Source organism: Stegostoma tigrinum, chromosome 16 (assembly GCF_030684315.1).
Source record: "Stegostoma tigrinum isolate sSteTig4 chromosome 16, sSteTig4.hap1, whole genome shotgun sequence".
Lineage (NCBI taxonomy): Eukaryota > Metazoa > Chordata > Chondrichthyes > Orectolobiformes > Stegostomatidae > Stegostoma > Stegostoma tigrinum.
Window position 1 is genome coordinate 29,760,034 of NC_081369.1, and position 144,179 is coordinate 29,904,212.

The window sequence follows — 144,179 nt, forward strand, 5'->3', positions numbered from 1 at the left end:
TGGCAGTGTTATGTTGCGTTCTGTTCGATGTTGTCCTGAAGACTGGGTAGTTTGCTGTGAACAGCAGTCTGTTTAAGGCATGGTGGTTGTTTGAAGGTGAGAAGTGGAGGCGTAGGGAAGATTGTGGCGAGATGCTCATTGTCATTGATTATACATTGAAAACTGCCCAAAATCATGCCGTCATTTCTCCACTGCAGGGAAGTACTGGATGACAAAGTGCACTCTATTTGTCTTATCCTGTGTCTGTCTTCTGAGATGCTCGTTGTGGCGTTTCGCTGTGGCAGACCACTGCCCACTCCCCTCCCCCCATGACTTTACCTAGCAAAGAGGCAGTGCTGCAAAAGCTTGTGATTTCAAATAAACTTATTGCACCATAACCTGGTGTCATGTGACTTTTAACCTCAGTTAAACTATCCCTTTGAGCTCTCCTTTGCCCTCTCACATCTTAATTTCCTATCTATCTTTGTTTCATCAGTCCCTTCAACCAAGTAATTTAAAGCAATATTTCAACTGTAAAAATTTGAAGCCTCAGCACTGATTCCTGGAGTACACCACTAATTGCAGAATTGCAGAATTATTATGATAGAGGTCATTCGGCCATCATGCCTGCATTGGTGCTCCAAATGAACATTATGACTTAGTGCTATTCTTTCACCTTTTCCCCATAATTCTCCAATTCTTTTTCTATTCAAATCATCTAATGCTTTCTCAAATGCCTTGATTGAATCTAACTCCACTACAGTCCACTTCATTATGTTACAACTTGCCAATCAGAAAATGAACCTTTTTTGCCTCTTTCCGGTTGCCTATCTTCGTTCCATGCCATTGTTTTACATCCTACCAAGAGTTTTATTTTCTACCGTTGCCTTTGATACAGCATCTTATCAAATGGATTCTAGAAAACCAAACACAACACATACACTGGTTCACTTTTATCCACAGTACATGTTATTACCTCAAATAACTCAAAAAATTGATTAAACAGAATTTCATTTTCACCAAACCATATTGGCTCGGTTTGAATGCCTTGAACTTCTCTAAGTGCCCTGCCATGACATCTTTAATCCTAGCTTCTAGCATTCTCCCTATGACAGATGTTAAGCTAACTGGTCTTTGTTGCTTTCTGTTTCCCACCATTTTTGAATAAAGGAATTACATTTGTCAGTTTCCAATCAAATAGAACCTTCCACGAATCTAGGGACTTTTGGAAAATTAAAACTAATGCATCACTTATCACACTAGTCATTTATTTTAAAAGTCTGGGATGAAGTCCATCAGGACCCAGGGTCATGTGAGCCAGCAGATCCAACAGCTTTCTCAGAACTATGTCCCTCGCAATTGTAATTTGGTTGACTTCCGCCCTCCCTTCCATTTAACACATTTACAGCTACGTGAGTGTCCTCTGGAATGTATAGAAGAGAGTTTTCAGAATGATTCCAGGGATGAAAGATGTTTGCTACAAATTTAGGTTAAGGAAGCTTGGGTTTCAGTCTTTGGCTTAAATGATATTGAGGGTAGATTTAACAGAGATATACAAGATAATGGTAAGTTTAGAAAAAGTAGATAAAGAAAAGCCATCCCAAGAGTTGATGGTACAAGGACCAGGTGACACAGATTTAAAGTTTTGGACAAGAGTTACAGAGTGGGTTCTGAGGAATTACCTTTTTATGCCATGACTGATAATGACATGGAACTCGTTGCATACAAAAGTGATGGAGGGGAGATGATAACTGATTTTATGGCGAAATGGGATGGATATAAACATGATTAACTTTCCGGTTTTGGGGGCTGGAAGAGAGAAATGGGACCATTTAGACTGATCTAAATGAGTTGACCAAGGCTGAATGGGTTGAATGACCTCCTACTGTGCCATAAAGACTGCGTGATTATGATTAATGGCTTAATGAGCTCTTTTGAATACAACAAAGAAATAATACTAAAAAATGTCACAGTCAGCATTCGGAAAGTGGTAATGCCGGAAAAGCAGACTAAAGGCTAATGGTTCCGTGAAAACAGTACTTACTTTGCATGACACAGCACAGTTTTATAAAGCACAATTTTAACGAAGACTTTAAAGATTTGAGATTTGTTTCTGTACATGTCTTGCCTTTGTACAGAGTAACTTTTGCCAAAATGACCTTTGAAATGAACAGGTTGAAAATGAGGCTCTAAATGAAAGTGTGATTCAACCACAATCTTACTTAAACAGAAATTGTTCCAGCAACAAGAACACTGGAAAATTAAGCTTAACACCAGGCTTCGAAGAAAATACAGACCTGCATAAACCAAGCTCACCTGAAGTGGTGAGTCTGGCTATTCTGGATTAGGTAGTGATTGCACTGTTTGTGAAACTATGCTTGTATTCAATATCAATAGTACTTTGAAGAAGCAATACTAAAGAAAAATTATGAAAAGAAATTGTTTGAATGAAAAAAACTTGTACAACCATACTAATTCCCCATGTCTTTCAATAGTGCATTTGTATCTAAACATGATTGATCGAACAGAGCGTTTCAGAGAAAGGAATATATTTCTTAAATAACAAACGGATAAAATACCTCGGGGAGAATGTGCCGATTGATAATTTCACAATGTCAATACTGATACTAGTTTTGTAAGTTAATTATCTAGCAAGAAAATGCCAGAATCGTTGCTTGAACTTTTGGGATGGGTGTTCAACTTTCTGAATTTTACAATGTAATATATTTGATTGCCACCTGACTTTGTATTTCAAACAAGATGGTAGTAGGATAAAAATCGAAAACAAAGTTACCATGTCACTGGGAGAATCCTGATTTTCAGCTTTCAGGCTGACCATGAGTTAGTGCTGCCACCAGAGATGGGCAGGACCACAACAAATATGTTTGACTTAGAGTCCAATGATGAAATTACCATGAAAACAGCATTTTCATTTGACTCTGTGCAGCCATCACTACTTAAAATACCCTAAACAAGTAACTGTTTGTAAAGACAAGGAAATGACCAGCTTCAGTGGTATTTAAAAGCGCATTCTCCTGCTCCAATTAACATCAATGTAAAATTTTACCGACAATTTGGATCTTTGGTAAGGTTATGGTGAAGAAATCGTAATTTTTTGCTTGTAGTGGCGCCAGAATGAAGCTGTTTCCTTTACAAATTGTTAATGTGTCCAGTTCCAGGGTAAAATTTGATGTTACCACACTGTATTCATTGTAAGAGAGCAATGAAGAAAAGTTTAATCTTTGCAGTACTAGTGAGGCCATTAAACTTTTCCTGGTTCAGCAACCAGATTCTGCGCACGATGCTCGCACTAATCTATTCACCATGTGACAATTTATTTGTTGCGTCACCCAGCAGGAAACAAAACCTCCTTCCTGTCCTTGGTTTCTACAACAGCTCTTGCACTAGAGTATCAGAAAACAAGGGTACCCTGATCTTTGGTATTGTGCCTGCAACTCTAAAAATGAGGTGCTGACATACCAACAGTCTAATTTTACCTCTCCTTCAAGACTGGCTTTAAGATGCAACAAGTGCACTGGGTTTATCCTTATAATAGGTTGCCTTTAGTAGTTTGATTAGCACAGACATGTGGCCATTCATGTTTAAATGATGTTTGATCACAGAAATTAATTGGGCCTCCTGCCCATGTAAGTTGATAGCAGGAGGTCCTCATGGACAGGACAGTGTGCATCACAATCAATCAATAAACTGTGAGTATATTGCCCTCATTCCCCTGGCACTGTATTGATATCTACCCCCATATTATGCCAGCTGGTACTGTACGCCTTAGCAATGATTACTTAGTTCTGTGAGCTCTTGATGCATGACCACACGTTCTCATACATGACTCTCAGGTAATGTTTACCAAGAACAGTCGTCCTAACTCACACAGCTCCCTCACCAGTATGTACCAAACATCTGCTTTCAGTGTAGTGGAAATATGTAAGCAGGAGTGCTTGCAGCATGCTAGCCAGTCTTTCATGTGTTGACGCTCAAGTTCAGTGACATAACCAGGTTCAGTCATTGCTATTACTTGATAGAGGTCCACACATGAAGGACTTGGTTTGTTTCATAAATGGACAACACTTTTCAATCTAATAAAATAAAATTTTATGAGGAAAAAGAATTGTATTAGCACTGTAATTGCCACAAACAAACCACAGTAAGTGATTCAACAAATAATATATTATGCTGACCTGGTCAAAATCTTCTTATTGGTGGTGATGGGATTTGTCAGGGGAGGTAGTTGTGGGTGGGCAGAAGAGCCCTCTATAGTGAATTGGAATCCTTGCCTGCCACAGCGATATTTTTCATGTCTAAAGCTGATTTCAAATCCAGACAAACTGAAACAAAATATTATAGATGCTGAGCAGAAAAAAAACAAAAATATTTTTCAGAATTCACCACTGTTTTTCCCTTTTGGTAATATAATTTAGTATCTTAAATAATCAATGAAAGCATTTGCAAGAATAATTGCACGTAACTATTTTTGAGCAGAGCAAGAGTTTACAGTTTTTGGAGTTTTAAAATTTAACTTAAAATTCAAGCTGATCAAGCACAAGATCCCCATCATCATTTTCTTATTTCCTCTTGTGTGACTGAACAATATTTCTGACATAATTTGTCTTGTTTCTCAATGGAATATTATTTCTCCGAACATAGAATTAATTATGATCAATATGAACTTTTTTTTAGTAATAGTGACACCATGCTGTTATAGTGGATGGAAAATTTTTCTTATTCTGTACCTCACTTCTATTGGTTGTATTTATGTTGTTATGGCCAAGATGGGAAAGCGAATTGACTCCTTTTTTGTCGCATTCCGGAGTTGGTTTCAACAGAATTAGAATTTAAAAGTGAGGTGATATTATTAATTCATTAAATATATACTCCACTGTATATGCTTGGTGGAAGAAATAAGCCAGCTGGTTCTTTACAACTCACAGAGTTGAGGCTGAATTTTCTAATTTTTCAGTGAAGCACTTTTCCAGTGAGATTGAAAATGGGTGCAAGGATTGTAGTCAATATTGACACATGCTGACTTGTCCCATGCAGCTCTCTGCTCTTCAGCTGGCTAATTAAGCAATCGTGCAATAGGGGTGCTTGCTGCTGTCAGGACCACGTCTCATTCACACCACTGATTATATTTAAACCCCAGCTCCACAGCACCTCAGGGTCTGCAAGCCAAGCACTGGCCCTTACATTGTGACCATGTGCTGCTGAGAACCAGTAAATATCACAGAAAGAGAAGCTAGCACCCTGTTTTGCTGACAGACACCTAGCGATGCTGGTGGATTGGTGGTTAAAAGGAAATGCTTCAGGATTGCTCCAGGCCTGCTAGATATCACAAGGGCCCTCACTGCACAACACTTGGATATCATATGGTGACTTGAAGCCCTGAAAGGTGCTTAAGCTTGCACCATGTCATGTTAAGTGCCCTGTCTCACTAACTGTTGTTTTCTCCTGAATGGTAGTGTAGGCCTCTAAAGTACTGATTCTTTGTTGGGATCAGCTGAAGATACAATGCATACAATCATATAGATTTTTAAAAAAATTTAACTAGGCAGAAGCATAGAAATAGCTAGATGTATATGTGTTGTGGACTAGCTAAGGGCTGTTTACCATATAATCAACAAAAAGTAATGCAAGGAAGTCCAAACCTATCTCCTTCATCCTGGAAGCAGTATTTTCTGGCCTTGCACACTCAATGGTGCATAGCTCTTTCATGGTCACTTGGATGCCCCTCCCAATCAATGTCCTGATTTCCAACCCTATTGGATTACTCTTCATTACCCTATTTACTCTGCATCCAGGACATGTCCCTTTTTTTTGTTCCAGTTGTGAAGAGTACAGATGAAACACACTCTTTCAGGGCTTATTAAGTAGCTAGTTGTTCTGTTCCACTTTGGGTTTGCTGGAAGGGTGGGCAGCTTTGTACTTTCATTCTGCATCAGTCTAAGATGTAAAGGTGTCATTTCCCACATAAGGAAGACATTGCCCTTATTTCTCAGTAGACATCCTTATATGGCCCAAAGAACTTGGAAGGTGGAAGGAACCTGTGTTTTCTCCATTATTAATGTATCTTGGCTATTACCAGGATATTTCGTCAAACTAATGGAAGACAGAAAGTTGGGATAAGAAGCATATTTTCAGGATGATAAGCTATGGCTAGTGGAATGCCATAGGGACCAGTGCTGGGACTATAATTATTTGCAATGTATACTGATAACTTGGATGAGGAAGGTGAATGTGTCTGAAAAGGGATAATAGACAGGTCAAATAAATGGACAAAAACTTGGCAGATTGAATATAATGCAGGAAAATGTGAAGATACTCACTTTCACAGGAAAAATAAGGGATATTATTATAATATTGTTTAATGGAGAAATTGCAGAAAGCTACGGCACTGAGGGATTTGGGAGTCCTCATGTATTTATTACAAAAAGCTGGTATGTAAGTTCAGCATTTCAAAGTAGATTGTAAAAATAGACATGTTTTGCTAAAACTATGCAAGGCCCCTGTTAGATGACATCTGAAATACTGTGAACAATTTTGGTCTCCTCGTATAAGAACAAATACGTTGGGATTGGAGCAAGTCTGGAGCAAATTCACTAGGTTAATCCCCAAGTGTGGGAAAGATTGTCTCATGAGGAGATTTTCAGTAAGTTAGGCCTGTACTCATTGAAATTTAGAAGTATGAGGGGTGACCTGTTGAAACATACACAATTCTTAGTGGACTTGACAGGGTAGATGCAGAACATTGTTGCCTCTTGTGCAAGAGTCGAAGACCAGAGGCCATAACGTTAGAGTAAAGAGTCACCTAGTTAGGACAGGGATAATAAATTTCTTCTCTCAGAGGATAGCGAATCTGTGGAAGTCTTTACCTTAGAGGACTGATGGAGGTTGGGTCATTAAGTGTACAGGTATTTGTCCTGTAACATGAAAATTGTGTTCTTGTGCGACCTCACACTATAAAAAATCACCATAGAAAATCGCGATATAGGGAAACAGCTGTAGAAAATGGCTATATGGTACAGTAGAATGTTGGTTTTATCCAAACAGCGTCCACTATTCATCGGACGCTTTTCCAGTTCTACACCTTGTTATCTCACATTCTCTAGCATTGGCAGTTCCCACTCTCTCTCGCATTAACAAAACACATGTTATAGCAGAAATACCTGTATTGAAAGCTCAGATAGACATAGTTTTAATCAGTAAGAGAACCGAGGGTTGTGGGGAAAAGACAAGAAAGTGGAATTGAAGATTCAGATCAGTTGTGAGCTCATCGAGTGGCAGGGCAGACTCGATAGGCTGAATGGCCTATTTCTGCTTCTTACAGTCTTATGTCATCTGGTGGCCTTCAAATCACAAACAGCTCCACTTTGATGACAGAGGTTTTAGAAAAGCAGAAAAGGTTTTGGCTGTTGCTCCTTCTGTTCTGTGACAGACTGTCCGATTGTTAGTTCAAATCCAGTATCATTTGTACAACTTGGGTCATGTGGCTGTCACTGAAAGTCCCACAGGCTCTGTGTGCCTCCCAAAAACAGCTTGCTAAGGGGGGCCAATGTCCTTAGCTTTGATAAGTGTTGCTTTCAAAAAGTTCAAGATATTTATTTTTCAGTCAATGACATTAAAAATTAATATATATCCAACCAATGACATTATAAGTTAACATCTTTGCTAACACGTTCATAACCACATATTTGTATACATTGAAAATGGAAATGGCTAAGTTGCATATGTTTTACTGTTATGGAAGTGTTAGGTGATGCATTTCGGAATGGAAAATGAGGAGTGGCAATATATTTTCACTGGTACAATTGTAATTGGAGTGAAGAAAATGAAAATCCTTAGAAAGTACATATAGAATTCTTTGAAGATGGCAGGAGAAGTTAATAAGGATGTATGAAAAGCCTCCAAATTCCTGAGTAAAATAGTTCATTGAAATCGAAAGGGCCAGAAGTTATGCCAAAATTAAACAAATCATCAGTTTGGATGCTCCAGTTGGGGCATTGTGTCTAATGTGAAAGCTTTGGAGTGGGTACAAAAGAGATTTACTAGAAAAATTCCAATGATGAAGGATTGGAGTTAAACGGATAAACTAATGAGCCTGAGGTTATTCTCCATGGAGCAGAAAAGGCCAAGAAGAGATTTGATAGAAGTCATTAAAACTTGATAAAGTATACAAAGAGAAACCATTTCCAATGTATGAATTGTCAATAACCATTAGGCGTGCATTTCAGGTAATTGGCAAAAGAAGCAGAGACACCACAAGGAAAAGCAATTTTTAAAATTTTACAAATGACTTCACAAAATGATTTTACAAAAAGATTTGAAATTGGTATTGGATACAGATTTAATTGTAGCATTAGAAAGGAAATTAGATAATTACTTGAAGGATAGGAATTTGCCCAGATTGAGGAAATGTTTGGAGGGTGGTGTCACCGAATTGTTCTTTGAAAGAGTAGACCTGTTGGATGGATAGCTTTTTCTGTGCTGAACTATGATTCAATAATTCAACAGCTATTTTAAATAAAACACAGATCCAATTCTTTTTTGAAAATTGCTGTTAAATCTGCTTCCACCATTTCAGATTATGCATTCCACGTCCCAGATTCATGTTAAGCCAAATTAAGTTTGGAGGGGTCACTATAAAAGTTACTCAGGCGGTAAACTAGGAATTAAAGTGTACTTTTTTAGACTAAGTCCAAGTTGGAATGAGGATTTTGGAGCAATTTCTGCAATGAGGCTTAACAAGATTTCTCACTGTATCTCGTCTCATTCACAAATATGTCAGGCATGTCCAATTCTGATAACATCTTATCACACAACATTCCCAGAACAACTCACCACTTTGTAGCTATCCCGGATTCACTGGCATTTCCTACACCTGTGCCATCTTTAAAAGCCCGTTGCAGACTCAGACAAGTACTGTCACTCTGGAGGCGCCCTGCACAGTTTCTGACATTTGCTGTGGGCGTGACGACAGGGTAAAATCAATGCTCTGAATTGCAGGCAGGGACCTGGATGTCCTGCTGTATGGGATAGTGAAGAGGTGCAACTTCCTATTTCCCCCATGATCATCAATAGAGGCCACAAGATCAAACTGTGCCAGCCTGGTCCAGATTGCCACCTGCATTAAAGCAGTCTCAGCCATCTGGAGGAATGCACAGTAATGAAGGAAGAAGGTCTTCTTCTCCACTCTGCCAATGTAAGCTTCACCATCTCCTCTCAATATTCTCACTATTGTCTAAAAAAAATTTCCACACTCACAATTACCCAACCCAAACCCCACAGCACAACAATACATGGTCTTTGTCCTGCCTACTCACTCGCTCAGGACATCTCCCCACCTGCACTAAAGTAGCAGATGTACCACAAACTTTTATTACCTTTAATACCTGCCTCTCTCTCATTCCACAAAATAAACAACTCACCATTGTTCAGAAAGGCTCAACACAGGTGGTGCATTGCCCATCATTCCCCTTATCTGGAGAGGATTCTGACTCTGACAAAGCCCCTGGACAGGTATCAGAGGCTATCCTTGAATCACTGTTACATTGTTACCAATGCTATTCCTCTTGACTTAAATGATGCTTGTTTGACAACCACAACGAGCTTTCTGCCTTTGTGTCTGCACTAAATAGCAAGGCAAGACAGTAGTAATATAAGCCTGCTGTGTTCATCCAGCCTCACATTTTATTATCTTGGAATCTCCAGCATCTGCAGTTCCCATTATCTCTGATACTATTTTAACCCCAGTAATATAAGCCTGGTATTTTTGGTTGACGGGGCAAAGTGCCCAAAGACAAAGGAAGGCAAAACAAGGTAGAGATACTGTGAGCATTCAGGTAGGCTGTGAGTGAGTGCTGTGGCAGTGAGCAAAGAGCCCATGAACTGCACTTAGCGATCGTTGTTGGTGCAGACCAAGGCACAGCATTGAAGTGCAGAACTATACTGCAAGTGAATTGGTGATGTGCTATGAGAGTAGTTAAAGGTTGGCATATGTCAGATGTGAATGTGGGGTGCTTGTGGCCGGTACCCATGCAGTTTGCCCTGAGATCAGAATCCTATATTTAGGTCCTTTGAAGCAAGCGATGAGGTAATATCATCAGGCACTTGCTCTGAATTTCATCTTGAGCGTACAGAACATCTAGCTTGTTTGGCACACTTGGTAAAATGGGAAATTGAATATTAATTAAACAAATTATGCCATTAACAAGGCATTTAACATGTAACAATTACTCTTAATTAGCAAGTCATCACTGTCTAGTGAAAAAAGTTGCCACATGTTTTGTCAAAACTATAAAAGGGGTAGATGAAGTAGAGGCAGTCGGTGGCAACATGGTAATAATGCTGGCTTGGTAATCCAGAGACCCAGACTAATGTTCAAGGGCTGATGGCACAGTAGTAGTGCCTCCACCTCCAGCAACATAAATACCACGTTCGTCAACTCTCCTTTAAAATGGCTCTTGAGGTGCAGAGGTGGTGTCCATACATTTGGGATAGGAGGCTTGGATTTTAGACCCACCTGTTCCAGACATGAGTCATAACATGTTTGAGCAGATTGTTTTAAGAGTCTAAAAGATGGAGCAAAATGCACCTGAAGTTGAATTCCGCCTCTCTGGACTTCTTCTGTGATACTGCTCCAAATTTTGCTGTAGCTCACATCACTCAGGTCTCTGTAAGATTCCACCCCAGGATTTTAATCTTCTGTCTATTCCTCGGTAATTGTTAACTGCACTTTAATCTCCGACTGGAATGGATACTTTTGGAGGATTCCATACTTGGGGAATTTCCCATCAGAATACCAATTTTCTGGGTAATTCGCTAGGTGGGTGCTATTTTAGAAATTCTGCAGGGACCTAATGCATAATAACCATCTGTGCTGCAGGAATTACTATCTGACCATAAAATGTTCCTCTGTTTCTTTCACCAATTATTATAAATATGAGTTCTTACTATCTGGCCTGTGAAAATAGATTCTCTGTATTTACTCTCTGCTGCAAAAAATTTACAAGAAAATTTATATTTTTGAACACTTCTATTGAATCCCAGTTGAACCTTCTCAACTGTAAGGAATATAATCCAGCTTCTTTAGTTTCTCCAAATAATTGAAGTTCGTTTTCCCCAGCACCATTTCAGTAAATCTTCTCTGAACCCCTCTGTGATTTGATAAAATTTCTGGAGCTACCCTGAACATATTTTCTTATAAAAGATTGTGTGGTGCTTTGGCCAGCTTTGTCGCCTTACTGTCAGTGTTTAATGGAAAAGAAGATGAAATATCAATGGGCTTTAAACATAATTTTCCAGCATCTACTCCACTGTATCTCAATAGTTATTCTGGTGAGATTCACAGCAGCAGTTGAGGCCATATTTTTCTGTGGGGAAGAAATTGAAGCGAAAAAAACATTCAGGACTATGGGGAAGTAGCTGTGTAATGAAACTAATTAGATCATTGTTGCAAACAGTTTACATGGACATAAATGCCAAATGGACTTTTGAGCAGTATGACTCCATAGCTGTAAAATTGGCTCTAAAGCACACTTTTGCACTTTACAGTTACCGCGATGGGACCAAAAATGGTGTCCATAGTTCACGTGCACACTTGTGGTGTAGGCTGCATTAGTCTCCATTTTGTGTTTAGTTATATGAGTCCTAGCAGTATTTTTCAGAGTAGGCAAACTGTGATATGGTCAGTGTGTAATACTTATTGGACTCTTGCTCTTGAGCCATGTACAACTTCAGTGTTCTAGAAGAATGCCCTTTTTTTAACATCTGTCAACACTCATTTATTTGAATAGGTATTCAGCAGCAGGAAAGATCCCCTGATGTTTAAAAGGCATCATTAACAGCTCCTGTGTTAGTTCCTGATTGGCTTCCTTTGGCTTTTGCAAAGTTCTTTAAATATTTTTAGGTTATAACCCTTAGTTAAAGTTGGCTTCAGCTACAGGGAGTGATGTGACATGTAGAGAAAGATTCAGTCATCATTGCAAGAATTCTGCTCTGACTGCTGGCTCTCACACTTGAATGCTCTCTTCATCATCCCTCTCGGTTTGGAGAATGAGAGAGGCAAGACAGGGAAAGACAAACTGCAGAACAGGGAGAGGAAAGAGAAAGAAGTCCTTTCAACAGGAGACCGTATCCACCTGGGACTTTAAAGTGGTGCATCACCATCATTTCTAGTCAAATTATAAACGGAAAACAATGCTCACACTCTCTTGATGAATATCAAAGAGAAACAGATTTCGGTGGGTATTTCCTTAATGAAGCACAGGCATTTAAAGTATTCATCCTCAATGAGCTTGAGATGGAAGAATTGTTCCTCATTGTTTCTGTATCCTGGTTATTTTTTGAAGCCACAGCCTGTCTTTATCCGTGCGAAATAATGAACTACAAAATGAATAGGAACGTCAACAAACACAAATGAATAATTTTGATTAATTCCATGAAATGCAATTTAAAGGGTCACTACTTATTAGAGCGGTATTCTAAATTATCATAGCGTTTCCACGTAAACAAGAGTCAGAAAATCCTCTTTAACAGGTTACAGTTCCCTAGAATTGGTAACCAGACAGAAGTTTGTTTCTATGGTCACTTTCACCGCCAGATATTTGGCATTGCTCTCAGAGAAAATAAAACAGGTTTTGAGAGTAGCTGATTGTGTGATGTATTGTGAACCGAAACTGAAAATATAAGGAGGAGGATGAGCAGCACATTTTGAGTATAAAAGGGCTACATGTGGAAAATTGCTGTAAGAATGAGAATGATTACAAAATTTCAGTTTGGAGAATAGTTTCATCATCATAATTATTACATAACGTTTACTCTGAACTATGAAACCTTTTAGTTCTTTGGTTCTTTCATTTCGGGGTTGAAATTACTTTCTATACGGCTATCTTTTACCAAGGGGAAAAGAAATTACTGGTGTATCTGCTGTCATAGCACTGTAGAACCACATACCTTACCCTGGAGTTAAGAGGCTTGGTGTTCAAGCAATTGCACATTAGCATTGATAATGCAATGTCAAATATTCTAGAAATTTAATATACATCACTATTGTATTTGTTTAAATCATTGCAATATCTCTAACATGATGCCCAATTTTTGTATAAATGATATGATTTCTTCTATTTATTCAATATTTAACTTGTGACTCTAATTTTAAGAGTCAGCTTCCTGATATTGACGTGCAGTCCCAGAAGTCAGTGACATGGAATTTCCAAGCTTCAATGATGAAGATATACAAGGTGTACAGAATAAGCACCACAAATACTATCAGAGCTATAAAACAATGATTCCTATACGGCCAAAGCCAAAGTAAGTGAAAAAAAATCTGCTCTACAATGCAAGGGCTATCTGATTTTCACATATAAGCAACATTTGTTACATACAACAAAAACATTTTCACAGGAATCCATCTCCATCTCCAGTAGATGATGCTGGCTTATTTTCATTCATCTATTTCTCATGGCTGACACCACTGATGATCAAAGGGTTCAAGAAAAAACTGAATCAAGACACTGTGCCTCCCCTCTCCCAGTTCAATTGTTCAGATGCGAACGCCAGAAGGTCTGTCAATTTGGAAGTACATTTTAGGTGATCAGAATTTATAAAAACAGGCATAAAAACAAAATGAAAACTCTGACATTTTGCCGAAAAATATTTACAGATTTTTACGCCTTTGGAAGAATGAGTTGGAAAGAATGGGCAGCGAGAAAGCTTCTTTGGAGAAAGTGGCTGTACAGTTTCAGCGAACAAGGCTTATTATGAATATAACTTGCATGGTCATTTGTATGATTTGTAGCTTTTTGGGACCGGTATGTACTCACATACATTTTCTTGTCTAAGAATCAATTACATGCTTTTACAATAGTTACTGTATTTTCTCGTATTTCAATAAGTTTGAAATGTCATAGATTTTAGATGAACGCTGAAGTACAGCAAATTAGACATCATATCTTAAAGCATGAAAGAATATGATCCTGGTCATAAATGCATATTATTTATGTCTCTCCAATTTATGAAATCATTTGGAAACTTTTGTCTTTAATATGGCCTTTACTGTAAGATAAAGCGAAAAATGAATGTTAGCATAATTTCAGAAGGTCACATAACTAAAGGACAAAACAGCCACTTATTCTGCAATCCCACACAAAAATATAATCAACGTAAAAAGTGAAAGTCCTCACACTATTGGAACAGACATTAATATTCAAAATCTATGAGTTAAAAATGCTGTTTAGGCAGAGTACAGAGAGAATTGCTCTGAATGACGATTGTACAAATCAATGAGTGGACTAATACTGGTCTGGTACACAAATCACGATTTTCCTTCACATCAGGCGGGATAATGGCAGAAACAGTGAGAAATGAGGTGGTGAAGCCACCTGTAGTGTTTCTATTCCAACAATAATTGTCCCACCTTACCACCCCTGCCATTCACTGCTGAGGGAATATGTCAATTATGGTGAAGGCGTGAGGCTTGTTTTCCTGATTTCTGTTGCTTTAGGATCCACCAGTATAAGTATGTTGACAAACCTTGGATAAGGGCAGGAGGTCCCGACTCCACCTTTAGGGAAGAGCAGCCTCCATAACCAACTTGTTTCCTGCTCAGTATGTTACATACCCTAACCTTTCTTGCTGTCCTTGAAGGAAATAGCTGAAGAGCTTAATAAGTACTTTGCATCAGCCTTCACAGTGGAACACATGAGTGGTATGCCAACAATTAGGGAGAGCCAGGGAGCAGAGTTGAGTACAGTAGGCATTACAAAAGAGAAAGTGCTAGAAAAGCTAAAGGGTCTAAAAATTGATAAATCTCCTGGCCCCGATGGGCTACATCCTAGAGTTCTGAGGGAGGTGGCTGAGGAAATAGTGGAGGCTTTGGTTGTGATCTTTCAAAAGTCACTGGAGTCTGGGAAAGTCCCAGATGATTGGAAAATTGCTGTTTTAACTCCCTTGTTTAAGAAAGGATCTAGGCAAAAGATGGAGAATTACAGGCCGATTAGCCTAACCTCGGTAGTTGGCAAAATTCTAGAATCCATTGTCAAGGATGAGATTTCTAAATTCCTGGAAGTGCAGGGTCAGATTAAAACAAGTCAGCATGGTTTTAGTCAGGGGAGGTCGTGCCTGACAAACCTGTTAGAATTCATTGAAGAGGTAACAAGTATGTTAGACCAGGGAAACCCAGTAGATGTTATCTATCTAGACTTCCAAAAGGCCTTTGACACAGTGCCCCATGGGAGGCTGCTGAGCAAGGTGAGGGCCCATGGTGTTCGAGGTGAGCTGCTGGCCTGGATTGAGGAGTGGCTGTCTGACAGAAGGAAGAGAGTTGGGATAAAAGGCTATTCCTTGGAATGGCAATCGGTGACAAGTGGTGTCCCGCAGGGTTCAGTGTTGGGGCCGCAACTGTTCACCTTGTATATTAATGATCTGGATGAAGGGACTGGGGGCATTCTGACGAAGTTTGCCGATGATAGGAAGATATGTGGACAGGCAGGTAGTACTGAGGAGGTGGGGAAGCTGCAGAAAGATTTGGACAGTTTAGGAGAGTGGTCCAGGAAATGGCTGATGAAATTCAATGTGAGTAACTGTGAGATTTTGCACTTGGAAAAAAGAATACAGGCATGGGCTATTTTTTAAATGGTGAGAAAATTTGCAAATCAGAAGTGCAAAGGGATCTGGGAGTGTTGGTCCAGGATTCTCTAAAGGTTAACTTGCAGGTCGAGTCCGTAATTAAGAAAGCGAATGTAATGTTGTCGTTTATCTCAAGAGGGTTGGAATATAAAAGCAGCAATGTGCTTCTGAGGCTTTATAAGGCTCTAGTTAGGCCCCATTTAAAATACTGTGTCCAATTTTGGGCCCCACACCTCAGGAAGGACATACTAGCCCTGGAGCGTGTCCAGCGGAGATCCACATGGATGATCCCTGGAATGGTAGGTTTAACGTATGATGAACGGCTAAGGATCCTGGGATTGTACTCATCAGAGTTTAGAAGGTTGAGGGGAGATCTAACAGAAACGTACAAGATAATGTATGGTTTAGAAGGGGTGGACGCTAGGAAGTTGTTTCCGTTAGGCAGGGAGACTAGGACCCGTGGACACAGCCTTAAAATTAGAGGGGGTAAATTTAAAACTGAAATGAAACGACATTTCTTCAGCCAGAGAGTGGTGGGCTTGTGGAATTCATTGCCGCAGAATGTAGTGGAGGCCGGAACGTTGGATGCCTTCAAGGCAGAGATCGACAAATTCTTGATATCAAAAGGAATCAAGGGCTACGGGGGGAGTGCAGGGAAGTGGTGTTCAAATGCCCATCAGCCATGATTTAAATGGTGGAGTGGACTTGATGGGCTGAATGGCCTTACTTCCACTCCTATGTCTTATGGTCTTATGGGCTAACCCCATCCTCCACATTCTATTGAAGTAACCTGCCCCATAATGAGTCCTGTTTGTACTCAAGGCCACCTTTACCGATGTACCCTATTCCACAAACTTTAAACCTAAAATCCTTAGTGTCTACAAATGGCTTCATTATCTCATCTCAGCGTATCTGCTCCATATCCCTCCTCCCTGCTGAATACTCCATTCCAATTATCCTAATGTTTAGTGCTTCCTCCCAGTACCAGAACTGGTAACATTTCTGTCATATAGATTTCTGTTCCGGAACTTCCTCCCCATACCTCACTGTTCTGCTCACCTGTAAAGACATTTTGCTCACAACTTTTGCTCTGCTGTCTTGGCCTGGTGTTCATTTACTGTACATTCACTATCACTTGACTGTAGATATATTTTCTTACTAAATATAGATGCAGGTTTTGGTTATTATTGTTCTAGATATATGAAACAGATGTATCCCATTAGCATCATGTTGAATACAAAAGTGTCATGGTATTGTAGATAACAAAGTGTGGAGCTGGATGAACACAGCAGGCCAAGCAGCATCTCAGGAGCACAAAAGCTGACGTTTCGGGCCTAGACCCTTCATCAGAGAGGGGGATGGGGTGAGGGTTCTGGAATAAATAGAGAGAGAGGGGGAGGCGGACCGAAGATGGAGAGAAAAGAAGATAGGTGGAGAGGAGAGTATAGATGGGGAGGTGGGGAGGGGATAGGTCAGTCCAGGGAAGATGGACAGGTCAAGGAGGCATGGGCCCAAGCTATGCCTGCCTCTTTGTAGGTTACGTGGAACAGTCCCTCTTCAACACCTACACAGGCCCCAAACCCCACCTCTTCCTCCGTTACATTGATGACTGTATCGGCACCGCCTCTTGCTCCCCAGAGGAGCTCGAACAGTTCATCCACTTTACCAACACCTTCCACCCTAACCTCAAGTTCACCTGGGCCATCTTCAACACATCCCTCACCTTCTTGGACCTCTCAGTCTCCATCTCAGGTAACCAGCTAGAAACTGATGTCCATTTCAAGCCCACTGACTCCCACAGCTACCTAGAATACACCTCCTCCCACCCACCCTCCTGCAAAAATTCCATCCCCTATTCCCAGTTCCTCCGCCTCCGCCGCATCTGCTCCCAGGGTGAGGCGTTCCACTCCCGCACATCCCAGATGTCCACGTTCTTAAAGGACCGGAACTTTCCCCCCGCAGTGGTCGGGAACGCCCTTGACCGCGTCTCCTGCATTTTCCGCAACACATCCCTCACATCCCGCCCCTGCCACAACCGCCCCCAGAGGATCCCCCTCGTTCTCACATACCACCCCACCAACCTCCGGATACAACGCATCATCCTCCGACACTTCTGCCATCTACAATCCGACCCCACCACCCAAGCTATTTTGCCATTCCCACCCTTGTCTGCCTTCCAGAGAGACCACTCTCTCCGTGACTCCCTTGTCCGCTCCACACTCCCCTCCAACCCCACCACACCCGGCACCTTCCCCTGCAAATGCAGGAAGTGCTACACTTGCCCCCACACCTCCTCCCTCACCCCTATCCCAGGCCCCAAGATGACCTTCCATGTCAAGCAGATGATCACCTGCACATCTGCCAATGTGGTATACTGTATCCATTGTACCCGGTGTGGCTTCCTCTACATTGGGGAAACCAAGCGGAGGCTAGGGGATGCTTTGCAGAACACCTCTGCTCGGTTCGCAACAAACAACTGCACTTCCCAGTCGCGAACCATTTCAACTCCCCCTCCCATCCCTCAGACGACATGTCCATCATGGGCCTGTTGCAGTACCACAATGGTGCCACCCGAAGGTTGCAGGAACAGCAACTCATATTCCGCTTGGGAACCCTGCAACCCAATGGTATCAATGTGGACTTCACAAGCTTCAAAATCTCCCCTACCCCCACTGCATCCCAAAACCAGCCCAGTTCTTCCCCTCCCCCAACTGCATCCCAAAACCAGCCCAGCTCATCCTCTCCCCCCACTGCATCCCAAAACCAGTCCAGCCTGTCTCTGCTTCCCTAACCTGTTCTTCCTCTCACCCATCCCTTCCTTCCACCTCAAGCCACACCTCCATTTCCTACCTACCACCACATCCTGCTTCCTTGACCTGTCCATCTTCCCTGGACTGACCTATCCCCTCCCTAACTCCTCAACTATACTCTCCTCTCTACCTATCTTCTTTTCTCCCCACCTTCGGTCCGCCTCCCCCTCTCTCCCTATTTATTCCAGTTCCTTCTCCCCAACCCCCTCTGTCATGAAGGGTCTAGGCCCGAAATGTCAGCTTTTGTGCTCCTGAGATGCTGCTTGGCCTGCTGTGTTCATCCAGCTTCACACTTTGCTATCTTGGATTCTCCAGCGTCTGCAGTTCCCATTATCACTGTCACGGTATTGTTACTGTTTGACTGCAAATTCTGTTCCTTTACAGGCAGTGCTGGTTCATGCTATCCTCCAACATGTTGAAAAAAAGTCAGACAATCTTGTTTATGGAGTCGGTCTATGCTTTGCCTTATTTACCACAGAGCTCTGTAAAACAACTTTCTTCTCAGCCTCATGGGCTATCAATTATCAGACTGCTATTCGACTAAAAGGTGCCATTTCTACTTTGGCATTTGTTAAGCTGATCCATCTTAAAAGTTTAAACAATATTTCCATTGGTGAGGTAAGCACTAATCAATATTGTAAGATTACTTTGTGGCCCTTCATTGATTTCCGTGTTGGTTGAGTAAGTGATGTGACAATAACTTAGTAGTAATGCCTTGACTTTTTTCTGCTCTTTTCACTGTGGCAGATCCAGCTTTTTAAAATAGCTTCACAGACTATCGTCCATTGAAATATTGGTCAAACAAAATGTCTAAATGGTTTACGTTACTGTTGCTGCTCCCATCTAAGTTTATTCAAACCTTTCTTGATTTGAAAGAACACATTTTTAACTGACCTTGATCTAGCTTGGCTCAAATTTAGCCTGCTGGGCTTGTGGCTATGATTAAAGTCATAAAATACAACATGCCTTTGGATCCTGGATGATTTAGACAGCCATCTCAAATATTCCAAAGTTATTTTAGTGGCATTTGCATTTCCTGAAGCACTTTAGGGCACCATGAGGTCATTAAATGTGTTGCTTAAATGTAAAACCTTGCGTTCTTAATAAGCAGAAAGATTGGAGCAAACTCTACTTGGCCCACCTCCCTAACTTAATCACTTGGAGGTACCTGGGGCCTCTTCTAGAAACCGCTACCTTCTAGGAACAGAGAGCTCAGGCAAATATGTTCCGGTGTCTGGAACTTCTCCCCATTACATTCAGACTACAAGACCACGCTTCCAAAACCCATATCCTAATATTTCTGCATCATAAGATGCCCTTTCATGCCCTCTCGTGCACCTCCAAAAATTGACAACAGCACTGCAAGAACTACACTTTTCTCTGGCACCCCAGTGGTGTTATAAATTCACATCCTCCACTCCTTGTAATAATAGATCTCAGTACAATTCATCAATGTTCCCAAATACCTAGACCTCTCCATATAATCCTGCAATACCAAAATCTATCCCCCACTGCTGCGAGACATTCCACTATCATTTACTCAGTAATTCCACGAGTACAAAATGGTACTGGCCCTCTGATTAGATATATCCCTGGACCTGTCTGCAGTGTGTTAAACATTAGCAACTCATTTACATGCTGCCACTTTTGAAAACCCTTTCATTCTTCTACCATTATGACATCCTTTGTTACCTTCCCCAATTTAATTATAATGCAGGATTTGGTAAGCAGCGCCACTCATATCCTTATACTCAGCACATAGTCTTTAGGCATTCCACAATAACTTAAACTGCATTTTCCATCCCTCAGTAATACCAAACCAAGAACCAATTTAAATATTTTCAAAGCTTTGCACTTTTCCCAACCTATTGCTCATTACTTTTAATTTTCACATCTGCCTCCATTTGCTGCAACTTCCCACCATCTTCTTGTGTTCCACTACTTTAAGAAGGTGGTGTTTAAAAATGATATTGGTGATAGGAATGCAGATTCCTATACAAAAGAAAGTGTTGGATTCAGTTAAATTTGGTGTTGGGTTACTAACTTTTTTGTATAAATCTGTGCCCTTAGGGTTCTTGTGATGCAGTGGTCATGACTTTACCTGTGGCCAGAAGACTTGGGTTCAAGCCCCACCTGCTGGTGCGTCCACTCAGCAGGTTCAGCAGCATCCGTGAAGAAAAAATCAGAGTTAACGTTTTGTGTCTGGCGACCCTTCCTCAGAACTGGTTCCTCAGAAACATTAGCTCTGAATTCTTTTTTGTCATCATAGATGCTGCCAAACCTGAGCTTCCAGCAACTTCTGTTTTTGTTCCCGATTTACAGCATCTGCAATGCTTTGTGTTTTTATTTTGTTGGTGTGTTAATACATGCCTGAACAGGTGAGATAGAAAAAGAACTGTGTTCTTCCCCAGTGGGAACTTGGTATCTGGACAGTGAATGGGTTGAGAAGAGAAAAGTATCAACTGGTTTATGTGCTTAACTACAGATTTACAACAAAAACTTTATACATTTCTGAAAGCCTTTTGCTGCCTAATTCAATATATGGATATCAGTTTGTTAATCAAATGAACTTGTGTTTATATTACAATTTTCATGAGCTCAGGACATCCTAAAGTGCTCTATAACCATTGAAACTCTGTTTAAAGTGTAACTTTTGTTGTAATGTAGGCAATGCATGATGACATGTACACAGCAAGATCACACAACAATGATGTACTCGTGAACAAATAATCTATTTTGAATTATGATGATCAAGGGTCAATTATTGTTTAAGACACTAATAAAACTGAAATGTATGGGCAAAGAAATATGTAATAACACAGAAGACCACCCATTTAGTTTCTGGTAATTGTTGCTCTGCAGAATGTCAATATATGTTCTATGATATACTAATATTGGGCTTATGGAAGACTAATTGGACTTGTCCTGCTAATGTGAACAAACAGTATATGGACAATTTTCTACTTTGTTGTGTAGATTTTAGTTTGGTAGATGGGTTGTCAGTCCAGTTTCATAATCATTATATAACCATAATTCCTTTCTTTTTATTTGTCATAGTCATGATATATTTGTCTGGGAGTATCTATGTTAATATAAATTTTGATTTGATATTTAATATTCATAAGAATAGGAAATTAAAATCAAAACAGAAATTTTGTTTAGGCAACATTGAGTATTTTGTATTTCCAGCAGACTGAGGAAGAAATTATTAAAGGGGTTTTGTGACATAATAAAATAAACTGAAATTCACTACCACAGAAAGCTGTGGAGGCCATGTCATTGAGTATATTTAAGGTGGAGATAGATAGGTTCTTGATTGACAAGGGGATCAGGGGTTACACGGAAAAAGCAGGAGAAAAGGGTTGAGAAACTTACCAGACATGATTGAAAGGTGGACCAGACTTGATGGGCTGAATGACCTAATTTCTGCTCCTATGTCTTATGGTATTATGAAATTATTACATGTAAGCATTATTCATTAAAGTTACAAATCTTCTTCAGATTAAATGATGGGACTCTTGAAAAGGTTTTGTAAGTCATTATAGTCTTGCTGCAATATTCTGATTTTAATGTTTGTTCACGATTATTTTCTTACAATCCTCCATCAGAAAATGAATGCAATAGCAAAGACTGAGTTTGTTAACCCCTAATAATCAGATAAGTGTAAAGGGTGTAAAGTGAACCTCTCTGAAAGCAAATATGGGATAGATCCAGCATCGAAACTGCACTGAACTCGGTCTGCATTTGGAAAGCAATATTCCACACTTCTAAATACTTTAAAATTAAAAAGGGTAGCTAGGTCAACTAAGAGATTAAACAGCAGCTAATATCTGTGCCAAATATGTAATATACCAAATTTTAAAGAGGTGTGTCTCTTTGAAATTTTGTTTCTAAAAGTATAATGTATGTCATGAACCTACTTTTTTCATGTCAAGGGCATAAAAAATAACATCACCTCTCCAAAACACCTTAATGATGAGGGTGAAATCGGCTTTTATGGAAGCTAAATAATGAAAATCTCTCCCAACAATGATAAGAATTTTCTGTTCCCAAATGGATCTGATAGATCAGATACAATTTTTGTCTTGCAAAAGTTTGGAATTATTTGACAATCTGCCACTGAAATGATATTATGGAAAACATGAAAGCAAAGGAGAATTTGTAACATTTTTGTGTTAAATATAGATTGATTTCAAATCAGGCTCAAAGAGTGAAAAACATGGCTTGGAATTAACTTGCTTTATTTTGCTTTGTTTTTACAGGTATTGAATCTACTATCAAATGATGGTCATCGACTATTTGAAGCGGCTTTGTTTTGTCCTTTCATATTTGGTACTCCAGTATTGCTGATCAGTTGCACAATATATTCTTACATTATCCTTGGTCCAACATCTTTGTTGGGGATTGTTGCTTACATTTTATTTATGCCTGTTCAGGTATGACATTACAATGAAATGCCTAACAAAATCTGTTGTTACAAATTGTAGCACATTAAGTGCTTAATATATTATTAGTTTGGCTAACTTGTGAGCACTACAACTTTTGAGCTAGATGAATGGTGGTTCAAATTTCAAACAAGGAGTTCGATGTTCAACTCATGACCAAAACGTACATTGCATTTATTTAGCACATCTTCATACTTAGGACATCCCAAATGCATTACAATTATTGATGGGTAATAAATACTGGTCTAGTTGGCAAAGACCACAGCTTCTGAATTAATTTAAATGAAACAACCAATGGATTACTTTAAAAATGCTTACTCTTACTTTTTAGGCAAGTTTGTCAGCCAATTTTCATATAGCAAACTCTCAATCAACTAAGAACTAAGCTAATGAGTAGAATTGTCCACTTTGGAAATATCATGTCAACGGCCATAAGTTCTGTGGGTCCTTGATTGGCTGATGAGCCCAATCCTACAGCATGTCTCTGAATGCATATATGGCATGTTTGGAGGTGGAATTGGTTCATGGCCTTGAGTTCACAGGCATTCTTTTCTCCAATTCTTTTTCTGGACTTCCTCCTGTCGACAGCCTGTTCTCAAAGAATTGTGCCCCTTCATACAGGAGCTTCCTTCAAGTTGTTTTCTTCTGAACGAGGCTCTCTCACATGATGACATCGATGTTGCACTTCTTTGAAACACGTCCTTTGTCCTCCTCTTGTTGAACTGCCTTCCTTGAGGTGGACAAAAATGATTTGTTCTGGCAGTTGGAACCCAGGCATCCTGAATAAATCTTTTCTCTTTAAGTAGCAGCATTAGATCTTGTACATCCACCTAAGCATGCACATTAGGTCTTTGTTTCATATAAAGGGCCATCTCTGTCAATGCAGGACCTTCTTGGTGCTGGACTGAAGTATTACTTAACCACTGACTGAGCTATGCTGACAGTATATTCATAATGTTGTGCTGTACGAACTATATCCTGCATTAGTGGCAATATTATCCTTAAGAGAAGTTGCTACACTGAGAACTTGTCAACTGGTTTAGCTGGATATCAAAAGCAATACAACTGCTTAAGGAAACTGAAGGCTTTCTCTTCATGTCCTGTTCACCATTTCTCACTCAATTAGCACCATAAAAAACAGAGTCCTAAATATTTCACAGCAACTTAAAACGCATAAATACTGCCATATATACCATCTAATATAGTTAAAAAATAATTTTGTACCAGTACTATGAAACATTTCTGAAAGATATGAGTAAACAGATTTTACTAACTTGACTTTCTCTATAATTATCCTGAGCAAAATTTGTACATAAAACTTATTAACTAACAAAAGTCCACTTTTCCTAATTACTTAGTTCGTCAAGGCAAACAGAGAAGGGATATGATTCAGAACATCCATATCATTCTTCAACAGAAACTGTAAACTGTAACATATTTCCTTACTTTTCTACTATTCCACGAAATAATGCCTAACTTTTCAACTCTCATTTCACTTACTGCTTTGTACCTAAGCTTTTTTGTACGTAGATACTTTGGTATCTAAGATTGCACCGCATATGGCAAAATTATAGACTTTTCACTGTACTCCTGTACTTCTGTATTTGAGTACACGTAACAATATAATCTAAACTCTAAACTAAAACTAAAGCATCTAACTCCAATGTTTTTGTCTTCACAGTCTCCTGGCATTAAAATTGCTTGAATGTGGATGTATTTCCTGAACTTTATCCCCTCTGAAACACCTTACTAATATTTCCACATAATTTAATTTCTCTGCACCATTTAAAGGGCTTGAACACGTTCCTTGTGTCTGAAGGCTAGCAAATGAATTTTTATCTGGGTTCGGAGACAGGTTTTAGATAATGAATTGTTGCACTTACATTTTTTGAGGGGAGAAAATATCATTTTCCTCCATGTTCCTGATCCTGTGCCATATTCCCCTGACTTCATTGAGGATCAGGAATGTCCAGTGCGCAACCTACTGAGTTGGGTTTTCCATTTTAAATTGAAATTGGATTTGTTCCCACTTGACATTTTCATGAGTTTTGGAAACCCATGAAAAAGAAAAACAAGTTTGAGAGATTATGAGGAAATTGGTGCAAAGGACATGCTGAAATGTGAGTGGTAAAACATTTTGACACTTTCAAATGTTACTCCTAGATGCTGCACTGTAATGTAGGTGTGTATCTAATGCAGTGATTCAGCAGACAGAACTGTCCTGTATGGGTAAGTTGACACTTCCATTATGTAATTGTTGGCACATATTATAGTAATACAGTACTTTTCCAATGGAAAATGTCTTCTGATGTCATGTTTTTGTGCTGTAATTTAGTTGTACTGACAGTAGAAAGATTTGCTTCTGAAGGAATTAAAAAGTTCTGCACCTACTACTTCTGTTTGATAGACACTTTGCTTTGGAATGGAAATTATTATTTGCGCTGTCAAAGTAAAGGTCTCAGATTTAAACACTTTCCAACTTGGCTATACAGCTCAGAATTCTTTACCTGTAATTATTTCTACAATGGATGCATGAACACAGGGTGTGAAGAAAAATTCAAGGTAATCAGGAAAAGGCAAGGGATTATCATGGGTTGAATTTTCTCATAATTTGGCTAATTTCAGAAGAATGTCATGGAGGTTATCTCTCCCTAAACTCCAGCAAATTTTCTTGCAAAATCATATACTAGTCTCCTCACTAAGTAGCACAATGCCTCCTCGAGGCTACTTTTGTGCTTACTTGCACCTGTAGTGGCAGATGTGCAGACCACTGCCATGACAATCCAGCCTTCCCAACACTGGTGCCATATTTAAAGCCCAGCAGTGCACCAGTTCAAAATCTACAAGTTTAGAATTGACTTTCACAGTTCCAGTTCAGGATGCATTGCCCCAGAGGTGGTTAATCGTTGCATGTTGGCACCCCAGTCTGTGAACAGGAGGTCCTGATGCATGGTATGGGTGAACATGGGCCATTCTCTTTCCTCAGGACTGCCAGAGAATAATGTAGTACCAGATCCTACCAGCCTGGTTTGGATTTGCCACACAAGCCTATATAGGTCCATGATCTGTAGGAACGCTTAGCAATACCCTAAAGATGTTAACATTACTGCAAATATCAGCCAGTAAGAAATGGGCATTCACCCATCAGGTGATAGTCCATTTGAGTACCATCATGAAATTTTATGAGAACCTCACAAAATTCCAATGGCGGGTTACTCAGGCATTTAGAAAGGACAGGTTAAAAAATAAATAACTCTATTGGCCATGATTACATCAAGATGAAGTCTTTATCAGGTAGTTGGCAAACCCCAGCTAGTAGCAGTATCTTTTAATGATTAAGGATGTTTCTGCAAGATTTCCAGAAGCAGTCACTTTTGGAAAATCATTGTAAGAATGAAATTGCAAAAGTTAAATCCATTCTTTTAGAAGATATGGATTACCCAAATAAATACAATCAGATCAAGGCTCAAATTTTACATCACAAACATTCAAAGAAATAGTGACTAGTTCAGGAATAAAATAATTTACTTCGCTTTTTACTCACAAATCCAAGATACATTGAAAAGATGACATCAAACTTTGAAGCTCATTGTTTGAGCTTATTGTCAAGAATGTCCTCACGATTACAGTACAGGAGTTCTTTTGTTACTGTTCACCATAGGGTTGGTTCTGACGAGTCCTCAGGATTCAGTCCGATTGAACTGATACATGAACATGAGTGAGAGGATCACTTAAATTGATTAAACAGAAATGGTTAAACCAAAGCTCAGAGACAAAACTTTCAACTTATGTTCAAGTTTCAGAGAGAAACTAACCAAAGCATGCAAGTTAGCCAAGAAGAATTTGAAGATTGCTCAGCAAACAACGAGAACTAGAATACGTATTATTGTAAAATAGAGTTTGAAATTTTATTAATAGAGCCAAGATGTGTTGTTACCTTTCTCCAGGGAATCATTACAAGAAAGGTTGACTGTAAGTTATCAAATCAAGAAATAAACTCAATGACATAAATTATGGCATGAGAAGTCCAGACAGGAAAAAGGATCAGAGAGTGAATCATGTTAAAATGTTAAGGAGGGATTATGTCAGGGGTGATAGTCAGGAGACGAGTGCACTTACATTATTAAAAGAAATAAAGAGTGAAATAAAAACATCAGAGCAACTGGAGAATGTACAAGAATTTGAACCATCAACAGTTCAGAAGTGCTTAAAAAGTTAGAATAACATTTTATTTTTCAAAATACTCTCAAAGTGACTCACAAAGGCTATTAATTTGTGTGGATAGACCAGGAAAAAATTTTGGACTGTTCATGGTATTAAAGTATAAGTCGTGTTACCTCTAAAACAATATCTTACAGATTCAATTCAGAGAAATTAGCTCAAGAGAGAGACGAGATTAAGTTCATGTTTGGCAGTGGTATTGTTGAACTGATTCAGAGTACCTGGAGCTTACCTATTGCGATCATGCTGAAATTGGCTGGATCACAACGGTTCTGTATTTATTATCACAAAGTCAGTGAGGTGACAAAAGCAGACTCATTTCCTATTCCAAGATTGCAGACTTATCGAAAGAATTGGTGAAATGCAAGGCTGATAAATGTAGGGAATGCTGGATGATGAGAGAAATTGAGGTTTTTGTCAAGAAAAAGAAGGAAGCATATGTCAGGTTTAGACAGTAAGAATTGAGGGAATCCTTAGAGGTCTGTAAAGGCAGTAGGAGTATACTTAAAGGGAAATTAGGAGAGCTAAAAAAGGGACATGAAATAGCTTTGGCAAATAAGAGAATCCAAAGGAATTCTACAAATACATTAAGGACAAAAGGGTAAATAGGGAGAGAATATGGCCCCTTAAAGATCAGCAAAGCCACCCTATGTGTGGAAACACAGAAGACAGATGAGATACAAACAAATATTTTGTATCAGTGTTTACAGTGGAGAAGAATGTGGAAGATAGGGAATGTGGGAAAATAAATAGCAGCATCTTGAAAAATGCCATATTACAGAGGAGATGTCTTAAAATGCATTAATGATCAGGTGTACCCTAGAAATCTGTGGGAAGCTAGGAAAGTGATTGATGAGGGCAGACTGGTGGATGTGATCTATATTGACTTTAGTAAAGCACTCGACAAGGTTCCTCTTGGTAAACTGATTAGCAAGGTTAGATTACATGGAATACAGGGAGAACCAGCTATTTGATACAGGACTGGCTTGAAGATAGAAGACAGTGGGTGGTAATTGAGAGTTGCTTTCCAGACTGAAGGTCTGTGACCAGAGGTGTGCTGCAAGGATTGGTGCTAGTTCCACTGCTTTTTGTCATTTATATAAATGATTTGCATGTGAATGTAGGACATATGGTTAGTAAATTTGCAGATGACACCAAAATTGGAGGTGTAGTGGGCAGCAAAGAAGGTTACCTCGGAGTACAATGCGATCTTGATCAGATGGGCCGATGGGTTGAGGAGTTTAATTTAGATGGAGTTTAATTTAGATAAATGTGAGGTGCTGCATTTTGGAAAGGAAAACCAGGGCAGGACCTATATACTTAATGGTAAGGTCCAAAGCAATGTTGCTGAACAAAGAAACCTCAGAGTGCAGGTTCATAGCTCCTTGAAAGTGGAGTTGCAGGCAGAAAGGATAGTGAAGATGGTATTTGGTATGCTTGTCTTTATTGGTTAGTATATTGAGTACAGGAGTTGGAAAGTCATGTTGCAGCTCTACAAGACATTGGCTCAGCCATTTCTGGAGTATTGCATGCAATTCTGGCCAACCCTGCTTTAGGAAGGATGGTGTGAAACTAGAAAGGGGTCGGAAAAGACTTACAAGAATGTTGCCAAGGTTGGAGGATTTGAGCTTTCGGGATCGGCTGAATACGTGAGGGATACTTTCTCTGGAGCGTTGGAAGCTGAGGAGTGACCTTATGGAAGTTTATAAAATCATAAAGGGCATGGATAGGGTAAATAGACAAGGTCTTTTCCGTAAGGTGGCCTAATGCAGGTCCGACCAGTCCCCCTCCATCGACACCCTCATCCGCCGAGCCGAGCTAGTCCTCACCCTCAACAACTTCTCTTTCAATTCCTCCCACTTCCTACAGACAAAGGGGGTGGCCATGGTCACCCGCATGGGCCCAAGCTATGCCTGCCTCTTTGTAGGTTACGTGGAACAGTCCCTCTTCCGCACCTACACAGGCCCCAAACCCCACCTCTTCCTCCGGTACATTGATGACTGTATCGGCGCCGACTCATGCTCCTACGAGGAGCTCGAACAGTTCATCCACTTCACCAACACCTTCCACCCCAACCTTCAGTTCACCTGGGCCATCTCCAACACATTCCTCACCTTCCTGGACCTCTCTGTCTCCATCTCGGGCAACCAACTAGAAATTGTTATGCATTTCAAGCCCAACGACTCCCACAGCTACTTAGAGTGCACCTCCTCCCACCCATCCTCCTGCAAAAATGCCATCCCCTATTCCCAATTCCTTCGCCTCCACCACATCTGCTCCCAGGATAAGGCATTCCACTCCCATGCATCTCAGATGTCCTCATATTTCAAGGACCGCAACTTCCTCTCCGCAGTAGTCGACAACGCCCTAGACCCTGTCTCCCGCATTTCCTGCAACTCATCCCTCACACCCCGTCCCCTCAATAACAACCAAAAGAGAATCCCCCTTGTCCTCACTTCCCACCCCACCAACCTCCGGATACAACGCATCATCCTCTGACACTTCTGCCATCTGCAATCCGACCCCACCACCCAAGACATTTTTCCATCCCCTCCCCTGTCTGCTTTCCGGACGGACCACTCTCTCCGTGACTCTCTTGTCCACTCCACACTCCCCTCCAGCCCCACCACACCCGGCACTTTTCCGTACAACCGCAGTAAGTGCTACACCTGCCCCCACACCTCCTCCCTCACCCCCATCCAGCCCCCAAGAAGACTTTCCACATCAACCAGAGGTTCACTTCCACATCTGCCAATGTGGTATATTGCATCTACTGTACCCATTGTGGCCTCCTCTACATCGGGGAAACCAAGCGGAGGCTTGGGGACCGCTTTGCAGAACACCTACGCTCGGTTCGCACTAAACAACTGCACGTTTCAATTGCGAACCATTTCAACTCCCCCTTCCATTCCTCAGATGACATGTCCATGCTGGGCGTCCTGCAGTACCACAACGATGCTACCCGAAAGTTGCAGGAACAGCAACTCATATTATTACTTGGGAACCCTGCAGCCCAATGGTATCAATGTGGGTTTCACAAGCTTTAAAATCTCCCCTCGCCCCACCACATCCCAAAACCAGCCCAGCTCGGTCCCCACCTCCCTAACTGTTCTTCCTCTTGCCTATCCTCTCCTCCCACCTCATGCCACACCCCCATTTCCTACCTACTAACCTCATCCCACCCCCTTGACCTGTCCATCCTTCCTGGACTCACCTATCTCCTCCCTACCTCCCCACCTACACTCACCTTTACTGGCTCCATCCCTGCCTCTTTAACTTGTCTGTCTCCTCTCCACCTATCTTCTCCTCTATCCATCTTCAATCCGCCTCCTCCGCTCTTTCTATTTATTTCAGAACCCTCTTCCCCTCCACCATTTCTGATGAAGGGTCTAGGCCAAAACATCATCTTTCCTGCTCCTAAGATGCTGCTTGGCCTGCTATGATCATCCAGCTCCACTCCTTGTTATCCCGGATTCTCCAGTATCTGTAGTTCCTATTATCCCTGTCATTAATTTGTTTGTTTGTGAAGATCCATATTGCAGATAAGACTCTCTTTGAGAAAAGCACTTCCATTCATTTAAAATAAATTTTGACTGTTAACAAGTTTGCATTTTGTTGAATGTGTTTGACAAGTTTTATACTTTTTAACATTTTTGGATCATTTTGACACGTTTAGACAATTCTTAATCAGCCTGACCTGTCTTGAAAGTTCTTGACGTGTTTGACACTTCTCAACAAGTTTGACACTTCTTTGCCAGCTTTCAGTTCCAAGGAGATTATGCACAAGGCGGCACAATCATGTACAGTAGAGGAAGGCATCGGGGATGTAATGTAAAGCTTGCTAATGTTCATTTGGGATTTCATTTTATCAAAACATTGACAATAATGGTTGAACAAGATCATGTATTCTAAACTCAAATTAACTGCTACTTGCTGGGCTATTTAGAAACAAGTACTCTGCAGCCTTGATGAGTTATTATTTTGAGGGTTGATAGTGCAGGACTGTTGATTCCGAGTTACATCAGTTAGCTTTGTCAACTTTCTTCAAAATGTATCCATTATGTCAACATATTCATCACATGATTTAATTGAATGGCACAATAAACTCGATGCTGAACGACCTGCTTCTGTTCATTCACCTTGTGGTCTTATGCTTTTATTAGTTTGTTTCCAATTAATGGGACTGTTCTTACATTCATAATTCTGAGATTTTTGTGATTGTCAGCAGCATTCATTAGACACTAGGGTGAAATTTGACTTGGCAACAAAGTTGATAATGACCACTTCTCAAACTGTTTTATGTGCCACCCAATTTTCTTTTCCATAAACTTTGTTCGTAAGGGAATTTAGGACAGATCATGCATTAATGTTGGGTTTTGTGCAAACTGAGCTTACCACCACTTTGCGTGCATTTGATGTGTTAAATAAATGCAATGTTTTCTTTACTGCTATCTCACTTAACATTGTCAGACATATAGGATCTATTCATGAAGACTCACTGTTTTTAATTTAATTACAGCTTAGGGCATCCAACTGATAAGTTTAGATAGAGAACCATTAATGGATGACATTTTAGTGTTATTGGCTCTAATGATTATTTATATACGGATGAAACAATCATTTTTCACTTTCTATTTATCCTGAAACACGTGTCATTGTAAATTTGGAAGAATTTCCTACTGTCATGAACATTTTTGACAACTCAAATAATTTAGCTAACTATTAACCTTTTGACATTTTTATTGAATGTTCCTATATTCATCTCAACATTTTCCTTTTTTGGTTTCTTGAAATGTCCTATAAAGTATGTCTTTCATACTTATTTCATGTCATTTTGCATCTCTAATCTACTTAGCACTATCTTTGCCCCATCTGCATTTCCTTATTAACAGTATACATTTATTTTTAGGAGTATATCCTGAAAGGTGTTCTTTATTTCTCAGCTGATATTTTCTTGTGCTCTTTTCTCAATCAAATGATTTAAAGTTCAGAAGCTATTTTGTGAAATTGGCACACAGGAAGTTTAAAATATGTCATGAGATCATTTGTGATATTTATTGGTTACAGATGTTAATGGCACAATTTACTACAGCATTTCGACGCAAAGCCATTATGCAGACTGATACCCGGGTGCGAGTAATGAATGAAGTTTTGACATACGTAAAACTGATAAAAATGTATGCATGGGAAAAATCATTTGCACGTTCTATTCATGGTAAGAAAACACATTTTTCAGCGAACTGGAGTAAAAGTTCTTCATTCACAAAAACCATGCTTTTTCTTTCACCTGAATTGTGTGTGTGCGTGTGTGTGTGCATGTGTGTGAAGCTCTGCATTATCTTTATAAATAACCATGAAACAAGGTTTACATGTAATGTATATTTTAAATTATCTAAGTTTTATGTATCTTAAGGGACATTAGATCCTGTGCTAATGTAGACAATTTATGCTGCTAACTTTATGAAACAGATGTTCGTAAAACTGAGCGAAAGATATTAGAAAAAGCAGGATATGTTCAAAGTGTGAATACTTCAGTGATTCCTATTGTACCAACATTGGCCACAGTCCTCACATTTGTTGTACACACGCTCCTGGGATATGAGTTGACAGCATCCACGGTAAGATTGAAAGGAAAGGACATTTAATAATACACTTGGTGTTATCCTGACAATCTGTAAATTTATTCCTTTATACTTTAAAATGATTTTTTTCTCATCACTCAAGGCATTTACTGTGATTGCAGTTTTCAATTCAATGAAATTTTCATTGGCCAGTCTGCCATATTCTGTTAAAGCATTTGCAGAAGCTAAAATTTCTTTACGGAGGTTAAAGGTAAGTTAGTACCTTTGATAATAATTTTACATTTTTTAGTTGAAATATATGCTAGTTGCTTACAGAAGCATAATTAAACAATTATTAAAATTCCAGTTCAGATTTGTACATTCCCGTTCCTTATAAAAACTGACTTTATTATTAGAAAATTCTAGTCATGAAAGATCCAGCTGTATACGTGAAAACTCTGAAAGACTCTCCACATGTAGTGCTGATGGAAAATGCTTCACTTTCATGGGACAACACAAATGACAATGGAAAGTTACATTCTGCTGACAAGGTGCCAAAAGGAAAAAAAGTTTCTGAAGCAAATGGAACAAATGAGCCCAACATTTCTGTTCAACTGCCAGAAATTACATCTCAAACATCAACAGAGAAAGACATCCCTATATTAATGACTCTCCATGGTATAAGCTTCAGTTTGCAAAAGGTACATGGTCACAGATGTTACACCTGTTACATTGGTACATCTTGCATTAGAGGACATGTCCGAAGTCTAATAAATTATGGATGATTTTTTTTCTCTCAGGGGTCACTTTTAGGAGTTTGTGGAAATGTAGGAAGTGGAAAAAGTTCTTTAATATCTGCTCTACTAGGACAGGTAAGAACATTTTGGATTTAGTAACCATACGTAGACTGCTAATACCATGTGAGGAAAAATAAATGCCTTAAGAAATTAATTTGAGTATATACTTAGATCAAAGTAGTTGATTTAAGTACATAGGAAGAAATTATAAAGTTATGCTGCCCGTCTTTTCTGAAATTCTTGCTCACAATCAGATTGTTTAATAAATGTGATCAGATCTATATGTTTTATTCTGTCTATGATTTAAGATATCAACCTGTCAAATATCAAAATTGTAGCTATGATGAAGTTATAGTGAAGCAGGTACCTCTTAGCTCATGTTAGAACTTTAGAAAGAATGTGGGGCAGAATTTGCCCATAAAGGCTGGAGTCCTGAAAATGATTGAAGACGTGTTGACAAAATGCTTGGCTGGCCAATGTGATTTGCCTCTTGATCTTCTGGGTGGATACTCTAAAGTAATCTGCTACTGGGGGTTGCTGTCCAGGTAGACCAAAGAAAATTTAAGAAAAAATAAAAATTATATTGATGGAGGGGCAACATCCCTGAAATAATCTCTAGGTCCAGAGGAGTTGCATTCCCTGCCCAAGCCCACCATTTTGATTTCCCCAGGATGCCTCAGGATGATTGTCTGCATTCAGCTGGTGGCCTCTGAAATGATTGTAATGCGGTCAGCTGGATGGGCATAATAGAATATGAGTTCCCTGATTGGAACAAGATGGCGGCATTGGAGCAGACCGCGCTCAAGCTCCTGTGCCCGGGCTTCTCTTCCTCGTCTGCACTTTTCATTTTTCCTTTTTCCTTCCACCCCTCTTTTATTCCGCAAACCTCCCTGAAAAAGAGAGCTCTTTAGCAGGAGGTGGCTTCAATGGGCTCCAAAGCAGTGGTGGCATTCTCAGAGGCAGGATAGCTGCAGGGACAGTCGGTTGAACTGTGAAACGTGGATTGGACTCTCACTTTCACATGGAGTAGGCTCCTGAAGGTGGCATGGCATAGTCTGGAAAGCCTGGAGTGGGACTCTGGCATCAGCATGCTGTAGCAGCGTAGAAGGAAAAGTTGGACTCTTAAATGTTTTTATTCCATGAATGGTGCTTATATAAGAGCAATGGTGAACACTTATCACTGTATTTTACATTAGATACGCATGACAATGAAGGATATTTAATTCAATCAGGTCCAATCAGGGAGACCTGGCTGACATAAAAAGATGAATGTCAAGCATTTTTGGCACCCTGAATGCCTGACCCACTGAGAGGCAGTGCTCTGTCAAAGGTTATGCAGCTATAAATAAAGGTAAATTGGTACTGGGATGCTCGCATCTGAAGAGTTATTTCAGCCTCTCCATCCAATGGGAAGATCCACCAGCTGTTGGTACACTATTGATGGCCTGATAAAATGACTCTTTATAAGGCATTTGAATATTTAAATTTTTTCCTCTCCTACTTGTGGTAGGAAACCTGCCAGAAGGAACTCTTGCCATTGCTAAAATTCTCCCAATGGCAGGACATTGTTTGGGGAACCAATCCAACATATTTCCCTTCTTCCCAATTTTACCCCCCTCCTGCTGAGATCCCAACTCTTATGGATCAGAAGTCTCTTCAAGTGTCAGTGTTAGCTGTTAGTAAACTTCATCAAGAAGTGAAAGCAAAGCACAACCAATCCCCCAGGATAAAGGGAGCAGCATTTAGGAAGGAAATGCACTCACCAAGAACTCAGCCACTTGGATTTCCTGCTCTCCTAAAGGGTTGATGAGAGCCATGCCTGGCAGAATGGAGACAACAGTGGAAGTTTCAGACCACCATATGGTCAGCAGCACAGCTGGAGTTGTTACCTCATGTTTAAAATCATACCGTTTGAGTTCACATTTTCTCTTCATGCTCGTTGGCATTTTCAATTTCTTTTTCTTTTCACTCGCTTTTCTTATTTATCATTTGCACTTTTATTTTCTTGCTTCATCTATTCTTTCTTCCCTTACTGTTTCTAATTAACATTAATTTGCCTCATTTCCTTTTCTGATTTGTTCACTATCCTTAAATTTAATTGATTCAGCAGATTGTCAATTAGTATAGAGAGTTTCAGAGAGCATACTGCTATTATAATTCACATTCCTTGCAATCGGCAGGGTCATTCCAGTTGGAGTTTAAGGGTGAGGGGAAACATCCAACAGTGGCATTTCACCACAAGGTGCCTTTCTTCAAAACACTGAGCCAATAAATTTGATGGAAGTGGTAAATTATATTTGATCAGTTGCTTTGGAAGGTAGAAGGTCTCGTCAGAGTTCTGAATGATCAATCATAACCTGAAATTTTTCTCCAAATGCAGATGGTTTTACACAATGGGGTGGTAGCTATCAATGGATCACTTGCTTTTGTATCGCAGCAAGCATGGATATTTCATGGGAATGTCAGAGAAAATATACTATTTGGAAAGACTTACGATGAAGAAAGGTACTTTTTTCTTAACTGATATAATCTGTTGGATTGTTTTGCTACTATGAGTTATTGAGGAAGGAAAATGTATTTGCAAGGTTTGCTCTCTGGCAAGTAACCAGCAAAATTTCAAACACACCTCTTTGTTAGCGTGCTGCTATTCTGTTGATCTAGTTCAGTTTATCACAATCAAGATAAGCCAATGAGTTGTTTCTGAGTAGTTTAATTGATTTGAAAGTGAAATTGAAAATATCATGGTAATTTATTAAAACCTTTCACTTTTAGTGCTTTGAGAAGCACAATGTATCTCTGCATCCAAACCAAAAATATAACTAAACTTTGATTGATTATAGTCATAAAAATAGAAAGGTTCTCTAGTTCTGTGCATTTCTAATTCAGTATGGAATTCTGAATTACATTTGAGTTATAAGTATATTAGTGAGACGTTGGAAAAATCAGTACGTAGGCATTAAATGATTATAAAGGATAGATAAACACAGATATTTAATATTATTGCAGGTTTTTTATAGGCACATAGAATGCTCCATATCAGTTTTTATTAAATGCACTGTGATTTTGTAACTGAAACAGATAATACTGGATCCACTCGGCAAGCCCGCAGTATATACTGAGGGAGAGTGATTAATTTTTCTGACTCCAGACTCTTTTCAAAACTGAAAACTCAGTTGCAGAAAAACTATTACTGGTCAGATAAAGTAGTAGGCACAGGTTGAAAATCAAACACCCACTGGGGTGGTTCTGAGGAATTGTCATTGGACCTGGAACTTTAACAGCGATTTTTTTCTCCACAACTGCTCCCAGACCTGCTAAGCTTTTCCAGCAACTTCTGTTTTGTTCCTGATTTACATATTTTGCAGTTCTTTTGGTTTTTAACAAATGGGATGGCATGGTGGCTCAGTAGTTAGCACTGCTGCCTCACAGCAGTAGGGATTCAGGTTCAATTCCAGCCTAAGGTGGAGTTAGCACATTTTCCCTGTTTCTGTGGAGGTTTCCTCCCACAGTCCAAAGATGTGCAGGTTAGATGGATTAGCCATGCTAAATTGCCCATAGTGTCTAGGGTGGGAAATGCAGGGAGAGGGTAGTGGATGGGTCTGGTGGGATGCTCTTTGGAGGGTCAGTATGGACTTAATTGACCAAATAGCTTGCTTCCACACTGTAGGGATTGTATGATTCAATCAGAATGAATTATGGGTGGAATAGAATAACAGAGTATCTCAGCCAAGCCATGGACAAAAGTTTTATTTATTGAAGAATACACAGATAAAACATTAAGGGAGAGTGCTGTCAAAACAGTGGTGCTGGCCTCACAGACCCTACTTACAGACATAAAATGGGGTCATGGTCTTGTAAAATAAAATGGGTGTTTTCCCCAACATCTTCTTGCCAATCCTCAATCTGATTTGCACAATACAGTGGAGGGCAAAAATGCCAGGCTTAGGTCTTTTGAGGCCCTTAAGTGGCTGGGTAAGGGCGACATAAGGGCCTCATTCTACTTCCACAGCTGATTTACATGCAGCAGGGGATTGTGGAGACAAAGCAGAAAGCCTGGTGTGGTGATCAGTTAATGGACACCTGTTGAGCATGAAGTGGATGTGCCTCTAAAGTTTTCGAGAAGATTTGTAGCTCGGGTTGCAGATGAGTTTGTAGACTTGCTCATCGAGCCGGTGGGTTTGGATGCAAAAGTTTCGTCACCCTGCTAGGTAACATTGTCAGTGTGTCTCCGATGATGTGTTGGTGTTCTGTCCCGCTTGTTATTTATATGCCTCAGTTTGCTGGACTGGTTGGTATTATTTCCCGTTTGGTTTCTCAGTTGTTGGTACACAGGGTCTAATTATTGTGTTTGTTGATGGAGTTCCATTTGGAACACTAGGCCCCCAGGAATTCCCTAGCATGTCTCTGTTTGGCTTGTACGATTATGGATGTGTTGTCCCAGTTGAACTCTTCCCCTCCATTGTCAGTGTATAATGAGACAAGTGAAAATTGGTCAGTCTGATGGTGGCTAGTTGGTGTTCATGTATCTGTATAGTCAATTTTCTTTTGGTTTGGCCTATGTAGTGTTTCTCACAGTCCTTGCATGGTATTTTGTATATTACCCAGTTTTGCTGGTTTTGGGTATGGGATCCTTTACGTTCTTCAGTAGCTGTTGTAGGGTGGTTGGCTGCTCTGATACCTAGAGGTCTGAGTAGTCTTGTGGTCATCTCTGAAGTGCCCTTGATGTGTGCTAGGGTGATTAGTGATTCTGGTTATGTTGGGTCTTCCTGTTGTGGTTTGTCTCGAAAGTAATGGCAGATTGTGCTTTTTGAGTATCCATTCCTTTTGAAGTCTCCATACAAGTACTCCTATTCTGCTTTGCGCTGTTCTGGGTTGCTGCAATGTGTTGTGGATCATTTAGATAGTGTTTTGATGCGGCTCTGTTTGTGGGTGTTGGGGTGGTTGCTTGTTTAATTGCATATTTGGTCTGTATGCATGTTCTTTGTGGCGTATATAGAAAGTATACAGTGTACAGAGAGGAATCGGTAAATGTGTTGCATTTAAACTTTCAGAAGGCATTCGACAAGGTACCTCACAAAAAGCTAAATCATAAGAAATGTTGGAGTTAGAATATTGGCATGGATAGAGAATTGGCTAATGGGCAGGAAACGGTAAGTACGGATAAAGGGTTCTTTTTCAGGTTGACGACCCATGACCAGTGGGATTCAAAAGGAACCAGTGCTGGGCTCAAAACTGGTATACAATATATATTAATGACTTGGAGGAATTCACTTGGGGAAGTGTATATTTAAGGCTGAGATAGCTAGCTTCTTGATCAGTAGGGGAATTGAGGGTGATGTGAGAAATGTCGGATCAGCCATAATCTAATTATTTGTCGGAGTTAGTTTGAGGGCCTAAATCACCTATATCTGTTCCTATTTCATATGGTCCTTTGATCAATCAGAACTCACTTCTCAGAATCATAGCCACCAGCAAAGCTATATTATCCAGTATTATAAAATTGTATTTGTTCCCAACTGGATACAAATATGTAAAAATAAAACATATATCGAGGTGAAATTTATTGTTGCTATGAGGATTGAGTATGATGGAAGGCTGTATTCAGCATTGGCCCGCACTTAAGTTTTACCCATCAAGTGAGATGGGTGCCACTTGTGGGAGATGCAATGGCCTACACATGAGACTGAAACAATATAGTTTCAAAATCCCCATCCCCAGCGTACTTCTGGCAAACGTCCAAGTGTTGAAAACAAGCTGACAAACTTAAAGCTAGACTCACCTATGAAAGAGAATTGAGAATTGTTTTACAGAGCCATGGCTCACTTCACCTGATTGTGCTTCATGCTTCACCTGACTCTGCCTTACAACCTGAGGGACAATCAATCCACTGGACGGACTGCACTATGTCCTCAGATAAGGCAAGGGTTTTAGGGTCTGCCTCCTAATTAATATTTCCATTATTACCGACTGTGATTCCTTTATCTCGGAAATGTTACTCAATTCAGCTATATTGTAAATTAGCTGAAACCAAACTATATAATTTCACCACATCCAAATTTATTACAATCCATTTTCACGGTCATGTACTTGCATTTTATAATCATAGAAGAGTAAGTAATTTAAATAATTTCTCCAGAAATTCAATTATCAGGCACAAGGTTGAATGCAGTAGGAATAAGGATTAAGAAGCAGGATCCTCATGGTAGACTGGCTAGGATGCTCAGATCACATGGTATACAGGGAGAACTAGCCATTTGGATACAGATCTGGTTCGAAGATAGAAGACAGAGGGTAGTGGTGAAGGATTGTTTCTCAGACTGGAGGCCTGTGACAATTGGTGTGCCACAAGGATTGGTGTTGGGTCATTTGTTTTTTGTCATTTATATAAATGATTAGAAGGTGGATATGGGTTATTAAGTTTGCAGATGACACTAAAATTGGAGGCGTAGTGGACAGGAAAGAAGGTTACCTCAGAGTACAATGGGATCTTGATCAGATGGGCTAATGCACAGAAGAATGGCCGACAGAGTTTAATTTAGATAAATGGGAGGTGCCACATTTTGGAAAGGCAAATCAGAACAGGACTTATACACTTAATGGTAAGGTCCTGGAGACAATTGCTGATTAAAGACACCTTGGAGTGCAGGTTCATAGTTCCTTGAAAGTGGAGTCCTATGCTGTTAGGATAGTGAAGAAGACGTTTGCTATGCTTGCTCTTATTGGCCAATGTATTGAGTATAGGAGTTGGGAGATCATGTTGCAGCTCTTCAGGACATTGGTTAGGCCACTTTTGAAATGCTGCATGCAATCCTGATCTCCCTGCTCTAGGAAGGATGTTGTGAAACTCAAAAAGGTTCTGAAAAGATTTACAATGATGTTGTCAGGTTTGGAGGTTTGAGCTATAGGAAGAGGTTGTAAAGACTAGGACTATTTTCCCTGGAATGTTAGAGGCTGAGGTGTGATCTTATAGCGTTTTATAAAATCATGAGGGACATGGGCAAATAGTCAAGGTCTTTTCCTTGGGATGGGAGAGTCCAAAACTAGAGGGCCTAGATGTAAGGTGAGAGGGGAAAGATATAAAAATGACCTAAGGGGCAATTTTTTTAACAGAGGGTGTTGCGTGTATGGAATGAGCTGCCAGAGGAAGTGGTGAAGTCTGGTACAATTACAATATTTAAGAGGCATTTGGATAGGTATATGACAAGGAAGGATTCAGAGGGATATGGGCCAAATGCCGGCAAATGAGACTAGATTAATTTAGGATATCTGGTCAGCATGGAGGAGTTGAAGTGGAGGATCTATTTCAATGCTGTCCATCCATTCCACGCTTGCAGCTTAGGAGTAAAAGATTTTACACAGATCTGAGATGGTATGGAATAAAGAAAGATAAACAGGGTCACAAATCATTCAAAAAACTTAATAATCAGACTAAGAAGAATGTAATTAATACTAAATAGAAGGAAAATATCACTGATTAAATTGATAGGGAACCTATTGGGACTATATCAATTATTTTTTCAAACATGAATTATGTTTGTGCATGTTCTGAATATTGAAAATCATGACAGTGCACTTTCTAAAACTTCATGGAAGTGTCAAAGAGTGTAAAGATGTACAGAGTTTTATGCAGCTAAAGGGCTATTAAATACAGGAAATGTTCATTTTCCATCAGCTGTCAATGGTGTGCAGCCTAGTACCTTCAAAATTGACGGAAATAACAAAAAATCTACAAAAGTCTCATAAAGATGCTAAAGAATTCTATGAGACTTTGTATTAAGTCATCTCCAGTATAAACAGAGTTCTCATATCAGTAATTTCCTGAATTAATTACAGGTATAAACTTTTCTTGGGTGATGGTTGTAATTGAAGCATACACAAGCATCAGTGCATTTCAAAGTGCAGTGTTATGAAGTTGGTCAGAGTAATTGAAAGTTGGAAGTCTGGAAGATAAAATATGTGGCTCCTTTAAGAGATTTATACTTTGTCTGTACTTGAAAATATAAAAAAAAGTATGTCTGTGAGCAGCAGCTGAAGTTGTCAGTACAGAGAACCTCAAAAAGTGAAATAAGTGTATCATAAAGAAAAAATGCCTCAGAGGTGGCAGGCAAAACAGCAGTCTTGTTTTCATGTTGTGACAATGAGTTTGAATTCAGCCACTTAATTTAAACAGAGCACCTAGAAACAGCCAATTGAATTTAAATCTGATGGTAACTAAAAACCGAAAGACCCAAGGAAGCTTTAACGCAGGAACAAAAACAGGAAGCCTTCTGAGGAAAGGTCACTGGACCTGAAAAGTTAACTCTGATTTTTTTTTCTTCACAGATGCTGCCAGACCTGCTGAGTTTTTCCAGCAACTTTTGTTTTTGTTAAATCTGACAACCTGAAAGCAATCATATTGTAAGAATTTGGTTACAGAACATAGAACATTACAGCACAGTACAGGCCCTTCGGCCCTCGATGTTGTGCCGGTCATACCGATCTGAAGCCCATCTAACCTACACTATTCCATGTACGTCCATATGCTTATCCAATGACGACTTAAATGTACCTAAAGTTGGCAAATCTACTACCGTTGCAGGCAAAGCGTTCCATTCCCTTACTACTCTCTGAGTAAAGAAACTACCTCTGACATCTGTCCTATATCTTTCACCCCTCAATTTAAAGCTATGCCCCCTCATGCTCGCCATCACCATCCTAGGAAAAAGGCTCTCCCTATCGACCCTATCTAACCCTCTGATTATTTTATATGTTTCAATTAAGTCACCTCTCAACCTTCTTCTCTCTAATGAAAACAGCCTCAAGTCCCTCAGCCTTTCCTCGTAAGACCTTCCCTCCATACCAGGCAACATCCTAATAAATCTCCTCTGCAGCCTTTCCAAAGCTTCCACATCCTTCTTATAATGCGGTGACCAGAGCTGTAAGCAATACTCCAAGTGCGGCCGCACCAGAGTTTTGTACAGCTTCACCATAACCTCTTGGTTCTGGAACTCGATCCCTCTATTAATAAAAGCTAAAACACTGTATACCTACTTAACAGCCCTGTCAACCTTGGTGGCAACTTTCAAGGATCTGTGTACATGGACACCGAGATCTCTCTGCTCATCCACACGACCAAGAATCCTACCATTAGCCCAGTACTTTGCCTTCTGGTTACTCCTACCAAAGTGCATCACCTCACACTTGTCTGCATTAAACTCCATTTGCCACCTCTCAGACCAGCTCTGCAGCTTATCTATGTCTCTCTGCAACCTACAGCATCCTTCGTCACTATCCACAACTCCACCGACCTTAGTGTCATCTGCAAATTTACTAAACCATCCATCTACGCCCTCATCCAGGTCATTTATAAAAATGACAAACAGCAGTGGACCCAACACCGACCCTTGCGGTACACCACTAGTAACTGGACTCCAGGACGAACATTTCCCATCAACCACCACCCTCTGTCTTCTTTCAGCAAGCCAATTTCTGATCCAAACTGCTATATCTCCCACAATTCCATTCCTCCGCATTTTGTACAATAGCTTATTGTGGGGAACCTCATCAAATGCCTTGCTGAAATCCATATACACCACATCAACCAGTTTACTCTCATCTACCTGTTTGGGGACCTTCTCAAAGAACTCAAGAAGGTTTGTGAGGCACGACCTTCCCTCCACAAAACCATGCTGACTATCCCTAATCAATTTATTCTTTTCTAGATGATTATAAATCCCATCTCTTATAACCTTTTCCAACACTTTACCAACAACTGAGGTAAGGCTCACTGGTCTATAATTACCAGGGTTGTCTCTACTCCCCTTCTTGAACAGGGGAACCACATTTGCTATCCTCCAGTCGTCTGGCACTATTCCTGTAGAAAATGACGAGTTAAAGATCAATGCCAACGGCTCAGTGATCTCCTCCCTGGCTTCCCAGAGGATCCTAGGATAAATCCCATCCGGCCCAGGGGACTTATCTATCTTCACACTCTGTAGGATTTCTAATACCGCTTCCTTGTGAACCTCAATCCCACCGAGTCTAGTAGCCTGTATCTCAGTATTCTCCTCAACAACATTGTCGTTTTCTAGAGTGAATACTGTTGAAAAATATTCATTTAGTGCTTCCCCTATCTCCTCTGACTCCAGACACAACTTCCCACTACTATCCTTGCTTGGCCCTAATCTTACTCTCGTCATTCTTTTATTCCTTAAATACCTATAGAAAGCCTTAGGGTTTACTGTGATCCTATCTGCCAACAACTTCTCATGTCTCCTCCTGGCTCTTCTGAGCTCTCTCTTTAGTCTTTCCTGGCTACCTCGTAGCCCTCAAGCACCCTAATTGAGCCTTCACATCTCATCCTAACATAAGCCTTCTTCTTCCTCTTGACCAGAGATTCCACCTCCTTCGTAAACCATGGCTCCCGCACTCTACAGCTTCCTCCCTGCCTGACAGGTACATACTTATCTAGGACACACAGGAACTTTTCCTTGAATAAGCTCCACATTTCTAATGTGCCCATCCCCTGCAGTTTCCTTCCCCATCCTATGGTCCCTAAATCTTGCCTAATCTCATCGTAATTGCCTTTCCCCCAGCTATAACTCTTGCCCAGTGGTATACACCTATCCCTTTCCATCACTAAAGTAAACATAACAGAACTGTGATCGCTATCACCAAAGTGCTCACCTACTTCCAAATCTAACACCTGGCCGGGCTCATTACCCAGTACCAAATCTAATGTGGCTTCGCCCCTTGTTGGCCTATCTACATACTTAGTCAGGCAGCCCTCCTGCACACAGTGGACAAAAACTAACCCATCCATAGTACTCGAACTATTGTGTTCCCAGTCAATATTTGGTTATGTCATTACTGGTATATAAGACAAGAGCATTTGGAGAATTGGAGAGAGCCACCTGCCAGAGTTGGCATAATTCAGCTCTCAGAGAAAGACCTTCGAATAAATCAAATGTACCACAGTATTTTACCTCAAAGTCCTTACAGAAGAAATTACAGCAGAATTAATGGAAGAAAGGTGAATGTGATGAGAATGGAAATGACACAGTATTCCAGGAGTCAGTCTGTGCAAACTTGGAGAGATTAAGTTATAATTTATTGCTTTTTATTAATTTGGTTTATATTAGTACATCTTGTTTTTATTTAAACAGCATTCCAGTAGAACTTAGACCAGTCAGAGAGTAGCTAGTAGTCTAAGGGAGAATTGTTGGTTTGTTAATAATTTTGTTAATTTGTTCTTTGATGGACTAAAAAAATTCATTATTTCTTGTTACTTGTATTTGTTCTAACCACTCCTTTAACAGATTACATAGGGAAAGGTGAACTTTTCTGGTGTTTTGGGGTTAATTATTAGAAGGAAACTTCTAATCCCATCATAGCAGATTGGGGGTTGTGTTTTAGTTTAATTATTAGAGGGGTTTGGCTATTCCCTGTCGTGACAGGAGCAATTTTAGGTCGGTTAGCTAGACCTGTTATTAGAAAATATTAGATAATATAATAAATGATGCATTAACAGTGTATTTAGAAATGCACAATATGATCAAGTAGAGTCAACATAGCTTCATGAAGGGGAATCATGCCTGACAAATTTATTAGTGTTCTTTAAGGAGATAACAAAATAAAAATAGGTAACGGGGAAAGAGTGGATGTAATATATTTGGATGTTCAGAATGCTTTTGATAAGATCCTACAGATTGGGTTACTGAATAAGATAAAAGCCCATGGTGTGGAAGGTAATGTAATTGGCATGTATAGAGTTTGACTAACTAGTAGAAGACAGAGATTTGGGATAGGGGACATTTACAGGATGGCAACATGTAACAAGAGGAGTGTGGCAGGAATAAGTGTGAGGCCACAATTATTTATGGTAAGTATCAATTAATTGGATGAGGAAAGTGAATGTACTATAGCCAGGTTTGTGGATGTTGCAAAGCTAACTAGGAAGGCAATTGATGAGGATGAAACAAAGAGCCCACAGAGGGATAAAAGACAGGTTCAGTGAGTGGGCAAAAACTTGGCAGATGGAAAATAATATTAGAAAATGGAAGATTGTGCACTTTGGCAGGAGAATAGAGAGTTGATTATTATTTAAACAGAAAAAGACTGCAGAAAGCTCCACAACAGAGGAATTTAGGAGTCTGCATCCATGAATCACAAAGAGGTAGCATACAGGTTCAGCAGGTAGTAGGGAAAGAAAATGAAATATTAACTTTTAATTCAAAGGGAATGGGGAATAAAAGTATGGAGGATTTGCTAAAAACAATATTAGTCAGGCTACAGCTGGAATATTGTAACTAGTTTTGGGCCCCTTATCTAAGAAAATACATACTGGCACTAAAGACAGACCAGAGAAGATTCATTAGGCTAATACAAGCTATGGAGGGACTGTCTTATGAGGAGAGGTTCGGTGGATTGGACCTCATTACACTTTTTGGAATATTGAAAAATGAGAGCAACCTGATTGAAACATAAAAGTATCTTAGTGGATTTGACAAGATAGATGCAGAAGGGTTCACTTGTGGGAGACTCTAGGACCAGAGGATGTAATCTCAGAAATAAACCATTGCACATTTTAGATAGAATGAAGAGGAATTTCTTCTCTCAGGGGATTGTGAATTATTATAGAGGGCTATCGAAGCCGAGTGATTGAATACACTCAAACTGCGATAGAAATATTTTAATCAATAAGGAAATCAAAGATTATGGGGAAAAAAGCTGAAAAGTGGATGTGAGAATTATTAGGTCAGTGATGATCTCATTTAATGGCAGAGCAGACTTGATGGGCTAAATGGTATACTTCTGATTCTATATCTTATTTGTCTTATAGCCTCAGGAATACTTTAGCAGTTTAAAGAAAATAATGCTATGAAATTGTGAAAAATATGGCACTGTGCAACATGGTAAGATGCTACATGTTGTGAGATGGAGAATGCTAACTGTGTAAGTAAAAACTGAAAGAACTGCAGATGCTGTAAATCAGGAACATAGAATTTGCTGGAAAAGTTCAGCAGGTCTGGCAGCATCTGTGAAGAAAACAGAGTTAGCATTTCGGGTCCAGTGACTCTTTCCCAGTTCTGAGGAATGGTCACTGGACCCGAAGCATTAACTCTTGGTTTTTTTTCTTTACGAATGCTAACTGTGTTACTGGGAAAGGTACTTCATCACGAGACAGCAGGAAGTTCCACTATGTATAACTTAGGAAAATACAATGTTTGTGGCTAAGGACTGAGGCTGTTTCTTGCCAACTTTCTGTCTCGCCAGACAATGATTCTTCTATGGTGGTGAACCCAGTACAAAACATTGACCGGAATGGTTCATTTAGATTTAGATTTAGATTTAGATTTATTGTCACATGTATGTAAAAATACCGTGAAAAATTTTTTTTTGTGTGTTATACCCAAAATGTCACCACACTCCAGTGCGATCTTGAAATACTGAATATAATGCTAGATTTTAATGCAGTCGAGGTCATCTTTCTCTCTTCTTGTTCCTCCTCTGCTGCTCGTCCAGTCACTGCTCGACATTGCCCAAAGCCTCTAAAACGGATTCCTAGGTCTCGGCGAAAGGCTGTGGGGTCTCAGTTAGAAGCCCCTCTGGAATGGCAGCCTCTGCCATATTTGCTGTAGAAGAGTACAGTGGGCTGGATAGGTGTGTAATCATTGGACACTGTTTTCTTTGGGCCCTGTCCTTGGTCAGCTGAGATGTCTATTTCTGTTGATCTTTTCCAATGCCTCTGTAATCAGTCCGTAGAGATCATAGCTATCAAAACTGTCTTCCATTTATCAGTGTTAATGTCTACCATCTTCACACCACATTGCAGGCATTCTTGCAATAGAAGCATGGAAATCAGGAGGTTATGATCCAGTAGTCAACTCGATTCACCAACAAGCCTTTGGGTACAGATTGTCATCCATCTGATGTGGCTGAGCCAGATACAATAAGCATGTTTGAGGATATCTGAGTTGGTGGCTTTGTCTGACAAAGAGAAACCAAGATGGTGAAGGTGGAAACTATTCAAACTTTTTTCCTGCCTTGCATATGTTATCCAGGTGTTACTTCTACACTGAAATGTAGGGTAGCTCAGTGGTTAGCACTACTGCCTCACAGCACCAGGGCCCTGGGTTCGATTCCAGCCTTGGGTGACTGTCTGTGTGGAGTTTGCATGTTCACCCTGTGTCTGTGTGGGTTTCCTCCGGGTGCTGTAGTTTCCTCCCACAGTTCAGGTTAGGTGGATTGGCTATGCTAAATTGTCTATGGTGGAAAATGCAGGGTGGAATGTTGTTTGGAGGGTCAGTGTGGACTGAATGGCCTGCTTCCATATTGTAGGGATTCTATTCTATGTGCTGAAGGCATTAGCTTAGTAGTCTCATAAATTACTGTTCTGAATCAAGTTGCTTCTGTGTTCTATGTCAGCCAGCTTGGGCATGACAGCTATAGTTATTGTAATGTGTGTGCTGCAGCACATGACAGATTGCTGATGGTTGTGAAGCCTAGTTATGTAAAATTATCAACAGCCATGACAATGCATTGACATTGATAATGCTGATAAATGGCAATATGGCAACATCCTCGAACATGATCGTTGTCTTCCTGAGTTTGATGATCAAGACAAACCTTTTACAGCTGTGAGAGTATCTATTCACTCAATGGTGAAGATGTCCCTCAGCACAGAATGTTAGTGTAGCATTGTCAGTGTAAAGTAGCACTTTAAGGAGATCTTGGCACATCTTTGCCTTGCATCTCAGGCATGCAAGGCAGTACAGCATTCTATCAGTTCTGGTATACAAGTAAACAACCTCTGAAATTGCACCGAAAGCATATAACATCAGCAGAAACAAGAATATGCAAAAAAAGGTGGTGCCAAAATGCAACATTGTTTGATGGTAATGTGGATCTAACAGCATTCTAACATGCCTCAGCTGACCTTGTCTCTAATGTTGTCATGGTAAGAGGAGGCTACAATGACAATCTTTGACGAGCAGCCAATTTTCACCAGTAGCTTAATTAGGTCACCTCAGCTCATATGTTTAATTGCATTGGTGAGATGGATGAAATCAATATATAGAGGTCTTCTGTGTTCATAGCATTTCTCAATGTCAATTGTGGAATTTGTCACTTCTATAACTACATTGGGATTCAAAATAGATGCATTCAGCTAAGATCTACAAATTGATAGAAACTACAGGGGAAAACTCTTGCCTCGCAGTGCTCAATAGAGAGGTGCTTCAATAATTGTTGAAATCACTGAAGTCACTCTTGTTCTTATACTGCATCCCATCACGAATATTTTGGAGCACTGCCCCTCTCTCCAGCATAGACAGAGGAGTGAGTGCTGATGCTGGTTTCTTGTATTTGATGAATTTATGTGGTATAGGCAAGCAAATCAATAGCTTTGCCAAGCTCCTTTACTGTGGGTTCAATATTGACCACTTCCATTATGGCATTTTGTATGTGGAGCTTCTAGAGTGAATAGAATTGTTGGCCCTTACTTATGTCCTGAAATGAGCATAGAAACGTTGGGGCCTTTAAACAGCTACTTTAGTTCTGCCATCTGAAAGGAAACAACCAAAGAAATCCATAGAAATAATAGGGAAACAAGGGTCAACTGGGAATGAAGAATTGCAGGAGATTAGTATTAGTTTAAAAAAAATGTACCTGAGAAATTAATGGAACTGAAAGCTGTTAAATCCCCAGGGCATTATAATTTACACGTACAAAAGGAGGTGACTGTAGAAATAGTTCATGCATTGGACATTCAGTAGATTTTGGAAGAGTCCCAGTAGATTGAAAGTTACGATTTAACCCCATTGTTTAAAAAAAGGAGGAAAAGAGAAAATCAGGAATTACAAACCAGTTAGCCTAACATCAATAGTTAGAAAAATGTTGAAGTCTATTTAGAAAATACCAACAGAATTATATAGAGTCAACTTGAATTTATTAAAGGGAAAAATATTGAAGAATGTACTGGAGCTTTTGTGGATATAACCAGTAGAATAGATAAATAAGAACTTATTGTTATAATATATTTGAAATTCACAAAGCTTTTGATAATGTTCTGGATGTGAGTTTGCTCGCTGAGCTGGAAGGTTAGTTTTCAGATGTTTCGTCACTTTTTATTTATTTGAAAAAATATACTTTATTCATAAGATGTACAAAAAATAAAACATATTTATACACCTACCCAGTCATGCAAGCTGGTCTGGGTTACCCAGGGGGTACGTACACCAACTAAAGGCGAAAAAAAACAAAGAAGAAAAAAAAACAAAGCAAAGAAAATACCCCGGCAGTTGTCACCCCGCACAGTCCCAGTTGGCCCCCTGACCAGCTGGGGAAGGCGCCAGCTGGGCCCAGTTACCAGATAGGGCCCTTTTTTCTATTCTGGACAAGGGATTTCATACGGTGGTCTTTCCCCACCGTGCCTTGGCGGCGGCTGCCCCAAGCTTTAGCGCGTCCCTCAGCACGTAGTCCTGGATCTTGGAGTGCGCCAGTCTGCAACACTCGGTCGGGGTCAGTTCTCTCAGCTGGAAGACCAGCAAGTTGCGGGCAGACCAAAGAGCGTCTTTCACTGCATTGATGGTCCTCCAGGCGCAGTTGATGTTGGTCTCGGTGTGCGTCCCGGGAAACAGCCCGTAGAGCACGGAGTCCCGCGTCACGGAGCTGCTCGGGACGAACCTCGACAAATACCACTGCATCCCCCTCCAAACCTCCTGCGCATAGGCACACTCCAGAAGGAGGTGATCGACAGTCTCGTCCCCCCCACAGCCGCCTCGAGGGCAGCGTGCGGTGGCGCAGAGATTCCGGGCATGCATAAAGGATCTCACTGGCAGTGCCCCTCTCACCGCCAGCCAAGCAACGTCCTTGTGCTTGTTTGAAAGTTCTGGTGATGAGGCATTCTGCCAAACGACTTTGGCCGTCTGCGTGGGGAACCACACGACAGGATCCACCCTCTCCTTTTCCCGAAGGGTCTCGAGGATATTACGTGCTGACCACTGCCTGACGGCCTTGTGGTCAAAGGTGTTTCTTTTCAAAAATTTCTCCACGAAGGAGAGGTGGTACGGGACGGTCCAACTACTCGGAGCGTTCCGAGGCAACGAGGCCAGGCCCATCCTTCGCAACACCGGGGACAGGTAGAACTTCAGTAAGTAGTGACACTTGGTGATTGCGTACTGAGAATCTACGCACAGCTTGATGCAGCCGTACACAAAGGTAACCATCAGGGCGAGAGTGGCGTTCGGTACGCCCTTTCCCCCATTTTCCAGGTCTTTGTACATGGTGTCCCTGCGGATCGGGCCCATCCTCGACCCCCAAATGAAGTGGAAGATGGCCCGGGTGACCGCAGCGGCACAGGTACGGGGAATAGGCCAGGCCTGCGCCACATACAATAGTACCAAAAGCCCCTTGCACCTGACGACCAGGTTCTTACCCGCGATGGAGGGGGACCGGAGCGTCCACCTGCCCAGCTTCTGCTTCAGTTTGGTGATACGCTCCTCCCAAGTCTTAGTACATGCCCCAGCTCCACCGAACCAAACACGCAGCACCTTCAGGTAGTCTGTCCTGACGGTGAAGGGGATGAAGGAGCGGTCGTCCCAGTTCCCGAAGAACATGACCTCGCTCTTACCCCTATTGACTTTGGCACCCGAGGCCAGTTCAAACTGGCCACAGATGTCCAACAGCCTACTCACCGACCGATGATCGGTGCAGAAGATGGCGACATCGTCCACGCACAGGGAGGTCTTGACCTGAAGGCCTCCGCTGCCTGGGATAGTCACGCCCTTCAGGCTCACGTCCTTCTTGATGGATGCGGCGAAGGGGTCTACACAGCACACGAACAAGGCAGGAGAGAGTGGGCAGCTCTGCCTGACTCCAGATCTGATGGGAAAACTGTCCAATTCCCACCCGTTGATCGAGACTGCACTAATGATGTTGGTGTAGAGCAGCCGGATCCAAGTGCGGATGCCCTCCCCGAACCCCAATTTGGAGAGGATGTCCCTCATGTAAGCATGAGAGACCCCGAAGGCCTTCTCCTGGTCCAGGCTGACGAGGCAGGTGTCCACCCACCTGTCCTGCATGTAGGCGATCGTATCCCTGATGAGCGCGAGGCTCTCAGCGATCTTCCTGCCCGGGACAGCACAGGTTTGGTCAGGGTGAATCATCGACTCCAGGACAGACCTGACCCGGTTGGCTATGACCTTGGCCAGGATTTTGTAGTCCACGTTCAATAGTGAAACGGGACACCAATTCTTATTTTTCTTCCCTCTCCCCCTTCCTCTTGTAAATGAGAGCGATGATCCCTTCCTCATGGACTTGCACATTTCCCCTGCCTGAAGCGCACTATCATACACCTCCAGCAGGTCCTGGCCGACCAGGTCCCACAGAGCGGAATACAGCTCGACCGGTAAGACGTCGCTCCCGGGAGTCTTATTCTTCTCCAAAGTCTTGAGGGCTCTGGTCAGCTCACCCAGGGATATCAGCCGGTCCAGCCACTCCCTCATGCCGTTGTCTAAGACCTCCGTGATAGACGACAGGAACGACTCGGAGGCCGTGCTGTCCGTGGGCTTCATGTCGGACAGTCCGGCATAGAAGGATCTGCTGATCCTCAAAATGTCGGGCCGAGACGATGTCACCGAGCCGTCGTCCTCCTTCAGCCGGCTAAGCACAGAGCTCTCTTTGTGCACCTTCTGAAAGAAGAAACGCGAGCACGTCTTGTCCTGCTCCACGGTGCGGACCCTGGACCGGAAGTTTATCCTGGAGGCTTCTGCGGCGAAGAGCGAGGCTTGCTGGCCCCTCACCTCACGGAGGTCCTCCGTGACATCGACCCCCATCAACTGCAGAAGGACCAGGTTCTGCACCCTTTTCTGGAGTCGCAACAGCTTTCCCCACCTCTCTCTCGCCTTCTGAACACGCTTGAGGACAAAGAACCTCTTGATGTTCTCCTTCACCGTCTCCCACCAGTCGCCCAGAGACTCAAAGAGGGGTTTCACGGTTCTCCAACGGACAGCACGGCCTCCGAGTCGTTCCTGTCGTCTATCACGGAGGTCTTAGACAACGGTACTCCTCTTAAGCTCCTCGACGTTCTCTGGGGTCAACAGAGTCGTGTTGAGCTTCCACGTCCCCTTGCCGGCCGGCTGGTCGTCCTGTAAGTGACAGTCGGCCAGCAGGAGGCAGTGGTCAGAGAACAACACTGGCTCGACGCTGGTGGACCTGACTGAGAACGCCCGTGACATAAACAGGAAGTCTATCCTTGAGTGAATAGACCCGTCTGGCCGCGACCAGGTGTACTTCCGCTGCGCTCCATCTGCAGGGGTGCTGAAGACGTCGAGCAGCTTGGTGTCCTTCACCGTGCCCATCGGCATGTGCAGAGTCACCATACGGCTCCTCTGCGCTGGCATCACGAACAGCAGGACAGCGGTCAATACAGAGAGGGGGCTCTCACCTCCTTTCTCCTTGAAAACGTCCAGGAAGCGCTCGCAAAGCTTGGCACTTCTGAAGGTTACATTGTAAAAACCTCCTCCGGGGAGATCCTGCAGGCAGTAAATGTCCGCAGCAGCGAACCCACAATAGTCCAACAGGACCCTCTTCACGAAGAAGGTGCGGTCCACAGGTGCACCTTCATCCACCTTCTTCACGGAAACGCGGATGGTGTTCCGGACCCCCTGACCTGGGGCACGAGCACTTGCCGCAGCCATCATAGCAGGTTGGCTGCTCCCCTGACTCAGCATTAGGCCGAAGCCAGCATTAAGATCCACCAGTTGCAAGGCTGCACAGCCAACCCAACGTCTTCCTTCCACCTCCAACACAGCGCTCTCCTCCTCTCGATCCACAAGAGAGTGGGTCTTTATTTTGTTCCGGATGTAAGCTGGTTCACTGAGCTGGAAAATTTGTTCCCAGATGTTTCGTCACCATTCTAGGTAACATCAACAGTGAGCCTCCGACGAAGCGCCGGTGTTATGTCCTGCTTTCTATTTATCTGTTTAGGTTTCCTTGGGTTGGTGATGTCATTTCCTATTCTTTTTCTCAGGGGATGGTAGATTGGCTCCAAATCAATGTGTTTGTTGATGGAGTTCCGGTTGGAATGCCATGCTTCTAGGAATTCTCATGCGTGTCTCTGCTTGGCTTGTCCTAGGATGGATGTGTTGTCCCAATCAAAGTGGTGTCCTTCCTCATCTGTATGTAAGGATACGAGTGATAATGGGTCATGTCATTTTGTGGCTAGTTGATGTTCATGTATCCCGGTGAATATCAACTAGCCACAAAACAACTTGACCCACTATCACTCATATCCTTACATACAGATGAGGAAGGACACCACTTTGATTGGGACAACACATTCATCCTAGGACAAGCCAAACAGAGACACGCACGAGAATTCTTAGAAGCATGGTATTCCAACCGGAACTCCATCAACAAACACATTGATTAAGAGCCAATCTACCATCCCCTGAGAAAAAGAACAAGAAATGACATCACCAACCCAAGGAAACCTAAACAGATAAATAGAAAGCAGGACATAACACCAGCGCTTCGTCAGAGGCTCACTGATGATGTTACCTAGAATGGTGACGAAACGTCTGAAAACTAACCTTCCAGCTCAGCGAGCAAACTCACATCCAGAACCCCAACCTGAGCTACAAATCTTCTCAAAACTCACTTTTGATAAAGTCTCAAATGAGTGGTTAGTGTGCAAAATCATTGCATTAGTAGTGAGATACCAGCCTGGATTATAATCACAGACAGGAAACAGAAAATAGGGTTAGCAAGAACAACCGATGCTGGAGTCAGAGATAACAAGGTGTGGAGCTGGAGGAATACAGCAGGGCAAGCAGTATCAGAGGAGCAGAAAAGCTGACATTTCAGGTTGGGATAATAAAACGTGAGGCTGGATGAACACAGCAGGCCCAGCAGCATCTCAGGAGCACAAAAGCTGACGTTTCAGGCCGAGACCCTTCATCAGAGAAGGGGATGGGGTGAGGGTTCTGGAATTATCATTGATACATTTCAGGTTGGGATCCTTTTTCAGAAAATAAGGATAGTGGATAGTTTGTGGATTTGGCAGCTGTGACAAGTAGAGTTCTAAATAAGAGTCATGGACACAAAATGTTAAATCTGTTTTCTCTCCACAGATGCTACTAGACCTGCTGAGCTTTCCCCAGTAATTTCTGCTTTTGTCTTGTACACTGGTCACTGAAATTTGCATGCAGGTGTAGTAAGTAGTTTGAAAGGCAAATGTTTGTATTGGCCTTCCTTGCAAGAGAGTCTGACCGCAGCTGTCCGCGGACTTGGCAACCTCACCTGGAGTACTATCGTAGTTTTGATCTCCTCCCCTAAAAGTAAAAAAGGTACTTGACATATTGCGAGGGCAGTGAAGACTTACCAGACCACTTCCAGAAATGGTATATCATATGAGGAGACACAGGGTTGACTGGGCCTGTATTCACTGCAAATAAAAGCAAAATACTGCCAATGCTGGAGATCCGAAATCAAAAAAGTTATATTGAACTCACTGTTCTTCTGTTGTGGGAACTGATGATGTTATGCCTCATCATGTACAAAGACTTTGCTGAAAGTTAAAAGCCTATCATTGTCTGTACTGCAGATTGCAAGAGCAGACAAAATCACAAGTAATCTCTCCAACTGAAATAATTACACAGGAGCTAGTAACCTGTCATTCCATATTTACATGGGTACAGTCAATGGGCTCTGACCAGCCAGCTCAAAATCAGTCCCTCAACCAAGGACATCATCTGAATCTCCTGTTTATATCTGTCAACCAGGTTAACAACCCCAATCAAGGATCTCAGTCAATGAGATCCACCTGGCCCTGGTTCCAATCACTATACCAACGATTTATTAAATTTGATGATGACCTCCCCTGCCTTTGCTTTCAATTAGACTGTTATCTGGTGAAACTGTTGCCTTTTGATTTGATCAAATACATCCTGAGATTTCTATGTTTTGGAGGACGTCTGGGTATTCTGGCCAAGTTATAACATCTAGTAACTTACAGATGTGCAGCACCGTATGATTGAGCATTCTGTAGTTCTGTATCTTAGGGAAATTTTGCACTTTGTGACTATTAATGCTACTGAGGAATGCATTCCACTTTGTGATTGTGCTAGCCTAATACATGCTAATATTGAAATACTAACAATGATTCAGTTGTGGAACATTTCCCAATCGCATTTAATATCTTCTTTAATCTACAGGTATAAGAAAGTGATTGAAGTCTGCAGCCTAGAACAGGACTTGAAATTACTCCCGTTTGGTGATTTTACTGAAGTAAGAAACTATTTTTAAGTGAACAATCAGAAAACAAGTTGGCCATTTGATCAAATATGGTATATGAAAATGTTAATGGATATTTTACTTAAACCAAAGATAGGAGAAAGAGGGATCAACCTGTCTGGTGGGCAGAAACAACGAATTAGCATTGCTCGTGCTGTGTATTCAGACCAAGATGTTTATCTGTTGGATGATCCCTTATCAGCTGTGGATGCTCATGTTGGGAAGCACATCTTTGAGCAGTGTATCAAAAAAGCGCTCCAGAAGAAAACAGTGATTCTGGTCACTCATCAGCTGCAGGTATTGTAATGAAATTTTTACATTTGTCATGGGAGAAGACAATGAGATTTTGAGTTGACGGTTTGCTATCAAGTCTGTAAAAGCTGTGAAAATGTTGGTCACCTTCTGTTAGACAACACCAGAAATGTGACATCACCAACGAAAACGCAAATATAAAGAGAGAAAGCTCTGGAAACATACTACAGTTTGGGTCAGTGAACTATGTTTCAAGTAAAGTCACTTGCTGTTTCCAGGAAATATTAGACATGAAAGCCATAAAACATCAAATAGAACATTGGCTAAGCGCAAACAGTAAAGACAAAACATACATGGGTGATTCGAATAATCTGTCAGTGCATAAGACCATAAGACATAGGAGTGGAAATAAGGTCATTCAGCCCATCAAGTCCACTCCGCCATTTAAATCATGGTTGATGGGCATTTGAACACCACTTCCCTGCACTCTCCCCATAGCCCTTGATTCCTTTTGAGATCGAGAATTTGTCGATCTCTGCCTTGAAGGCATCCAACGTCCCGGCCTCCACTGCACTCCGTGGCAATGAATTCCACAAGCCCACCACTCTCTGGCTGAAGAAATGTCATCTCATTTCAGTTTCAAATTTACCCCCTCTAATTTTGTGCCCACAGGTCCTGGTCTGCATGTGAGCCTGCAAAATTTAAAAAGAAAAAAAATCATTTTAAAATGAGATAATAGAAGGTACCATCACAAAAAATCCAAAAAAAAGCACATTTGTATGTGAGGCAGACAGGATAAGTAGCTGAAGGTTGTAGATGGTAAAAAGGGAAACAGAAAAATTCTGCTTTTAATGGCCTAACAATCTGATTTTTAAAAATGGTCAACGCCTATGGCACAGAACACCTCCTGGGTAATGTGTTTCGATGGAAATGAATCAATTAATTTGGCAGAAATGTGATTTTTTTTTAGTTTTTATGCAATCCACTATTGCATTTAATTTGGTTCATGTTTTTGGGACTATTATGCATGCTGTTGCAATTTCTTCAATCACTGCCTATCATCAAAAAGAATCTGATAACACTCAAATAGCCCATATGCTCGTTTGTGGATTCTCCGTACCTCACATGGCTGGAATGGATGAGATGGAATTTCTCAGGAACACACTGTATAACTACCAAACCAACTTGTCCAAGGAAGCAGCTGAAAGGCTGAACAAATATATTATGGGTAGGTTCCAATAAACCAATATTATCCTTCATCTGAGAGATAGTCCTTGAACTGTACTATTCCCTCAATTTCACTTGTAATCTTCATGCATCACATAGCCTGCTTTGCATGTTACTTTGAAAGTTACAATTACCATAAATATCTAAATCACTCAGACAATATTAGTCAGATCATGAGGAGCAAAAACAGAAGTTGCTCGAAGCTCAGCAAGTCTGTCTGCACCTGTGAAGAAAAATCAGGGTTCAAGTTTCACGTCCAGTGGCCCTTCCTCAGAACTGATGGTAGCTAGGAAATTATCAGTTTGTATGCAGAAGGCAGTGTGGGGGGGTGGGGTAAGGAGTAAATGGTAGGTGGGGATAGAGCCCAAAGGGAGATACAAACAATATAATAAAACGTGAGGCTGGATGAACACAGCAGGCCAAGCAGCATCTCAGGAGCACAAAAGCTGACGTTTCGGGCCTAGACCCTTCATCAGAGAGGGGGATGGGGAGAGGGAACTGGAATAAATAGGGAGAGAGGGGGAGGCGGACCGAAGATGGAGAGTAAAGAAGATAGGTGGAGAGAGTGTCGGTGGGGAGGTAGGGAGGGGATAGGTCAGTCCAGGGAAGATAGACAGGTCAAGGAGGTGGGATGAGGTTAGTAGGTAGCTGGGGGTGCGGCTTGGGGTGGGAGGAAGGGATGGGTGAGAGGGAGAGCCGGTTAGGGAGGCAGAGACAGGTTGGACTGGTTTTGGGATGCAGTGGGTGGGGGGGGGAAGAGCTGGGCTGGTTGTGTGGTGCAGTGGGGGGAGGGGACGAACTGGGCTGGTTTAGGGATGCGGTGGGGGAAGGGGAGATTTTGAAGCTGGTGAAGTCTACATTGATACAATATGGCTGCAGGGTTCCCAGGCGAAATATGAGTTGCTGTTCCTGCAACCTTCGGGTGGCATCATTGTGGCAGTGCAGGAGGCCCATGATGGACATGTCATCTAGAGAATGGGAGGGGGAGTGGAAATGGTTTGCGACTGGGAGGTGCAGTTGTTTGTTGCGAACCGAGCGGAGGTGTTCTGCAAAGCGGTCCCCAAGCCTCCGCTTGGTTTCCCCAATGTAGAGCAAGCCACACCGGGTACAGTGGATGCAGTATACCACATTGGCAGATGTGCAGGTGAACCTCTGCTTAATGTGGAATGTCATCGGTCCTTAAAGAACTTGGACATCTGGGATGTACGGGAGTGGAATCTCTTATCGTGGGAGCAGATGCGGTGGAGGCGGAGGAATTGGGAATAGGGGATGGAATTTCTGCAGGAGGGTGGGTGGGAGGAGGTGTATTCTAGGTAGCTGTGGGAGTCGGTGGGCTTGAAATGGACATCGGTTACAAGCTGGTTGCCTGAGATGGATACTGAGAGGTCCAGAAAGGTGAGGGGTGTGCCGGAGATGGCCCAGGTGAACTGAAGGTTGGGGTGGAAGGTGTTGGTGAAGTGGATGAACTGTTCGAGCTCCCTGGCCCCCAACACCTCATATTCACCATGGACGTCCAGTCCCTGTACACCTGCATTCCGCATGGAGATGGCCTCAAGGCCCTCCGCTTCTTCCTGTCCCGTAGGTCCGACTAGTCCCCCTCCACCGACACTCTCATCCGCCTAGCTGAACTCGTCCTCACACTCAACAACTTCTCTTTTGACTCCTCCCACTTCTTACAGACTAAGGGGGTGGCCATGGGCACCCGCATGGGCCCCAGCTATGCCTGCTTCTTTGTAGGTTACGTGGAACAGTCCCTCTTCCGCACCTACACAGGCCCCAAACCCCACCTCTTCCTCCGGTACATTGATGACTGTATCGGCGCCGCCTCTTGCTCCGCAGAGGAGCTCGAACAGTTCATCCACTTCACCAACACCTTCCACCCCAACCTTCAGTTCACCTGGGCCATCTCCAGCACATCCCTCACCTTCCTGGACCTCTCAGTCTCCATCTCAGGCAACCAGCTTGTAACTGATGTCCATTTCAAGCCCACCGACTCCCACAGCTACCTAGAATACACCTCCTCCCACCCACCCTCCTGCAGAAATTCCATCCCCTATTCCCAATTCCTCCGCCTCCACCGCATCTGCTCCCACGATAAGAGATTCCACTCCCGTACATCCCAGATGTCCAAGTTCTTTAAGGACCACAACTTTCCCCCCACAGTGATCGAGAACGCCCTTGACCGCGTCTCCCGTATTTTCCGCAACACATCCCTCACACCCCGCCCCCGCCACAACCGCCCAAAGAGGATCCCCCTCGTTCTCACACACCACCCTACCAACCTCCGGATACAACGCATTATCCTCCGACACTTCCGCCATTTACAATCCGACCCCACCACCCAAGACATTTTTCCATCCCCTCCCCTGTTTGCTTTCCGGAGAGACCACTCTCTCCGTGACTCCCTTGTTCGCTCCACACTGACCTCCAACCCCACCACACCCGGCACCTTCCCCTTCAACCGCAGGAAATGCTACACTTGTCCCCACACCTCCTCCCTCACCCCCATCCCAGGCCCCAAGATGACATTCCACATTAAGCAGAGGTTCACCTGCACATCTGCCAATGTGGTATACTGCATCCACTGTACCCGGTGCGGCTTCCTCTACATTGGGGAAACCAAGCGGAGGCTTGGGGACTGCTTTGCAGAACACCTCCGCTCAGTTCGCAACAAACAACTGCACCTCCCAGTCGCAAACCATTTCCACTCCCCCTCCCATTCTCTAGATGACATGTCCATCGTGGGCCTCCTGCACTGCCACAATGATGCCACCCGAAGGTTGCAGCAACAGCAACTCATATTCCGCCTGGGAACCCTGCAGCCATATGGTATCAATGTGGACTTCACCAGTTTCAAAATCTCCCCTTCCCCTACTGCATCCCTAAACCAGCCCAGTTCGTCCCCTCCCCCCACTGCACCACACAACCAGCCCAGCTCTTCCCCCCCCACCCACTGCATCCCAAAACCAGTCCAACCTGTCTCTGCCTCCCTAACCGGTTCTTCCCCTCACCCATCCCTTCCTCCCACCCCAAGCCGCACCCCCAGCTACCTACTAACCTCATCCCACCTCCTTGACCTGTCCGTCTTCCCTGGGCTGACCTATCCCCTCCCTACCTCCCCACCGACACTCTCTCCACCTATCTTCTTTACTCTCCATCTTCGGTCCGCCTCCCCCTCTCTCCCTATTTATTCCAGTTCCCTCTCCCCATCCCCCTCTCTGATGAAGGGTCTAGGCCCGAAATGTCAGCTTTTGTGCTCCTGAGATGCTGCTTGGCCTGCTGTGTTCATCCAGCCTCACGTTTTATTATCTTGGAATTCTCCAGCATCTGCAGTTCCCATTATCTCGGGAGATACAAACAGTTGGACAGACAAAGGAGATGATAACAATCTGCCATAGGAGGGTGAATAGCTGTTAATGGAGACTGTTAGTGGCTAACAATAAGCAGTATGTAATGGCAGGCTATGTGATAACAAGGCCTGATGTAAGGGTTAGGGGGCTAGGACATAGGAGAGTTCAGGCCCTAAAATTCGATATTGAGTCACGAAGGCTGCAGGGTCCCCATGTGGAAAATGAGCTGTTCTTCCAACTTGCACTGAGCTTTGCTGGATCACTGCAGCCAGCCTCGGATGGTGGTGTCGTGTGATGTGGTGTGTTAAAGTGGCAGGCAACTGGAAGCTCAGGCTCTTTTTATGGACAGTTCATAGCTGTTCTGTGAAGCACCCAGTCCACACTTTGTTTTCCTAATGTAGAGGAAACCACATTGTGAAAAGTGAATGCAGTAGACTGGATTGTGTGAAGTGCAAGTAAAGTCCTGCTTCACCTGGAAGGTATGTTTGGGCCCTTGAATACTGAGTAGGGAGGAGGTAAATCAGCAGGTGTACCACCTTTGGCAATTGAAGGGGAAGGTGCTGTGGGGCTGTGGGATGCAGTGGTGTTGGGAGTGAAGGAAGATTGGACTCGGGTATCCCAGAGGGAACAGTCCCTGCGGAAGGCAGACAACGAAGGGGAAGGGAATGTGAGTCTGGTGGTGGCATCTTGCTGAAGATGGCCGAAGATCTTCTGGATGTGGACGCTGGTGAGATGGTAGGTAAAGACAAGGGGAACACCACTGCTGTTGCAGGAGAGAAGCGAGGGGTTGAAGACAGAAGTACGGGAGATGGGTCAGACCTGGTTGAGGGCCCTGTCAACAGCGGTGCTGGGGAATACTCAGTTGAGGAAGAAGTTGGACATTTTGGAGGCCAGTCTATCCCCAGAAATGTAAACAGAGATGTCAAGGGAGGGAAGGGAGGAGTTAGAGATAAACAAGGTGAAAGTGAGTGCAGAATGAAAAATTGGAAGCGAAAATGATGAACTTTTCCAATTCTGGATGAGAGAGGGAAGCAGTACGGATGACATAATCAGTATATTGGAGAAAAAGCTGCAGGAGGAGGCCAGAATAGGATTGGAACAAGGAACTTTTTGCATATCCCACAAAGATGCAGGCGTAGCCAGGGTCCATGTGGGTACTCCTGCACACTCTTCTGACCTGAAGAAAATGAGAGGTGTTAAAAGAGAAGTTGTTGAGCGTGAGGAAGAGCTCGGCCAAGCAGAGGAGGGTGGTGGTGGGTGGGGATGGTTCAGGCCTTTGCTCCAGGAAGAACCAAACAGCCCTGAGGCAATCCTGGTGGGGGACGGATGTGTAAAGGGATTGTATGTAGCTAGAGCCTGTAAACTGGAAATTGCGAAACTGGCATAAAGCATCAGAGGAATCATGGATGTACATGGGCATGGATTGAACCGGGGAAGAAGAGACGGAGTCAAAGTAGGAAGAGATGAGTTCTGTGGGGCAGGTGCAGGCTGAAATAATGCGTCTGCCCAGACAGTCCTGTTTGTGGATTTTTGGAAGGAGGTAGAAGCAAGCTGTACAGGACTGGGGGTTATCACTTGGAAGCAGTGGCAGGGGAGATCACCGGATGAAATGTGATTAGTTACTGTAGCTGATACAATAGCCTGATGTGCCATGGTGGAGTCATGGTCCAGGGGAAGATAGGAGGAGGTAACTGAGAGCTGGCAGCCTCTGCAATGTAGAAGTTAGTACACCAGACTACAACAGCACCACCCTTATCAGCAGGATTAATAACAAGGTCAGGGTTGGGTCTCAGTGCATGTAGTGCAGCCAGTGTGGAGGGAGACAGGTTGGATTGGGTGAGGGAGTTTAGAGAAATCGAAGCGACCAATGTCATGTCACAGTTCTCAATGAACAGATCAAGTGCAGGTAAGAGGCCAGAGGGAGGGGTCCAGGTGGAAGGAGATTGTTGGAACTGGGCAAAAGGGTCTGTGGGACAGGGAGACGACTCTTGTCCAGAGATATGGGCATACAGGGGAAGACGGCAGAAGAAGAGTTCGACATCATGTCATGCCCAAAATTTGTTAAGGTGGCAACGCAGAGGGATAAAGCTGAGTCCTTTGCACAGTACAGAATGTTCAGCTTTGGAGAGCAGTAAGTTAGTAGGGATGGTGAATTACCTGACAGGAGGTGGCTTTGAGGGAAGGGATGGAGTCAGAGAGAAGGGGAGGAGAGGAAGTTTCCAGAGGGCCACGGTTATCTTTGAGCTGCTACATCTTGTGCGCCTTGACACCTGAAAGGAAAAGAAAAATGTTTCTGGTTAGCACGATGAATGAGCCGGAGGATGAAGTGAAACTGCAGAGTAGTGCAACCCTGAGCCAGAGTGATGCGATGCTGTTGGAGGGGTCAGTCATGCCATGCAGAAATGGCCTGATCCACAAAGTCTAAATGACCCAGCACCTAATTGGTACCACCACAAAGGAGATTCCATCTACATAGAAAAAATTGACAACTTAAATAGCAGGTAACGGTGACTCCAGTGGGTATAATACAAGTAGTGCAATGATCAAGTAATGATCATAACTTAAAATTATTTCGACACCAAATGCTTGCTAAATATGAGATAACAAGGTGTAGAGCTGAATGAACACAGCAGGCCAAGCAGCATCAGAGGAGCAGAAAGGCTGACGTTTCGGGCCTAGACCCTTTGAAAACTACCAACATTCTCTGTGGACAGCAATAGTTTTCCAGAAATGTAAAATGAAGTCGCACAAAAAAGATCCTCTTAAATATGGGAAGACTCCAATGTTTCCAGCACCAGCAATGAATTCTGTATTGTCTCACAGTTCTGAATTGCTCATGCTGCATTTCAGAATATATGAAGTAGCTTCTCTTAATTTGATCACCCTGTAATATTATCTGGCATTTATCGAATGCATGCAGGCTTTCTTAATGAGGAGCACCTAGTGCATAAGCATCAGGATTGTAAAAACCATACTGACATACACATCTAATTTTTTACTGTTATCTTTAGTATTTAGGACACTGTGATGAAATCGTTCTATTAGAAGATGGCAAAATTAAAGAAAAAGGAAAACATGAATTATTGATGAATGAGAATGGACACTATGCCAGTCTGATCAACAATTATCAAATGAACCAAACAAATGTAAGAGTTGCACACTTTCCAATGTACAATACTTTCTTAACCAGTCTTATACCCGGTAAAATTTGAACTTGGTTTCAAAGTCACTACCCACTTTGTTACAATGATTTGGTTAGCCCAGCCATTGCTCAGCTAGTAGCCCTCTTACCTCTAAATTACATAGCTCTGGGTTCAAGTGTTATTTCAAGGTTTCAGTGTGAACGTCAAGGCTGACAATGCTGCGTGTAGTGTCCTTTGGTTGAGACATTGTTTTGGAACTCATTTACCCGTGTGGGTAGATTTAAATGTCCCATGGCATTATTTCAAAGAACAATAAGGATGTTGTCCTTCATGTCCTAGACAATATTCATCCCTCAATCAAAATTACAAAAACAGATTATTTGGTCATTATCACACTCTTGTCTTTGGGAGTTTGCTGTGCACACATTGTTGTAATTGTAGGAAACACACAACCAATGAAAATTTCAAAAAAGTACTTTATTAGCTGTAAAGAATTTGCGATGTCAGGTGGCTGTGAATGGCACCATATAAATGCAAGTCTTTTTTAATCTTTCAAGTAGGTTATGACTCAGAAGGTGATACAGCTTTCCATTAAAACATATTCGTAAATTATATTTGTAAATTAGAAATATTTATGAAAGGAGAATCTTTAATGACACTAACAGAAAACAAAATAAGATACAAGCAAAATCGGGAATTTAGAAGTCAGGAAGAGGAAACATCAGCTCCTCTCAGAATTTTATGCTGTTACATTAATATTTAGGTCACTGGAGAAATTCTTGCTCTTGCAGTGCTTTAATTATTCATCTAGCTTCAAGTGGGATAATTGGGCCTTCGCTGTTTAAGAGTAATGTTGCAGTCATGTCTCAGTAATCCAAGTCATATTAATCTGACAACCTCATTTTAAGCAGAACATTATCTTGATAAGGCACACAAACCCTAATTCAGTGAATAAGGTTATTATTCCAACATTAACCTGGCAGTTTTGGAAATGTGAATATCTAAAAACGAGCTAAAGATCTGATTAAGAATGATTGAGCATTATATAAATAACCATAGTCAAAGATAATCAAATGCTCTATGTAACATAGTTAACTCCTCGGTGCTGTGATCATGATAATATCAACTATAAAATGTATCTGACAGGATTTGAGCAGAGAAAATATAAGCAATGTAGATGCTGCAGAGTTTTCAAGATTGAGGGAGGGATTTTAGTGCATATTTCCTCCATTGATCAAATAGATGTGGCAGAATCCATAAAAAGACAGTTAGTGATCAGTGGAGAGAATAGGCTTACTGGATTAAGTTCTCCTTTTCAATAGCATACCTTATTTCAAATGTAAAGTACTGGAGATATTGGATACTTAAAAATAAAAACAAACGTTAGAATTACTTCGTAGGTAGGGCAACATTTGAGAGCCAACATTTTCTTTAAAACTGAAAGCTCATTGACCTGAAACATTAACCCTTTCTTTAACCACAGATACATGCTTACTTTATTTTTGTTTAACCACTTCATCAATATCATTCTCATTTTTCTTAACACTGTATGTTTTTTAAGCTTCTACTCTTCAACCTATAGGGTTGATTCACCAATTATGACGTGATGTTGACAAAGTGTCTAGTCAGGAAATCTGAGGCCCAAAGCCCTTGATGTCTATCGATTTAAATTAATAAACAGAAAACCAGGGTCTCCATCTCATGGGTCCCTACTCAGACCTAACAAAAACACTAATCTGCACTGGGAGTGTTTGATCAGGACGTCAGCACTTTTCTTTTAATGTGATTTGTGTTAAAAGTCTTCTATGTTAATTATTAGATTCTTTACTGAAGTAACTCACTGTTTACTATCATACTTTCTATCATGATGCCCCGCAGTGTGAATAATATTTTCATTATACTGCAGAAAGTAATCACTTCCTAAATTAATTTTGTGTTTTCTTCTGTGATAGTATTACTGTATTCACAAGGCATAGGCCTAAGATTTCACTAGACATCAAAACCTTAATTCAATGCCCTTATTCATGATTATTATTTCCAATTAAACATTGACCTTTAATTGCCAGAGAAAAGTACTTATTTGCATATGTTGTCAATCAGCAAATGAAAAATCATTGAAAACAGTGAGCTAATCATTATCTGACTGTTCCAACAGTAGAGTACAGGCAAGTTAGACACTGCTTAACGTATCAGGAAGAATAAAGTTGTCCACTATTCCAGAAATGAGAACTTTCAGTTACAAGGATAGATTGGGAAAGTTGGGTCAGTTCTCCATAGAGAGAAGATGGTCAAGAGTAGATCTGATGGTAGTTTTTAAAACTATGAGGGGGCTAGGGAGAAACTATTTCAGTCATCAAAGTATTAAAAACAAGAGGACACAGATTGGGAGGGACTTGCAAAAGAAACCAATGTGATGTGAGAAAAATGTGTTTCCCCACAATCAATGGTTCAGGTGTGGACTGGACTGCCTGGAATTGTTGTGAAAGCAGGTTTAATTGAGACATTCAAGAAGGAATTTTGGTGATTATTTAAATAGAAGCAACATGCAAGGCCTGGGCAGAAGGCAGGAAAATGGCACTGAGCCATGATGCTTCTTTGGAGGGCTTTTCAGAAACAATGGGCCAAATGGCCTCATTCAGTGACATAATCCTCTGTGACTCTGTGATAATGTCAAATCGCTGGGATGCTAATGAGTATTGATGGAATCATAATTAATGCAAAAAAGGTTCTATGGTTGGGAATGCTGACCCGCTGGAAAGGGTCTGAGAACTTAATATCAACAGTTTAACACACCATCAGGAAACTGTATTTTTGCTTCCCACCCAATTAAGTACCCCCTCTCTTCTAAAAGCTCTGGGTGGACCTGGAAAATTCTACTTATTGTAAGCTGTAAATGCATTAATTCTTCACCTTCCTGTTTTAACATGGTATTAATTTGAATATGTTTCGTTTTCAGTACATTTAGTTACAAGTTTTGAAAACTGAAAACTTTCATTAGCTGTTTCTCATTCCCGCCCTTTTAAATGTGTTATTATATTATATTTTATTTAATCTCAAACATAGATAGTGAAAGTAAGCTTTCAACCACAGGTTGAAAGTTAACCTTGCTCCCTCATTTCATCTTATGTAATAAAAATCTCAGTCACACTTGGTTTTTATTATATATAGAAGCAATGAAAACTACATCACAAGTCCGTCCAAAAATGTGCCTTTCCTGCAAACATTGCTACTTACTTACAGCAAATAACCAAAGAGGTCAACTAAACAATGATTAGAGAAAACATACACAAACGTTAAGTGGCAGTAGAGCACAAATATCATTTACAAACTAACAGAACATAGCTTAATTCAGGTTACTAGATGGATTTGGATTCATAAGCCTATCTGCAAGCAGAACTGGTCAATTCCTGCCATTGAAGTCAGTATGGATTCATCATAACTAAATATTACAGAGATTACTACAGGTAATTAGGCATTCACAAAAGGCCATTAGCAAATCTCTCTGTTAATTGGAAACAAATGCAAATAAAGCTTGAGGGATACCAATCAGCATTACGCATGAGTGAAAGTCATCCATGAACTACCAGGGATTGAACGCAACACCTTAACATTATCCTTCAATATTTGAGTCATCTAGCTAACTAGCCAAACAGCTATTATACTATATCGTAAAAATAAAAACTGAGAGAACTGCGGATGCGGTAAATCATGAACAAAAGCAGAAGTTGCTGGAAAAACTCAGAAGGTCTGGCAGCAGCTGTGAAGAAAAAATCAGAGTTAATAGCTCAGGTCTGGTGACCCTCAGAATTTTTGTTTGTGTATTTTATTCTTCTATTTTGGTATATTTACCATATCATACAGTAAAAATTAGTAGAATAATGGGGGGGTTTCTTTATTTAAAGGTAAAATTATACAGTGGTCATTGGGAGGCAATGACTTATGTTTCTGCTGTACACTGAATACAGAGTCACAGACTATTATATCTTAACCTGTGTCAAGATGGTAGCGATTGACAGCAGTTTAAGAGATGTCTTCTTAAAGGTACATGTACATCATATTACAACATCAACCTCTGCAGAGAGCCCTTTTAGAGTCAACTACGTATGTTATTTTGATTTACGGTTCAGTATTTCTTTCATGTTGCATTTAGAGTTCAGAACAGGACAATGTGATGCCACCTAGCTCTGAAGCAGAAAACCTGGATGGTGCTGCTTCAAGCATAGGATTAAAAGGCTTATACAATGCTGGTAAGTCTCCTTTAAGAAATGGATTTTACCTAAAATTGTGTTATTTGGTATCAGATATAATCATTGAAACTTTCCACTTTGTTCTGCCATTCATTTAGATCACATTTTATCTGTACATCAGTTTTATTTACCCCAACCTGTTCTATATCATTTGAATCCTCGCTTTAAAAAATATAGCAGTCTTGGAAATTTCAATTGATCCAGTATCTACAGTCTTTTGGAGGAGTTTTCCATTACCATTGTGTTTAAAAAATGCTTTTTGATTTCATTCTTAAGAGGTCTTTTTTTATCATTTTAAGGTTTTGCCCTTTTTTTGCATTGTCCAGCAGAGGATATATCTTCTCTACCTGATCTGTATGTCATTTTCAAAATTTTTAATAAACCGTGCATCAATCTTCTAAATTCAGCGAAATATATGTCATCTTTATGTATTCTAATCTCATAATTTAAACATTTAAACCCAATGTCATTAATGTCCACTAGCAAAGGAAATCTCCCTTCTTTACCTGGTCTGGCCTACATGTGATTGACTTCAGATCCTTTGTAAAATCATTGTCTTTTATACATCTTCTGAGATGACATAGGAAGCCACTAAGTTGTGCGAAATTGGTCCAGAAAAATCTATAAAGAATGAAGCCAGATGAACCACTTGGCATCAGCCTAGGCATTGAAAAAGAGAATGGTAGCTCTGTCAACGCAGTGAAATCCTCTGGGTAGAGGTACAAATATTGTGTCAGCTTGTCTCACAGGCTTAATTAAGCAACAGCCTGACATAGCCATTCTCACAGAATTATATCTTACAGACAAAATTCCAAAATCACCCTTGATGGCAGGTGATGGCAGGTGTCATTGACAGTGCGGTCAAGCAGGTACTTTCAGAGCAAGTTGCTGCTGGCTGATACTCAGTTTGGATTCCACCAGACTCACTTGAGCCTCTGATCTCATTGCATCCTTGGTCTAAACATGAATAGAAGAACTAAAAAGAGGTCAAGTGAGAGTAACTATCTTTCATATCAAGGATGGCATCAAGAAGCATGAGCAAAACTGAAGTCAATGAGAATGGAGGGAAAAATCATCTCTGGTTGGAATTATATCTAACAGATAGGAAGCTGAGAGTGGTTTTAGTGACTAACGATTTCAGTCCCTTTACACTGCTGCAGAGGTTCCTCAGGACAGTGCCTTTTCCCAAACATCTTCAGCTTCCCTCCATTATAAGGTCTAAAGTAGGGATTTTCACTGATATCCCACAAGGTATGCCTGGAATGGGGACTCCTTGTGTATCACATTTGATTGATTTGCTTACGTTGACACCTAAATCATTTTACAGCTCATCAGCTCCTAGCCTGTCATTATTTAGAAAATATTCAGTTAATGCAAATTCAAGTACAATTTTCATATAAAATGCCTTTTTTTAACTTTTAGCATTTGATATGACTGATGAGAGGGAAGATTCAGCAGATGAAAATGCTGAGAATGTGAAGACAATGAAACAAGATGGAAACCATACGAAAGGTAAAACACTAAAGCAGTGCGTTAAATTTCTTACACAAGTTGTGTGGCAATTTTCAAATTTTGCTGAGTAAACTTTTCCTTTAGGAAAGCCATCACTACCATTTAAGTAGCATACCACTAGGTAGTGCAGTATTATATTTTGTTCCCCAAAATTAATCAAACTGAATTGTGAAACAAATTGCTTATCTGTTTTGCTTAGTTTGATATATTTACTATTACATTTTATACATGTTCCTAAAACATCCAAAAGTATTATTGTTAAAATTACCTAGTTATTCGAGGACTGCATTGTGTCTGGTGAGAATTTTATCTTCAGGAGGTAGGTGAAAACTTGATTGACAGGCCTGCTGTCGCACTATTGAACATGATGAAGCTGGAGAGACAGCACAGCCACTTCCAACCCACTTTATGCAAAAAAAGTAAAAAAAAGTATTCAATCTCAGTCAGTCAAGTTAACCCCCAAGCGAAATTTAAATCATTTATTTTCTGAACCTGTCAGAAACAGATGGCTGACCGAGGAATGTTGAATCGATCCACTAATGTAAGGAGATTCAAGTTAAATGAAATGAATACATTTTGATTAAAGCTGTTACTCTCATGTCTATATGCTGTCTGTGACATAAAGCAGATTTTCATATCTGGCTGTATAGTCCAATTGAGGGAATTTGTGTAAGATCTGGCATGAAATTCATAGCATTGGAGGGTAGTATTGTAACCCACTGACATCCTCCAGACTACTCCCATCCCATGAGGGGACAGTGGTGGTGTGGGTAGAGCCCCGAAAGTAAGGCCATTTCTGTGAGACACCATCATCAATGAGCCAGGTTTATGAAATTTTTATTGACATGTACAAATATAAAAATTAGGATTAAATGAAGGCCATTCAATCCCTCAAGCCTACTCCACTGTTGAGTAAATTCATGGATAATCTGATTGTGACCCCAACTCCCCACATTCCAACATTTTGACTTATCTCAGATAACCTAAATAAATAACCATAGTTCTGTAAACCCAACCTCTGATGAGACCTTCTGATGATGACAGTGTGATATCCCCACTTCTCATAACAGACTTCGGTCCTTTCTGGCATCTTGATGTTATTTTGATGGTTTAGCACCAACTTCTGGGTATTATTAAGTGACTGTAAAATGACAACTAGGACTTATTAGGGAAGACAGTGGTAAAGTGGTATAGTGGTAATGTCATAGGGCTGGTAATTCAGAGCCTCAGGCTTAATGTCCTGAGGACATACTAAGGGTTCAAATCTCACCACGACAGATTGAAATTTGGCATTAAAAGTTAGCTGAATGGTGACCATTCAACACTGCCAATTGTTGCCTAAATCCATCTGGCTCTCTAAGGGATGGAAATCAACCATCCTAACTTGCCTACATGTAATTCCAGACACACTGCCATGTGGGTCACTCTTAACTGCCCTCTGGGCAATTAATTTTGGCCTGGCCAGTTACAACCACCCATGAAAACATTTTAAACGTAAGTTGTTCAGATTGCTTTACTTCCTTTCAGGTTTAATTTTTATAGCTACAAGAGGCTTCACTCTGCCTATCTGAGTTAGAATTAAACTCTAAAGTATGTAGGGGAAATTTCACACATTGCCCAGTCAATAAAATGACAATTTTCTAGAGACTTTTGAAAATTTTTGATGTTACTCATTTCAGGGTACTAAATCAGAACTGACACTTGAATATAATTTGGAACTTGTTTTGGGTACCATGAAAAGTAAACCTTTCTATGTTGTCATACAACAGCTACACTGAACTGCGAAGCACTTATTACTGGAATAATAATTTAATCATGAATTTACTTTTATAGCACAAAAAACGCAACTTACAAAAGAAGAGGAGAACCAATCAGGCTCAGTATCAGGAAAAACTTACCACCGTTATGTTATGGCAGGGGGAGGTAAGAAAATTCTCAGCCCTTTTAATTATACCCTACCCACAAGGTTATCTTGTACTCTAATTGAGCAGTAACAAGAATGATAGTTTTTTTTTAAGGCTACTACTACTGTTATTCCCGAAGACCACCACAGTTTTACTTTACTGCTCACAGCTGTTGCTGTTCTCTACATAGACCACACAACCTGGCAAATATGAGCTTCTCAAACATCATGAATATTGTCACAGTTTTTGAATTGTCTAAAATATCAATCTATTCCAATTTGACCACATATGAGCCATAAACAATAGAGCACAACAGAGCTCATCATGCACTAGTTATTATTACTCATGTAATATAAAAGTCACACCATGATTTGTCATGGTGCTTTAAACCTTTGCTGAATCAGATGTCTTTTAGTCTCATATTCCCACAATTTAAACATCCAGCCCACTAGTGAGCCAAATTGTTAGATGATTTTTTTTCCTGTAATATAATCAGAGGAAGATTCATCATTAGGTGTTTGATAATATGTATTTAAAATTGCCAGTAATTTACCCAGAGAAATGATGCAGAGGCAATGGCCTAGCGACACTATCACTGGACTGTTACTACAGCAACTCAGATAATGTTCTGGGGACCCAGATTCAAATCCCACCGTGGCAGATAGTGAAATTTGAATTCAATAAATAGCTGGAACTAAGATTCTGAAGATGACCATTGTTGATTGTTGGAAAAACCCATGTGGTTCACGAATGCCTTTTAGGGAACGAAACTGCCATCCTTACCTGGTCTGGCCTACATGTGACTCCAGACTCACAGCAATGTGGTTGTCTCTGAACTGCCCTCTGGGCAATGAATGTGCCTAGCCAGCGACACCCTCATCCCATGAATGAATAAAAAAATCTAATTTCTGACTGCAATCTGCTGTTCTCAAAGAATTTTGTGTGTACCCATCAATATATTTTCCCAGCAATATATATCAATGTCAGACCATGTCAACGCATAATCATTAATTTTCTGAAGAAGGAATCTGCATCCAAAGTTATTTTGCCTGCACTTTCCAAAATGCTTTCTGACCTATGCAAAGGTAATATCTTCTGCTTTTGTTTCAGAATTCCAACAACTGCAACATTACATTTTTGTTATACAAATGTCTAACAGTTTGGTTTTGTGTAGACGATGCATTTAGATTAACATTTCTTGTATATTATTCAAATTCTGGATAGGTTTGTGATTTGGCCTCTTGAAACAAACATAAACTTGAGTGGATCTTTTTACTTTCCACCCTTTGTTCTCCAGTCGGAGTATTCTATCTTGTCAAATCTCAGTTCATTTTCAGCAATAACATGTTCACGTATGATTCATTGGCTGCATTTTTTTTAAGGGTTGATCCATAGTTTAATATTAATTTAATTTCGGTATTCTTTTTGATGTGAACTTCAGGAGATAGTTAATTGAATTGTTTGTTCTGATTTGTTTTCTAGGATATGTATTCTTTCTATTTGTTCTCTTTATGTTCATCCTTATAATCGGCTGTACAACTTTTAGTGGATGGTGGTTAAGTTATTGGATAGAAGAGGGAGCTGGGGTAAGCTTTACCTGATACAACAAATGCAAGTGTTTTCTCTGAAATGAAATGTACACACTGTAAATGAGTAAGAGCCTTCCACTTCGTGTTTCAACAGGATGAGATAGGATTTTATTTTGGGTACTAAAAGAAAGATGATTGGGTCAATACCAAAACTCTAAACGTTAAATAACAAGGAGAGATTAAAAATTAAAATTATTTTTCATGTAATTTAAAATATTAGGGTGATTACTTCCCCCCCACAACTTTTCAAGATTTAAGGGGAGCAGTTAGACTATAGAGCAAGAAATGATTTCAGCTATTTGAGAAGAATATGTGGATAATATAATATAGGGAAGGCTGATAAAAAGGAAACCTGCAGTCAGGTCTTTTTTAAATTATGAAATTGAGTCCACCAGCAAGGAATTTTGCAACACCTTTATGAAACATTGGTTAGATCTCACTGGAAACTGTGATCAGTTCTTGGTCACATACTTTACAGATCATATCAATGCCTGAAAGAAGATGCGGAAGTGAGTTACCTTTTCTAAAGAAGGGTCCCGACCTGAAATGTCAACTTTCCTGCTCCTCTGATGCTGCCTGGCCTGCTGAGCACCTCCAGCTCCACACTGCGTTACCAGACTGCTACCAGGATCAAGAATTTTCAGCCATATGGACAGGCGGGAAATAAATGTTTGATCTTTTTAGAGCAGACAGGTTTAGATCAGATGATGTCACCTAGAAGGGAGACGAAGCTCGCCAAACCAACCAACAACTCCAGCCACAACCCGAGCTACAGATCTTCACTGAAATTGGATAAAAATTGCTATGGGGGAAAGATCAAGAAGTGTTGAACTGGTTCAATATTTTTAATCCATGAACTGTCACAGGGACAATTGACATAGGACTTTCACTTGCCCTGTATCTCTTAATTGTTTTATTTACGATAAGCAGAATGATATAAAAATTTTAAATGTATTTTACTAACTATGCTACAGACCTAAAAAGATTTCAACATATTCGGCAGCACAAAAGTGTTTCCAAATGATTGAGGAGCAATTTCTGCAACTGCATCTGAAGCAGACAATAGATGTTAATAATGCAAATTGGAGAAAAAGTACAAATTATGCAGTAAGCAGCAACCGTGCAGCCAGAGGCAATGGTAATAAAGATTGCTGCCTCTCACTGAATTCACAGGGCACAGTACACAGTGAGGAGAATTTATACCAAAGGGATAGTCCAAAGGCTTCACATCAATAACTACATGTTCCAAAACTCTTATTCAGTGGTTGTCAATTATTTGTGTATTTCCATACGCAAAATCAAAAAAGAAAATTCAATGTTCTGAGGAAGGGTCAATGGACCTGAAACATTACTTCTGTTTTTACCTCGACCAATGCTGCCAGGCCTACTGAGCTTTTCCAGCAACTTCTGTTTTTGTTCCAGATTTACAGCATCCACAGTTTTTTCAGTTCTGAGTAATTAAACTGAGAGAAAATCTAACAGGAATAGTAAAGTTGCGTACAAAGACTTCTTGGTCTGTTCTGTGTTGATGGATAGATGCACGGAGGCTCAGTGGTTAGCACTGCAGCCTCAGAGCACCAGGGACTCGGGTTTGATTCCACCCTCACGAGACTGTCTGTGTGGAGTTTGCACATTCTCCCCATGCTTGCATGGGTTTCCTCTGAGTGTTCCAGTTTCCCCCCACAGTCCAAAGATGTGCAGGCTAGATGGATTGGCCGTGCTAAATTCCCCCTAGTGTCCAGGGATGTGTAGATAAGGAGAGTTATAGGGGGATGAGCCTGGGTAGGATGCTCCAAGGGTCATTGTGGACTTGTTGGGCCGAAGGGCCTGTTTCCACACTGTAGGGATTTGATGGTGATGAAAATGCATCTTCAGTAACCAGCATGTTTCTGAGACAAAATAAAAGCTAATTTAAATTTTACAAAATACGAATTAAATTAACAATTCTCCTCTGGCACAACATTAATGATACCAAATTCATTAATAGCGTAGGTAGTAGTTATGTTCTCTTTCAGTGAAGAACTCTGCTGCGTTGGGACTGGATGAGTAAGAATCTGGAATTGAAACTATCCCAAACCCTCCCTGGCTAAGAAAGAAAGTTGTGTTGGGAAGATGCTTCTTCCATCTGTAACTTGTACCATTCCTTTTTGATCTCAACTTGCTTTTGAGGAAGGATTGGTGAATCCTATGTGCCCTTAAAAACCCCACATGTTCTACCTCCTTTAATGATATTGTTAAGTCTATCTATTTTACTGAGCAATACATAAGTTACAAAATTCAGTATTGAAACAGTAATTCCTCAAAGAGAAACTAAATAACATTGGATATGATGTGATGACCAAGAGAACAACTCTGAAGGGAAATTTACAAACTGTTATGTTTAGACATCCCGGTATCTGCTGTACTGTTCGTCTGACAATTCAGCAACAAGTATGCAATTTCTAAACTATTGAGTGTTTTCTGTCTCAGGAACCAAGCTATTGGCAATTTTGTTTTGTATTTAATTACACAGGCTGACTGTATCGCACAGAGGATCAACACCACGACAGTGGATTGTAGCAGCATCACCAATAATCCCCAGCTAGGATTCTACCAACTAATTTATGGGATGTCCATTGTTGTAATAATTGTTCTGAGTGTCATTAAGGGATTTGCTTTCACAAAGTTTACTTTGAAGGCTTCATCCACATTACACGACAATGTATTCTACAAGGTAAGATGCACGCTTGATATAGTATTTTATGGATTTCAATTATAAAGATTAAATTAACTTTGACTTTAAATTAGTATTGAAATATGCAGGGTGGTCTTCTCATTTTTCCTGCAAGATGGGATCGATTGCAATGTGCATTTGGTTAGGTGGTAAGTTACCGGGTCAGGACTCTGCTACCTTCAAGCCTCCACCCCAATTATGTCTGTTGTGGGCAGGCCCATGGACAGTCTTCCCATCCTGTTGCCAATTAAGGCTCTTAAAGGGTAACCTGTTACTGCTGGTATTAACCCAGCGACAGGCAAGGGGGTTCGGCAAGTGGGGAATGAAACACAAACAAACTGTTTCTGGTGAAATTTGCTTGTGGGGTCCCGATGGGAGGGTGAAGTTGGTGTTGATCCTCATTTTTAGACTTCAGTCTATGATCAAGGAATCTGGTTTCAAGATTGGAGAAGCTAAAAGCCAACCCCGTGCCTTCACTGCCAACTTCCCTCCCTGTGATTCCCTTCGTGCCATCACTTTACTGGGTCTGAATCCATCCTGGATCCATCACTGTCATGTCAAGTGCTCGAATGACACAAGATTCAATGCAGGCCTTCCCGCTGAAAGCTGATGTATAACAGCTGACACTCCTAGCATCTCCATAAGATTCTGTTTCAGTTCATTATCTCAGGAAATATCAAACAATAATAATTTGGATGTTAAAAGTACAACGGTAAAGAGTAAATTATGCTGTAAGACATATATCAGACCTCAAATGTTTTAAATAGAATATAACAAAGACAGGTCCTTTCACCTATGAACTTACTTTTCTGCACCTGTTTCTTCATAGTATTTCCCAATTGCAAATTAGTTCTATCAGAATATCAAATTTTGAAAGTTGCACATCTGTTCTTCAGTTTCCTGTCTGAAGAGTAAAACCAACTATAGAAAATTTGCAATATGATCTTTGGTTTGAGAGTTCCCCATTTCATACCTGAATATACTACTAAAATGGGGTTTCCATTGATCTTCTGCAAAAGCTGCTGCAGCCACAAGATTTGCCCCTGAGCAAATTCCTAATGACATTGTCTTTAATATACTAGTATTTTAACTCTAGACACATTCTGTCTTAACAAAACTATTTTGCACCTAAAGAAAATTATTTCTGATAGCTGATTGCATAAACTTTCATGCCAATTAAATCTGGCAGACTAATTACTTGTCACCTTGTTCAATTGTCTGCCAACATGTGCATTAACATTATAAGGTATGCATTTATCAAAATTGTGGTTTCTTGAATGCAGCGGGCAGTTTCTCAGCAAAGTTATAGTTGTATTGAAATGGGTGAATAATTGTGGAAATTTACAATTCTAATAATCTGTCGGTAATATACAAAATCCTTTTACTCACAAGCATGATTGATTGTCTAAATGCTTAAGTCCTCATTGGAACCTTGGAAGACAGTTTTGATTTGTGGCTCTATAACTAGATACTACCTATCATTGGTTATAGGAGACCAGCTTTTACAAATACCATAGTTCAGTGCAGTTCATATCACATCAGGACAACACAGAGACAAGCAAATGATTCAATCAATAGTCACTTTCATGTGAAATTATACGTCACGAATTTTGTTCCGATACAATACAATGGACTGCAATAAGACTTTTATGATATTGTTATTGTTTTGATAGAGGGCGAAAGTTTTGCAATCTTTGTAGTTTGGTGTTACTCCTAACTTGATTATTGCTACTGTTAAAAAATTATACTTCACATCAAAAGTTATTTTATTTAATTATTTCAAAAGGCTGAAATAGTCTTCCAGTAACTTAAAACAGCAGCGTTTAAGATTTCGTAAATTTACTTGACTTCACCTCACAAATTCCAAAACCATTAAACTCCATAAGAGTCAATCAGCTTGAAGGAGTGTGAAAAGCCATATTCTAATTCATTCATAAATGATCCAGACATCACTTGGGTACTCAACTAGATAGGGAGCAAACATAGATGTAATCATATCAGACAACAAACTCTGGCTGAGAAAGGAATTAATCCAGCCATAACCTAACAATGCAAAACGTGGACATGGAATTCACTAACCAAGTCCATGTTTAGGTCACTGCACAGGAGGTGAGAGACAATTGTGAGACTAACCTTCTTCTGTACTTAAGAAATTACTTTCAAGCAGACTTTAGAACATGAGTAAAAACAAACCATTGTTCCAAAGGAGCAGGACTCCTGAGTGGACCATTCTCTTTCACAATCTTGCTGGAAGGTTTGAGACCTGTCTGCAGTTCTACCATCCACATGCCACAGGTAGAGCTTTAAGAATCATCCCAGAAGCTACTAATTCTATGATACTGATTTTAATCAATCATCAACACACTTGAATTGTCTCAATACTGAATACAGAGGGACCAAAAGCTTAACTTGAAACTAGCCATGTCATCAACGTACAAGATCTGTATGCTTTCAATTCTTAATAGACTCTAAAAATTCCACTTTGTCTGTTCTCCCATTTATACCTTATTTGTGCATTCATGGTAAACTTGGAGTGCCAATATGTATGAAAGTCAGAACATTTTAAAACTTTTTTGTTCATAGAGGGCTAAACCCAGTACGTATCATTCTTCATCCTTTTAAATCTAAAGGAAACCTATCTCTGTGCATCTTGTGAAGGTACAGCATTCCAAGTTGTTAAATACTCAGTGAATTAGCAAACATAACCTTTTTAAACAAAAACACTTGCTGTGGTCAAACAAAGAGTGGTAAAAGAGTGGAGGCATTCTACCTCTTCACATCTGGTTTTAATGCTGTCTTAGCTGACCTTCCATGATCTATTCCACATAAATCTGAGTTAATCCAAAACTCTGTTGCTTACATTCTAATATTCACCAAGGCCCACCAGCACACTGACCCACATTGAATCCTAATCCAATGCTGCCTCAGTTTTAAAATTCTTGTACTTGTTTTCAGATCCAACCATGCCCTCCCATCTGTATAATCCTCTGAGATGTTGCTGCTCCTATAACTTTAGCCTCTTCTGCATCCCTAATTTTATTTGCTCTACCAGTCATGCTTTCAGCTGCCTAGGACATAGGTTTTAATGGGGAAATGAGACTTGTCAGCAATTTTTTTGCTAAAAATTGGTTTCAAAGCAGACTCAGTCAATCCTGATCTTCAACTGAACAAAACAAATGAAGCTATAAATTTATTCACGGAGACAACTTCATTTCTCTTCGTCTGCAGGAAGAAATTAATTCACATTCTGGCAAAACAGAAACATCACCACAAATTTGTAGGTATGCCTTATCACTTGGGTTTTTGGATGGATATGCTGAGGCTAGTGCTCAGATGTTAGAAGTCACCATTCTTGATAAAGAAAGCCACTACATGTTTGGCATCGACAGACACCGACAGAAAGAAGAGAAAAATCAATGGTCTTTTTTTTGAGCCTGAAACATATCACTGCAACAGAGCAATTTTTTTTTAAAAGACCTTGCTTTGTCCATCTCTTCTGAACAAAGTGACAGAGTTAGAAGATATTATATGTCTTTGTCTTTGAAACAATTTCCAAAATAAATCCATTCTTCAATTAATTCAATTTCTTCACTTCCTGGTGTAATGTCTGGCACAACTTGAATACTGATAAATAGATGTTAAAAGCAATAATCTGTTTATTGCATTATCCATTGTACCCAAAAATAAGTAAATGATCATACATACACATTCAATCTCTTGGAGATTACTGCTTTAATAAATACACAAAATAAGTTATATATTGTGATTTACCAATAGTTTGTATATTTTTGCCTGAGTTTTTCCATTAGCAATTATTTAATTCTCTGTGTCTTAAGTGCATGTGGTCTCAAGGGGAGATAAGACCCAGGATGCTGGGGAGAGAGGTTTGATAGCAAGGCTGAATTGCATAGGAGGACTATGAGTGGGGAAGGGAGCTATCATAGAGGGCAGACCTTGGTGAGGTTGTCCAATATGGGAATATGTGGACGCACCTGTCAACCTGATGCCTGCCAGACATTCCCCACCTCAAAACTGAAGCTGGAGAGGAAACAGGAATAGTTGCCCACTTAAGATGGACAAATAGAGTAGGCAGATTGGCCTAAGTCTTGCCTATCTCATTGTAAAATTGTGGACTGATCAGGGATGACAATGGGAAGGATATTGGAGGAATGTTTTGGAAACTCTATCTGCAGCCCACTGGCCGAGGACCATAACATTCTGCTCTTAGTGATGAGGGACATGCACCCTGATATTATATCCTATTCCTTATAAAATGTGCTTCCAATTGGTTTCCCCAGACATTCGGAGTCAAAGTTTCAAACAGCAGTGGGACTTTACAAGATAGGCAATAATCTTGCAAGACTTATTGAAAAGTAGTAACATAAGCCTCACTTTATATTCACTTTAACAATAATAGTAGCTATTTAATTTGTAAATTGCATTTCATTTGTTTTATGTTTTAAAAACAAGATTTTGCACTGTCCAATGAAGTTCTTTGACACCACCCCAATTGGAAGGATCATTAACCGCTTTTCCAAGGACATGGACGAAATTGATGTGAGGCTACCTTTTCAAGCTGAGAATTTTCTGCAACAGGTGTTGATAGTGCTATTCACAATAGCAACTTTGGCAGCAGTGTTTCCATATCTTCTCATCGCTGTTATAATCATGGCTATACTTTTTGTAATCATTTTCAGGTTAGTTCAATATTTGTTAAATATTTTTAACGTGCCCAATAACGTAGCATCAAAAGCATTGGGCTATCAATTTGCTACCTTGGCATAAATTCAATTCTATTTCTTTTATGTAGGATTTGGGGTTTTTACTGCAGGCTGAATTCAATCCTATGTTAGAATTTCTAACATACGGTCTTGATATGGGAAGCTTCATAAAATCATAAAATATACCTCATTGAGAACAACTTCTTAAAATGTTCTAGATGGTAAATTTGAAATTCAAGATCTTTTGGGAAGATGTAAGTGAGGCTATATATGATTAAACACTGATGAAATTTAAAGCTGCAAATTGTGGGATTACACAGATAGCCCCTCAATACTTGAGAAGAAAGGGAAATATTTTACGCTGTAGCTTGGAAAATCTACTCTACAAAGTACCTCAACATGAAATATTAACTCATCTTTTCTCCTTTCAGAAATAAGTAGTCTTGCTTGCTACATGTTTGTAGGGTTTTTATATCACTATTGTATCACTTTTCATATTACTGCTGACTCCATTTGAGAACCTCGATTTAATTCTTAAATTTTTGGTCTTGCAGAAGTTCTGGAGAAACAGAACTTAATTGTACTGCTTTTTAATCAGAGAAAGCTACATATGAAGTATTTTCATATAAGCTCATTATGAAGAACTAGATATTAACCTTAGCTCGGTTGTAACATCTTCACACCTGAATAATAAGGACACCAAAGGCTCGTTATGTGTTTGAGGTTGGCATCCTAATGCAATATTGAGGGGGGGGGGGCGGGCATTGTCAACAGTGCCCCCTTTCAGATGAACCATTTAAACTAAGTCCATTCTGCCCTGTCAGGGGGACCGAGAATATTCCTTAATACTATTCACACAAAACACATGAGAGTCCACTGAGTGCCTTGCTCATCAGTACTAACATCAAACTATCTAGTCATTACATCATTGATCTGATCTGAGCTCATGGAAACATACAGCAGTTTGTCTTGTCTGGATTCTGAATGCTGGGCTTGGATGTACAGAGCCATAAGGGAACATGTCAGTGAACTCATTGCTGCACAGTTCTCCCACTTGATCACTTGACAAGCTGAGGGAGTATCCAGTCAAAAGGGAATGGAAGTAATTGTACAAATGTTTCTAAAGGCAATAGTGTAGTTATCCCACCAAATCACATCAACATAAGCTTTTAGGAGGTGCTATTCAGCACAATGGACAAGGTCATGAATGAAGAACTGTCTCCTGATTCAGACATATAATCTCGGAAAAGCAAATTGATATTTTACGAAAGGTTAAAAAATATAAACAGGATATGAAAAGTAAGAATTGGAAAATGACCCTCTATATAAATAACCTCCTATGGTCAGTGCTGGTTATTTGTTAAAATGAAGATGATTTATCTCAAAAACACATTAAAGTAAGCTCTCAACAACATTGACACATTTCCAACTTACTGACATTACTAGGTATCCTGCATGGATTTAAATAATGTTTGATACTTTAAATAACATTAATACACAAAATGATTGGATGATATGCTGCATATAAAAGAAGGCCTAAAGTGTACCTCTCAGCAAATCACATGAAACAGGACAAATGTGTGTAAAACTGATTTATCAAATATCAACTCATCTAATCAGGACCAACACTTAAGTCCAACCCCCACTGTACCCCTGTTGGATTTCAAGGAAGTATCTGTTGTATTTTAGAGATAAGTCTTTTAATTAAATCTAAAATTGGGAAATTGCATTTAAGAGGAAAGGTTTCAGGTTGAGAAGCCTTTTGATGTAAGAATTCTAATTACAATCTGAATGAAAGGAAAAAGACAAGTTAAACTGAATATTAATGATTATGCTGTTGATAAAACAGCATTTCACCATTACGTACTTGGCCCCTCAGATTCCCACTTCTTTATTTCCAAACATTCGCAGCCCTCAACTTTCAACGCTATGGCTGAGAGACATGAAAACATTGGAATTTCTTTGTGGGATATTTATCATCTACCGATTAATGTATTTACATCAAGTTTCTTCAAATTTTGTCTGTATTATTTAACACATTTAAAATAAGTCAATGCACTAAACTCGGCAGTGCTGGTATCCATGAAGTTGCAATATGATGCCATTTTGTAGTGGTATCAATTTTTAAACTCTAATTGTCAAGGTAGGACATTTCATTTTTGAGCTGTGTTTTTACATGCTCAAGAAAGAAAATAACCATGTCACTGGATATTATGATCAGATGCATAAGCGATAGTTTACAACAAACAGTTGAGGGTGGAGTTCATTAATTATCTCCCAAATAGTAGGTCTTAGTGAAGTTTTTTTTCCTTTCTTCTAAAGTACATACATTATAAGACACACAGTATGGAAACTGAAAATATGATTTTTGACTCAATTTCAAAGTAAACTGAAGATAAAATTATAGAAACTGACAAAATAGAATGAGGCCTTTTTAGAACGCTGGCTCTTTGAAAGAGCAATTCTGCTTACTCCCACATACTTGATAATAAAGTGTGAAGCTGGACGAACACAGCAGGCCAAGCAGCATCTCAGGAGCACAAAAGCTGACATTTCGGGCCTAGACCCTTCATCAGAGAGGGGGATGGGGTGAGGGTTCTGGAATAAATAGGGAGAGAGGGGGAGGCGGACCGAAGATGGAGAGAAAAGAAGATAGGCGGACAGTAGAGTATAGGTGGGGAGGTAGGGAGGGGATAGGTCAGTCCACGGAAGACGGACAGGTCAAGGCGGTGGGATGAGGTTAGTAGGTAGGAAATGGAGGTGCGGCTCGAGGTGGGAGGAAGGGATGGGTGAGAGGAAGAACAGGTTAGGGAAGCAGAGACAGGCTGGGCTGGTTTTGGGGTGCAGTGGGGGGAGGGGATGAGCTGGGCTGGTTGTGTGGTGCAGTGGGGGGAGGGGACGAACTGGGCTGGTTGTGGGATGCGGTGGGGGAAGGGGAGATTTTGAAGCTGGTGAAGTCCACATTGATTCCATTGGGTTGCAGGGTTCCCAAGCGGAATATGAGTTGCTGTTCCTGCAACCTCCGGGTGGCACCATTGTGGTACTGCAACAGGCCCATGATGGACATGTCGTCTGAGGGATGGGAGGGGGAGTTAAAATGGTTCGCGACTGGGAGGTGCAGTTGTTTATTGCGAACTGAGTGGAGGTGTTCTGCAAAGCGGTCCCCATGCCTCCGCTTGGTTTTCCCAATGTAGAGGAAGCCACACCGGGTACAATAGATACAGTATACCACATTGGCAGATTTGCAGGTGAACCTCTGCTTAATATGGAAAGTCATCTTGGGGCCTGGGATGGGGGTGAGGGAGGAGGTGTGGGGGCAAGTGTAGCACTTCCTGCGGTTGCAGGGAAAGGTGCCGGGTGTGGTGGGGTTGGAGGGCAGTGTGGAGCGAACAAGGGAGTCATGGAGAGAGTGGTCTCTCTGGAAGGCAGACAAGGGTGGATATGGAAAAATGGCTTGGGTGGTGGGGTCGGATTGTAGCTGGCGGAAGTGTTGGAGGAATCCGACCCCACCACCCAAGACATTTTTCCATACCCACCCTTGTCTGCCTTCCGGACAGACCACTCTCTCCATGACTCCCTTGTTCGCTCCACACTGCCCTCCAACCCCACCACACCCGGCACCTTTCCCTGCAACCGCAGGAAGTGCTACACTTGCCCCCACACCTCCTCCCTCACCCCCATCCCAGGCCCCAAGATGACTTTCCATATTAAGCAGAGGTTCACCTGCACATCTGCCAATATGGTATACTGTATCCATTGTACCCGGTGTGGCTTCCTCTACATTGGGGAAACCAAGCGGAGGCTTGGGGAGCACTTTGCAGAACACCTCCGCTCGGTTCGCAATAAACAACTGCACCTCCCAGTCGCGAACCATTTTAACACCCCCTCTCTTTCTTTAGATGACATGTCCATCATGGGCCTCCTGCAGTGCCACAATGATGCCACCCGAAGGCTGCAGGAACAGCAACTCATATTCCGCTTGGAAAACCTGCAGCCCAATGGTATCAATGTGGACTTCACAAGCTTCAAAATCTCCCCTTCCCCCACCGCATCCTACAACCAGCCCCGCTCATCCCCTCCCCCCACTGCATCCCAAAACCAGCCCAGCCTGTCTCCGCCTCCCTAACCTGTTCTTCCTCTCACCCATCCCTTCCTCCCACCTCAAGCTGCACCTCCATTTCCCACCTACTAACCTCATCCCACCCCCTTGACCTGTCCGTCTTCCGTGGACTGACCTATCCCCTCCCTACCTCCCCACCTATACTCTACTCTCCACCTATCTTCTTTTCTCTCCATCTTCGGTCCGCCTCCCCCTCTCTCCCTATTTATTCCAGAATCCTCTCCCCATCCCCCTCTCTGATGAAGGATCTAGGCCCGAAATGTCAGCTTTTGTGCTCCTGAGATGCTGCTTGGCCTGCTGTGTTCATCCAGCTTCACACTTTATTATCTTGGATTCTCCAGCATCTGCAGTTCCCATTATCTCTACTCCCACATGCTTGTCTTTTTTTTGTTCATTTTCCTGCACATAACTCAACTTCACTGTCAAAATCACTGTTAAAATGATTTATGGAATAAGTGGGACTATCTTTTCAGGTATAAATTTCTAGATCCCAACTACATGGTGACAACATTTCTCCTTTCTACCTTTAACCAACTGATTTTAATCCATGACTTCTGGCTTTTGATCTACTCACAAGAGGGAATAATTTTCTTTACCAACTTTGCCAAAACTTCTCATCACCTTGCAAATCTTTGTGCTATCTTTTAGCATTCTTGTCCAATGACACCTGTCCGAATTTTTTAAAACTTTAGCAGGGAACTATAATGACATCCTGGTAAATCTCTTTTGCAACTTTTTGTAAGCATTTATGTCTTTCCTGAGTCCGCAATACTCCAACTGAGGCCTTACCTGCAAACTTCTAAGTACGTAGCATGATCTCTTTGCTTTTACATTCTATTTATACATTTTGTAACCCAACTAACCTACATGGTTTTTATAGCAACTTTATCAACTTGCCTGGTAAAATTTGAGATTTATATACTTAGATACCAAAGCCTCTCTACTTTTCCAACCTTCTACAATTGTGACACTTACAGTATAGTCTCTTTTCATACATGTATGACCAAAGTGCATCACTTCCCATTTCCTTGCATTGAGTTTCATTTCTCATTCTTTCACTTATTTCATCATCCTGTCTTTGTCTTCCTGGGCTGCTGCAATCACTACAACTTTTGAAGTTTTGTGTCTAATTGCAAAACTTTAGATGAGAGAATTTAGTAAACAATTTGTTCATGTTGTGCCAGGCTTGAGCGCACTCCAAGGTTCTTGAGAAACCCTGACAATGAACATGCTGAACCAAAGAAATAATAATTACTTCAGAAATTTAGAATGAGTATTGGAGAACATGTTATTGCATGTCAACCAAACCATGTACAAGTTGAAAAGCTTTGTGTTAGAATGAGATTGCACTGTTTTAAGTTCTGTGTGCAGCCTTTTGAAGAAAATAGTACCATAATGATCATATACATGACAATGCATATCTAATTAAAGGACTCAGAATAAAACAAAGGGTTTTTAATCTTTAAATTATGTTATTGGTTGATTCACCACACATAGCTCTGAGGAGAGTAAGAATATGCGAAACCCTGTTTGCTTGTGGATGAGTATATGGTATGATATTAGATGCAATCATTCACTAGATATTCAATGTTCATCACAGTGAGCTCTTCAGCTTTTTAAACATCTATCATTATAAGCTTTGCAGCCATACTTTGAAATTTTCATCACTAGAACTATTTGTATCAATTTCCAGCATCTATTTCCATTGACAGAAGCCTCAAAACAGATTGATCCATTCTTTTGGTCCTTATTGTGGGAAGTAATGAAGGAAGGGAAAATCATTTAAAGTCAGATACAGAATCCGAAAAAAAACCCTAAATGCTTTTTCCATGCAGACTTTTTCAAAAAGGCATCAGAGAATTGAAGAGAATAGAAAATGTTAGCAGATCTCCGTGGTTCTCTCACATTACCGCAAGTATTCAAGGAATAAGCACAATTCATGCCTACAATAAAACAGATGATTTTATTGAAAAGTAAGTGAAGCTCTTTATATCCTTTGCTTATCAAAGTGATCAATTTTCTCCAATCATTAAACTGTTTTCAATCTTAAATTGTTATCAAAAATAGTGTTCTTTCATATTTTACAGATTTAAAGACTTAAGTGACAAAAATTCTAGTCATTTTTTACTATTTAATTGTTCCATGCGATGGCTCGCTTTGAGAATTGATATTCTCACCGCTATCATGACTTTGACTGTGGCTCTGTTTGTCATCCTGAGTCCTGACTCAATTCCTGCGTCAAATAAGGGACTTGCTTTGTCATATGCTATTCAGGTGAGGACACGTATTTTTTCTTCTTTTTTGCTCCATTTGATTATTCTAATTGATCTTCTGAAATACCGTATAATTGCTTCTGAAATAACATGCTCAATAGAATTCAGAAAAATATCAACCTCAGTGTTTTTTAGCTTTTCCTATTCAGTGAAAAGGATTCTTCAGTCAGCAAAAAAAGATTGGAATGAAAGGCACTAATGACAAGAATTTAAACGTACTGGACTATACTATAAAGAGTTCACATTCAATAGAATTCTGGGAGAAGTAATGTGTGCAGCATTTCAACCTTATTCATAAAGGGAGGTGAGGGGGTGGAGAAGGAGAGTAGGCGAGCTAACTTTTTAAATTTATAATTGACATGTTGCAGCCAAATGAGAAAAAAACGTTCAAGAAGAAAGAACAAAAGACTTGTTGATGAATTTCTTTTCAGATAAAATAATCCTGTGATGCTAGGATTCTTCAATGGAGCTATATTATTTCACTTCATCAATTAGTAACATTAAAAATCTTTTTCGCATTTTATGTTTCAACTTCTTGGACGGACATTATTGCACCTTAACAATGTACCAAATTTTGTATTAAGTGGAGAGAAAAAGGGCACTAGCTGCTGCTCTTGAAAACAAAGGTTTAATCTGTGGATTTTGCAGCTTTATTTCCCTACGTTATAAATATATCTATGCTTCTGCAGTATTTTACTAAGTGCAAAGTGTTCCTGAAATATAATCACTATTGAAATATATGGAACATCCTGAGCTTATGAGATACAATATCGATCCAAGGTGTCTCTTTTTTTCCTTTATCTGATATCTTACTCATTGGATGCTTTCAGAACAAAAGTATCTTTTGAAAATACATTGTGCATCAAATTGCTCACGTTATCTTGCAATTAGAAAATGTTGTATCTGATATCTAAAGTTTTGTTTTTAATTTACAGAATGAGGTTGTGAAAGTTAGCATTAATAAAATAATTCTTCCTTCGTCAGATTTCCAGAAAAATAGCAAAGCAGCAGCCTCACGGCAGTTTTCTCATTCAGTTACAAAATGCTCCTGTGTGTGTCACTTTGTAAAGTCAATGCGAGCTTAGCATTAACATCAATTATTACGGTTTCTTTGTTCATTTAGAACTAAAGAAATTGTGTCTTTACAAATGTGGACACAGGCAGGATAAGTATTCTATCACCAAGGTGTGAAATTTAATTAATCATACTGTTTGGTTCAAACAGTACATTACTTTTTAATATGTAAACTGGACAATCACCAATGAAAAGGCCTCATTTTAAATAGTGTCATGTCTAGTATAATAATAAAGATACATTTTTCATGTTGATTGACACGTAATCCCTTGCATCTATCAAATGATTTAATCTTGAGAGGTTCATAGAATCTCTACAGTGTGGAAACAGGCCCAACAAGCCCACATTGCCCCTCTGAACAGCATTCCACCCAGACCCATTCCCCTGATTTCCCCATGTCTAATCCACCTAACCTGAACATCCGTGGGCACTACAGGCAATTTAGCATGGCCAATCCACCTATGCTGCACATCTTTGGACTGCGGGAGGAAACTGGGTCACCCAGAGGAAACCCACACAGACACAGGGAGTGTGTGCAAACTCCACATAGACAGTTGGCCAAGGCTGGCATTGAACCTGGGTCCCTGGTGCTGTGAGGCAGCAGTGCGAACCACTGTGCCATCACCCCACCCCAGTTCCTGGTTGTATAAGTTAATTATTAAAACAATTGGCAAGGATAACAAAATATCCCCATAAAACAGCAAAATCAATCTTCAGAAGAAATTTCATCATCATTTGAAGTATTAAACATTGCAGTTTTGAATGTTCTGGGTGATGGCACTGGTTGCATCAGGAGGTGGCAAATAAGGGGTGCAAGCGCATCCATGATGGAGCTTGCCAATGCTTTGCAGAAGAGAGAAGACATCACTCAGAAGGATCAGCAGCTTTCCAAGTTCAAAAATGATGGAACATAAAGCTTAAAAATCAGTACAAGGACCCACAGCTCCTCAAACATGTTGAACATTAAAAAGACTTTTAACTTTTGGCAGGATTGATCCTGGTGATAGATATTAACCATTCCTCTCAAGTATGGGTCCATTGGTTTCTGATCTTCTCATCCTCTACAGCTTGTAGACAAGCTCCTCAAGAAGCTTACTGGGCATCAGATGGAGGTGAATTGTTTACCCACTTTATCTTCCTTTGACTTATTTAAAAGTTGTGTTTTCAAGATGAAGATATCCAGGAATATTTTCAAATAATTTCCTCAGCTATTTCAGTTGCATTTGGCTAACATTTGAGATCAAATGGTCTTTTGTCATAACTGAGAAAATTAGAAATGTAACAGATTTTAAATAAGTGAAATGGAGAAAATGGAAAGAGATTAAAAGGGAAGGCCTGTAGCGACAGGCACAGGACAGGAATAGCAATGGGACAAGTCAAACACCAAAAGATGTGTCTCGGGGCACAGAATAATGAACAGCAAATCAAGGGAAAAACAAGAATAAAATTGAAACCTGTGATTGAAAGGAAACAAAATTGTGGTAGAGATTATGGTTTAACACTGTTGAAAAGTATTGGATCTGAAAAGTTATGAGGTGCCTAGTCAAAAGGTGAGATGCTGTTCTTCAATTACTCTTCATTAGCCATCAATTATTATCAAAAGACATATTCAAAAATGCACAGTATCAAACATGAAATATTCATTGCTTATAGCTGACAGGATTACTCCAAATCTGCATAAGAATGGGAACTGAAACAGAAGCCAGATTTATATCAGTAGAACGAATAATGGAATATATAAAGGTGAGCACATAAAGACACAAACATTTTGGACCTAAATTCACTGGAGTACATCTGTTTCACTGTTAATTGAAATCATATATTTCTGCTAGATTTGTGTTCCAGAAGCCCCGTGTCATGTTAAAAATGCAACAGTATCCAAGGAATGGCCTAATCAAGGTGCAATCATATTTAAGAACTATCAAATGAAATACAGAGAAAACACTCCAATAGTTTTAAAAGGGTTGTATTTAAATATAGAAGCTAAGGAGAAAATTGGAATTGTTGGAAGAACAGGATCAGGTAAGAGATTAAAAGAAAACTACCCCAATATGACAGTAGAATGCTTTGAAAATGATCTCGCAAAATAAATGCCCTGTTTAGTCAAAATTTATAACAAAAAGCTGTTATATAAGAAACCATAGCATATCATTATATTGCAGCCATAGATTGCCACATGTTTACCAATATTTTCTGTTGTTCATAAAAACAAAGTGTTGGAGATACATAATAGGTCCAGTAGTGTCCAAATAGAGAAAACATAGTTAATGCTCGAGTCCAGTGATCCTCCAAATGAACTGACTCAAACGACTATAATACTAAGCATAAAATATAATAACACTGTTTTCTCTCTAGAAATGCTGCCGATTTCTGTTGTTCTCCTGCACTCTGCTTTTGTTTTAAAATTCTGGCATTTGTGTTTCTTTATGTTCATCTTTCATTACTTCAATGACTCATTTTAATTCTTGAACTGGTTCTGAAACTGCTTCGGTCCTTGCTTGTCTAAAAATATTCTATTGTAAAAGAGAGTTTTAGATATATTGTAGAATTCATATTTCACCATGTGAATGATGTGAATTATACAAAGTTGGATCATATCACATTATTATCCCAACACTCCTGCAGTTTTGCTCTCACTCATCTTTATATGTGTATCCTTATTTACTTTGCAGTGTTATAGATTCTCTATTTTTCTCCAAATACGGTAGCAGTTCCCTTTCTATTTTATAGCTTTTTACAAATGGATTTACACTTAGCAACATACTTTCCATTATCCCTACATTTTAGTGCTGTAATGGAATCCCTTTTCTCCCTAGTTGATTCTGTCTGAATATTTTGAAAACGGAAGCGCATCGCTCCCAGTGTTGGCTTCGCCCACATTTCTGGCTTGTCAAAACTCAGATTCTTACAAATCCAAACTTCTTTTTTTAAAAAGAAAGAGAACCAAACTGAAAATGGCTACAAGTTTATAAATAAATAAAATGCCTTAATGTTGTCAATTTAGTGGAGTGTCCTAAGATAACAGGACAGAAAAGAAACTTATCATCATAAATATATTCTGTATCATAGTATTCAATCTTTACAATATAATTAACATCACCATCAGAGTAGATAATAAAGGTTATCAGAGTGGCATGGCCAAGATATAAGTAAAAGCCCATGGCAAATATTCACAAACCAGTGATTGTGTTTCCAACAATACATATAGCTCCATACATTATTATGACTCTGGCAATGTCTTGCGTTAGATCAAAGCTGCAGAGAGGCTCAAAAGCTGACGTTTCGGGCCTAGACCCTTCATCAGAGATGATGTCTCTGATGAAGGGTCTAGGCCCGAAACGTCAGCTTTTGTGCTCCTGAGATGCTGCTTGGCCTGCTGTGTTCATCCAGCCTCACATTTTATTGTATTGGAGTCTCCAGCATCTGCAGTTCCCATTATCTCTGCAGAGAGGCTCATTTGGTTGATGGGGATAACACAAGAAACTGATCCTTTCCTTTGCATCAATCTGAATATGTGGGAAATCCACCACATTTCTGATAAGGATTTGAAAGGATATTTTCCTGGTCCTGTGCTTCTTATTAGAAGTATTTTTAAGAGGAAATACAGATTAGAAATAAAGTTACAGCATTGCCCAGATTCTGACACCCATATCATTTGTGAGCTCCCAAAGAAGAGCAAGACTGGAGAAGATTTCTAGGTCACATGAAATGATACTGGTTCAAAAGGGTACAGTTTACAAAATGCTAAATAATTTGCCTCTAAAAAAACCCATGGTGTTATTTCATAATAAAGTTGTTATTTCATGTTATTTCATGTAATTTCATAATAGAGCAGGCAACTTTCTCCAGTGTCCTAGCCTATATTTATCTTTCAACCGACATCTTCCAAAGAAAATGATCATGTGGTCATTATTACATAGAGGTTTGGTTATTAATATACTGGCTGCTGCGTTTCCAATGTAATCACAATAACTAAACTTTGAAATAATCTGTAGCACTTTAAGATATTGTAGGCTTGTAAAAGACACTATAATATGAATATTTTTCCTTCCTGAGATCTTGGTTTCTTTTGTATTCATACAGCATTTTTCATGGTGTAAAATATTGCAGAGATTTGTTCTCTGATAAAGTTTAACATGTGGCCATAAAAATGGTATTTGGGCTCATGACTAAAAGAGATACATTTTACAAGTGTGCTAAAGGAACAAGGCAGAGAGACTAAAAGTTTTAAGAAGGGAATTCTAGAGCTTAGGACTTTGGCAGCTGAAGACACGCTGCCAGTTACAGAATGATTAAAATCGAGGATGGTCAAGAGACCAGAATGATGTCTATGCAAATATCTCAGATGATTGTCAGCTAAAAGAAATTTTAGGAAGGAACAAAGGTTTTGAAAGAAAGAAAAATTAAATCATTTTGCCTTTCTGGGAGCCAGGGTTGATGATCTTCACAGGGTGAATGCTCTGAGTTATGAGTTAGGACATGGGTAGAAAAGCTTTGAACGCCCTCAGCTTTACAGAGGATAGAGCACAAAAGGGAGGCTAGGCATGTATTGGTAAAGAAAAGTCCAGACATAACAGATGGATGGCTGAGCTAATTGTAGAAACCAATGCTAAATTTTTAGATGATTTCATGAAGGAGCAACATATAGATAAAAAACAGAAATCTACATTCTTACACTTAGATAACATGCAAATGTCTAAAACATTAACAATCTCTTGCTGTAGGAAAGTCGTCACTGAGTGTTGCATTATTCAGGCTAGTTGAACCGGTCGCTGGGACCATCCTGATTGATAATGTCGATATTTGCACTCTTGGTTTGGAAGACCTGAGAAGTAAACTTTCAGTGATTCCACAGGATCCAGTTCTATTTGTTGGTACAGTAAGGTAGGAACTCTACAAATATCCCTCAATTATTACCAGATGTGGTTGACATGGTACAATATTGTTTTATTTTTAATTTACTGAGTAGTTCCTGTATTAGGATCTTTGCTACTCGCTGCACAGCCTTCGAATGTGCAGAGATTTGTATTTGGGTTTCTACACGTACTACTTACAACCAGATGGGGTGGCAGTGTGCAAGTAAGTCGACTGCAGGATTTTTTTTTTACGTTACATCCCATAGAAAAGTTTGTGATCTGCATTTGGCACTTTCTCATGAGTTACACAACTACACATTTGCTATTTGTGGTGCACATCTGATGGACTACAAGGATTCACGAAGGGGTAGGTGGTTCACCCTTCTCAAGAGAAATTAGGAATGCTCTAAGAGTGCTGGCCAGTGATGCCCCAATCCCATGCAAGAATAATAAAAATACAATGCAATTTAAGAACAAGAAAGTAGAAAATAGTCAACATGCAATCTTAATTCAGTCAACAAAAATCTTTATTTATTATAAAGTCAGTGCACTGCTACTTTTTAGTAGACAATTCACATTAAATGAAAACTGACTCACTGACATCATGATAGGCCATTGGCTTTACTTTCCAAGAGGATTGTTTCCATATCAAAGCTGTGAACACCAAATAAATGTTTTAATCAGCACACCGCTGGAGCAGCTAGGGCTGCTGGCCCAGAGATAATCACAACAGAAACAAAAAAACACTTAGTCAAAGTCATTGTGCTATTTATTTTCTTCTCCCTTTGTCATGGTTCCAGAAGTATGATAACCTTCAGCCATTGTTGTTAATATTCAACTTCACAAATTGGATTGTAATGTCTAATCAGAGAATATTGGCTAAATATGAAATATTGCAGCTTTTGGTATATCTGATAATGACTCTTCAGAAAACTGGAGGTTGTATCTTATTGGTTGATTCAGTGGGATAGGTTATTAATAGCATTGCCCACATGTATTCATAGTATTCTATGAGTACTTTACTGTAACACTTGTTTAAATCCTGCACTGTTAAAATTTCTGTGGGATTATTTATCCTGACTAATCTTATAATGGAAGATACTTTGAACATTTCATAAATGCTAAAAAATACAGGGGAGGAATTAAGTACATCACCATCACTGAAGATGTAGTATTATACAAATCAGTAGGGCTAAAAACAAACAACTTCCCTAATTCTGATGGCCTGCATCCTATCATCCTATAAGATATAGCTACAGAGTTGGTGTGTGCATTGGTTGTAATTTTCCGGCAACTGTAAAAGTACAGTGAGCAGTTTTGATCCTCTTGCTTAATGAAAGATTATTATTTCATTGGAGGCTGTTCAGAGAATTCACTTGGATGCTCCTGGAAGGGAGGGATTACCTTATGAAGAAGAGTAGAACAGGTTGGGTCTCCACTCATTGTGCTTTAGAAGAATGAGAGGTAATCGTATTGAAACATATGGGATTCTTAAGTGTTTTGACAGACCAAAAGCTGAGATGTTATTTTGTGGAACATTCTAGGACTAGAGGGCATAGTCACAGAATGAAGCATTGCCAAATTAAGACTGAAAAGAGGAGGAATTTCCTCCTTAAGAGGGTTAAGAGTGTTTGGAATTCCTTTCCACAGAGAGCTATGGGGATAGAGTTCTTGTGTGTATCTAACGCTGAGATAAATAGATCCTTGAATCAAAGGGTTTGGGGAAAAGGCAGGAATGTAGACATGAGGAATGTTGATCAGCTGTGATCCTATTGAATGATCAAGCAGGCTCGAGGGGCCAAACAGCCGACTCTTGTTCCTATTTCTTATGGATCAACAATTTGTCTCTTTTACAAAATAGTACCTTACTCCAGTTCAATAGTCATTTGTGTATATATTGAATTGAATTCATCTCCCATTAACTAAATTCTGTCCCTTTCCAAAGGTACAACTTAGATCCTTTTAGGAATTACAACGATGATGCAATTTGGGAAGCTCTCGAAAGGACCTATATGAAGGATATGGTATGTTTAATACAACTCAAAATTATGCTCATTAATATTAATAAATCATGAGATTATACTCTGATGCTCCTCTATGAACTATGTATAACTGTTTTTATAGTTTCAACAAAACTCAGCAGTTTCTATTATGTTTAGTGGCTCAAAAGTGTTTTCCAAAACATTAGCAAGTGTGAATTTATAGTTTATTTCAGTAGACGTTCCAGATAATCCTTTTATTTATTTACTGTTAGTCATAACAAGCTATATCTTTTTTTTCATAGAAAAAGGCTTTCACACTGGATATGCACACTTCTGCTGTAGGTCACTCCATACATCATTTCATTAAAGAGAATATGTGCTGGAAGTATACAAATTGGGTAGATCTTAATTTGGCCCTAATGATGCCATTTTAAACTTGAATGCTCCAGCTAATGTCCTTTCTTAACATTGCACAGTTGAATATGTTTAATAGCTGGCATGGCCTATTCACTTGCACTGTTAAAATCAAATCATTTTGGAGTTGTTGCTGATTAATTCCTAAAAATTGTTAGTGAAGTGTGCAGGCACTGATGTGGCAGCTGGGGAAAGCTTTGGTTCTGGATTCAAAAGTTCTGCTCACATCACTTTCTCCTGGTCATGGATGCTACCATTCCCCCTCACTCTGTAGCATGAGAATGATTCATCAGTGGCAGTGCAATGGAAGACAAATTGGGGGGAGTAGGAGGTGGAGGGTTCTCAGGGTTTTCAGGATACAATTCTCTGACCTCGACCCGAGCAAAGAACTGTGTGTGCAATGTCTCTGGTCTACAAAGGAAGTGCTTACTGAAATCTGTCACCTGTAACAAACAGACCAGCAGCCTCAGAGCAGGGCAAGAATGATGTTGACAATGGCTATGAAGATGACACTTGTCACTAATTGTCTTTGCATTGGAATCCTTCCAGGCTGGAGTGGATGGAATCTCTAGAATGCTACCCAACTGCTGTAGAAGCAGGCCACTATTGCTTTGTATGCCAACAGAGCAGAGTACTTTTTATTCTATCTTTCCAGAAAAAAAGCAGACAACATGTTGCAGTCTTGATCAGTAAGAAATGAGAAATTTAAGAGCTGGAAGCAATTCAGGAAAGAGGTGAAGAATCTAACACAGCATAAGGCCCCGAAGGTTTCAGAGGAATGTCATCAAAAGTAAATTTGATGCAACATCATTAGCATTCTTGAGGGCAGAAAACCAAAAGCTTGGTCATAGAACTGTCCTTTAAGATGCCTCCTAAAGGAGGAAAACACCAGTGATATCCAGAACTTGGAGATCGTTAATGATGAGAGAAAACAAAAATTCACATTCTTCACAAAGAAGGAAACCACAAGATTTCATATTTTTGAGCAAACTTTACATTCAAAGCATTAAAAAATAAATTGCTGCAACTTACTGTGTAGTTTTAAAAATTTGAGTACATATGAACATAGAAAGTAAGGGCATGAAAAGGCCACTTGCCCCCTTGAGCTTGCCCTGTCATTCGGTAAGCACGTTTCTGATTCCTCCACAAATGGCTATTAGATAGGCATATGGATGATAGTATAAATAGGGGTGGGGGTTCGATAGACCTTAGGATTAGGGTAAAAGTTTGGCACAACATCGTGGGCTGAAGGGCCTGTACTGTGCTGTATTGTTCTATCTATGTACATATAACTTCACTAGGACAATGGCTTTCCCATCGTGCAAAATGCCACAAATGTTATGACATGTTTAAATTCAGAAATTGTTCCACAATAGTCACTGAATGTCCAGGGATACCTACCTTGGCTCTTGTCTCCAACATGTAACCCAACCAGAGGTGGATAATTTGCTTATAAAGAGAGTGTAAGCAACATTTTCTGACCATTCTGGAGGAACTCTGCACTACTCGCTCAACGCACGTATTATGATCTGTCCATAGTTTCCTGCACCTTGTATAATCTTGTCATCATGTTTTTTAAATTCATTCACAGGATATGGGCACTGCTGGCTGGCCAGCATTTATTGCTCATCCCTTGTAGTCCTTGAGAAGGTGGTAGTGAGCTGTCTCCTCGAACCACTGCAAACTAATTAGTGTGAGTACACTCACAATGCTGTCAGGGAGGAATTATCACAGTTTTTACCCAGTGATATTGAAGGGATGCCAATATACTTCCAAGTCATGATGGAGAGTGATTTGGAGGGGAGATTGCCAGTCATGGTGTTCCCATGTATCTGTTGCCCTTGTCCACCCTGATGGTGGCAGTCATAGGTTTGAAAGAATCTACCTAAGGAGCCTTGGTGAATTTCTGCAGAACATCTCCTACATGATGCATGTTGCTACTAATGAATGTCAGTTGTTGGGGTAATGAATGTTTGTTGATGTGGTGCAAATCCAGCAGTCTGCTTTGACTTGGATGGTGGCAAGCTTCTAGGGTATTGTTGCAGCTGCAATCATCCAGGCACATAGGGAAAATTTCATCATATTCCTAACTTGTGCCTTCTAGGTGATGGACAGACTTTGGGGTGTTTCAAGCAAAATTCCTAGCTTCTAACCTGCTTTTGGTGTTTCAGTACTTATGCGATTAGTTCAGTTCAACTTCTGGCCAATTGTAACCCCTAGAATGTTGATAGTGGGGAATTCAGTGATAATAATGTCATTAAATACCAAGGGTGATGATTAGGTTCTCTCTTGTTGAAGGTTGTCATTGCGTGGCATTTGAATGATGTAAAATGTTACTTAGTGATTGCCACTGGATGTAGAGCAAGGAATAGAGGAGGGACAGGAGGAGGAAGAAGGGTAGAGGCAATCAATCACCACTTTTCTGACTGGTCTGTCCATGGTCAGCTCATTTGACTGTATGAATACAACTTCAATTCTCCATTCAATTAACAGTCACCCATCTTAGCTTTGACATTGGCCATCAAAAAGAGTCCACTTGGCCAAAATGCTAAAATAAAAACCAGCCCAAACATTCCAAATCAATTTTATCAAATAAAGTATCCAGTATTCCATTATCTACACAATTAAGGTATTGGTGACCTTGTAAATTGATTCCAGCCTTTTATTCACTGTGCAAGCTTAATGTTGAAATAGGGTACATCTGAGTCATCCTTCAGGATAATGGCTACCCTAGATTCAAAGCCATTGAGTCATATTATAGAGAAAAGGCCCTTTGGCTCATCAAGTCTGCATTGACCAAAATAAAATTGCCTATCTACTCAACACGCATGTTCCAGCACTTGATCCATAGCCTTGAATGTTGTGACATTTCAAGTGCTCATCCATGTATTTTTTAATGGTGGTGAGGTTTCCTGTTTCTTCTACCCTCTGAGGCTGTGCATTCCAGATTCCTCCCACTCTCTGGGTGAAAAGAACATTTCCTTGAATTCCGCTAAATGTCTTGCTGCTTACTTTAAGATTATGCCCTGTTATTTTTGACCCTTCAACGAAGAAGAAAAGCTTAGTTTTCTATCCATCCAGTCCTTGCCCCTCATAATCCTATGCACCTGATTAGAGCATTTCTCACTGCAGATGGGGAAAACTCATTGACAAGACTAAGGCCATCGCTTTTGATACTAACGAGTGGCCAATTTACCTTGGATTATCCCAGACTGTGAAACATTTGAGGAAAAAATGAAGCTAACTGTTTCAAGCTGCTTCTATGCTGTAGCAACATGAATAACTTTTGACATCAATAGGATGTTGCATTAAACAAAAACATATTTTACATATCACACAAATGAGAAACTGGTTCCTTGAATTTCAGTGATAATGGGAACTGCAGATGCTGGAGAATTCCAAGATAATAAAATGTGAGGCTGGATGAACACAGCAGGCCAAGCAGCATCTCAGGAGCACAAAAGCTGACGTTTCGGGCCTAGAAGGGTCTAGGCCCGAAACGTCAGCTTTTGTGCTCCTGAGATGCTGCTTGGCCTGCTGTGTTCATCCAGCCTCACATTTTATTACCTTGAATTTCAATATTGGTTTGACGTTAGGTATGTAGAACATGAATGTCAAAGATTGTCGTACAGCTTTTCATAACAAGCAAGGTACTGATCTTACACAACCAGCTCATGCTTGCAAAACTTAGATGTGATTCTGTGAATGGAAGTAATTTGCTGCACAATTCTGAGTATGCTAAAAATTACACTGATAACCAATTTAAGACTAAAAGTGAAAGAACTGTGAATGCTGTAAATCAGAAACAAAACCAGAAATTGCTGGAAAACTTCAGCAGGTCTGGCAGCATCTGTGGAAACAAATCAGTTAATGTTTCCGGTCCAGAGACCAGTTCTGAGGAAGGGTCACTGGATGCAAAATGTTAACTCTGACTTCACTTCATACATGCTGCCAAACCTGCTGAGCTTTTCCAGCAATTTTTGTTTTTGTTTTTGTTTCTGATTTACAGCATCCACAGTTCTTTCGCTTTTAGCCCTAAATTGGTTATCAATGTAATCAGGGCTCACAGTGTGGTGCTGTTTTGTGTATTGAAGGCTACACGTTAATTTTCAGGACCTGTACTTTGCAGACAGGACACGTGCAGATGGGTTTAGGCCTGAAATGTCAGCTTTTGTGCTCCTAAGATGCTGCTTGGCCTGCTGTGTTCATCCAGCTCCACACTTTGTTATCTTGCATACACTATGCCTGTTTCAACATTACAAAATAAGTGACAGTCACTCAAGATAATATCTTGACCAACCAAAGACCTCCTGCCTGGTTTAAAACTTAAACAAAGATTAGCTCTTAACTGTCAATAATCATTAACTGGTGCATTCCTCATAGCAACATCACTACCAATTTGAACTCTTGTCTTATTTTGTATAAGTGTTATTTCCCTTCTCTTTGGTATTTTTCCTGATGAGTGCAAGATGAAAATCTTTGACAAAACGTCTTTCGTTTACAATACAAAAGTAATTAACCTTGCACTTTCCCTTGGTGCCTGTCTTTATGGCTTTGTGTACCAATGCAGTGCAATATTTCCATAATGGCAGTCGATTGCTGGTAGGAGGTTTCTGACGTTCAGAGGACAAGGCTGCAGATGACCTCGAGCAGCTTTGCCCTAGAGGGCCCAAACTTCAGACTGCACTGCTTCAGTCTGGAACAATTAGCTGATAAGCAACACAATTGCAGAGTGCCAGTGGGGACAGAATGAATGCTGTCATCCAGAGAGAGAGGACGGCAGGTCTGTGTTCCACAAAGTGATGGCCTTTTTCCCTCACCTAGGGAGATACTTTGGCAATCCTGATAGCCTTGGAGAGTAGATCATCAAATTACTGTAGGATCCGCTGAATTAAAAAATTTGACATCAGTAGCTGCCAGATTTTTCCTAGTCTCTGTGCTGCAGTGGATGCTGGGAACATCAGTTATAACATGCTACAATCACAGATGGTACTACAATGTTGTTATAGAATTGGTCACCATGTCCGCCCTAGAAAGGATGAACTTCAAGATCCTCATGTAGCTGTGTGCCAAGACTTTGCTGGGTTTGTCCACACTTCTTGTTAATAACTTTCTGACAGTCCTCTCAGTACACTCAGCATTGTGTGCCCATTTCCACCATCCTTTTCTCATATTCTACTTGACTGAAGTCCTCATCTAAGTTCCAAAGCACTCTCTGCTTCTCCACCAATGGAATCATTTCCTTTGCTGGCTGCAGGGCCCTCATGTCTAGTGATTCACCAGAAGCATATTTTATGTCTAAACTACCTTCTAAAGCATGGACAATTTTACTATCTGAACCCAACAGCTATGAGTGTGTGCTGGGGACAATACTTCATTAACAACAATTTCTCCTTGCTTCACTCTCCTGCACTATTGCCTGACCAGCGAAAAAAAAAGAGCAATAGGGTGGCAGAAAGGAAGGGTGCAAACTTAGAGAATTTGCAGCATGGAAATCTGAAGAGATTGTGAATTCAGCAGTAAGTGGGATGTGAGAAGGAAGGGTAGGTAAGAGCACACTGTCATCTTTGATCCATTCAATCTAACCTGTAGTGGCCACCCCAATAATGGCCAGCAATACTCCTACCTCTGTCATGGTGAGGACATTTAGCAGTACCTGCCTTATTCTGTTTGCTGCCGCTGCTGCCTTTGGCTATGCTGTAAGAGAGAGGAAAATATATCAGCAAGTGAGGTGCAACCTGATTAGGTGACTATCATGGCTGCATAGTTGTGAGTTATGGCCTTGAGGCTTGTAGCAGTACTAACAGTGCAAGTGCAAGGGGAAGCAATGAATGTCAGCCTTGAGTCGTAATTGATGGAAATTGGTGAGTGAGGATGTGGGTATGGGCACTGAACAGTGAATGGGATTAATGAAACAATTGTTGCAACATGAGATTTGAAGATGGAGGGACTTCTAGACCTCCATGGATAGGGGAGCCCTTTCTCCTGCATTAATGTTCCACGGCTGCATTCATTAATCATGACTCTCCGAGGTCAAAACTTATATGATCAATTCATCATCTTTTTGAGGCAAAACATATTTCCCCTTCAAAAGGAGTTGGATTGCTATAAGTAGTTCAAGCTAGATTGAATGCATGCCAGTCTCTCAGGATTTTGTGCATCAGTTACTCAGGAAGCTAGTTAATCAACAGTGCACTCAGTGTTAGCTGCATATTGCAATCATGTAAATGAGCAGGCAGCTAGTGTTAAGTGAATTTTACATTCCCAACACTCATTTTGGGTCTTATCCAATATTTCCTCCACTGTTTACTTCAGTTCAAACAGCACCTCAGGTGTTATTTTACAATCTAATGAAAATCAGAGCAGCTTGTACAGGATTGTGCTTTAAATCCACTTTATGATGGAATGCTCATTTTGCTGTATCATCTGTTTCTTTGTACCAAAATAAAAACTTGCCCTTCACAATGAATGAGCCCTCAAAGAATAATATAACCTTCTAATGAATGCATTTATTTTAGAAGAAACAGACTGCTGAGAGATTGGTCATGAGATGTACCAACACTGTAACTGACAATCTGTTCTCCCAGCAACCAAACGAAAAACAATTAACTTGGTCAACACAACCCTAGAAGCAATATTAACCAGTGATCAGAACACTGAAAGATCACCAGCCCACACTGCACACAAAGAAGTAATAAAATGCTAGCTGCTAAACTATAAAGCTATATATTAGGTGGGTCCCATTATAAAATAATGGTTTTGAGATACAAATGACTAAGGGTTGAATTCAAGAAGAAATTTAAAGTCCTGTGGCTTTGGTAAATGGGATAGGAGATGGTGGAACTTGAGTGCAGTATTTTGCTAGAGAGCCAAAGGAGAGGCTGCCACTGACCAATTGAAAGAGCCTTAATCACCAGATGCTCCTGGAAGAAGGTGATAGTTTTGAGGAATCTGGGCAGGCACACAGACCTGGCAATCAGGGAGGAACGTTGGATTGCTATGCACAATGTAAGAAGCTGTGGGGCAAATATTACGACCAGGGGGCCCGATCTGCAGACTGTGCGATGCTCCATCCCTACAGAGCTCATTAGGAGGATGCCAGAATGTACCTGTTGGTCTACCCTAGCAACCCCAGCCCTCCTGATGAGGGAAGGAAGATAGCTCTTAATTGCTACTTACGTGACCTGATTGGCTGCCTTATGGAGAGACACACTGACAGGTTTCTCCCCACTGGCAAACTTTGTTTTCCCTTCCCGACACTTCCCTCTGAGATATATGGCCAGCCCTCCCAGGTTGCAGTCCAAATTGAAAAGCTGGGAAAAAAAATCAGCCCTCTGTCTATGAAAATACTTATTTTTGGGCTTCGATCACTACAATTCTTACTATCAACAGCAAGAAAGGCACTGGTTACATACTCCTATACAGGCTGGTTAAAGATTGTTTTTGAACTTCTTTAAAAGAAATGCAAATATCAAAGGAAGAATATAATGTTACTTGGTCATTTTGAAACATTCATTTTTTTGAAGATTTCAAAACTTCCAAAGAAACTGGATTCTGAGGTGATTGAAAATGGGGAAAACTTTTCCGTTGGAGAACGTCAGTTACTTTGCATGGCAAGAGCACTTCTGAGGCATTCAAAGGTAAGGGGAGGGAGTGAAAATTAGACTTAAAGGATAAAAAGTATGAAAGAAATGGATATGAACAATAATGTCTTAAAGGAGACAGTTGCTGAAAACAGAAGGGACATTAATCAAGAAATTGTTATGTTATATAGAAACTAAGAACAAGATTAGCCCACTCAGCCCTTCGAGTCTGCTCTGCCATTTAATCAGATCAAAGCTGATTTGATTTTATCCTCAACTCTACATTCCTCCAATAAACTTTCATCCAGTTGGTAATCAACAATCTATCTACCTTTGCCTTAAACAATTCTATATCCATTGCCTTTAGATGAAGAAAATTCCAAAGACACTCAATCTCTGACTGAATCTTTTTTTCCCGCTCTCTGTCTTAAATGTGTGACCCCTAATTTTTAAGCTATAACCTGTAGTTCTAGATTATCCTCCAAAAAAGAAACATCCTTACCATCTATTAAGCCCCTTCAGGATCTGATATGCTTCAATTAAGGCACCTTTGACTCTTCTGAAGTTAAGAGGATACATGCCTAGGTTTTCCTCATCAGGCCATCCACTAATTCCAGGTATTAGTCTAGTAAACATTCAACTGCTTCTAATGCGTTAACATCCTTCTCTAATTACAGTGACCAGTACTGTACATACTACTCTAGATGTAGTCTTACCAATGGCCTGTATAACTGAAGCATAATCCCCCATTCTTGAATTCAATTCACCTCAAAATAGTAATCGAAAACTTTCCTGATTACTTGCTGCACTCCATGCTAACCTTCTGCAATTCCTGCGTAAGGATACCTAAATTCTTTTACACCCCAGAGCTCTGCAACTACTCATCATTTAGATAATATGCTTCTTTTTAATTTTATTTCTGTTGCAATGGACAATTTTGCATTTTCCCACATTATAATTCATTTGGCAGATTTATCTCCACTCATTTTAACCAACCTATATCCCTTTGCAGGATGCTCATGTGCTCTTCACACCTCATTTTCCTACCTATCTCTGTTTGATCAGCAAATTAGGCATGAAAACTTTGCCCACTATCTAAACCATTTTATGTAAATTGTAAAGAGTTGAGGCCCCATCACCAACCCCTGTGACATACACTCACAAGAGCCTGAAAAGGTCCATTTATTTACCTTCTCTGCTTTGGGTTAGCTGTGCCAAAATGTTATCCACAACGCTATGAGCTTTAATTTTCCACAACAACTTTTGATGTGGCACCTTATAAAATGTTTTCTGGAAATTTAAGTACAATACATACATTGGTTTCCCCTTATCCATATTGCAAGTTACTTCTTTAAAGAATTTTAAACTCGTAAAGAGGGGGTGTGAGGGGTTCTTAAGTAGCGGTAAAAATAGAAAGACAGATGAAAGTGGCTCTGAACTGGAAAAGAACAATCTAATTAGAAAAAGGCAGATAACAGCAAGTCAAAGAATGCAGTAAATATGAAGAATGAAACTGCATTTATTTCAATACAAGGCATCTTGCAGGTAAGGATGATGAACTCATGGCATACATGGGAACAAGAGACTGGGACGTCATAGCTATTACAGAAACTTGGTTGAGGGAAGGACAGGACTGGCAGCTTAGTGTTCCAGGTTTTAGATGCTAATAGGAAGGATAGAAAGGGAGGCAAGAAACAAGGTGGGAGGGGTGTTTTTGATTATGGAAAACATTAATGCTGTAATTAGAGAGGATATTTCTGAAGGAATGTCCAGTGAAGGTATAGGGGTAGAACTTGGAAATAAGAAAGAGGTGATCACCTCGATGGGAATGTACTATAGGCCCCCCAATAATCAGAGGGAAATTGAGGAACAAATATGTAGAGAGAGTTCAGATATACATAAGAATAACAGAGTTGCTACAGGAAGGGATTTAAATAAACATTGACTGGGACAGCCACAGTGTTAAGGGTTTAAATGGTGAGGAATTTGTTAAATGTGATTAAGAAAACTTTCTTAATTTAAACATACCTACTAGAGAAGGAGTGAAAATTGACCTTCTCTTTGAAAATAAGACAGGGCAAGTGACTAAAGTTTGGGGCCTGTGATCATGACTCTATTAATTTTACAATAGTTATGGAAATGGCTAAGTGTTCCATAAAAGTTAAAGCTCTTAATTGAAGTAAGGCAAATTTTAATGGTATGAGACAAGAACTTTCAAAAGTTTATTGGAATTGACTGTTCACAAGTAAAAGAACGACAGACAAGTGAGAGGTTTTCAAAAGTGTGATAATGAGAGTTCAGAGGCTTTATCTTCCTGTTAAAGTTAAGGGTAAGGCTGGTGAGAGTAGGAATAGGGAAGAACAGTCAAGAATAAAAAAGAATCATACAGTAGATGTAGACAACTGAGATCAAATGAATTGATTTAAGAGTGTAAAGAATGTAGAGCATTCTTAGGAAGGAAATCAGGAGGGCAGAGAAGGGAAAAGAGATAGCCTTGGCAGATAAGGTTAAAGATAATCCAAAGAGATTCTACAAGTACATTAAGAAGAAAAGAGCAACGAGATAGACAATAGGGCCCCTTAAAAATTAACAAGGTCATCTATCTGTTGAATCTCAGAAGATGGGAGACACACTAAATTAATACTTCATGACTTTTTTTACTGTGGCGAAAGAAATGGGGGTTAGAGAACTCATGGAAATAAATATTGATGTCTTGAAAACAGTTCACATTATAGAAGAGGAAGAGCTGGAGGTTTTAGAGAACATAAAGGTAGACAACTCACTGGGACTTGATCAAGTGTATCCCAAGACACTGTGGGAAGTTGCGTTGCGTTTACAATTTACAAAGATGATTTGGAGTTGGGAAAAAAGTGTGGTATGTCAAAATTTGCAGATGTCACGAAGGTGAGTGGTAGAGCAAAGTGTGCAGAAGACGCTGAAAGTCTGCAGAGGGATATAGACAGTGTAAGTGAGTGGGCAAAGGCCTGGCAGATGGAGAACAGTGTTTACAAGTGTGAGGTCATCCACTTTGGTAGGAATATGGACTATGTTTTAAATTGAAAAAATTGCAGCACGTTTGTGCATGAATCACTGAAAGTGGAATTGCAGGTGCAGCAAATGATTAAAAAGGCAAATGGAATTTTGTCAGCCATGGGTCGAGGGATGGAGTTTAAAAACAGGGAGGCTATGCTGCAGCTGTATGGGGTCCTGATGGGGCCACACCTGGAGTACTGTGAGCAGTTTTGGTCTCCTTACGTGAGAAGAGATATACCAGCACTGGAGGGGGTGTAGAGGAGATTCACTTGGTTGATTCCAGAGTTGAGAGGGTTGAATTATGAGGAGAGACTGAGTAGACTGGGATTATACTCATTGGAATTCAGAAGAATGAGGGGCGATCTTATAGTATGGAGGAAACAAATAAGGTGGAGGCAGGGAAGTTGTTTTCACTGGCAGGTGAAACTAGGACTAGAGGGCATTGCCTCAAAATAAAGGGAAGCAGATATAGGACTGAGGTCAGGAGGAACTTCTTCACCCAAAGGGTTGTGAATCTGTGGAACTCCCTGCCCAGTGAAGTGGTTGAAGCTATCTCACTGAATGTTTTTAAGGCAAGGCTAAATAATTTTTTGAACAGTAAAGGAATTAAGGATTATGGTGAGTGGGCAGGTAAGTGGAGCTGAGTTTCAAAGATCAGCCATGATCTTATTAAATGGCAGGACAGGCTCAAGGGGCCAGAGGGCCTACTCCTGCTCCTAGTTCTTATGTTATGTTACTAAGTTAGTGAAGAAATTGCCAGGACCCTAGCAGAAATGTTTGTATTATCTATAACCATGAATGAGTTGCTGGATAACTGGAGGGTGGCTCATGTTATGCCTTTATTTAAGCAAGGCTGTAAGGAAAAGTCTGGGAATTATAGACCTCTGAGTCTTGCTTCAGTGGTGGTTGTTGGAGGTGATTCTGAAAGATGGGATTTACATGCATTTGGAGAGGCAAGGACTGACTGGGGACAGTCAGCATGGATTTTTGTGTGGGAAATGGTGTCTCACAAATTTGATTCGAGTTTTTTGAGGAAGTAACCAAAAAGATTGAGGTCAGAATCAGGTTGTTGACTTGCTCGCTGAGCTGGTTTGTTCTTGTTCAGACGTTTTGTCACCATGTCAGGTGACACTATCAGTAGAACCTCTGATAAAGCAATGTTATTCTACTCCAATTGGATTTATACTGTCCGGTCCGTTATGGTAAGTAGTGTCATTTCCAGTTTTGATCTGTACGGGTTTGTATACAGGGTCCAATTCTATATGTTCATTGATTGCATTACGGGTGGAGAACCATGCCTCGAGGAATTCCTGGGTATGTCTATATTTCGCTTGGGCTACTATGGTTGCCTTTTCCTAGTTAAACTGGGTTGTTTTTCAGATTGGAGGCCTGTGACCAGTCGTGTTCCACAGAGATCGGTACTGGGTCCTCTTTTGTCTATCATTTATATGAATGATTTGGATAAAAATACAGGAGGCATCATCAGTCAGTTTGTGGATGACACCAAAATTGGTGGTACAGTAAACAGTGAATAGGTTATCTGAGGTTACATAGAGATCTTGATCAATTGGCTCAATGAGTTGAGGAGTGGCAGATGGAGTGCAATTTGGATAAATGCAAGTATTGCATTTCAGCAAAACCAACACAGGCAGGGCTTGTCTAATTAATGGTACTGCCTTCGGTAGAGTTCTAGGAAGGACAGACTAAGGGTTTCAGGTACACAGTTCTTTGAAATTTGCATCACAGGTAGGAAGGGTGGTTAAGAAGGCATTTAGCGCACGTGTTCATTGCTCAGAACTTTGAGTAGAGGAGTTGGGATGTCATACTGAGGTTGTACAGGACGTTGGTGAGGTCTCTCCTGGTGCACTGTGCAGTTTTGGTTGCCTTGCTATAGGAAAGATATTACTAAATTGGACAGGGCTTAGAAAAGATTTACCAGGATTTTGCCAGGAATGGAATGTTTGAATTATACAAGTAGACTGGAGCATAGGAGATTGAGAGGTGACCTAATGGAGGTTTCCAAAATCACAAGGGGCTTAGATAAGATGAACAGCAAGGATCTATTCCTACAGTGGGGAAGATCACAACTAGGGGCTTTAATTTTAACATGAGAGGAGAAAATTTTTAAAAGGACATGCGAGCAATTTTTTTAAACACAGTGTGGTTCATATATGGAATGAACTGCCTGAGAAAGTGGTGGATGTAGGTACATTTACAACATGTAAAAGACATTTGGATAAATAAATGAATAGGAAAGATTTGTAGGGATTTGGCCAAACCAGGGTCTGGGCCCAAAACGTCAGCCTTCCTGCTCCTCTGATGTTGCTTGGCCTGCAATGTTCATCCAGCTCTACACCTCGTTATCTCGTATGCAGATGGGACTGGTTTGGGAACATTGTCAGCATGGACTGGTTGGACTGAATTGTCTCTTTCCTGCTCTATGACTCTGTGCATCTATATCACCAATAAATTAGTTATACATGAGTTCCCTTTGAGCAAACCATGTTGGCTCTGTCTGATTACCTTGACCTTATCTATGTGCCCTGTTACAATGTTTTTAATAATAGCATCTAAAATTTACGCAAAGACAGTTGTTAAACAAAGCGGGTTGTGGTTTCTTGTTTTCTGCCTCCCTCCCTTTTTGAATAAAGGAATTAAATTAGCAATTTTACAATCTAAAGGAACCTTCCCCAAATCTAAGATAACAAAGTGTGAAGCTGGATGAACACAGCAGGCCAAGCAGCATCTCAGGAGCACAAAAGCTGACATTTCAGGCCTAGACCCTTCTGATGAATGTGATCATTCTGATGAAGGGTCTAGGCCTGAAACATCAGCTTTTGTGCCTCTGAGATGCTGCTTGGCCTGCTGTGTTCTTCCAGCCCCACACTTTGTTATCTTGGAATCTCCAGCATCTGCAGTTCCCATTATCTCTTCCCCAAATCTAATTAGTTTCAGAAAATCAAAACCAACACATAAACCATCTCATTACCTGCTTCTTCAGAGAACCATAGGACGAAATCCATTGATACCAGGAACTTATTAACTTGCAGTTCCAACAATTTACTCAGTACTATTTCCCTGGCTATGGACATTTTTTTGAATTCCTCCCTCCCTTTCAAATCCTGATTTACAGATATTTTCAGGGTGTTATTTGTATCCTCTCTGGTGCTTGAAGGCAGAAGACAGAGGGTGGTGGTGGAGGGTTGCTTTTCAGACTGGAGGCCTGTGACCAGCGTTGTGCCACAAGGACCAGTGCTGGTTCCACTGCTTTTTGTCATTTATATCAATAATTCGGATGTGAACATGGGAGGTATGGTTAATAATTTGCAGTTAACACCAAAATTAGAGGTGTAGTGGACAGAGAAGAAGGTTTACCTCAGAATACAATGGGACCTCAATGAGATGGGCCAACGGGCTGAGGAATAGCAGATGGAGTTTAATTTGGACAAATGTTAGGCGCTGCATTTTGGAAAGGCCAATTGGGGTAGGACTTATACACTTAATGGTAAGGTCCTGAGGCATGTTGCTGAACAAAGGGACCCTGGGATAGAGGTTCATTGTCCTTGAAAGTGGAGTCCCAGGTAGACAGGATAATGAAGAAGGCGTTCAGCATGCTTACTTTTATTGGTCAGTGCATTGAGCATGGGAGTTGGGACATCATGTTGCGGTTGTACAGGACTTCAATTAGGCCACTTTTGGAATACTGCATTCAATTCTGGTCTCCCTGCTATTGGAAAGATGTTGTGAAGCTTGAAAGGGTTCAGAAAAGATTTACAAGGATGTTGCCAGGGCTGGAGGGTTTGAGTCAAAGGGAGAGGCTGAATAGACTGGGCTACTTTCCCTACAGCTTCGGAGGCTGAGGAGTAATGTTGTAGAGATTTACAAAATCATGAGGGGCATTGTTAGCATGAATAGACAAGGTCTTTTCCCGGGGATGGGTGATTCCAAAACTATAGGGCATATGTTTAAGGTGAAAGGGGTAAGATTTAGAAGATACTTAAGGAGCAACTTTTTCATGTAGATTGTGATGCGTATATGGAATGAGCTGCTGGAGGAAGTGGTGGGGGTGGTGGGGGGGAGGGGTGGTGGCACAATTACAACACATTAAAGGCTTCTATATGAATAGGAAGGGTTTAGAGGGATAGATGGCAAATGCTGACTAATGGGAACAGATTTATCTAGGATATCTGGTCGGCATGGACAAGTTGGACTGAAGGGTCTATCTCCATGTTGTACAGCTCTATGACTATGCATCTATCTCCTATCTGTTTAACCTCCATTACTAATTCCCCAACTCACTCTCTATAGAACCAACATTTACTTTATTACTTTTAAAAAAATATATATTTCAAGATATATTTCCTATCTGTTTTTATATTTTTGGCCAACCTTCTGTCATACTCTAATTTTTCCCTCCTTATTAATCTTTTAGTAATTCTTTACCTTTTTTTGATATTCTGTCCAATCCTCTGACCTGTCATTTTTCTTTGCACAATTTTAAGTATTTTCTTTGTGTTCAATACTATCTTTGACTTTTTTAGTTAGCCACGGCTGGAAGGTCCGTCTTTTGGAATTTTTCTTATTTGTAGGAATGTATGTGTTCTGCACTTGCTGATGTTATTGCACTGATCTGTTGCTTGCTAGGACAATTAATAAGTTCAAGCACCACAGTGCAGTGCAGATGAATTTAATGGTGCAAAGGTAAAAATAACACAAAAGGAAATGAAATTCAATTATAAAATACCTTATAACAAATCTCCATTTGTTTCTCCATTAGATTATAGTTTTAGATGAGGCTACAGCATCCATTGATTCAGAAACAGATTTGTTGGTTCAACGGACCATCAAAGAAGCATTTAAAGACTGTACAATGCTGACAATTGCACATCGAATAAATACAGTTCTGGAAAGTGACAGAATTCTAGTTATGGACAATGGAAAGGTAAGGATGTCCCGTGCAAATGCCATAGATACTTTGAAATGCTATTAGCTTTGACAGACAGTACCAACAGACAACCCAGCCTCTGGATAATCAAAATTATCCCTCTCAAGTAATCACGTGACCAATAGACTGTGACTATTGCAATTATCATTTGTCAGGACTGTTGTTGAATTGGGAAGAAAAAGTGCAAGAATTGCTCATTTGTAAAGTTTTACATAGTTCTGCCTTATATCTACATAGCAACAGTGAGCGTAAATCAAGTAATTGAAATTTAGGGAACAGACACACAATGTACATGGAATCACCATTGGAACATACTGATGGAAGTGCCTGTCGAAAAATGATAAAATAATAGTTGGGATAAGATTGACCTCTAACCATATGATTAAGAATAGCAAACTGTTGTAATTTAATGGCAGCTGTGTTTCCCCTTCCCCATCAGATAGACAACATCCACTATGCTCATCTTTACTGCAATACTAAAATTCACAATTCTAGTTGCAACACCATTATGTTTTATGCCCAGCATGAATCTATAGCCTAGTGTTTTTCATCAGTGCACATTTGTTAGAATGCTGATAAGATAATTACAATATTCGGTTATTCCTTTGCAGGCTGTGGAATTCGACAAGCCAGCTGTGCTGATACAGAATCAGAATTCAATTTTTGCATCTATGCTGGCTGCTACAAACAAAATGGAATCATAAACATGCAAAGAAAATTCACATCTGTGTTCTGAATTTCTACAAAATATACTTTGATTCGATTAGAGAAAGATTGATTCAAATTTTCTGAAATATAAATGTGCTTATGGAACTGAATGCATTATTTTGAATATATCAATGTGATGAGCAATTACTTATATAATTTCATGTTTCAGCTATTGAGGGGTGAGGATAAATTGGGTCCAACTTGTATTATCGTGATGATACTGAAGTTATACACCATTCAATTTAATGATAATTTATTTAAGGAAATAAAATATTGGAGCCTCAATGTCAAAAATGTATTCTGACTGCACTATTTTATTATTTATTAAAGTTGTGCTCACAGATTGGTTACCGCAATGAAATCAGTTATTGCTAGTTCCCTTCTTCATGCAGGAAGGAATTTATATGCTGCCAGGTTAATGTTTTAGAGGAAAGCATACAAACATATCTCTTGCTAAATAACAGTGTGCACATTAAACTTAGTCTGATTTCCCTAGCAAGTTCTGCAATATTGTTCTGTTTATCAACCGACTTTACTTAAATAGATTGGTTGCAAAATGTAATGATACACAAAAATAGGCCTGGGGATCACATTGTGTGATTAATCCATGATTCATATGTAAACCTCAGAGCCAGAAAATCATTGAGAGCTTAACACTATTTACAGCAGGTCTGAATTACTTAAAGCCAGCTGCAATGCTTAAAGGGAGGCACGTTCTGGCTGGACCAAGGGCTACTTGCCGCTCCAGGTCACAGAAGAGATTATCAACAACAAGTATACTGAATTATGACACAAAACCACAGAAGGCCCATTCCAACACGTTCCATTGTTACACTGGAGAATTTGGCTGAGGAGTTGAAGAGAATGAACATCAACTAAATCACAAGGGGCCAGTAAGCCCTCCAGATAAACTCTCAGAAAACAATGAAATCAGATACATGTGGCAGTTAATGGCAGGAATCCAGTCTCGGGAGCCTGGACAGAAGGCTTAAAATGTTCAGTGGCTTCACCTGAGTGGTCAAGATCATTAAAATGTGCCTTCAAAAGCCATTTTCTGTGAACTATGGCTTGTTCTTAGATGCTGCTCGTTGCATATCCCCATCATTCACTTCCTAATAATCTTTTATTAATCACAACTCATACGTAACATTCACAGCTTCACAATCACCCCAGGGACTGAGCACTGCTGAAAGACTTACACCTGCATATCGCAGCTTACGCACGGTGCTATCTATACAACCACAAAGGCCTCATCGTCAGAACACATACGCACTGACACATTTCTTACCTTCTTGTTGGACAAAGTATTGCATAACTGCTGATAGTAACATGTAATTGGTAGGGAGAAAGGCAAGGCTACGTGGCTTATCTCCATGAAGGAGACAGTATTCACAGTCATTGGATTGGCCATGACTAAAAACATGGTCAGGATGAGGGCTAAGACCATTGGAGGTGATGGTTTGCTTGTACATATCCTCTTTCTCACATCCCACTTCCTCCCCCATCTGATAATTGCTTCTGATTTACTGGTCTCTGATGGTCTGAGCATGGACTCCTTCCTTTCCCACACTAGAACCCTTCCCAAACGCATTTTGCTTTTCGGATGCAGAGCAACTACAACCTGTGAATGCAGTGGTAGAAGACAGTAAAGACCATGAAACACAGTTACTCTCACTCACGCTCACAGCCACTATCGCTGAAGCTGACACTGCATGTCCTTTTAAAGGAAAATGTAGAGGTGAGACTGGCACTTGATGAGACACTAGGCACGAATGGGGTGCAGACAGGGCAGCAGTAAAGGTTAGTGCAGGTTCCAAAGTGCCAGAAGGACAGATTTGCATGCTAGATTTGCTGAAGAGGATTCAGATCAAGGCTTCATTGGGTGGCATGCAGTATCAGGCTAATGGATATGTACCTTAAAATGCTTGCTGCATTTTCAGAAACTCTGTGGTCACTGCCAAGGAACATGAAGGAATCCAGCACCAAGGGTGCAGGACTTCGTGCTGAGTTTCAGCCAATCTTTTCTAGTGTGAAAGTAATGGTCAACATATTGACTACTACTCTGCCTTCAACATCATAATTCAAAACAAACTCACCTCCAAACTCTGAGACCGAGGTCTCGGCATCCACTCTGTAACTGGACCCTCGACTTCCTGACCCATGGACTGCAATCAGTAAGAATAGGCGACACCTCTTCATGATGATCTTCCATACTGGTGCCCCACAAGGCTGCATGCTCAGTCCCCTACTGTACTTCTTATACACGCACGACTGTGGCCAAATTCTGCCCCAATTCCATTTACAAGTTTTTTGATGACACCACCATTGTAGGTCAGATCTCAAACAACGATGAGACAGTACACAGGAAAGAGATTAAGTGCTTAGCAGCATGGTGTAAAGACAACAATCTCTCCCTCAATGTCAGCAAAACAAAGGAACTGGTCATTGTCTTCAGGAAGCAGAGTGGAGAGCACCCCCTGTCTGTAACGATGATGCGGAGGTGGAGATGTTTGTAAGTGTCAGGTTCCTGGGAGTGATGATCACCGACAATCTGTCCTGGCCCATCCACGTTGATGTGGCAGTCAAGAAAGCACAACAATACCTCTAATTTCTCAGGAGGCTAAGAAACTTTGGCATGTCCACAATGACATTTAGCAATTTTTACAGATGCACCATAGAAAGCATCCTATCTGGATGCGTCAAAGTATGGTAAGGCATCTAATCTTCCCAACACCGCAAAGAACTACAGAGAATTGTGAACACAGCCCAGTCCATCATGTAAAACAGTCTTCCATGCATTGACTACATCTATATTTCCTGCTGCCTCAGGAAAGCAACCAACATAATTAACGGCTCTCCCCCCAAGTTATATAATCTTCCACCTTTATCCATTGGACAGAAGATATACAAGTTTGAATACATGCATGAACAGATTCAAGGACAGTTTCTGCCCCACTGTTATCAGACTTTTGAACAGTCATGGTAATGTTGATCTCCCTCTCTGTGGCTGTAACACTGTATTCTGCACTTTGTTCTACTACCTGATGCACTTTGTATGATATGATCTGCCTGTATAGCATGCAAAACAGCACTTTTCACTGTAACTCGATACATGTGACAACAATAAATCAAACCAAATTAAGTCAAAAATCTCCATGAAGAATTCTTCTGAACATGACCATAATGCAACATGGCTATGGATTTCAGTTTACAAAACAGCTCTTTGAGAGTCAAACAGTCCAGAGTTTGTCTTTGAACACATAACTAGGATTACTGAGGCAACACTAAGACAGTGTGACACTGGAGCATGAACTTGCTGTCCTCTCTTGGGATGGATGATATCAAAGCAACTGCATTAGTACCCTTAGTCTATTAGTTAGTGATCCTAGACAGTTGTTGTCTAAGCCAAGAAGATACAGTCTGACCTTCTATGGTCAGAACAGCTCAAGGGAACCCTGCAAAGACATCTGTGATCTCCCACACTGAAGTTTCCACCATCCAACCTGCAACCACTAGGGTAGCACTGTATAGTGGTGACAGGATGGGCAAAAGTATCTACAAAACAAATAATATGACATTATTGAATTGTGGAGTAGGTTCAAAAGACCAAATTGCATCTATATGTAAGTATAGAATGTGGTAAAATATTTCACAGATATTTTCAAAAGGGATTATCAAATCAATAAATTTGTTGATAGCTGGTGAAAAGTAAGTTTTAGTTAGCATCTTATAGAGGAGAAAAAGGTAGAAAGGCAGAGATTCTATTAATTGGATTCCAGTGCTCCAGACCTAGGTAGCTAAAAACATTTTTACCTAAGATAGATTGAAGAAAATTAGCAATGAACAGAGCAGAAAATGCTCAAAATATTCAGTAAGTCTGGTAGTTTCTGAAGAGAAAAACACAGTTAGCAATTCAGTTTAATGGCCTTTCATAGATGGCAAAACAGACATAACAGATTTTAAGCAAATAAAGAGAGTGTAAAGGGGAGGACAGGTCAAAAGGCAAGACTTGTCATGGGATGGACATCAGAGAGATTGAATGACAAAAGGGGTAATGGTGCAAAGCGAAAGGGTAAAGCATCATTTAATGAAATAATGGATGTGCCTAGATGATTAAATCACAGCAGTAGAATCATTACTTTTATATAACCTAATGGTTCTGAAAGAGTTTACACTGAACGCTGCATTAAGCTTCGCCCAATCTGATAAAGTTATGACGACTTAGATGGGAAAATGCAGAGCAGCTTTGAATCTCGAAGGTGGCCTAGCATCTAGTTCTCCCCATGACAGAGTTATAACTAACAATGTTTACCTCATTGCTGTAACTTGTATCTGATGACTGTCATGCACTAAGTTGCGCAAAACCTTGGCGCCTCTTTAGACTACCTCATGGTTTTTCTTTACTACACAAGACAGAGCAGGACCCGTGGGTGCCAATTTAAAAGGACAATAGTGGCAGCAAATTTACTTCATAGTGGTCAAATTTACTAGTTCAAACAACATACTAAGCAATGGTGAGGACTATCATGTGAGCATGGTGCCAGTGGCTGAAAATTAATTCTGCTGCTCATTACAACAATTGCCAGGACTGCGGCTGCTGAAATTTCTGAACTCATTGTTAGCCTGGAAGGTTGTAAAATCATACCGTGGTGTTTTACGAGAGCTGATACTGCTGTAATTGCAAGATTTTCTGAACTGTCTATAAAAAAGATGGATGCTATTGTGCATTGCTTGAAATGCAACTTCAGCAAACTGAAGGAAATACATTTGGTCTGATGTTAATTTATCTTTTGATTTCAAGTAAACTATTCAGATCATTGCTCAGCCTCCTGGTGTTCAACTTATTATATTTTTGCTCTTTTTAAAAAACAAATAACAGAAGTAAGCTCTAATATTTCAATGATTGTAGCTGTCTCATTTTCAGATGAAAAATGACCATGAGGCATTGTTACTTTAGGCCCACAGATGTCAACAGGAACAATGAATTACGGTAATTCTTTTTAACAAGGATGAAGGACCTACATATTGTGAGAACTGCAGGTAGAACAGAGTTACGATGATCCTCAACACAAATGCTGGGAAATCAAAAATGGCAAGATATATATTTACATCTTGAATGCAAGGTTCTGAGAAGAATATCAAGCCTACTTTACTTGTAATTATCATTACTCCTCTATTTCCAAATTGTAACTTAATCAAACATAACCGCACTTTACTTTTTTGTTGGAAATACGGAGGGTTCAGCCTGCGGAAATCTCAATTCAATTTAAGGTGCTGCGAGAAGCCATTGCTCAGTTTGCAAGTTTTCCGTCGTTTCCCCACCACACCCCAAAAAAAAACCTGGATGCATCTGGCAAGCTCACCCCTGTTAAGAAGTCAGAGCACAATCTGTAAAGATCAGAATTCAAATATGAATTCAAGTATTTTGTTCGTTCACATAATATGGCCAATGGAGCATTTATTAGGAGAATCTGTAAAGAATTCTAGGCAATACAATACTGGTGATTATTGTATTTACATCAATTATCTAAGGATCTCAGATGGTCACAATCTCCAGTCACCAGGCCATGTGGGCACCCAATCAGTAAACCCCAAAATACATGGTATTCTCTAGTCTGGTTTGGAGGGTCTCAGGCCCTCCTCCTCTGGTTTTCTGAACCCAATAGAGGGATCCATCGGCAGAAACCAACTGTCCTCTACCCTTAACAACTCCCCGGACCCTAACCCCTGCAAAGTAACCTTTGTCTGGAGACTCCAGCAATGATCTTTCCAGTGGCTACCACGAAATGTGGTGTTGCCTGACCTGGAACGCTGCTGACCCCTGGCTGATCAGCAGCTTTCAGTGTTGGGACACTAGGAAATCCTACAGGAAATTGTGTCAATTGAGCTGACAACCACAACGACAGCCAGTAAACTGTCTGATTTGGATTTAATCCCAATGAGGTTTTGGGAAATCTATACAGGGGGGTTTGTACCAGCCACAGGATGGATCCATCTCCATGGTAACTGCTCACAATTTCTAAAACATCACCACCATAAAGATAAAATTGAACAGTCCTTTAGTTGTTAGTCTTATCCTTGCACCATATTTAGAATAGTGGTGTAACATTTACAATTCTTCACTCCTCCAGCATTAATCCTGTACAGAAGGCCTTCAATGCCTATTATCTGGGGTCCAGGACTCTGGTGGGCCTCCTGTTCTCAGGGCAGAGGCTGCGATATGTCCAGGATTAGCACCAGGACCTATAATTCCTGTCCTTGCCTTTACAAAAGGAGGTTTGGAAAATTATCGTCAATGCCTCTGCAGTTTTCAACCTTACTTCCTTTGTTATCCTTGGAAACATCTCTCTGTCCCATGTGACTATCAATAGTGAGATCTCCCAGTTTATCCAATGCTTCTTTGTAATCAATTTTTTGCTTGTTTTATGTCTGCTACCTCCTCTTTCGCAATGACTTGGGTGGTATGTTTGTCTTCAGTAAATACAGCTTTAAAGTACTCATTTAGTGAGCCAGCAATGATTTTTTTTCCATGTGTAAATCCCCATTTTAGTCCACAATCAGCTCTGCTCTTCCTTTTCCCATCCTGTTACTATTTCCAAGTCTACAGCAGATATTCACTGCCAATCTTCTCCTCCCAGATGATGACTTAATTAATCTTGTTCCAAAAATCAACTCTTGCCATCGAGGTATACTTTACAATCAAGAAATTTGTCCTCGGAAGACAAGCTGACCTTCTTGCCATCATGCATCTTGCATATATTTGCATCTCATTAATTGCACAACTTGCTGAAATTAACCTCCTATTTCCAATGAACTTCTGACAACTGACATAATTAGGTTTTAGATATTTGATCACATTAACCAAATCATCCAGGAAACTTGAAACTTTGCTTCCAATTCAGGCAATTTCTTTGCCTTTTCTCGCTTTAGCAAAATGTTGTAATTTTTTCATTGTCTTCATTTTCACTGTAAGCTTCACAGTTGCATCCTGGAGATCTCTGATACTCTGTTTGCAAGAGATCACCAATTCATTACTTTCCCAATGACATATGGACTCAGGCAGCTAGGGATTTAGCCTTCAATCGCATCAGTAGTTTTTCAGAGATTCAGGGTGCAATCAATTACATCCACATAATATTCAAAACACCCTATCATGAGCCAGCAGTCTTCATCAATAGAAAGGATTACAGTCCTCACCCCTAATGTACAAATCACTTTCAATAAGCGCAGCCAAATAGAGGTCAGTGCCAGATATCCAGGGGGTTATCATGACTCACATATTCTGGACCACTCACAGGTGCCAGTCTCTTTAAAGCCCTTGTCCCATTCAAGAATTGTTGCTGGGTGACAATGGATATTCTGTCATACCTGGTCGTTTATCTGTCTAAGAAATCCTCAGACACAAACTGCTTTGACCAGGTCCATTGTCGATCAGACCATAGGTCTTCTGAAACTGAGGCTTCAACACCTGGATTGGTCAGGCAATAGTATATCCAGGCAAATGTGTCTCACATCATAATGATGTGCTACACTCTCCACAATCTCAGCAGCCAAAGTGGGACACTTGTTGGCAGAGGGAGAAATGTAGGAACAATAGGAGACCTCTGAGGAGGAAGACAGCCATGAGGATCTTTAGATGGGTTGCTCGGACTATTGAGTGTAGGAGCTGAGACGTCATGTTGAAATTGTACAGGGTGTTGGTGATGCCTCTTTTGGTGTACTGTGTACAGATCTGGTTGCCCCAATATGGGAAGGCTATTATTAAATTGGAGTCAGTTCAGAAAAGATTTGTAAGGATTCTGCTGGGATTGGAGGTTTTAATTTATAAGGAGGGGCTGGATAGACTGTGACCTTTTTTCACTGGAACGTAGGAGGTTCAGAGGTGTCTATATACAGGTTTATAAAATTATGAGAGGCATAGATAAGGTGAATAGCAAAGGTCTTTCCCCTACAGTTCAGGAGTTCAAAACTAGAGGGTATTTTTTAGGGTGAGAGGAGAATGATTTAAAAGGGACCCGAGGACAATCTTTTCACTCAGAGGGTGGTTTCTATGTGGAATGAACTGCCGAAAGAATTGGTAGATGCAGGTACAGTTATGACATTTAAAAGGCATTTGGATAGGTACATGAATAGAAAAAGATTAGATGGATATGGACCAAATGAAGGCAAGTGAGGCTAGTTTAGTTTGGGAACATGGATGGCATAGATGAGTTGGATGAAGGGTCTTTCCAAGCCATCTGACCTTACAAAGAAGAAACAGCAATGCTCTGTTAAGCCTAGGCCAGAGACAATGACATAATGGCCTATTTCCAGAATAGCTGAGCTATTCAAAGACATTTTCTTTACACATTATCTCTATGCAGTTGGCTGATCATTCTCTGCTGGCTGTATTCAACATTCTCCACAAAGATGGATTTTCAGTTGCTCTATCTATGCAATAAAATGGTGGCCATTCACTTTATCCCTGGTTGTGACCTCATCAACTCTGTAGAAGCTATAAATGTGCATGCAAGCCTTGCTCTGGATCAGCACTCAATGTTGTTCAATGTTGCGAATGATTCTACAAGTCATTAAGGGAGAATGAGCAGGAAGTTCTTGACCCTAGCAGAACCTTCTGGGACTTTAAATTCTGGTGCCATATTTCAAGACCAATTGGAAAGAACATTACTCACTTGAAACCTCTAGGCCTGTGGTGGTTACCACCAACCCATCTAGACGAAGCTTACGCTACATACAGGTGATGGCACCAGGAGGTTGTCCCATCAAACCCACCTGGCCAAAAATGTCCGCTGCATATCAGTTAACATATCACCAGCTCGCCAACCTGTTTTAGTGAGTGGAGGTGACATACACTGGGAGCACAGATCAAAAAGCCTCATTCCTGCAGTTTTCATTTCATTAATTTGAAGAAGGATAATCTATAAGGAGGAAACATAGATCAGTTGACATTGTGGAAATGCATTAGAGGGACACTTCAGCTTAAAAGGGTTGTATCAGGGAAGTATCAGCTGGAGGGCAAACAGCTCGAAAGAAGCTGATGGAAACTTGGGTGCCATGTTATAGGATTCTGTTCTTCTATAATAGATCATACAATTCTGCAATATTCCAAAACATCCCTGTCACATTTCAAGGTTTTCACTTAGATTCTCTCCTGGAAGAGATTTTAGGAGTGAACCATTTTCCACAATAACGTAAATTTGCAGGGATTGAAAAGGTCACAGGCTGCAGACATATTTAAGCCACTATTAGCGATGTTACAATTCATTGTAAATTCAAAACTGTGCAACATAGACGCATTGTCTCATGCAAGGACAACAGGGACATTAAATGTTGTCCATCATTTTTTTGCATATAGATAACTAGCTTTCACAGCCAGTGAAACAAAGGTTATTCTATGGAAGGCATGAAATGTCTGCAGAGAACATAACTCCCATGAGAGGTATTAGTTGGTTTAGCTTACAGGCATACTACAATTCTCTGTATGGGAATGTATCAGTGATATTGACCTGCTTCTTCTCGGCGTTAGAATGAAAAGAAGAAGGAAATGATTGTTAAGGAGGTAGTCAGATTTTGAACAAAAATTGATGAGAGGCAACACCTAGTTGGAGCTGAAAGTTAATAAAATCGGGTGTCATGTCTTGTGTTTTCATTTTGGGAAGAGAAAAAGATAGGCCTAAAATAAATCAAGACACAAAAATGACAAGGCATGTGATTAATTACTTTGTCCCAATTTTTCAAAGTGAGCATTTAGATTGAATGGAATTTAATTTGCCATTAATCTACATGTTCACTTATTGACTGTGAAGTATAGTTCTTCAGTGTTAGTTTCATCACAGAAATGAGGTAAATTCAATATTCCAGTTCACTTGCAGTGACTACACTATTATAGAAATAGTTCACACAGTCTATATTTTTATCTAATTAAAGATTTTATATAAAATTAATTTTACTTGAATTTTGGTAACTCTTAAGATAAATAATTTAAAATTAGAATCCTTTGAGAACAGCTGTCCCAAATACAAAGTCCTATTCACCTCATTAAAATACGATGCATAAAACTGATACAGAATTGCCATATCTCAACATTTTGGCAACAAGCAATTTGTAGATAATATCACGTCAAACCATAAGTGACTACATTGTCACATGTCACGAATTAATTGTGAAATGGTGACAGATTGTCAGTATTGGTACTTCAGGTTGGTGCACAACAACTATTTTGCATGTCTGCAGCGTCAGGATAAGTATTAATGTACTTTATCTAATTATTTTTTCAAAAGCTTCAGTAGAACTGAAATGTGTCATCCATACTGAATTGAAAATTAAGATTTCCAAGAAACATAAACCTTGATTAAGAAGTTAATCATGTAATTAAGCAAAAACTGATAAACAATATAAATTTATACTGCTGGGATTAGGCACCCCATTCGCCAACTTCAACATTACTTTCATCACCATGGAGACACAACGTGTATCACCCAAAAGGCACACGGCTATAACTCACCAAGATTCCTTTGGCACCTTTCAAACTCATGACCACAACTACCCAGACAAACAGAGAAGCTCATGGGAATACTACGAACTTCAGGTCACCCTCCAAGTTACATAACATCCTTATTTGGAACTATGTTGCATTCGTTTGCTATTGCTGTCCTGGAACTCCTTTCCTGTCACACTGAAGTTATACCAACACCACAAGTACTGTATGTAGCAGTTCAAGACGGTTGCTCACCAGCACCATCTCAAGGGAAATTGGGGCTGGGCAAAATGTGCTGTCAACCCATTTAGATCTCATAACTGAGTGAAAAAACAAGGTTATTTTACCTCAAGGCACATTGCTGGTTCGAGGTAACACAGTGTGGAGTCGGAGGAGCACAGCAGGCCAGGCAGCATCAGAGGAGCAGAAAAGCTGATGCTTCGGGTCGGGACTCTTCTTCAGAAATGGGGGAGATGGAAAGGAGCTCTGAAATAAATAGGGAAGAGGAATGGGTGCTGGGCAAGGTAAGTGGGATGGTGATAGGTGAGTGCAGGTAGTGAGTGGTGGGGTTTGGTCAGTGAGGTGGGAGGGGTGGATAGGTGGGAGAGAAGATGGACAGGCTGTGTCAGGTCAAGGAGGTGGGGATTACAGGGAGGGTTGATCATGGGATGAGGATGGGGGTGGGGGTCCTACCCACTGCCAACGTCACCCCACTCACTGCCGATATCACCCGTAACTCCACCCCCATAGCCACCAGCTGTACAGCCAACCCCAGCCCCAAACCCTGCCGGGTCTTCACCATGCCCCGAGCCCTCTTCCTCACTGAGCACGAATAGTCAGTTCTCAGTAAAGGACTCACCTTCATTCCCCTCCACCCACGCATCAATGAATACCATTCATGCTTGAACACTTCTTCTGCCGACTCCGCACCTATTTCTTCAACTACGAGTCTAACCCACCCTCTACATTCCCCTTCTCTCGCCTCCAACACATCCCATCGTCCTGGACACTGCCCCAAGACCTCCTACCCTCCCTCGACCTCTTAATTTATTTCAGAGCCTCCTTCCCCTCTCCAGTTTCTGAAGTAGGGTCCAAACCCGAAACGTCAAGTTTTCTGCTCCTCTGATGCTGCCTGGCCTGCTGTGTTCCTCCAGCTCTACACTGTGTTAAGCGTGATTCCAGCATCAGCAGCTCTTACTGTCTCTTGCTGTTTTGACAACACATGTTTATTTTCCATATATCCATGTTTGATCAGACAACGAGTACTAAGAGACTAACACCAAATCATGTCAGCATTACATTTCATGCATCCCTTCTTTCTACTGAAAGATGAATTATTCCTTTAGAAATAAAGTGTCAAACACTCTTTTTGGGAGAACAGTGATAATATATAAAGAGTTTGATTAGGAGAATAATGTGTTGCGCTTAAGCTTAGAGATAAAGAAAAATAGAATAGCTGGGGGGATGGGGGAGAAACAGGAATGGTTCACAGAAGATCAGATATAGGGGAGTGAGCAGGTGAGTAGACCAAGAAATTGTAGACATTGGAGACCAGGAAAGGGGAAAATTTGTATCAACATGTTCTGATATGGATTTGGAGGCTGCTGTGGTAGCAGGGATCTATGGTCCCACAGGAATATGAAACATTCTGTGAACTCCAGACAATACGCAATGAATTGAATATTCAAAGTAACAATACATTCAAAAACAAAAGTGGATAGAAAAGCAGGACATGTAATGATGTCTCAGGAAGAAGAAGTTGTTCCAAGGTTGTGTGGAAAAACATGCAGTCTATCATGAAATAAGCCAAACTAACACTAGGGTATGCTAAAGACCATTAGGTTACATGAGAAAGCAGCTACTTCACTCTTTTTAGAAATACTGTGCACATCAGAAAAGTTATGTTGATGGGCAACGTCAATCAACATACAACTTGGATATTGTCAATTTATATGGAGCCAGAGCTGGTGAGTTTTATACATTCATGGCTTAATACACCTTGTGCAGTCACCAGGAAACAGTATTGCAAGGTGATTGCATTTAATGTGATCGAAGGTTCAGGAATAAGATAGGTCAGGAGCCAGGTATATAAGTTCAAAGAGGTTAATTTGAAAGAAATTAAATGACAACTTGTGCAAATGGATTGGACTGAAAGACTGATTGAATTCAGGGCAAAAGGGAACATCTTTAAAAATGTCAACAATTTCCATGGGAGCACCCACCCTGTCAGACAGAAACCACTGAGAAACAGCACAAACAGCTTATTTGCTCAAGCCTTTTCTGGTCCAATACTTGTAAAGGACTGATGTTCCTTTCAGGTGTACTTAGAAATAATGTTGCGTTCCTTTCTACATCACAGAATTTGGTAACTACAAGTTGCAGTGAATCAAATGGCCTGCTGTGCTCTCCAGCTCTACACCGTGTTATCTCAGATTCTCCAGCATTGGCAGTTCCTACTATCTCTCTCACATAAATTTCCTATTTTGTTTCCCAGATTTGGAGGTTGTGTGTGTTACTTCTCATGCAGGGTAAATGTGTGTATTTGCACAGTTTAAACCTTTTATTAATAATGCTTATATCCTTAGTTTTGTTTGTAATAAACTCATGCTTTAATAGTTCCTTAAGGAACCTAGCTGACCTACTTCTGATATTCATCTATATATCGTGAAAGAGCAGTATAAATGGCAAAATGACATTTTTAAAAAATTTCAAATTTCATTGTGACCATTAGAGGACTGGGACAAGTAAAAGAATCAGTTCACCTCTCATAACAATGACATCTGCTTCCATGGTGACCGGACATGCAATTTAAAAGAAAACTTACTCTTGGGTCACAGACATTGCTGGCTGGCCAGCATTTATTGCCTCTCTCAAGTTAATCTTGAGAAAGTGGTGGTAAACTGCTTTCTTGAACTAAAATGGAATTCCAGGATTTTTAAGAGCATCAATGAAGGAACACTAATACATTTCCAAAGTCAGGATGTTGAGTGGCTTTGGAGGGGAACTTGCAGTGGTCATGTTCCCATGTATCTGCTGCTCTTGTCATTCTAGATGGAGGTGGTCATGGGTTTGTGAAGTGCTGCCTAAGGATCTTTGGTGAATTTTTGCACTGCGTCTTGCAGATTATACACACTGCTGTTACTGAGTATAGATAGTAAAGGAAGAGTATGTTTGTAGATGCAGGGCCAAACAAGCAAGCTGTGTTGTTGGAGCTGCACTCATCCAGGCAAGGGGGAGTCTTCCATCACAGTCTTGACTCGTGCCTTGTAGATGGAGGACAGGCTTTGGGAAGTCAGGAGGTGAGGTACTCACCGCAGTAATTCCTAGCCTCTGATCTGCTATGGTAGCCACTTTATTTATATGGTGAGTCTAGTTGAATTTCTGGTCAATTGTAACCGCAAGGATGGTGATTGTGGGGGGATTCAGTGATGGTCACATCATTAAATATCAAGGTGTCGGTGGCTTGATTGTCTCTTACTAGAGATGGCCATTGCTTCGCATTTGTGTGGTGCAAATGTTCCATCACTTGTCAGACTAAGCCTGGATATAGGTATTGCTGCATTTGGACATGGACTGCTTCAGTATCTGAGGAATCGCAAATCATTTGTGAACATCCCTACTTCTGGCCTTATGATTGCAGGGTGATTGTTGATGAAATAGTTGAAGATGGTTGGGCCTAAGACACCACCCTGATAACTTCTGAAGAGATGTCCTGGAGCTGAGATGACTGACCTCCAACAGCCATAACCATCGTCCTTTGTGCCAGGTATGACTCCAACCAGTGGAGAGGTTTCCTGGATTCCCACTGATTTCAGTTTTGCTAGTGTAGCTCCTTGATGCTACACTGGGTCAAATGCAGTTTTGATGGCAAGGGCTGTCACTCTCACCACCTCTGGAATTCAGCTCTTCTGTCCATGTTTGAACCAAAGCTGTAACACAGTCAAGTACTGAGCATTTGGGAGCGGAACCGAAACTGGGTGTTAGTGAGCAGGTTGTTGCTAAGCATATGCTGCTTGATAGCACTGTTAATGGAATCTTCCATCACTTTACTGATGATTGAGAATAGAATGATGGAGTGGTAATTGGCCAGATTGAATCTGTATGCCTTTTTATGTACAGGACATACCTGGGTAAGTTTCTACATTGTCAGTGTTGTAACTGTATTGGAACAGTTGGGCAAGGGGAGCAGCAAGGTCTGCAATACTGTTGCTAGAATGTGGTCAGGTCCCACAATCTTTGCATTATCCAGTGCCTCCAACCACTTCTTGATTTGACATGGAAAGAATTGAATTAGCTTAAAGCTGGCAACTGTGATGCTAGGACCACTGGAGGAGCCCAATTGGATTACTCACTCAGCGCTTTTGGCTGAAGATTGTTGCGACTGCTTCAGCATTATCTTTTGCACTGATGTGCTGGGTTCTTCTAATATTGAGGATGGAGATATTTGTGGAGCCTCCTCCTCCAGTGAATTGTTTAGTTGCCCACTATCATTCACGACAGGATGCGACAGGACTGCAAAGCTTAGATGTGATCCATTGTTTGTGGGATCACTTTACTCCATCGATCACTTGTGTTGTTTGGCCCACAACTAGTCACTCAACAGGCTGACACCGCATTTTTAGGTATGCCTGGTTCTTCTCTGGGCATGTCCTCCTGCACTCGGCACTGAACTAGGGTTGTTCCTCTGGCTTGATAGTAATGGTTGAGTGGGGGAAGTGCTGGTCAATGTGGTTACATATTGTGAAAGAGCATGTCACAGGAACTGAAAATCAAACTAATAAACCTAATAAAGAGCCATTAATCTCCACTTTCCTCTCTGCATGCTTTACATTTTTGTAATATATAAATAGCATTTATGAATTATCTCTATTGTTGGAATTTAAGTATGTTTGAAACTTCTCTGCTGGACTACTATTAAACAACTGAAGAATACAGATGCGGCAGTTTTTTTTCAAATATAACTTTACTAAATTCACTTTCAAACATGCCATTTAATTTAAATCATAACTCATAAACACTGACACACAAATTCCAAATATTTATTAAGAGTTAAACTATATATAAAGTGACACTCTCACTGAACAGTGGTACTGAACGTTTCATTTGTTAAACAGAACTTTTTTCACATGAGCAGTCTCACCCAGTTTAAATTACCTCCTTTATGTATTGCTAGATTGTAAACAAAGTGAATCTAAGACTGAAATTATCAATCAAGTATTACATTTGCGGCAAAGAAGCCAAAATCTAGTAAACTGACCTATTATATATAACTTTAATTTTAGCAAATAAGATTGTAGCAATCACACCATAAATCTCAGAAAGATAAATTTTTGAAGCTCATTATCTTTAGCAAATCACACAGGGGTCATCAGGTCCTGATTTAACTTCACCCTCAAGTAATGTGTTCATCACAGCCTTCATCAAGTAGCTGGCTGTCCCTCTCTTACCAGTTGGAGGTGTATTGTAGAAATCAGTCATGTCCTGTAAATAGACAGAATATGAATGAAATATTAAGAATTTCCAATCTTGTTTCTTTCTTTTTACATACATTTGGAAACCTTTCTGAGGGAGAGTTACCGATACCACAGATACCAATTACATGCCAGGTTGATGAAAATCAACTTTATTCAGCTTAAAGTCAAGATTAAGAACATAAAATGAATATTCTACACTTAAGTTTTGTTGTGCTTTTAAACTGCCTGAAAATATTGACAGTGCTGGTCATGAATGCGTGTGGAAGCTCGAGCAGCAATTGTCTAAATGTCATTTTTTTGAAATTGATAGTAAATAAAAAGAAAACTCAACCAGTAAAATGTCAAAGTTCAATAATAAAATTGTGCATGATAGGTGGTGGGTACCACTAAAATAAATCAATATCAACAAAAAAAAATCAAGTTCCAAAAACTAATGAAGAATCGCACTTCGACTCAAGTTAGCAATCTAAATCTCAACATACCAATGTGAACTTACATGCTTCTTTTAAACCATAGCCTACACTGCATTGTGAGTACATACTCTCCACCCAGGACGAGTGCAACTCCAACACTCAAGAGGCTTGCCATCATCCAGGACAAAACAACCTGCCTGTTTGGCATCCCATTCACTACCTTTCCTATTTGTTCCTTTCAGTGCCAGTGCACAGTAGCAGCAATGCGCATCATCGACATGGTGCATTGCAGAGATTCACCAAGAAGTCACCAACAGCACCTTCCAAACCCGAGATCACTACCACATACAAGAACAGCAGCTGCAGAAACATGGGAACATCACCACCTGCAAGTTCTACTCCAAGGCAAACATCATTCCCAACTTGGAACCATATCGTTGTTTTTTGGACAAAATCCTGGAAACCCCTTCCTAACAGCACTGTGGATGTATCCAATCCCCGAATACTACAGTAGTTCAAGAAGGCAGTTCGCCATCACCTCTCTCGGTCAATTTGGAATGAGTAGTAAATGTTGGCTTGGCTAGCGATCCCTACATCATAAGACTGAATAATAAAAAGTGTACTTAAATATCTCTTTTCCTTTTCTTCACTAAGTCATTCACTCCTATCTAGTCATTTTTTTCTTTCAGATTTTACTCTCACACCTCTTTAGGTGTTACAATGATAGCAAGCCTACTTGAAGTTCAAATCCTACTCCAAGACTGTGTGGCCAGGTTAGGATTATTCACAACTTGGCCAAACTGCATGAGTATCAACTTGTAAATCTTTCCAACGTATGCCAAAGAAATGCATATCAGATGGTAACAGTGATAAAGATTCCTAGTCGGTAATGTGGTAGAAAGAAATTGGAAACTTGGTCATCACTATCCAAACTATAACATGCATGTAGAAGTTTATGTTGCCATGGCAACTATTACTCCTTGGCAGCTTAGTTAGCTGGACTACTGGTGTAGATCAGATTGGTGCCAGTAGCATGAGTTTGATCTCTGTTCCAGCAGGGGTGGAGACCTGTCTCTTTGCCTAGCCATTGTGGACAACATCATGCTGAGTCAAACTTGCTTTTGGGATGAGAACTCAAGAAGAAGAGCTTTGCATCAAAATTGGCAACCTTCTAAGTTTCAGGAATTCCTCTTCTCATGACCAGAGATTGGTATCTGCTGAGATCTTGCATCTATGATATCAATGATTTCCACATGGTTGTTGGCTGGCTCCAAGTTTGCTAATATTCAACAACAAAATGTATATAGCTAATTCTTCTTCCCAATGTTGGAATAGGCTTTGTTGGGCAGAATACAAAACAACACTGTTTAATACAGTCAGATGAAAGGAACACTGTCCACTTCAGTATCACACTACATTTTATGCGTCATAGCTGAAATCAAGACCAAATACAAACTGCTTTATGATGTTTTTGAGATGCAAATCAACTAAAGATGGGAATATTAGCAACAAATATAAGAGCTACAGAAGTAGGTGGCACCTTTAAAATGATACCCTCTTTCTAACTGCAGGGCTCCATGTGTTCAAACTTTCATTTGGGTCGGAGGGGAGAGATGGAGAAATAAGCAAATAGACCATTTCCCTCAAGCAAAAGTCAGAATATTGTGTTGAAAACGGTAAACTGGAGTTACAATTTACTCCTGAGTGCCAAGGCCACAGGCACAAGATGGGCAAAGAGAGCTACACCTTTGTACCCATTTTCTATTAGCCTATAACTTCCATGGTTTCATACTGTGGACACAAACGGTTTGTTTTGCTTCATGGTGCAAGTCATATCCCAACTTCTGGAAATTGATACCTTGTTTCCAGGAATTCCAAGCTGTTGCATCATCAGCGTCTACCACCAGACAACTGATAAACCGAAGCATTCCTGTGCAAGGAGAATTTGCTACGGCTCTGCTCCTTATGTCTGCGGCTGAGCAGTATTGTGAGCTGTTTTCCCATGAGACAGAGATTGCCCAGATGTGTTTGATGCTCCTCTGCAGCTTTCTATCAAGAGTTATCAAAGGCACCTCATCATTTGAGCTTAGTAAACAGAACCGTACCCAAAAAGGACCAAAGTACAGCCAAACTGCTCAAGGACAAGAGGTCGCAGCTAGGGAGATTTGATCTCCTCGGTTGAAAAGTATACCAATTTTCGCACCACTAATTGTAGCACTATTTTTAACCACAAAAATGTGGCAAAACACATGGTATGGCATGACAAAAAAAATCATAAATTTATACAAAAACAAAAGGGGCAGAGGAGACTGCAATCACTCTAAAAGCAAGTCACTAATTGTCATAGGGAAGGTCTTTGCTGAGGTAATACTTAGAAAACCCCATCTACTACAGTCTGAATGTATTCAAAAGCACAGTATAGTTTCCATGCTGGCAGATCTGTAGTGGTCACGATCTTTTCCATACATGAGCAACAACAGAAGTAGAGGGAGTGGGATATATTTTCTCAGTTTCTGTGGGTAGATTGTACAAAAGCATTCAGTACATCAATAGGACAGGACTCTTCAAGATTTTGGGTAAAAAATATCTGCCTAACAAAGCTCCTGACTCTCATCAGTTCCCTCTATCACAACAAGCACTATTATATGCAGTCTGATGCCATCAACTCTGACAGTTTCAGGGCAAATAGTGAGTGAAACACAGCTGTGCCTGAGCCCCTGCTTCCTTTTCCATGCTCCTGATCTTGTCTTCTCTGTAACCAATACTCACTCCAATTTTATTTCTGGTGCATAGACCTCCAAGACTTGAGAACAGCAGTGACCTTTGAATCCAGAAGTCAACATATTAGCTAGTGCAGAACCTCGGAGATACCTCAGAGTGTATGTGCAGCTCATAGAAAACACTACCTATCACCAAGGAAGGAATCTACCTGCATTCCTGATAAGCCAACAAGCTCTACAATCTCTCCACACTGAAAGTGACGACAAAAATACAGACCAACTTGGAACAGAAATCGTCTCTATACAGATGACGCTGCCTTGGTAACTCACATGGGAACTCCACTACAATGACTCATGTTTTATTTCTCCAATTTCAGAAGCTTATTTTCCCCAATGACAATGAAAAAAAAAACTGTGGTCATTGGGCAGAGTGTCACTCGGTTCCTTATCAGACTAAATAATGCCCCATTGGAAGTAGTTACCAAATTCTGCTTCTTTCAGGCAATGGTAACCATCTGTCATTTGATAAAGAACTCCAAGCATATGTAGGAAAAGCAACTTCGAACCTGATTGACTGAAGAAAAGTGCATGCAATAACATTAGGCTAATTTTTAGGTCCAAGCTATAAGTTTATGATGCGTGTGTTCCCTGTAACTTGAAGTATCAGATTGAAACTTGGCTGTATGAAACTTGCACTATGCTAAACAAATGAGCATAGCCACCAGAAACAGTGAAATATCTGGGCAATCTGTGGGAATCAATCTAAACTGCAAACAACCTTCTCCAGATGCTGATGACAGCCTCTTTCAACTTCAATTAAAGTGCTTAAAGTAGCAATACCTGTTACATTTTCAGGTTGCATGGAGTTGGAAATGGAAATTAAGATTCATGGAAACTATAACTGGAATGCAGATGGGAATATTAAACATTCTAAACAGTATGACAATTGCTTTACATAGCAAATGATTTGTGTGGAAACAAGAACACCAATATTACGTTCAATAAAGAGTATAGTCAGTGTGAGGGGGCTTTTGCCCAAATGAGACAAGTAAGGAGATGTAGGAACTTGGTTCATAGCAGAATTCAGTGCATGAGAGAAGGAGACGATCTGAATAGGATTTACTGCAATAAGTAGTGTCCTGAGTGGAGAGTTTGGTAAAGAATGAGGAGGAGGTTATTTTTCCTCTCTGTTACCTTTCATCAGCTTCCATTCTTGAATTCCAATCTTGTGTGAAAGGAGGAACAGGTAAATCAGTAACTGGCATTGTTCCAAACTGTAAGTTTTATCAGTATTGTGAGTATTACATTGTTTAATCAATATTATAAAGTTTACTAGCAGTGCTAAAGTATTTTGGGAGTATCAACTGCATTAATTACACATGAATTAATTTGGTGATTACTAGTTAATTAACACATATTGGAGATGACAGGGCAGTTGTGGTGCTGAGAGTATGGGAGCTCCTGGATGCTGGAGTGACTCAGCAAACTGATCTGCACTAAGTGCTTACAGCCGCAGGAACTTCAGCTCAGAGTTGGTTGCTGTGGGGATGCCCAGGTTCAAATCTCATCTACTCCAGAGGTGTGTAATAACATCTCTGAACAGGTTAGTTCGAAAAATAGGTTAAACAACAAAAAAAACCTTGCTTTGCATGCTGAGCTGTACATACAGTGGCCATATCAGCAAAAGGGAAAGTTACCTGGGACATTTTATTCTAGATGGCAGCCACACCCCTCAGGACACGGTCCTTTTATTTGGTCAATGGTTATGGGCAGGAAGTAATTGGGAAGAATTAGCATGGTTTTGTGAAAGGGAAATTCTGTTTAGCCTTGTTAGTTTTGTTTCCTTGCTTATGGAAGGATATAAATATTCTGGAGGTGGTTCAGAGGGGATTTATTAGATTGATACCCAGAATGAGCAGATTATGTTTTGAAGATGGATTGGACAGGCTGGGCTTGTTATCACTACAGTTCAGAAAAGCGAGGGTTGATGTGGTTGACACCTATAATATCCTGAATGGTCTTGGCAAGGTGGACATGGAAAGGATGTTGAGTCCAGATCTAGGAGCATTATTTTAAAATCAGCAATCATCCCTTTTAAAACAAAGATGAGGGGAAAATTTTTATTTTTAAAAGATTACGCAACTTTGGAACTCATTGCTTCAGAAAAGTGGTGGAGGTCAGTTCATTAAATATCTTTAAGGCAGGTGTAGATTGATTTATTTGTCTAACAAGCATTTGAGGTTACTGGATTGATAGAAATACGGTCCTTGGATCACAAACATATCAGCCATATGCTCCTAATGAATTGTAGACCAGGTATGAAGGGCTGAATGGCATTTTTCTGCTCCCAATTTGTTACTTCATAAGGTGATGTGACTTTTGGACTCTTTGAAGTATCTAAATACATGGTACATCTATTTTAACCAGTGTCAGTGTGATATTTCGGGTGCTGAGATTATTGGCTTTTTCATTATTTTAATTTAAACTTGGGAGTAGGCCTATTTTGTGCCTGTTCTCGTGAGTCAAGGGGTTAGGCCTTCTGTTCTTAAAACACAACTGTTTTGTCCACATTATTAGTTGTGAAGTGAGAGCCTGCAATTAGCGCAATATTTTTAAAACTAGAGTAAACAATCAGGGAATACTGGCAACCGTTATACCAAATACAATTTGTGTTTAAAATTTTGCAAATTTTTGCATCAGTCAAGCTGATTTCAGACTAACTGCACTGAAAGAAACTGACCAATTGAATAGAATTTCCAGGCCATAATATCTACACATGAGAATAACTTTACTTACCTTAACCTCAACTTGCTCCAGTCTACTTTTGTCTCTCTTAAATTCATCAAAAGCCTCTTTCACCAGTTTGTCTAAATTTACTTCACCTTGGAATTCTAGCTCAGGGTTGCGTTCCAACACAACAGAAACAACCATAAGTAGCTGCAATAAAAAAAAACCAAATATGTAGTTTGCAATACATGATGTTAAATTAATTCATACATTTAAGCTATTTTTCCAAAAGGTTACTCCAACACGAAGTATATAAACAGATTTTCATCACAGGGAGATGATAAAATAAGAGGGAAGGTTTAATGTACAAGTTTGCAATAAACATCATTGGTAAGTTTCACAACCTGACTATTGTATTCTTCTCTAAGGCAGGCACTCACCATGTCTTTCACGTGAGATTTTCAAATGACTTTTTAAAGGAAGAGTAACTGAGGTGATTTCCCAACGCTTTCCTTACCACTTCATCTTCAGAGTTCTAGGTGGATTGCAACCTGGGCTATTGCGCTAAGGGAAGGGGCACCACGAAACACCTTTTTATGCAAGGTAGTCCAGCAGGATATCAATAAAATATTAAGAGCTGGCATTCTGGTCAATGCCTGACTTCAATCAGAAGTAAGAATACCAGCAATAAATCATTTTGTTGCAAATATAATGTTTTAAAATATAACCTTAGCTTTAAGAATGTAACTTTAACTGGTCAAAATCACTGAGAAACTAGAAAAAGCAATCATGAAGTAAATATGATTCAAACAAGTTTTAACAAAATAAAACATTTAAAAAATATGGGCCATGTTGACTTAAGATGTTAATTTCTGGAAAGAAAAATTCATAAGCAGCAAATGGGTTAACTTTGTTCAAGTATTACAGTCAAGGTACTATACACAAGCCCTTTGCAGTTATTTCAGTAAAGGATAAGTTACTCTTGTGATTTCCCTGAAACAAGGCAAGTTTTGAAATTAGGAAAAAGCCATTTATATCACATTTCTAAGGAGATGGTTTAAATGTCATTGGACCAATGAGTCTGTGAATTAGTTAAAATGATAAATAGCAGAAATTATGCCCAACAGTAACAATCTTGTTATTAATCTTATGGTGCACTAATGGGTTTAACATTTTGACGCCATTACTTCTTTTTGCTTCACATATTCCTTGGTTCTATCTAACTGATAGAAAATACGTTCTAAAAGATTCTTGTGTTCTGACTTATATTATTCCATCTATTCTTTTATCACTAGAAAATAATTTTAAAATAATTCTTGTGTTATGACTTTTATTATTCCTTCTAGTCTTTTATCACGGTGATTATGCAATTACAGAATAGTGCAACAAAGACAGACGTCAGTCTGTCCATCAAGTATGCGTCAGCTCCTTCAAAGAACAATCCAACTGCTAGAGAGCAATTTGTGAATCGTGATACAGTATAAATTAAACAGTGAATTGTTAATTGGAGGCAAAGGTGTGTGTGTAGGAAAAAAGACTCCTGGGAAGCATTAAATCATAGATTCCCTACAGTGTGGAAACATGCCCTTCAGCCCAACAAGTCACATCAACGCTCAGAGCATCCCACCCAGACCCATCCCCCTACAACACATCCCTGAACACTATCGGCAATTTATTATGGCCAATCCATCTAACCTAGACTGTGGGAGGAAACCAGAGCACCCAGAGGAAGCCCACGCATACATGGGGAGAGTGTGCAAACACCACACAGGCAGTCGCCCAAGGGTGGAATCAAACCTGGGTTCCTGGCGCTGAGAGGCAGCAGTGCTAACCACTGAGCCACCATGTCACCCCTAAAATAGAAATCTTTGCAAATGATAAATTAAGAAGACTGTTAACAAGGTCTCTTAGCTTCATTAATACAGGCATGGAATACAAAAGCAAGGAGATGATGCCACACTTATATAAAACACTGGTGAACTGTAGTACTTCATTCAATTCTGTGCATTCTTCAGAAAGGACGTCAAGGCATTAGAGTGGCTCCATTAATGATTTACTAGAATGACATTACGGATGAGACTTCAGTTATGTGTACAGACCAAAAAAAGCTGGAGTTGATTTCTTTAGAGTAAGGGGGATTTGATAAGTGTTAATCAAAATTATGAATAACTTAGATGAACAAAACAAGTAGAAAGAATGAAGCAAACTATTGTCACAAGGGAAAGGTTAGAAGCTATTATAAAGAGATTACAGCAGGGCACTTGGATAAGTTCACAGTAATCACGTAGGGTCAATGATAGTTTTGTGAAAGGAAAATCATGTTTGACCAACTTATCGGGAGTTATTTGAGAACAAAATTTGTGCCATGGATAGAAGGGATCTGGTAAACGTACTGTACTCAGATTTCCTCAGTAAGGTGCCACATCAAAGATTATTGTGCAAAATAAAAGTTCACGGTGTAGGGGCTTGGATTGTGGAATGGGAAGAACATTGGCCAGCTAACAAGAAGCAGATTGATATATAAACTGAGATAACAAGGTGTAGAGCTGGATGAACACAGCAGGCTAAGTAGCATCAGAGGAGCAAGAAGGCTGATGTTTCAGGCCTAGACCCTAGAAAAAGGGTCTTCTTCTGAAGAAGGGTCCAGGCCTGAAATGTCAGCCTTCCTGCTCCTCTGATGCTGCTTGGCCTGCTGTGTTCATCCAGCTCTACACCTGGTTATCTCAGATTCTCCAGCATCTGCAGTTCCTACTATCTTTGATATATAAACTGATCTTTAGGTCATCAAGATGTAATGAATTATCTACTACTGTGATTGGTGCTGGGATCGCAATTATTTACAATTTATATAAACGAAGGGCCACAGCAGGTACCAAATTTACTGACAACACAAAGATATGTAGGAAAGTAAGTTGTGAAAAGGACACAGGATGTTACAAAAAATAGTAATAAGCTAAGTGAATGGACAAAATGGGGTACAATATGGGAAAATGTGAAATTGTCTATTTTTGGCAGGAAGAATAAGAAAAAGCATATTATCTAATTGTTGAGAGATTGTAGAGCTCCAAGATGTAGACATATTTTGGTGTCGTTATGCATGAATCACAAAAGGTTAGAATGAAGGTACACCAAATAATTAGGATAACTAACACAATGTTATCAATCATGTTGAGATTTAAATACAGAAGTAGGGATGTTATGCATCAGCTTTTCAGGGTAATAGTGAGACTGTATCTGGACAACTGCACGCAATATTGGTTACCTTATTTAAAGAAGAATGGTAATGCACTAGGTGCAGTTCAGAGAAGGTTTACTTGACTACTAGCATGTATGGGTGGATTGGCTTAAGAGAAGAGGTTGAACAAGCTAGAATGTATCTGCTGGAGACGACTTGATTGAAACATAAAAAATTCTGAGGTATCTGGACAGGGTATTGTGGAAAGGATGTTTTATCCTATGGGAAAATTTAAAATTAGAAGTCACCGTTTAAAAATCAAGGTTCTCTGTTTGAAAGAGAGATTAGGTGAAAGGTATTATCTTAGAGCATTGAGAGTCTTTGGAGCACTCTTCCTGAAATGTTGGCAGAAACACGAGTCCTTAAATCTTTTTAAAGCAGAAGTAGACAGATTTTTGTATAGGAAGGGGCTAAAAAGATTGTAAGTAGGGATGTGAATTTAACGTTATATTCAGCCATGATCTTAGATAATGGCACAGCAGGTTCACGGGGCTAAATGGTCTACTCCTGCTCCTGATTTGAGAGCTTGTAACTATTCCAGTGGTGGAGAGATAGTAACTAGAGGGCACAATCACAGATGAATAGCAAAAGAACCAGAGCCAACAGAATTCTTTTAAAATATAAGCAGTTGTGATCTGGAACATGTGAAATGTGTTGAGGTAAGATTCAAGATTAACATTCAAGAACACTGGATTTGAAAGGCATAGAATTAAAACACAACAGGAAGAGCGCAGGGAATGTAATTAATTGTATAGTTCTCCCACAGACTGGGAAAGGCACAGTGGGCCTCCTTCAGTCTATCCTCATTCAACGAGGCTAGATTTTCTGGCCCTTTTTTTGAAAGATAGAAGAGATCTCTGCATTTCTTAGAGCAGATTCCACTTAGGTATCCCTCAGAAATGAGGAGACGTAATTCCTTTCTGACAGTCAGTTTGTACTATAGAAGTCTCAGAGGAAGGCAAACCATGCCCCTTTTCTCAGCAGTTAGCTGCCATAATCTGAAATTTACAGGCCCTGACAGCTACGTTGACAGCTGCTGTCAAAAAGGGAGCACATAAGGTAAATGTAAGGGTGCTGGAAAGTTTGGGTGTCAAATGGGTACGGGTGTTGGGCGTGAGATAAGAGGGTGCCAACTGGGGAGGGGTGGATAGGATAGATAGGATGGGGGGGGGGGGGGGGCGGTGAGGACAAGGTGCATTGTGGTGGTTAAGCATTTAGGAAAGAATGTAGTATGCTGGGGAAATTGAATCCGCTGGGGGTGGGAAAGTCAATCGGGTCTGGATGGGGTGTGGTTCCAGCAGTGGGAACGTTACATCAGGTCTGATGGGGAGATGGGAGGGAGCATCATTTTGAGTCCAATCGGAGAGGCAGAGGGGTCCAGGTGGATAGGTGTTGGATTGGGTCAGTCATTGTGGGAGGCATGGGGGGGTTCATTTGTGTGCAATGTTTATGGGCGGGGTGGGAGGTAGGATTCGTTCTTGTGGTAGTGGTAAGGAGGTGTTCGGGGATTGGGTCAAATGTTGTCAGGTCCTGGGAGGGGGTATCAAGTCCAAAATGGAGGATTTTGGGTGTCTAGGGAGCACTTGGTCAGTGTTTGGAATTGTTAGGAGCTTGGGGTTTAGCTAAGTATGAGGTCAGTTGACTAGTTACTCATGAATTAAACCATATATTTAATAGTCTAACTTTTCGTGAGTAGCTATGCATAACTCCAATCGATGCTGGAACAGTGACTATCTGGCCAGTGAAATATTTGTCCCTGTGATTATATAATATATGCAGCTTTGCCACAATATACAGCATGAAATCATTCTCACAGAAAGTAATGACTGCTGTATCCTCGACACCCGAACACTACGGGATGGATCATACGGTGGAGGAGAACTCCATACATCCCAATGTAACTGGCTTGCCCGGCTTTAATTATTCAGGTGATGGCCCTTTAAACAGTACAAGGCAGGCCCACTGTCCATCTCGAGAATGTCATACATTAATTACCATTCAAGGGGCCTCAACAGGACTACGTGTTGGTGGCCCACCTGCATGTTCCCATTACTTATGAAATTCAGATAGGCGTGGGTATGCTGATTGGCGGTAAAATGAAAACAAAATATTCTGGATGCTAGGGATCCAAAATTAAAACAGAACATGCTGGAGAACCTCAGCAGGTCTGGCAGCATCTGTGAAGACAGTAACGTAGTTAATGTTTTGAGACCAGTATGCCTGTCAAATTGGACTCATATGTGAACTTTGTTTCTCTCTTCACACCTACTGTCAGACTTGCTGAGTTTCTTCTGTACTTTCTGTTTATATTTTACCCACACCTTATGGGTCCACGCATTTGCCTTCTTGCCCATGACTGTTCCTTAAAGTGCAGACCTATTTGTTCGTTTGATTAGCAGGAATTTGCTTTGTATATTTACATAACACATTCAGGCTTGCTACAGTATACACTATGCTTGAATTTGAAAATTATGAAGATTTAGGATGAGCTTAAAATAGGATGTTTATCAGCACCTCAACAATGATCTGTCGATATTCAGGCTGGACAATGTCTTGTAAAGTGTCTTCTACAAGGAGTGAAAAGTTCATCTCATACATGGTCATGTCTGATAAAGTTGGCTGCTGCAGAAACAAATATGAGTTTATATTAGGCAGAATGTTTGCTGAAGAAAAGCAATATAGATCTTCATTCACTTGTAAGCCTTTGTTTCTTGCTTAAAAGGTTACTAAGTATGATTTTATAAAGTGACTAAAACTCTGAGGTTACCACACTATTAGATGCTCAATACTATTATTTTAGTTACATCTGGAAATCTGATGATTACCACGAACATTTTATTCCTTTTCTTATAAAGCAGTATTGTGAGAATGTGTGCCCTAACATCCACAAAAAGTATGAAGACTAAATAAGTTTAGAAAACAGTTAAATGTCAGTTTACCAAAAAAAAGTCAGAATGAAAGCAAGCAATTTATCAGTTAATTACTAGATATTAGTTGTCAAGATGATCAGTTAATTACTAGAGTGATAGTTATAATGATTCTTCAAAAATACTGACTTTGCATACTAGCCACCAGAATTATGTTTACTAAAAAAACCACAATAAGATAGCTGTCCTCGCATTACACCAGTGCCTCAGGGTCCATCTTGCAGCTGGGGAGAAAATCAGATATGCAGCTCATCTGCCCGTTTCATCAATCACCTGGAGCACTTTGAGATTTATCCCCAGAAGTGAAAAAACTAAAATGCATTCTCCTTACTATGAGGCATGTGCTCCAATGAGATGGAAATCATAGCACTAAGTTACAGAACACGTTCCAAGTTATTGCGCCATTGCAACATTTGACACTGGGAGAAAACAAACTTGCAGTGTGCAGATTGCTATGGGAGTGTATAGGCTATTTCAGAATCACTTTTTGATCAATTACAGGGCAATGTTTGCATGAACATGGATGTAGAGCTTTGCTGAAGGTTTGGCTATAAAATGAAAATGCTAGAGGATACTGTCGTATGATTTAAATACTTGGGGCAGATGTTTTCCAGTCACTATGATGCCTTCAGGAGTCCTCTCCAGAATCTGCCATACTCTGTCATAGAACCCCTTGGGAGTACGATTCAAGGAGCCATCAAGATGACGCCTGTTTTTCCATGACCTGAAGGGAAAGAAAAAAATGTCTCCTCATTCTGCATTTTTAAAGAATTAGGAAGATGAAAACAAAATTTGCTATCAACGAAATGTACACAATTATTACATGTAAACGTGACCATTTTGACATGGTGCAAAGGAACTGTTGGAATTTGATCAATGAAATTCCAAATAAAATAAGAATGTCCAATTGAAATTCTGTAACATGCTATCTAAATGTGGTCTCCTCCTATCTCTCTCTGGACCACAACCCCACCATTGAACACCAGGCTACTGTGTTCATAACGGTCAGTAATCTCATTTCTCCCCTACCCCCAACTCACCACTGCCTCCAAGCTTACAGTCCCCCAGCATACACAGCTTATTTCTACCTCCTACCCAAAATACGCAAGTAGGACTGCCGGGCAGATCTTTTGTTTCTGTCTGTTCCTGCCCTAAGCGACTCATCTCTTCATACTTCTAATCAATCTTTTCTCCCCTTGTGTAGTCGCTTCCCACTTATATCTATGGTTCCTCTGACAAGACATCAGTTTTAGAATTTCCAGTTTGCAGGCTCCAGCCACCTCCACTTCACTACTTATGTGCAATCTCTGTACATGCCCATCCCCCATCAGGGTGGTCTCAGGGGTCTCTGCTTCTTCCTGCAAAAAGGCCCTAACTGTACTCATCCCCACCACCCTCTTCTGCCAGGCCAAGCTCGAACTCACTCTGAGCAACTTCTCCTTTAACTCATCTCACTTTTTTCAGGTCAACGGCATAGTCTTGGGTACCCGAATGGGCCCCAGTTACACCTGTCTCTTTGAGGGGTTCATGGAAGAATCCTTGTTGCAATCTTATTCAAGTCCCTCCTCACAACTCTTTCTTTCGCACATCGATGACATTTTTAGTGCTGCTTCTCTCTCTTGCCCAGAATTGGAAAAGATTATTAATTTCCCTTCCAATTTCCACCCGGCTCCTACCTTTACTTGGTCCATCTGTCTCCTCCCTTGCCTTTCTTCACATCTCAGTTTCAAGTGGGAAAAGGCTGGTCACCAATATCCACTAAAACCCCACCACCTCCCACGGTTATCTTGACTATACAGCCTCACCCCTGCTCCTGTAAAGACTCCATTACATTCTCCCAGTTTCTCGGTCTCATCTGTTCCGGAGATGCCAGTGTCTACAGGCAGCCTCTGAAATTTACACTTTCTTCCTCAAATAAGGAGTCCCCATCACTGTCATTGACAGGACCTTTAGCCATGTCTGATCCATTTCCTGCACTTTGGCCCACATCCCTTCTCTTTTTTCCCACAACACCAATAGGATCCTCCTGGTCTTCACTTACCACCTCACCAGCTTCCACATCCAAAGGATCGTTAGCTACCATTTCCCCCACATTCAATGGGATACTATCACCAGACATGTATTTCCCTCACACAAAACCATGCTATCACTAATTATTCCTTGCCTCTCCAAATGCATGTGAATCCTACCTTTCAGAATCACCTCCAACAACATCCTTAATTTTTTTTTATTCATTCACGGACAAGGGCATCACTGGCCAGGCAGCATTTATTACCCATCCTAATTTCCCTGAGGGCAGTTAAGAGTCAGACACATTGCTGTGGGTCTGAAGTCACACATAGGCCAGACAATGTAAGGATGGCAGTTTCCTTCCTTAAAGGGCATTAGTGAACCAGACGGATTTTCCCTGACAATCGTCGATTCAATTCAATAAATCTCTGGAATTAGACCCTTAATTCCAGAGATTTATTGAATTCAAATTCCACCATCTGCCATGGTGGGATTTGAACCTGGGTTCCCAGAACATTATCCTGGTCTCCGGATTAACAGTCCAGTGATAGTAATACCACTAGGCCATCACCACCCCGCTTGAAATTATTGAAAAATTCTCAAATGAGTGAAAGATTAAACTAAATATTGCAAAGAATATGGACCTGGCTGATTGTTGTGAAGCAGTTTATTAGCAATACCCTTTACATATAAAGCAAATAATGTGCCTCAGCATCTTGTGTACCTCATTATTTTATGTAATGGATCAGCTGCCAGTAAACCCACTAAGTCGACAGCACGAAGATTTATGATGTCAGAACAGCATTTAGTAGCTTAAAAGTTTTTGTTAAAAAAAAACTTACCATCTTCCCCTTCAAGCCACAAGTAGAATATAGGTTGCAGAAGGCAAATTAATTTGTCTCATTTTCTACGTTCAATTTGGCCATCTGCACCATTTAAAATCTATTTTAGACTCACTTTACAGAGGTGCACAGGCTATATAATGTTTTAAGCCATTAAATGCAGAAGCTGAAGATTTATATTCTAATATTCTACAAATGCTGGTGCTAATAGCTTCTGCACTTATTTCCATAATATTCTGACATAAATTTCATGCAATTTGCTTTTACCTGAATTAAGCATTTGTAACTCAATAGTGATACTGATATTTCCATTATTTCCTCTGTAGATTGTTTCAATATTCATAGCATTTGTGAATTGAGCTGAAATGCTCATTTAAATTCTCAAGTTTCGACACTTACAAAGAGATCAGTTGTATGTCATGCCTTTGAATCACGAAGGCATAATTTGAAAAAAAATATATTTAGACTGAGGAATGTTGATAATGTAGCTTAAAAATTTATTTAGAGCATTTTTATTTAAATTATCTCCAATAATCAACACCCATGATCACAATTTTATATCCTCAAATCAACTCTAACCTTTACAAAGTAACAGAAGAGAATTTCTATTCATATTGTAATTTTCGTGACTTCTGGACATCCCAAGGCACTTTATGGTCAACCAAATAATGGTTTAAAGTGTGGCCATCATTGTAATGCAAGACGACTTGGTATTTGACAGGAGGATCCTGGAAACAACAAAGATATGGCAAGAACTGCTGATGCTGGAGTCAGAGACAATACAATGTGGAGCTGGAGGAACACAGCAGACCAGGCAGCATCAGTGGAGCAGGAAAGCTGATGTTTTGGCTCGGGACCTTTCCTCAGAAAGACCCAAAGAGAAAGGGTTTCTTTGCTAAATATCTCTCTCAAAAGACAGCACAATTCAACAGTACTCAGTTGCCATGTTATTTGATTGATACAGAGTACCTGTCATGTTGGTCAGGCTGCAGAGTATCCAGAAGAAGCTTTTTGACATCACTTGGTGACATCTGGTACACATAATTGTCAGACAGATTCTCACTTTGAATCTTTAGTTCATGTTTCATTGCATGGATGATCCATCTGTAATAAAAGCACAGAAAACATCACAAATTTATAGCACAGCATGAGGACATTTGACTTATCAACTTTTGTAACCCAAGAAAGTCATTGATCCTAGGCCCACTGCCCAGACACGGTCCACGGAAGCAATGTGGATACAAAATTGGCTGAGGGTTTAGAAAATATTCATGGCTGATGGACATTTTTCTGGTTAAAAGGTGGTTGGTAGTAGAGTTCCCATGGGTCAGTTTTGGGACCTTTGCTTTGATATACATGATATACATTTGTTGCATTGGGGGCAATTTCAAAGTTTGCAGATTTCACAAAACTTGGGAGATCTGAAGCCTGTGGGGTGACCTGACTGTACAGGAGGCAAGGAAGAAGAAAACAGGAATCTTAGTAATAGGGCATTCATTATATAGGCATTACTGTTGCAGTAGACAGGACTCCAGGATGGTGTGTTCCCCCTCTGCTGCCAGGGACAGAGATGTCATTGAGTGGCTGCAGGGCATCCTGAAAGGGGAGGATTACAAGACAAATTGGTATTAATGCTTTGGTAGAATGTGAGGTGAGGTCTTATATCAAAAATTTAGGGAGCAAGGCAATGGGCTAAACAGCAGGGTCTCAAAGATGGTAATCTCTGGATTACTCCCAATGCCACGTGCTAGTGGGCACGGTAATTGCTGCATAGAGCAGATGAACGCATGGCTCAGGATTTAGATTCTTCAATCACAGGGATCATTTCTGGGGAAAGTGAACTTGTATCAGTGGGCTGGTCTGCACCTGAACCAGAATGGGACCAATATCTTTGTAGGTTGGTTTGCTAATGCTGTTGGGAGAATTTAAACTAGGTTGGCAATGGGAAGGGACACAGCATTCAGTAGGGACACAACATACTTTA

At 40.4% G+C, this 144,179-nt stretch overlaps 2 protein-coding genes across 9 annotated transcripts in view; one reads left to right on the forward strand and one right to left on the reverse strand.

Moving 5' to 3' along the window:
* Positions 1–2,164: 2,164 nt before the first annotated feature.
* Positions 2,165–111,851, forward strand: abcc12 (ATP-binding cassette, sub-family C (CFTR/MRP), member 12). Of its 4 annotated transcripts, none has more exons than XM_048547031.2 (30): positions 2,170–2,303; positions 13,149–13,299; positions 13,393–13,551; positions 13,652–13,799; positions 18,810–19,043; positions 22,688–22,861; positions 32,159–32,306; positions 32,561–32,709; positions 32,816–32,923; positions 33,069–33,353; positions 33,453–33,524; positions 35,830–35,954; positions 55,646–55,718; positions 55,818–56,021; positions 63,565–63,699; positions 67,847–67,943; positions 69,366–69,455; positions 71,289–71,378; positions 72,842–72,945; positions 75,461–75,661; positions 80,132–80,358; positions 86,338–86,475; positions 86,590–86,776; positions 89,503–89,592; positions 89,682–89,748; positions 92,574–92,733; positions 94,651–94,729; positions 102,628–102,741; positions 110,495–110,659; positions 111,274–111,849. In XM_048547031.2, exons 2-30 carry the CDS (start codon positions 13,193–13,195, stop codon positions 111,364–111,366), a joined length of 4,023 nt encoding a protein of 1,340 aa, XP_048402988.1. In that variant the 5' UTR covers positions 2,170–2,303; positions 13,149–13,192; the 3' UTR covers positions 111,367–111,849. The 4 variants fall into 4 exon arrangements, with proteins under 4 accessions (XP_048402989.1, XP_048402987.1, XP_048402988.1 ...); XM_048547029.2 differs by having other exon boundaries at positions 2,171–2,303; positions 89,682–89,871; positions 111,274–111,847; XM_048547030.2 differs by lacking the exon at positions 102,628–102,741 and having other exon boundaries at positions 2,168–2,303; positions 89,682–89,871; positions 111,274–111,851.
* A 15,021-nt stretch (positions 111,852–126,872) lies between these two features.
* The window catches only part of phkb (phosphorylase kinase, beta), a 238,112-nt gene continuing 220,805 nt past the window's right edge, over positions 126,873–144,179 (reverse strand). For all 5 annotated transcript variants that reach the window (XM_048546675.2, XM_048546671.2, XM_048546672.2 and 2 more), the window contains 5 exons: positions 143,165–143,299; positions 139,938–140,067; positions 138,931–139,038; positions 133,251–133,391; positions 126,873–127,328 (listed from right to left, as the gene is read on the reverse strand). In XM_048546675.2, the coding sequence (XP_048402632.1) occupies positions 127,194–127,328; positions 133,251–133,391; positions 138,931–139,038; positions 139,938–140,067; positions 143,165–143,299 (649 nt within the window). In that variant the 3' untranslated portion in view covers positions 126,873–127,193. The remainder of the gene's footprint in view (positions 127,329–133,250; positions 133,392–138,930; positions 139,039–139,937; positions 140,068–143,164; positions 143,300–144,179) is intronic.

Excerpts from the sequence above, each read along its gene's own strand:
- abcc12 (XM_048547029.2), top strand. The coding sequence starts at position 13,193 with ATGGAATTTCCAAGCTTCAATGATGAAGATATACAAGGTGTACAGAAT. Across the intron at positions 63,700-67,846 it reads ATCAAATGAACCAAACAAAT|AGTTCAGAACAGGACAATGT; the intron begins GTAAGAGTTGCA and ends TGTTGCATTTAG. Across the intron at positions 72,946-75,460 it reads GGATAGAAGAGGGAGCTGGG|GCTGACTGTATCGCACAGAG; the intron begins GTAAGCTTTACC and ends TTAATTACACAG.